This window comes from Haliotis rubra, unplaced genomic scaffold (genome assembly GCF_003918875.1).
Source record: "Haliotis rubra isolate DU_JTF1 unplaced genomic scaffold, ASM391887v1 Scf1, whole genome shotgun sequence".
Lineage (NCBI taxonomy): Eukaryota > Metazoa > Mollusca > Gastropoda > Lepetellida > Haliotidae > Haliotis > Haliotis rubra.
The window spans coordinates 10966943-11111121 of record NW_025764891.1 but is presented as its reverse complement, the minus strand read 5'-3'; the positions used below and the strand labels follow the sequence as shown (position 1 = coordinate 11111121).

General features: G+C 41.7%; 2 protein-coding genes across 2 annotated transcripts; one reads left to right on the top strand and one right to left on the bottom strand.

The window, feature by feature from the left end:
- Window positions 1-3911: 3911 nt before the first annotated feature.
- On the top strand, window positions 3912-10459 carry LOC124284774 (COMM domain-containing protein 8-like). The gene is made up of 5 exons (XM_046720922.1): window positions 3912-4069; window positions 4446-4601; window positions 4798-4950; window positions 8501-8659; window positions 9482-10459. Exons 1-5 carry the CDS (start codon window positions 4001-4003, stop codon window positions 9503-9505), a joined length of 561 nt encoding a protein of 186 aa, XP_046576878.1. The 5' UTR covers window positions 3912-4000; the 3' UTR covers window positions 9506-10459.
- A 20073-nt stretch (window positions 10460-30532) lies between these two features.
- LOC124274919 (phospholipid-transporting ATPase VD-like) lies at window positions 30533-132828 on the bottom strand. Its single transcript, XM_046710640.1, has 28 exons — window positions 132727-132828; window positions 129636-129741; window positions 126270-126401; window positions 112065-112207; window positions 111252-111501; window positions 110778-110836; window positions 107959-108234; window positions 106973-107578; window positions 106412-106601; window positions 103902-104025; window positions 99294-99561; window positions 98403-98573; window positions 98042-98206; window positions 92875-93054; window positions 92383-92497; window positions 90752-90913; window positions 89757-89854; window positions 88606-88732; window positions 80967-81070; window positions 80234-80314; window positions 79796-80020; window positions 74940-74994; window positions 71154-71356; window positions 69587-69787; window positions 58949-59029; window positions 51077-51181; window positions 48326-48513; window positions 30533-30800 (listed from the first exon to the last, which is right to left on the bottom strand). The coding sequence occupies exons 1-28, from the start codon at window positions 132826-132828 to the stop codon at window positions 30533-30535; spliced, it is 4785 nt and encodes a 1594-aa protein (XP_046566596.1).
- Between the last annotated feature and the right edge of the window lie 11351 nt (window positions 132829-144179).

The following is a 144179-nucleotide window of genomic DNA, read 5'->3' as shown; positions in this document are numbered from 1 at the left end:
TGGGTGAAAGATGTTTTTGAGAGCCCGAGCCAAGGCTGACCGAACGCTTGTGATACAGTGTCTTTGTTGAGAATATGTAGAAAAGAGAGCTTCACTTTCAGCAACGTTTTTGCTTCAAATACTACGCTTTGAGACTCTGTAAAGTGGTATGTAGGTACATATAGTACTAATCTATGGATATAAACACATTTCAAGATACACTTGTGAGGTTTAGGTTGTTTTTGACACCACGGGCCAAGTCGGGCTGAACAGAGACTAAACACTTTGATTGCGGATTTTGTTTTCCGAGGACTTTTTCCCCTAATTGTTGGGAAAGGAGAGAGAAAGGGGCTTCACTTTTACTTTACTTGATGAAGTGGTATTTAGGTAGATATAATACCATTTTGTGTTTCATGTGTATTAGTAAATATAAGCATATGCATACGCGCTGGCTATCTGATTTGGACTGGTATTGTTTACAATGAAAACACATAAGAATTTTTGTGTTCGTGAATGCATACTTTGTTTGATCCTTAATAACATATAACAAAATGTTGTGATTTGAAATATTTCTTTTAATATACATAATCATGTCATATTTGCCCATTGACACTCGCCGACATCCACGTCTCTTTAACATAAACATCCTGTGCTCATTCAGCATGAGACAATAAAAGGTTAATTAGGGAACCCCAATATCTTAATTAAGGAAAGAAAAAGCAGTCAAAACACTGTCACTTCCTGCCCAGGACCCCAGGATGTTAGGTTCATTCTCACTTATCCACCACCCTTTAGTTTTGACAAGGGATTAGATGGGATTAGTTGACACGGGTTAGTGATTACACTGCTCACTCTGAAATTTGGTCCTGGTGGGTGACACTAATTAGCTGATTTGCCCTGTTACAGTGAACAGTGTTCGTGAACTTTAATTAAATTGTTAGTCGATTATGCTATTTGTGATTTTTAATTCAGTGAACACTTTTTCACTATTACACGATTATAAAATGGTACATGAGGTTCTTTAAGGTCAGTCACGATGGCTAACCAACAGGTTAATGTCCAGTTTATTCCTAATGGTAGAGGTGGTCAGTACTTAGTGTTCCAAAATTACAAGTTTGTAGTTAAAAGAAGACGAGGAACATCTGTCCATTGGAACTGCGCCCAGAAGAACTGCCATGCCACGGTTAACACCAAAGATAATATTCTCACGTCCTACAGAGACCAGCATAACCATGCATCTGTGGAGAATAGAATCGCTGTAGATTCTTTCTTGGCCAATCTTAAGGACCTTGTCCGAAAAGATTCCAAACCAATTCCATCTCTTTATCAGGAGGAGTTATCAGGTAAATATTAACATAAATACTTGGCAACTTTTTAATTACTATTAAATACTAAAATACTACAACAGTTTTCTTTGAATTTAACATTGTGTTTCTCTGTTCTAGGTCTGAGAGTGATGAATCCTGACATCATTGCAGAAGTGCCCATCTTTTACAGTGTACGTCCTGCTCTATACCGCTCCCGAGCCAAAGACATCCCCATCTGCCAGCAACTAGATCAGCAATAGATCTTCCCGATGCATATACTAAGACGCATGCCAATGACAACTTCCTGCTGTTTTCTCACGGCGACCATGACAAGATCCTGACCTTCGCGACTGACGAGAACCTGCGACTTCTCTCCGAAGCAGATGTGTACTACTGTGACGGAACATTTGACAAGTGCCTGGTGTGTTCACCCAGCTTTACACCATTCATGCATTTGTGCAAAATAAGATGTGCCCTTTGGTGTATGGTCTGCTCCCAGATAAAAAGCAGTCGACATATGAACGTTTCTTTGAAAATGTGAAGAATGTAGCGGCCTCTAAGAACATTGTATTGGATCCAGTGAGTGTGTTCACTGATTTTGAGTCAGCTGCTCAAAACGCCATCAAGATGACTTTTCAAAATGCCATATTAAAGGGTTGCTACTTTCACTTTAGCCAGAGTGTTTGGAGAAAAGTTCAGAAGCTTGGAATGGTAACTGAATATAAGGACAACCCGGACATAGGTCGTCTTGTAAGACGAGCGATTGCTTGCCCTGGTACCAGTGGACTGTGTGAGTGATGTGTGGTGGCAGGCCCTGGAAGATGCACCTCCTGGGGTGGAACAGTTTACAGACTATATGACATCGTACTGGGTGGAGGGTGACCATGGCAGGACCATGTGGAACCACTTCGCCACCGAAGGCCCCGCACTACTAATCATGTTGAGGGGCTGGCACAGGAAGCTTTCCTGTTTAGAAAACCATCCCAATATCTTCAAGATTATTGAATTCTTGAAAAAAGAACAATCTTACGTAGAGGCATCATGTATGCAATTAAGAGGAGGTGCCAAACCTCCTCGCAAGAAAGTTAAATATGTCAATTTAACAAACAGATTATGTAACATCAAACAGCAATTCTTGGCTGGCCATATGGATGTATATGCATATTGGGATGCAGTATCCCATTTAACAGGCTATTGAGGATTGTCATAGATATTGAATGTATTGTTAATTTTGATATTGTATGTATTGTTGAAATAAAAAAAATGTAGAAAGACTTACTTTTTACTACTACATTCAAGGGGGATCTTATTTCACAGGGAACAAAATTTCAGGGACATCTATTGTCTTGAGGATTATTCCGCTTCAGTGACTTGTCCACCTAGAACAATAGGTGGTGGATAAACGAGAAGACCCCGGATGTCACACGCTAAGAGAAGTAAGCAACCTTCCCTCATAGACATATCAAAGGAAAACACATAGCAACAAGACGGTGTCTTTTCTACAGGAATCTCGGTATGCAGTCATTGTTTTTTTTTTGTTTTTTCACCATTAACTATATATTTTCAATCAAACTATGCATTTGTGAAGGCAGGAAAAGTATCGATCAAATGTGCAGGTTTCGTTTTAATATTCTGCAATCCATTTTTAGTCACCCAGTGGCCCGGCCCGGCCCGACTTTTAGGCCATCCCGCTGGTAACTAGTGGTGCAGTGGATGTCGCAAACGCAGTGCAACAGCGATGTGGATTGGCTATACGTGTTGAATACGACCAATCGAAAATGATTTGACACTGACGCTCGCACCTGATAACATGGCTGACACGACACGGGTAGATGTCATCACATTATTCACGAAATGTTCACTTGGTGAACTGAATGCAGTAAGAATTTATATATATTTATAAAGTGAGGATATGTCGTCGGACTTCAAATGTGAAATATGCAGTGAAATCTTTTGACAGCATCATAAATCCACAGACGTGTTGAATCACAAGGCTTGAATGTTGAAATGACCACACCCCTTCTTTGTTAATGTAAACAATAGGCTAATGATCTTCAATCTATTTTTATGTGACCGTATGGTTTACGACACCAGTCATGACATTAAATCAGCTAATACATGTGTTGTGAAACATGTACCTATAAATACAATTTGTTTGTTTATTTATAATTCCTGATAATTTGCATATGACAACATGAACAGGTGAATTGTTAATTTTGCATTTATCACAATTATCTTATTTTGTTTCAGTTATGTCACACCATAGCTGGAAATATAACCAGTCGACAACCACTAGATTACAATGCCTATTCCAAATTATGGCACACGCTAAGAGAAGTAAGCAACCTTCCCTCATAGACATATCAAGGAAAACACATAGCAACAAGACGGTGTCTTTTCTACAGGAATCTCGGTATGCAGTCATTGTTGTTTTTTTGTTTTTTTCACCATTAACTATATATTTTCAATCAAACTATGCATTTGTGAAGGCAGGAAAAGTATCGATCCAAATGTGCAGGTTTCGTTTTAATATTCTGCAATCCATTTTTAGTATTACCCAGTGGCCCGGCCCGGCCCGACTTTTAGGCCATCCCGCTGGTAACTAGTGGTGCAGTGGATGTCGCAAACGCAGTGCAACAGCGATGATGATTGGCTATACGTGTTGAATACGACCAATCGAAAATGATTCGACACTGACGCTCGCACCTGATAACATGGCTGACACGACACGGGTAGATGTCATCACATTATTCACGAAATGTTCACTTGGTGAACTGAATGCAGTAAGAATTTATATATATTTATAAAAGTGAGGATATGTCGTCGGACTTCAAATGTGAAATATGCAGTGAAATCTTTTGACAGCATCATAATTCCACAGACGTGTTGAATCACAAGGCTTGAATGTTGAAATGACCACACCCCCTTCTTTTTGTTAATGTAAACAATAGGCTAATGATCTTCAATCTATTTTTATGTGACCGTATGGTTTACGACACCAGTCATGACATTAAATCAGCTAATACATGTGTTGTGAAACATGTACCTATAAATACAATTTGTTTGTTTATTTATAATTCCTGATAATTTGCATATGACAACATGAACAGGTGAATTGTTAATTTTTGCATTTATCACAATTATCTTATTTTGTTTCAGTTATGTCACACCATAGCTGGAAATATAACCAGTCGACAACCACTAGATTACAATGCCTATTCCAAATTATGGAGTTTGGAAGAGTGGTGGAATGTCACTGAAAGTATACATTCACTGCTAAAGCTGAGTATTAAGAATCCGTGGACTAAAGACGAGGTAATTTCATCATACATTCCTGAGTGATATCTTAACCAGTTAAAACAAAACTTTGTTTCTAAATGTAATGTCTCTTGGCCTGCCCCCTTCCAATTCAAATTATAAAGTCTCCATGGTAGGCACATTCCCAATGGGTCACCATTACTGTTTTTGAATAATAATGTGTGATTAAAAAGTAATTGCTTTGTTTTATCAGATTTTTGAAAAGCTTGGCACCCTGCCTGACGACTACAAACAAACATTTATGGAGGTGGTTAGTGTGCGTAGGGAGGACCTCCGAAAAAGTCTGCTTGCCTCAACAGCTGCTATCTCACAGAATGTAATGGCAGACTTTGACTGGCAAATGAAGGTAGAGTATAACAGTAAAACTGTTATTCCAGATACCCCATGGAGATTTCAGGTCAGAGTTGGCCCAGTCTAAGTAAACTTAGGCACAGTATTTTTCGTTCCACTGCTATACTGAGTCTAACAAACCCTAGTAGAAGGTTGATTTTCTTCAGCGCAGTATTAGCGACATATATTACCAGGGTATGTGTAAATATATGTCTTGGTGTGACAGGTTAACTATGGCAATATTAAATAATTGGCAGAATAGAACAGAGACTTGGGAAACTGCACTGTTTATAAGATAATCCCTGAAGCACTGCAGCGTTATATTCCATAATGCAGATAGCTATGAAAATTCTTGCATAATCATGGTTGTTATGAATGCTTGGTATCTTGATCCAGCTTATCATGTTTATTGATCTGGGCAACAATCCCTTAGCTTGGACCCGATTAGATTAACTAACAATAAATGGCTTTAAGGCACAATATCCGGACCCAGCATGTGTTTATTGAAAGTTTTGGTTAGTAAATCTTAAAAGAGAACCGTCAAAACATATGTAATGTTTCCAGTAGGTATTTGTATGAAAATGCTGTTATAATTTCACAAGAACATAAAAATTTAGTGAGACAATGTTAATCATTAACTGAATTCCCTGTTTGAAGCTAAACAAAGAATCTTGTAAGACAAAATAAATCATTAACTGAATTCCCCATTTGAAACTAAACAAAGTTTCTCACCAGACAAAACAGTTGAACTTTGACCTACTTACATGACTACGATCTGACCAGGACATTGACCAATGAAGGTGGTAGACCTGGTGGGGCAGGGTTGAGAGAACTTTGAACTCAGAAGGGGCTGAACAATAAATGTATCACATTTATTCATAAATTTGTCAAGAAAATTCTCCTGGGTTCCATCGCATAGAGAGATCTTTTCACCAAGTTGATTGTTATTCTGACTGGAACATAAACTTACAACAGTTATGACATAGTGCTCAGTTTGTGGAGTGGGCTTTGTACCAAATGGACTTCAGTGTGTCTGACAGTAAGGTTGAGATAGGTTCCCAATACACATGTTAATAGGGCCAGTTCCAATGGTGATTGGGGCTGTGGGGTAGCCTAGTGGTTAAAGCGTTCGCTCGTCATGCCAAAGGCCGGGTTCAGTTCCCCACATGGGTACATTTCTGGTGTCCCCTGACGTGATATTGCTGGAATATTGCTAAAAAGCGGCGTAAAACCATATTCAGTTAGTCGGTCTAATGGTGACTGATTGTCACAATGGTTGAATAGTCACTGTAACAGTTGATGAATGAAGTGCCAGCTCATTATGGAAGATGGCTTATCCCGAATGGTTTAACTCAATAAATATTCTTTTGACCAGTTATGTCTTTGTTGCTATGGTCTAAACTGTCACTCACACATGCATATTGTAACTACAATGTTGGGACGCCTGGTTAGAACTGGTATCCGGCACCCTATGCTTGTCTTTACGCGATGGGACAGTGGGGTAGTCCAGAGGTTAAAGCATTCACTCGCCACGCCGAAGATCCAGGTTCGATTCCCCACATGGGTACAATGTGTGAAGCCCATTTCTGGTGTTCCCCGTAGTGATATTGCTGGAATATTGCTAAAAACTAAACTCACTCACTCATTCACTTAAGGTGACTATGTGGATTGGATGGTCAGATTCGGTGCCTTAGTTGATGGCATGTCATAACTCAATGACTTTGTGGATCACTGGTCTTGATATGAATCAATCAAATCTTTACATGCTGCCATCACAAAGCTTGAATATTTCTGAGTGTGACTGAGTGAGTGAGTGAGTATGGTTTTGCATCGCTTTCAGAAATATTCCAGCAATATCACGGCGGATGACTCCAGAAATGGGCTTCACATATTGTACCCATGTGGGGAATCGAACCCAGGTCTTTGGTATGATGAGCGAATGCTTTAGCCAAGTGACTTTAAACAACACACAGACACAAAGAAACGCACAGAGAAACACACACACTATAACTGACAGACAGGCTAGTCCATTAATGATATGATAGTATAAACAATTTTCGTGTATGTGGTCACAAAGAAATCATGGAAAAACAGAAATATTAAATAATACATTGAAGTTTCAACAGTCTCAGACAGATCAACTACCATGTCATGTCTACAAACGCTAGGTTTCAACTACGTCATGGGATAACTTTCAGATTTATGACCCCTCTTGGCCATACTTCAACTCAGAAGCCTGCACTCTTCGTCAGTGTCATTAAGTACATCTTGCTTTCTGTGACAAAGTGAGTGACCTAGTCGGCTGGAGATTAGGTGCCTCACTATGAGATTTCGAATCCAGGATCTGTACTTCACCAAGAAAGTGTATTCCCAAATATAATAGATATTACAGATACAGAGTGAGTGAGTGAGTTTAGTTTTACGCCGCACTCAGCAATATTCCAGCTATATGGCGGCGGTCTGTAAATAATCGAGTCTGGACCAGACAGTCCAGTGATCAACAGCATGAGCATCGATCTGCGCAATGGGGAACTCATGACATGTGTCAACCAAGTCAGCGAGCCTGACCACCCGATCCCGTTAGTCGCCTCTTACGACAAGCATAGGTTACTGAAGGCACATTCTAACCCAGATCTTCATGGGTCTACAGATACAGAAGTTGCATCATTGACATTACAAATACACTAATACAGCCATGTCACATTGGCATCCCTGTTATGGTCAGCTGTTTGAATGTTTGTCTGCATGAGACATGTAACACTGAATTTAACTGAAACATTTTTGGGGCAGATTTCATGTTTGGGCTCATTCATGGAGTATGAAAATGTTCTGCAAATAATTTGCATGTACAGTCAAATCCCGATGAGTCGAATGCCGGTGTCTCGAATATTATGCATAACTTCGAAGTACCTGTCGGTCCCGACCATTCCCTGTTATAGTTGTTATCATTTGATTTCCGGTTACACGAATTCGTCTCATAAATACACACGATGACTCGAGAAGGAAGTTTGGTCCCATGAGATTCAAACAACAGCAATCTTGTATACATAAGCCGAAGTCAGTCAATGATAAGTTAATTGGTGTAGCTAACTGATCCAATTAACAAACCAGCACGGCTCACACCTTTCCCTATGTCAAATCTCTGCCGACTTCATACGGTCACAAGTCTACCTGGATGACGTCTGGTTTATTTGTGGATTGGGTAAAATTGTTCAATATTCGATCATCTTTTTTTTCTACCCTCATATACATACCTATGTCTCGAATACATCAATAAGTCGAATTTATTACTTGGTCCCCAGCGATTCAACTCATCGGGATTTGACTGTAGTATTTAGAAGGGAACTAAAGACTCTCTTATGTCAAATGTATTACAGGTGTGGGCAATCATTTAGATTCAAAACTAGATTTTCAACGACTTTCAGTAACTCATGAATAACAATTGCGCTGTTTGATAGATATTGTTAATCTTATTCATCATGTATGGCTGAAACAATGCTGATGTGATGTTAAAGTTACGCTCACTCTCTTATTCATGACATTGGTTCTAACTTTTGCATTGACAGCTGGTGATGTCAAGCGATAAGCTGTCCTCTCTCCACTCCCCACTCCTCAACCTTGACCTACAGGTGGCTGACTGCAATAATCAAAACAGAGTTGTCTCCCTTGAACTAGACAGAACTGACCTCAAGAAACTGATCGCATCATTAGAGGGAGCTGGGAAGGTAACTTGTATTGTATATGCCAAATATGTGATGTTTCAATCATATTTGTATAAATATAATAATAAGTTGTTGTTTTTTCACCTAGCAATAAATATAATCTTTTTATGAAAGGGCTGTTCCTTAATAACTGCATGTAAAAGTGATAATATTGTTTACAATGTGTAGACTCTAAAGTATATGGGTATATCACTTAATATTTTGGTAAAAGCACAATTGTTAGTTTTTGATTTATGTGATCTTGGAGTTTTGTGTATGATTTTTCCGGTTGATGAAATACTTGAACTTTCAAGGTTCAGTGGTGGCTCAGTCATCTCAGGCAGAACACTTCACTGTGCAGAGTTGCATCCAAAGGGCAAAACAGCAACCTACAACAACTTGTTCTACTTAATTGTGGGCGTAAAAGCCTTGTTCTGCTTATGTTTCTTGGTTTGTCAGAACCGTAAACCAGTGGGTGTCACTCATGTGGTTAACATCTGAGACAAGCATCAGGATTTCCCCACTGAACAGGTGTCAGCCACCCTCTGGCCACAAGTGTTGATACACTGTGATGTAATAAACATTTTCCAAACGGGTTTGTTTAACGCCACACTCAGCAATATCCCAGCTATATGACGGCAGTCTGTAAATAATCAAATCTGAACCAGACAATCCAGTGATCAACATCATGAGCATCGACCTACGCAATTAGGATACGATGACATGTGTCAAAGATGTGTCAAGCTAAATACACTCGCTCACATTTGCCCTTTGGATTTGTCACTAGCCACAGACCTGCAAACCAGTGGTAATTACTGCACTAAAGAAACTTCTCTGTTATTTCAGGCTGTGCAGCAATTATCCTCCTGAGGTCAGATGAGAGGTCCCGCCATCATTCCAGAAGTCTTCATCAAATGCATGGTCGTCAACTCACACTGATGTTGAGACTCTCACTCAGTCTACATGCCATTCCACATTGTATTACTTGAGTAGATCCTTCATGAAGAGTTCAACATGTCATGTCTGGGATGTGGAAATGTGCAATATTCACCTGACTGTGTGTTTTGTTTGATTGGTATTTTAGAATTTGATGAATAACAAGAAAGGTAGGATACTTTATGGAGGACAACTTCTTTAATAAATTACCATGCAATGTTTCGGTATAGATTGTCAAGCAAGAGTGACCGTATAGACAAACCTTAATGGATAACAACTTTATTTCACGAGTGGGACGTTTCGATTCTTGTACCGTTGTCAATCTGGAGCGATGTACAACGGTACAAGAATCTGTATTGAAATGTCACACTCACAAAGAGAGAAGTTGTTATCTATAAAGGCTTGTTTACATTGTACTTCCAAAATGACACACAAAGAACTTAAGACTGACTGTGTGTTACCAGCTGGTTAATCTGAGAATGTTTCAAATCCATCAACATTGCATAATTTGATCAGTGATCCAAATATTCCCATCCTTAAAAGCTGAATCACACATCTATCAGAATGAGGTTTTGTTATATGTACATAGAGAGGAAGCATGCTATTTGATGAATGGTAAATAAATATTTACTTACAAACAGTTGTCAACATGGTCAAGTCAGTATTAACTAAACCAACGCACCTCGTACATTGTCAGACACAGCCACCAGTCTGAGACAAGTGGAAATCCATAGGCCTGGTAGGTTTCATCCCAGATGTATATACTTTGCATAGACCACTTGTCTGAAATTGTGATTTGAATAAACCATTGGTGTCTACTATGGTATAAATGTTACTGTTCGGTCACTAGTTATTGCCTTGATGATGTAATAAACTGCTATAATGTGACAAGTGTTCGGGTTTTTGTGCATCAAGATGATGATGATGTTCTGCAAGCTGAAGGGACTGGTCATTTATACCTGTGGAGGGTTGGTCAGCGTTTTGTTTTGTGTGTGTGCCCTAATGTACTAAATTAATGACCTTCCCCTCATGCTTGTCATATTTGTGGAGGGACAGTGGTGTAGCCTAGTGGTTAAAGTGTTGGCTCGTCATGACGCAGACCCGAGTTCGATTCCCCACGTTGGTATAATGTATGAAGCCCATTTATGGTGTCCCTCACCGTGATATTTCTGGAATATTGCTAAAAGTGGCGTGAAACCATACTCACTCATATGTGTGGATGATCCTCCCTCCATGTCTTTCTACAATGTTTCTTGTCGTGACCCTCCATGGAAAGACAAAATGAAAGCACTTTTTTTATTACCAAATGACAATTTTCTTCATGGCCCGCCACAAACATGTGCATTATTCTTTTTATAACAAACCCCTGGACTGTCACATTTTAGGTACCCTCACCTTTTACATTAAATGGCTGGTTCCTGAATGCATGACAGGTAATATTGTAATAAATTCACAGGAACTGACAGGTAATGCAGAAAATATAGTCCAGAATGACACAATGTGGATTTGGTGAGTAAATACTCAAAAGTTTACCTACTAACAATTTTAATCTCATGAAGAGACTTGAATCTTGAAATAAGGTGATCACTGGTGTGTCCTGTCCTTTCCACATTTGGGAACATAGGAGAGCTTTTGGTCAAAACTGTAACGAGCATTCCATTTGGTTTCTCCCTACATTGAGAAGCTGCACTGTCATAACTTTTACTGTTCAGTTTTTGCACTGTTGCTATCACTCACCAAGTCCAGAGCTGTGATTTTGTCCCTGTGAATTTGTTGAATTCCATGTGGGACTCTTTTTCTCTAGTGAGTGAGTTGGGTTTTACGCCGCTCTTAGCAATATTCCAGCAATATCACAGTAGGGGACACCAGAAATGGGCTTCACACTTTGTACCCATGTGGGGGAATCAAATCTGGGTATTCGGTGTGACCAGCAAACGTTTAACCTCTAGGCTACCCCACTGCCCCTTTTTTGTTTTCTAAAGTTGATGTACAAGTGTAGAGTGAATGTGCTATCCATGGATTATGTACTTTTATACACATATTACAAGGACTGCTACCCATGAAGATCCAGGTTAGAATTGATCTTCAGTAACTCATGGTTGTCATAAGAGGCGACTTACCGGATCAGGTGGTCAGGCTCGTTGACACATGTCATCGTATCCCAATTGCGTAGATCGATGCGCATGTTGTTGATCACTGGATTGCCTGGTCCAGACTTGATCCCCCGCCATATAGCTGCAATATTCCTGAGTATGGCGTAAAACAAAACTCACTCATTTCTGTTACTAACATAATGCCAATATCCAAAAGAGTCTAATAACAAGCCCACCTAACATTGAAGGTGAGGTGAAATTGGGTTTAATGTCGTGCTTGAGAATATTTTGCTCATGACGACGTGCATGCGTGTATGTGTATGTGCGGCTGCTTGTACTAGCCCAGACTTAAGCTGATATTATAGTGCTAGCCCACTGAGATACCACGCCGCAGTGAAGCATGAATACCCCACTCAGACACATTATACTGACTCCAAGCCGACCAGTCCTTGTTGTACCCATTAATGCCGAGCGCCAGGCAGGGACCAACAAGTACCATATTTTAAGGTCTTTTGGTATGACGCGGTCGGGAATCGAACCCGCGACCTTCCGCTCTCTGGGCGGACGCTCTAACCACTACACCACGGAGGTGGTCCTTAACATTGAAGGTGCAAGCTGATTACTGTATACGCATTGTCAACAAGTCACTGATGTGTTCTCATGTCATGTGAAAATGAGCGAATTAAAAATGACAAATGTGTAATACATTAAGATTGTTAGTGAATCTATCATGAATTGGAGCTGTACCATGGAGCTGTACCATGAAGCAGATCAAGACAGTGACATAGAGGTCAATGATGCACCAGAGTTGCTGCCCCTTCACAACCAGTAGCCTGGTCACTGATGTTTATGTAAGCCTTGAAATCTTGTGTTGTATGAAGACTGGGGAACAATTTCTCATTACACGATGTTCAGGGTTGTTTTTAAATTATTGGTGGTTGTATCAAACCCTAGATAACTTGAATTTTTACCCAGGTACCCACAAGTTTGACACAATGAGGCTCAACTGAATAGTTTCATATATCAACAATGTCACCAAAACACAAATAATGAACAAACACTAAGAGTAATTCTATTAAGAACAGGTTTCAATTAACTGAAAAACAAAAATCACATCTTCAGTTTCAGTTTCTTTTCGCCCATTCTACTTTCATACAAGATTTTAGAGTTCTGTGACATATTTCAGTGATGTAATACAAATACAACATACCTCTTCAAATGGCCAGCAAGATGTTCTATGTTTCCACAATATGCACACATATTTGTCATTGACAAATTCTGTTGGGTCCTTCCTTGTGAGCCGCATGTGTTCTGCTTTTCCCCAGTCATAGATCAGATATGTTATAACAAGGGCTGAAATATAAAGACATTCTGGTATTATGGGAAGCAACACCACTTTCAGTAGAAACAAAAACAGAAAATAACATTTTTAGATATGATTATATAAAAATTTCTATCTCAACAAGAAAAAATTGTGTCCAGGGACACGGATGCCCCGCTGCTGTAGGAAGAGTTCCCTACACTGAGTGTGCTCTGGTGATTAATTTCTACTAAATAAATATCATGGTTGATCATAACATAAATATATCCAAATTGTCCAAGGTAAATACTTATTTGTAAATGTATGTCACAATGAACTTACCACAGTACAATTAAACCTATATCATGAAGGTTCATGGTACAAGGGTAAATAAACTAGCAATAGCAATATCACTGTGGAGGCAAGAGAAAGCAATAGATTGCTGTAGAAGAAAAAGTGGTACGTTTTGGCATATTCTGGAACATATTCAATATGGCAGGTTAAAAGTTAACTGTTCCATGACATGATATTATTGCACACCTCGCACTGTTTATCTGTTTAAGTCCATAATTATTTCCATGGGGTTGAGATGGGCTTGTTTGTTAAAAACTGAGCAACTGAGAGATTTTTAGTCATAAAACAAAGATTGATCAACATATCTTCAAAATTCTTGACAAGTGATTCCATATAATGTTCGCTTTCCTCAGAGTTGAGATGATGTAACTCCTGGGGCTTGCATCCAATGACTCTTACCAGGTGTAAAATGTTCCATCTCTTCAGCTACTACAAATGCAGACATATGGTGAAATGATCGGAGAAGTAGTTAGGAAGTATATCAACAGTGAGCTGTTCATTGTGTGAAGATTTGTAGACATGGTCAAAACAAGATCAATATATGGTTGTGGCCTTGGTTACGCACTGTACAAATCCAAGAGCAGTCATAACATCCTCCAGTTGTTTTCCCCTAGGTGTCCCTCTGTCAGTATTGAAGTCACCAAGCACTAGACATTGATTCAAGCTGCTTTCTGGCAGTATTTTCTCAACATTATTCAGAAAGTCACTGACATTTGAAGATGGAGATCTGTAGAGGAAGAGAATGTTTTTCAACTTTGGATTGTTGTGGACAGATACAACAAGAGCTTCACAGAAATGTGTTTCTGATCTGTTATGGAGTGAAATGTCAAGTGATGATTTGTAATAGAGAGACAATCCATGTATGTTTGTGGAATGTCTTGCTGGTATATGATATGTTTGGTATGCAGAACGATGATAATTCTGCAGCTGATTTGCATAGAAATGGGTCTCAGAAAGGCAAATGATATCTCCAGCTGAAATCACTGGATCATTCTGTATGTCCAAAAAGTGTAGTTTGGCAGATCTAGCATTTAGCATGGTCACTTGGAGAGTGTTGGATGTACCAGACTCAATTGTTGGAAAAGGGTTCTGTACAAGGGCATTTGCTTCCAGTCTCATCATTTCCTTTGTGACAACAGAGGAGGTCTTAATTTTATCGTTGCTGAAGTGAAGAAGTTTCATTCCAGACAAAGTCTTTGCCCGACTGAGAGCTACATAGGCTTGACCATATCCATATTTCTTTTCAAATGAAACAACAACTTCCTCCAAAGTTTGTCCCTGAATCTTGTGCACTGTACAAGCCCAACACAAGCGTAGTGGAAACTGTTGTCATAAGCCACCAGATACATCCAAATTTCTTGTCAGCATGATCCTGGCTCCAACTGCCAATCTAATAATCTTGGGCAAACCTCCAGTGAACTGCATTATGGGGGGAATAGGAAACTTCCGAAGTGCTTCTGGTACACTGTCCTTGGCAAGTATGTCTACAATATTTGCACCAAGTCTGATTAGCATTAGCTCATTATGTGCATCAACTTCATAATTTGTTTCAAAAATGTGTAGTGGATCTTCAAATGACATCAAAGATGGATGAACACATTTGGTCTTTAGAATATCAATGTCTTGCTCAGTAAAGGTACTATTTCTTATTCTGTTCAACAGCTCTGCAAATATGAGATCTTCCTTTTGTCTCATAATCTGTGTCAAAGGATAAAAGAAACTGATCCCACAAATTTCCAGAAAGTCGTGCATAATCATCAGATGGTGGTTGAAAGATCATCCTTTGTGCAACAGGGGGCAATTGGTACAGGTCACCAAATACAATCACTGTCAATCCTCCAAAGTCATGTGGACTGTGAAATAGTTCACTCAGTCGTCTGTCACTGCCAACCATAGAAATTTCATCAATGATGATAATCTTTAGATGAGCTAATTTACACCTTAGAGTGTTCTTCTTTTCATCTGAAAGTCTATTAAATGAAGAATTGTTTTTCCCTTGGCCAACAGGAAGACTAAAACCTGCATGTAATGTTAGTCCTTCAATGTTGTGAGCAGCTGTCCCTGTTGGTGCAAGCAGAAGTGTCTTCACAGCTGATGGATCATCCCCTTCCTTCCGTAGGGTGATCTGTGTCATTTTATAGATTGCCTTGATCAGATGCGACTTTCCAGTCCCTGCTCCTCCATTCACAAACAAGTGTATGGGCTCTGGTAAAGTTCCTGACATTCTCTGTACCGGTACACTGACAGATGTACACCAATTGAGAACAATCTGAAACACCTTACGTTGTTCTACATTCAGTGACTGCACATGTTGGCGATAGTCATCATCAGACCACATTGTTGGAAGGGATTCATAAGACACAGAATGGGGTGTGTTAACTTCAGCGAGTGGGAGTTGTGTTCCTCTGTTTAAAGACAGTGAGTCTGGATCTATTAGAGCATGGTCTAGGTCTGGTTCAGTGCCTTCAGCAATCATATCATCATTTGCTTGTTGCAATTCAGGGTTCAGCAGATCCCAAGAGTTTGTAGGTATACCATTTTCAAGGAAGTCTTCTACTGACGCATCAATAAGTTCGGAGTATTCTTGTATTTGAGTCTTGTTTGCTTTGATTTCCTCAAGAGATATGTGATAACTGTCAGCATAGGAATGTTGCAACTGAAGAAGACTTTCTTCCTTTCTCCATGGTTTGAACAAGAAGAGTTCTGACTGATAGTAAGATTCAGGGTTGTGTATTACACTAAACTTGTGGAACCTGATCATGGCTTTCTTTTGTCTTTTCTTCATGTGTTGGGTAGAAGAATCCAACTGAACTGTGAAAGTTTCGGGAGCACATTTGACAAGTAAGTCAAGGTTGCTTGACACATCACTCTGTGATGCAGCTGTGTCCATGTTTGTACCATCTTCTAGGATATCAGGTTGAATGTCTGGTTTGTCGTCAAATCTTGAAACTGACTTGTACCAGGAAGCAAACAGTGCTAAGCACCATGAGTCTAATGCAGCAGGTCTCTGAGAGTACTTGTCAGTGAGAGAACTGGTGAATATATCTTCACGTTCTTCTTCCATTGAGTCCAGAACATGAGTGGGCTTCAGCAGACTAACCCTTTCATGTGGCAAGCCGGTAGCTATCCAGACTGTCTGAAAATCTGACTTATACAAAGGCAATCCTAGGACTCTGTATGTTGCTTCTTGAGCACTAACTGACCGTGCATTAAGGAAAGCTTGGCCACATTTCTTCATCTGTTGCTTTATACCTTGACTTGATGCTTCCTTACTGACTGCCTGAAGAAGAGTTCCCATTCCACGTTCATCCTTGGTTATATAAGAGACCACATACTGTATACATGCATATGGATTGGCCACAAACTGTATGTCCATATTTGCCTGCCATGCTTTAAGAATGTCTGGGTTATAATTGTTGATGCATGTTTCAGATGGCTGCCGCCTTAGGAAGACAGTTGTTGTGTTGACAGAGGTAAAAGAGCCTGCTGATATTCATCTGTATTAGTAGATGACTTTGTAAGCACCTCTTCTAGGCTGAGATTATCTATGTCTGGTTCTTCTGTCAATGTCTTCTTTACTCTTGACAATACTTCACGAGATGACTTTTGAAGAGCAGCTTTTATTTCTGGTGAAATGCTTTCATCCTCAGGTGGTGTTGCCAGAAATGTTGATGTAGAAATTGGCCTTGGATAATTGAACCTACAGTTCTTGGATCCTTTCTGACACGTTGCAGAATGTGCATGCCTTTGTAAGTGAGAGACAAGTTCATGCAGTAAAGGTGCATCATCCTGTGTTGGTAAGCAGCATTTCACATACTTGTCAACAAACGATGCTATCTCTTGTGGATCACTTTTCTCTGGATGGGGAGCATCTTTTATCCACAATACACCATGAGCATGTGGTGACCCTCTCTGCTGGAATTCTATCCTGTAGAAGAAATGCTTCACTTCTCCAAGAGGTCTGGATTTGCCAAGGATGATGATGTGTTTCATCAGACAGTCGAGTCTGTATTGGAAGTGACGTGCTACTGTTACTGGATTTGAACGAAGCCATGTACATTTTTCTTCCCAAGACAAACTTGGCACATCCTTGATATTAACTCCTTGTTGACTTGCTATAGCCTGAATTGTATCATTCCAACGTAGATCTGCTGCGGATAAGGTAAAGAACCAAGTGAAAATATCAAGTTGTTTGATGGCTGCCAGCAGCTTGTACTGTACTTTCTGCCAGTATGGTGGTGAACCTTTGACTGGTTTAAGAAATCTATAGCATATGGTCTTTCAACAGAAAACGTTTCAAAGTATCAGAGTTGCGCAGATGACCAGCTGTCAGTGGACCTCCAGAAGAACCTCGGAATGATTTCCTCAGAGCAATACTCATTCCAGACTTAATATCATGCAACTCCACTAATGCCTGAGCAACAAATATGTATTCTACATCAGATGAAAACATAGGATTTTCATCCAACAATTGTTTCTGAAAATATTTTCTTGGAGTGAGTTTTATGGCTCTTTCATGTTTCCATCCAAATTTACCTGTAGTCAAAGATGAGGAAATGCAAGTTCTTCAAAATGTTTGTCCATGAGAATATTTAGTGGCACTTTTCCTTCCCCTGGTGCAATGTTCAGAACTCTATCTATGTCAATTGTTGGATCAACATTCTGGACACAAACTTCAAATTGAATTCCTCTAGTCTTGGACACAGGATCACTGGTGTAATCATCCTCATTCTCAGCTTCTTCTGATGTCTGCTGGTCTTTGTTAACATTTGTGAGACCAGAAGATACCAATAATGGTTGGTCAAAAGACACAGTCCCAATTGTAGTTTTGGATGTAGATGAAGGAGACAATCCTGTGGCACCCTGGAAGATTTGACCACATCATGTGACACACCTAAACTGTCTTCCTGCAAACTTGTGTTTTGTGAAGGAGGAGGGTCATCTGACTTATCTTCATTTGTTAACCGTTCCCATACTTCAGGATCCTCATTGGCACACATACACTCCCAGTTTTCCTGCTCCTTTACGTCTCTGTAAAGATAATTATTGTTCTTCAACCATTTCAATCCAAGAAGTACTTTGAGAGGTCTGATATACTCAAAATTATGGTGACTTTTATACTTTATTTTCCGTTTCAGCTTTAATGCAATAAAGCCTGCCAATTCGGTGTTTTGGGTAGCTCAGAACAAACAGTTTGTTCATTAACAGGTATGTTGACAACAGATCCTTTGATGCCACTTTGTTTGCCCTTAGGAAGTGCTACCAACTTCATGAATGGGTATCTTCGAGAAAGAAGGCATCTTTCCAAAGGTACAAGATCTTTCAATTCAGGTGGTTGTTCTGGAACTTGAAGATCATTACAAAGAGCCTGAGGAGGTAGTTTGGCTTTCTGAATATGAGAAATGCAAGTTGAACAGATCCATTCGAATCCTCCCACTGAAGATCTTCTGGTCAGACATTTATTGATAATATCCTCTTTAGAAGAGCTCTTAAATTTGCTGGTGACTCTCTGCACACTTCTTCTGTATAGAACTCTCCTGCAACAAGTGCATATGTAGTTCGGAAAGTTGAGGATGTCTTTAAGAAAGCGCTTCAAACAATCTTCCCTCAAAGTCATTTTGGATTTACTTTCCTTGTCTGATTGATTATTTTCAGGTTGTTTCTTCTGTTTGTTTTTTCGAAACTCTTTCTTCCTGTTCCTTTCCTTTTCACTCATTTGTTGTTTTGTGTCAGTGAAGCTTTCTTTGTGGCTCTGCAACTAGCTTTTCTCTTCTTTTCTTTCTCCAACATTTTTATCTTTGCATCCTTTGTCAGTGATGCTTTATTTGTTGCTCTGCAAATAGCTTTTCTCTTCTTTCCTTTCTCCAACATTTCTATCCTTGCATCCTCTGTCATTGATGCTTTCTTTGTGGCTCTGCAACTAGCTTTTCTCTTCTTTTCTTTCCAACATTTCTATCCTTGCATCCTCTGTCAGTGAAGCTTTATTTGTTGCTCTGCAACTAGCTTTTCTCTTCTTTTCTTTCTCCAACATTTCTATCCTTGCATCCTCTGTCAGTGATGCTTTATTTGTGGCTCTGCAACTAGCTTTTCTCTTCTTTTCTTTCTCCAACATTTCTATCCTTGCATCCTCTGTCAGTGATGCTTTCTTTGTGGCTCTGCAACTAGCTTTTCTCTTCTTTTCTTTCTCCAACATTTCTATCCTTGCATCCTCTGTCAGTGATGCTTTATTTGTGGCTCTGCATCTAGCTTTTCTCTTCTTTCCTTTCTCCAACATTTCTATCCTTGCATCCTCTGTCAGTGATGCTTTCTTTGTGGCTCTGCAACTAGCTTTTCTCTTCTTTTTTCTTTCTCCAACATTTCTATCCTTGCATCCTCTGTCAGTGATGATTTCTTTGTGGCTCTCTGCAACTAGCATTTTTCTCTTCTTCAGTGATTTTTCTCTCCAACATTTCTATCCTTGCATCCTCTGTCAGTGATGCTTTCTTTGATGCTTTCTTTGTGGCTCTGCAACTAGCTTTTCTCTTCTTTTCTTTCTCCAACATTTCTATCCTTGCATCCTCTGTCAGTGATGCTTTCTTTGTGGCTCTGCAACTAGCCTTTCTCTTCTTTTCTTCCTCCAACATTTCTATCCTTGCATCCTCTGTCAGTGATGCTTTCTTTGTGGCTCTGCAACTAGCCTTTCTCTTCTTTTCTTCCTCCAACATTTCTATCCTTGCATCCTCTGTCAGTGATGCTTTATTTGTGGCTCTGCATCTAGCTTTTCTCTTCTTTTCTTTCTCCAACATTTCTATCCTTGCATCCTGTGTCAGTGATGCTTTCATTTTGGGTCTGTAAAGTTTTATTCGCTGCCTTTGTTTCTCACAAATTTGTTGACTTGTGTCTTTAGTTAATGAAGTCCTTTTGGATCCCGTTCTTTTTCTCGAATGGTTTTCTTTGTCAAGTCAGCTTTTGACACTTCCTGGTTTCCACTTTCACACACAATAACATCAATTCTTCTCTTTAAACGTCTTTGTATTGGAAATCCTCTGATAATGCCTTCAATCAGACAGTCATGTAGATGTTGTCTCATTCTTGTGACATCCAAAAGAACAGAGTGTGGGTGGACTCCACTGAGGAGGTTGAAAGCATTGGCGATAGCAAAAAACCCACAGAGAACACTACAGCCTTGAGATTGAGCCATGGTATACTTTATGCGTGGGATACATACATTGCAGTACATAAGTTTCATTTGTCCCTCGATGGCTTTTAAATGAAATATGTTGAGCAGACTGTCATAGACATAGAGCTGACCACTGACTTGTGCAGACACTAGATAATGACCATTTCCTTATAATGAATTTGAACATCATCTGTATCCAACGGAATGGGTCCATTTGGTAAAACACTGTGTTCGCTATCTAAAGCATAGAGTCGAGATGGTAATACCAATCCATAATTAGGTTGGAACTGAGCTGCCAGTAGGTAGTCTGCATAATCCAATAATTGTATGTCCAGTTCACCATCCAGAACACTCTGTGGATTTAGTCCACTGAAGATTGCTAACTGCAAATCATCATTCTGTAAAACAAAAAAGGAAAAACATATAATGCTTATTTTCACTTTTTGATATAAATGTATATACTTGTTTTCATTATTAATTGATCTCAAATAATCAGTAGAAAATTAAGGAAAGAAAGAAACATGATATACAGTTTTACCAGTTTATTGTTTTCCAAACATATATTCTTCAAAAGACAACAGCTACTGATTAAAGTTCAAGTTACCATGAAACAATAACACTATTAACAGTATGATTGCTGGACTAAGAGTACATGCCAGTAGTATACATACATGACTGGGTGTCACAGTACAACAGCTAGTTTGGACAGGTATCTCCGGGTCTTCGTTGTCAGAAGCAGGGATATTTCTGAAATTAACACTGAACATATACTTTGCACTCAGTAAGAAAACTTGTTCACTCTGAGCAATCAAATTGTCACAATTTGAAAGAATCTGTATCAACTGCTTAGTCATTATTATTACGTGAACATGGCATGTAATGAACGGGTAGTCCACAAACTTAATTTTCAGTAAACTTGAAGTTAGTACACCAGAGTACTACATTCCCAAAGAAAATTTAGATGACAATGATAAACAAATCCAAGAAACCAGTTATGAATATATAATTGACATGAGTAAATGCCACAATGCCTACCGCTCAGCTGCAGTTTTCTCTTGATGGTACTCCTTCATTTGAGCCAGTCTGGCTCGTCGACCCTTCCTTCTGACCTTCGGCATGATCAAGAACCTGCAAACACATTAGGAGTTCTGTGGGAAGTTAATCAAAGACTTAGTAGAACCATAAGTAGTAATTGTACAATTTATCCATGTGTAACTCTAAGGTATTCTAGGGAAGAACTAAGTAATTTGTGTTAGGGTTTTAGATACGACATAGTGAAAGAATATTTTATGTACTTTTAGAGTACTTTACATGAGATAAATTCATCCACACAAGTCAGCAATCTGAAACAAACTTTATTGTTTTGAATCTGATACATTAAAACAACATTATCCTTCTTGTGAAGTAAGTATCAGTCTACTGTGAATATAAATGAAATAAACACATTATCTTAGTACAACAAAACCACAGTTCACTGTGAATTTAAACACTTATAAGGATAAAATCTTAAGAGTTTAGACTACTAAGTTTGAAAAGTATATCTTTTGTGTCATCTTATGACTAATGGGTAACACATTAACAAATCTTTACTGAACACAATTAAAGTTTGTAATGAAACATTAACATAAGATTAGTGATTAACAGTAGATTATTCAGATCCATGTCTTTTGTCTTGAGTGTTCTAATTATCATTTGTATCCGTCTGGTTAGCATATGTGGCAGGTCCTGTTTGAGATGAGAATGAGTCATCAGTAGAAGGATCTGGAGCTGACAACAAGACATCATCATCATCATCCTCTAGTTCGTGTGTTGGATCCTTGGCTATAGTAGCAGCAGGTCTCTTACTCAGTTCATTACGGAGGTACTGCTGTGTCCTCTCCATGTTAACGATCCGTCTTTCAAGGATGGTTATCCTTTCAACAGCCATTGCAAACTCCTGATCAACTTGGGAGATGTCTCTTGGCAATGTGCTTCTGAGGGTTGACAGTTTCTCCAAGGCTTGAGATAATTGCTGAATTCCATTATCATATGAATTAGACCTGGCCTGACCAAATTTATAGAGTGATGCAGATATTTGAGTGTCAATGTCATCCAGTGATGAAAATAAACCCACAGCCACTGAAGTAAGGCTTGTCTTCGGTCTCCCAGCAGCATGCTTCTCAGGTGTACTGATTGGACTTGTGTACCTGGGCAGCTTCTTGGGTGTACTGATCGGACTTGTGTACCTGGGCAGTTCCTCGGGTGTACTTAATCCCTGGTCTGTACCAGACCTCTTTGTTGGTGTGGAACTCATGACATCAAATTGTAAACTTGTCTCCTGGGTAGAAGCAAAACTCTTTGTCATCCTACTATAATAACTATAACTGGATTGTTTACCAGTGCATGGCCCACTAACAGAAATATTCCACTGAATATAACAGTGAGTTATAACTTTTCATCCATATTGAATCAATAATTCCTGAAAGGTAAAATACTATAAGATTCTAATCTACGGAGTGTAAGTAGTAGCTACAGCACTATGACTATAAGAGGATGCATCTGCAAAGTGAAGATAGTTAGTGGAACAGGCATCGCTAATGTGACGGCTACTGGAAGCAACATGCTGATCTTATCTAGGATTAGAAGGAGAAACATGCATATGATTAATTGACAGCCCTTTAGCCATGAAAAGCAAGACATGAAGCTAGCTGTTTTACTCAGGTGATGCTATATGGGAATACTTAAAGGGATTGAAGTGGACAATAGTAAGTTTTGAAGGGAATACAAGCAAACCAAAAGCACAACAGGGGTGTTAAGAGACACGAGTTGGGTGAAGGTTTACCACAGGGTGAATGGTGCAAGAGTATGGGAGAATGAGCTACACAGACTACAGCTACACAAAGCCACAAGTCGAGTGCAAGTTCACACAAACACAGAAAATGATTACCTTGTAATGTTGGTCTTGCTGTTCATGTTACCTGCACTCACTACGAGGAAGTTGGCTGCCAGGAGTGCCACTGCAGGTGTTCATTTCATTACCACAAAAAAATGACACATACATGGATTGAAAATCACATCTTTAATAATCAGGAAAAAATCAAAAGAGAAAACACAAAAGAAATTCATATATATTTATTTATTTCAGACAAAGTCTCGAAAATTGTATACATGAATGGAACCATAAACAAATTATCACACATTCAAGGTCCCACTGAAGTACTTGAAAACACTAAAAACAATGTGTTGACGGGTTAGATAACACAACGTATTATCATATAAAGATCAATAATTGAACAAAATTCACGAACAAGTTCAATAAACATCTATGCAGCTATGACATGCACACCTTTCGTGTCTCAATGAAACACATGTATGAGCTTAATCAATTCTGTTGAGCAGTTTTTGTGGAGAAGTGGATAGACTTCATCCCCTATTTCACTATCATCAGAGAGAAATTCAGGAACATTTATCTAAGTTCAAATGTCTCTAAACATACAAAAAATTATAAAATACGAAACCAAAATATGAGATGCACACCTTTAGAGTCTCTATAAAAGACATATGTAAGCTAAATGAGTTTTGTGCAGTGGTTTTTGAGGAGAAGTGGATAAAGTACACCCCCTGTTGTATGGGACGAACTGGATGAATATAGAACCAAATTCAACTAAGTTCAAACATCTGTAAAAGTGACAAAATTTAGAAATGGGATGAACAAGGTATGAGATGCACACCTTTAGAGTTCCAATGAAACACACGTAGAAGCTCAATCAATTCTGTTGAGCAGCTTTTGTGGAGAAGTGGATAGACATCACCCCCTACAACACTATATTCAGAGAGAAATTCAACAAAATTTATCTAAATTCAAACGGCATTAAAATTGGAAAAATAAATAAAATACAAAATCAAAATATGAGATGCACGCCTTTAGACTCCCTATAAAGCACATGTGTAATCTAAATGAATTCCATAAAGTAGTTTTTGAGGAGAAGTGGATAACGTACACCCCCTTGTTGAATGGAACGAACACTGGCTGAATAGAACGAGATTCAACTAACTTCAAACATCTGTAAAAGTGACAAAATTAAGAAATTGCATAAAAAATTATGAAATGCACACCTTTAAAGTCCCTACAAAAGGCATGTAGAAGTTCATTCAATTCTGTTGAGCAGTTTTTGTGGAGAAGTGGATAGACTTCATCCCCTATTTCACTATCATCAGAGAGAAATTCAGGGAAATTTATCTAAGTTCAAATGTCTCTAAACATACAAAAAATTATAAAATACGAACCAAAATATGAGATGCACACCTTTAGAGTCTCTATAAAAGACATATGTAAGCTAAATGAGTTTTGTGCAGTGGTTTTTGAGGAGAAGTGGATAAAGTACACCCCCTGTTGTATGGGACGAACTGGATGAATAGAACCAAATTCAACTAAGTTCAAACATCTGTAAAAGTGACAAAATTTAGAAATGGGATGAACAAGGTATGAGATGCACACCTTTAGAGTTCCAATGAAACACACGTAGAAGTTCAATCAATTCTGTTGAGCAGCTTTTGTGGAGAAGTGGATAGACATCACCCCCTACAACACTATATTCAGAGAGAAATTCAACAAAATTTATCTAAATTCAAACGGCATTAAAATTGGAAAAATAAATAAAATACAAAATCAAAATATGAAATGCATGCCTTTAGACTCCCTATAAAGCACATGTGTAATCTAAATGAATTCCATAAAGTAGTTTTTGAGGAGAAGTGGATAACGTACACCCTCTGTTGGATGGAACAAACACTTGCTGAATAGAACGAGATTCAACTAACTTCAAACATCTGTAAAAGTGACAAAATTAAGAAATTGCATAAAAAATTATGAAATGCACACCTTTCAAGTCCCTACAAAAGACATGTAGAAGTTCATTCAATTCTGTTGAGCAGTTTTTGTGGAGAAGTGGATAGACTTCATCCCCTATTACACTATCATCATAGAGAAATTCAGCAAAATGTACCTAAGTTCCAATGTCTCTAAACTTACAAACAAAACAAATAAAATAAAAAAACAAAATATGAGATGCACACCATTAGAGTCCCAAGAAAGCCCATGTATAAGTTCATTGAATTCCACAGAGCGGTTATGCTGGAGAAGTGGATAGAATACATTCCCTGTTTCGTACGGACGGACGGACGGACGGACGGACACCGAGGGTAACCCTATATGCCCCTGCGATATATGGTGGGGGCATAAAAATTTACCTTTTGTCATCTGGTACAAAGAACATTTGTTGAAAAGACCAAATCCAGTCATAGAAATGGGTATCAACACTTCAGTATTTGTCTCATAAAACAGTATCAGTCATACCAGCCCAAAAGGGTTTTGACCTCAACGTAGATATACAAAGAAAACTTGTACAAACACGGCAGTATTCTGAGTGTAAAGTGTAGGAAAAGAATAAGAAATTATTGTACAAATCTGAGACACGTGATTTGTGAAAACAATTGAAATTATGAAAATGATACAGATGAAATACTAGTACATATATAAATATATTAACAATAAATAAAACAATCATTGTACCCCTGAATCTTCTGATTCATCAATTTGTATTTTTCCATAAAAAAACATTCATGCATGAGTTCAGAGTGAAAATAATGTATTGGGTGGGTTAGCTTTATTAGCTTGTGCCACAAGATGGTATTACAGTGAGTACATTGTTTATCACAACTTACAGCTATATATCAGTTACATGGTGTGGAATCTTGTGTGATGCTTACAATCCAAGGATCATAATCAGGGCGTCTGGGATTCAAGACCAGTCAGCAGATCCTGGCACACCTAAGGTTAACAACTCTACGTAGACAATTATTGTGCTAAAGCCAACTAGGCCAACTGTGTGCACCAAGATAGAAAATTGTCAATCTCCATGTTAAGGTTTTGTAAGAGAGTGACCACTGAGAGTGGTTGTTTTGTTTGTTTGTTTGTTTAAAACAACACGCAGCAATATTCCAGCTATATGGCTGACAATCCAATGAGCATCCATCTATGCAACTGGGATACAATGACATGTGTCAACTAAGTCAGCGAGCCTCACCACCCAATCACGTTAGTCGCCTCTTACGACATGCATGGGTTGCTAAAGACCGATCTTAACCCGGATCTTCACATGTCGCATTGTGAGTGAAATGTACCACTCTGGCAAAGACTCCATCGTTTCAAGGCCATGGTCGCATCCCTTGCATATAAGTGCAGTGTTAATCAACAAACAAACAAAACCGCAAGGATTTAAACAGTTTCATGAGTAACACTTGCCGAATGTTGAGTATACAGTTGACTACATGTGGCCATCTTGAAATTGAGGTGTGTTGATTGATTTGTACAGTTTCATGAGTAACACTTGCCGAATGTTGAGTATACAGTTGACTACGTGTGGCCATCTTGAAATTGAGGTGTGTTGATTGATTTGTACAGTTTCATGTGTAACACTTGCCGAATGTTGAGTATACAGTTGACTACGTGTGGCCATCTTGAAATTGAGATGTGTTGATTGATTTGTACAGTTTCATTGACCCAGTAGTTTCAGACATGAAAATGTCGCAATTTACAGAAAACCTAGCCACATCAGCTTGCATAGCCCAAGTCTTGTACACCACTGACTTGTTACAATATGCATAATTAAAGCTGTCCGACACAAATAATGATAGAGGCATTGAAAGTTTTTCTGGGACAACAGTATTGACCAGAACTAAGCATTGTGCTGTATATGTACATGTAGAACAAATGGTTCTTAAATTATCATAACAAAATATAATTAAAAGGAACACAGATTTTCTTCAAACAGACATGCATGGGCTGTATTGAATATACCGGTAATTGTTTCAGAATCTGCAGGACCTACCATTGCATAAAATTCAGCAGTTTTATATCATTTTTCTAACATCAACAAAAAACAGTATCTTGATCAATTTCTAAATTCCTCACAATCTTGAGTGAGTAAGTGAATGAGTCTAGTCTTACGCCGCTTTTAGCAATATTCCAGCAATATCACGGCGAGGGGACACCAGTAATGGGCTTCACACATTGTACCCAGGTGGGGAATCGAACCCGGGTTTTCAGCACGACGAGCAAATGCAATAACCACTAGGCTACCCCACAGCTCCCTCACAATCTTGAAAAATCAGCATACCAGGTATATATATATATCACATGAACCAAAATGCACATAGCCATGGATATCTCATATCCATGACAAATAATCCCATGGATGTAAGAAAACTGAATTACCATGTTAATCTGAAATCAATTACAGTCTATAACCCAAAGCATTCACTTCACCGGCGGGACTATTTGTTGTAGTAAACGGAACTAAATTCATGCTTCTGATTACCTTGCAAACCATATAACGTCGATTGCAATAATAATCATCATCATCGTCATCATCACAATTCATATCAAATTTAAATATTTTTTTACAAAACTTCCAGAACAATGTTGGTGTTTCCTCAATACAAATGTCATTTAATTTCTATCTTAGATGTCTTACACAGATTCCTCTGAATGACTTAAGGCCATTTTAAAGTAATGTTGAAAACTGAGTATATTCTTACTTGCTACAACATACTCCATATTCTTAACAATTTGAACAAAACATGTTAAATCAAGTAAAAAAGTGACATATTTGGTTTTATGTACAGAAGAGCACTATTCAAACAAAATGGGTTATCTCCCCTTGGGCAGCAGTGCCTCACAGAACAATACATTAACCAGCAGCATAATATAGTTACCTCTCATATTCAACCTACAACCTCAGTTGCTCATGTTGAATTAATAGATGAAAAGATTAATTTGCCATCAACAAATTCAGCTTTTTGATTGACATGCTCAATTTGTTTATCATAATCACATTTGTTAAAAGTGTGATTTTGCTTTGTTGAATGTGTTTGACCTTGTAATACTATATAAACATGTACATAAATTCAGCACTTTATAACAGCAGTATATTACAGAACTGTCCTACAGATGTCAGTAATTGTTTGTTTCTACAGTCGTATTTCTCACTGTTGTCCACAATGGTTGTTTTCACTTCAGTTAAAGTCTTTATGCATTTGGTCCAAATTTATGGTGATTTTATGAATTATGTAGCCCACTATTAATTGACATCAAATCACATTTCTCATTTGATTTCTGCAGGCCAAAACATCAGCTTAATAATGCCAAAGTATTTCATAAGTTTATAACAACTATTATTTTGAAATATAAACACCGGATAACAACCAAATAACCAAAACCACTGTAATGGTAATGTCAAACATGGCCATTATTTAATCATTTGCTTATCGGTCTTATTTTTTGTGTCGACGGTGAGAAGAGTTGTAGGAGAGGAAAAAGAAGAATCTGAAATTAGACAATAAGTTAAAAACTATGAATTCATCTCATGAGTGCCATGAGCTGACAGCTTCCTCTTTTGTCCTTTTTCACTTGAGTAATTATGCATAATTTTGGATTAGTTTTGTTAAATCATAAACAACATAGGGTTGATGGAATTGTGATCCATACAAATATAAAAATTATGACCTAATTTACAGGAAGTAGAGATCAATATCTGCAGATATATCAATTCTGTTTTTGGACTGTTTCTGGTCCCATTCATAAAATAAGCAATCAAATACTCAACAAACAAAGTCTGTTCTTCATGCTAATATTCCCATTATCTTGTTTATTTGGGAAACTAAAAACTCAAACCTCTCGAAAGTTTACCAAGAAATTATGGTAAGAAATCACCCGAAGGTTATATTTGAGAAAATAAATGGAGATTTTAAAACTTGACTCCCTCGGCTATTAGCCTGGAGGCTGGGACTACGCAGATTGCCACAGGTCTGACACTGCATTATCACAGCAAACATCTTTGAGAGCATTTAACAAAGACATCAAAGAACAACCAGCCTCCTCTATCAGGAATGTTGCTGTTGAATATTATTGTTTTGATAGTTACATCTCAGCCCATCATGCACTGGGTCACGTTCAACCTACATTCAAAATAAGTTGTTTGGAAAATATTACTCAAGGCCTATTTAGGAACAACCAAGTTCCATGTATTGGGTCATGTTCAACCTACATTCAAATAAGTTGTTTTGAAAACAATACCCAAGGCCTATTTAGGAACAACCAAGTTCCATGCATTGGCTCATGCTCAACCTACATTCAAAATAAGCTGTTTGGAAAACATTACTAAAGGCCAATTCAGGAACAACTAAATTTCAGGTGTTACCAATTTCTTGTTTCATATGGTTAGAGCTGAGATCCAATATAATTATTGTAAATTATTAGGTCAAGAAATATTTGTTCAAAAAACATATCTTGAACTGAAGTTATTCAAACAATACAGACAAAAATATGCATTAAAAATTACAAATATTTTGCCTTTAACACAAATATTTAGCCAGTTATTACACATGAAAGTACCTGCATTTTCCCACAACACTGTTCCTGAGATCTTGGAGTCATTTTGTACAGACTGTATGTCAGTTGACAGGCTGTAGGGCTGAACGTATACACTTGTGTCGATGCAGCATATAAAACTTGTGGTGATTGTGTCATACGCAACACAACCGTACATAACATGCTTCCACAGTACTAAGACATATCCTGAATGAAATGATCAGAATAATGTCGCAATGACCTCACAGAACATCCATGTTGTCTTATAGATTCATAAGTTCATCTACATGTTACCTTATTGATCCCATGAAGTGAGTGGTCTTGTGAGAAAAGTGACGCATATAGAAAGTATGACCCTTGTCCAGTGCTGTGGAAAATCTTTTTTCGGAGAATGTGGTTAAAAAATTGGTGGCCAGTCTGTAGAAAAGTATATAATGTTTGACAGGTTCCACGTGATCTTGTAAAAAATTCTTCAAAAAAAGAGAAAAAAATCTTCAAAAATTCCACATGCAAACCCTCTGGTTTCAACCTTCCAATATGGGATTTCTCCAACATATTTGACATTTGACTGTTCATCATCCCACAGAATCCAAATAACAGTTGGCATATTCTATACAATGATTCAGCATACTGTCTCCTTCAATGTTCATATAGGGCTGACACTGTCCACTGTTTGGTCAGAGGGGAACTTGTGCCGCTCGCGCACTCGCTGTCTGTAGTCGACACTTAATTTGTTCAGCTGTGGGTTGCCTCCTTTACGGGCGGAGTCAGGAGAATTGTCCACTGCCTCCCTGATGGTTGTTTCCGTGGTGATTGTGGTCTGCTGGTCACAATCTATAAGCTCCTTCTCGAGCTGTTTGACTTTCATGATGGCACTAGGCCAGACTGTTGCTTGTATAGCTCGGATGCAGAGTCTGTAAGAAAGCACAATATGATGAGGAAACACAAAGGTGACAGAACAAAGTAACGAAGATGTTCTTATGCTGAAGTACACCTTCCCTGTCATAAATGTGTAAGCAAGTCAGTTAAATGTTGCTATAACTGACTGACTGATTTCGATTTTACGTCGCTTTTAGCAATATTCCAGCAATATCACAGTGGGGGACACCAGAAATGGGCTTCACACATTGTACAGATGTGGGTAATTGAACCCGGGTCTTCAGAGTGACGAGTGAACACTTTAACCACTAGGCTACCCCTCCTCCCATGCTATGAACAGTATTCCAGTCATTTCACTGTTTAACAGCTCAATGTGGGCGAAAAGTCTGAAGTGATGCAAGTCTATGAGCATGGCTGTGGTGCTCACTCAGCAAAACAAAATCAGATCAAAGCAGGATTCAAACCCACAATTATTATCTTTTCTGTTTCCAACGGATGCAGCTCAGCTCAGCTAACCTTAGACAACGTGGGCATTTGACGTATACAATGTACAACCCAGCTGATTGTGTATTATCACATCAATATGGACCATGTATCATGTATTGGCCACCATTTTCCCTGGGCCCCGTTCCTCATAGTGATCTCATCACCAAGTCAGCCCTTGTTATCTCCCTTGAATGCCGAGCACCAGGCAGGGCAACAAAAAGTACCATCATTTAACATGTTACGGTATGATGCATCTGGGGCACTGAACCCCTGCAGATACTCTTTTCACTAGATCATCAGGACAGATGTCTCTCCAGCAAGATGTTTGACTTTGAAGTTTCAAGTTCAAATTAAAAGACACAAAGTATTCAGTTACTCTAAAAAGATGCCTCAACATAAGACTAATGCTTAGTCGCTGAAAATATATATTTTTATCAAAACAAACAATTCCTTTTAAATTGATAAGAAGACCCAGTGAGAAAGGAGATTCAGAATCCGAGGAAATCTAGACTTCATTTAGGGCTTTAGTATTGTATTATGATACGGGTCTTGGGTCAAAGTCAGGGTTCTGGTGAAACCCCTTATCTATCTGGCGTGCTGGTCTGCTTGGGGGGAATTAGCTCAGCAAAGAGTCCAAAGTCACAAGAAGCTAATTACAATTTTATCAACAAGAACAAAAATAACATGGGGTGGCCACAGAGAGTCGGTACAACCCTCTGGGCTGAGGGTTAGAGATGACCTGTGTTGGGAGTCTAAACCCTACTGACAAACAAATGTAGTTGGTGACTATTTATCTAAAATTGAAACAATAAAAAGATTATGATTCGTTGAATGATACAAAATGGGTGTTCCCTATACTAACCAATGAAATACAGAATATGCGGTATGGGGTGTGTCCTACAAATGAAATGACCAGACAGGGGAGTACTTAATCCTGCTAATCCTATTTCAACTGGCACTAATTGTGTTGACACATGTCCTGGAAGCTTCCTAATTTAACTGGCACTAATTGTGCTGACATGTTGCTTGGATAGTTATGGTGTTACAATAGATGGCTTAATGACCCTAATTTAAAGTGTTTGCATAATATATTTTAATGGAGATGATGACATATTTACTTTATCAAAGCAGTTCATAAAATCGTCTAGACATTACTTTGTCTTACTGAAAGGTTTGAGTCCTTGAAACCTTAGGCTAGGATTTATCTTGAACATCTGTGATATTGTAACTTATACCTTTTTCAATAGTATGTCTGTGAGATGAGTTTACTACTTTTGACTGGAGTCTTTCTCTAAGCTATTACAGATACATGATGAAACTAATATTCTATATTTATATTTTCCTAATATCTGAATCCTAATATATCGCTTGTAGAGGTTATAATTAATAATGAATTTTCGTATGAATTATTATTCCATGATAACTTCCCCGCTGTCTGAAAAAGTTTGGTCCCCAAACTTGAACAAAAATATAAAAAAAATGATTCTTAGATGGACAATGGTATTAACTTAGTGTATGGACAATCATATGAAACTGGTAGTACAGTAAATAATATTTATATATATATATATATTATTGTCCCTTGGTATTTGGGCAGAGGTTGTGTCTGTTGTCATCAGGGTGTCTGAATGTGGAATCTGGCTGGTTTTGGCACTGCACTGGGTCATCTTGAAGTGATGGAGGTGCAAGAAGGCCTTGTGGTGGTTCCACATCCCGAGTTTGGAGTTGATTTGTCAATTATCCCATGCAGATAGTTGATTTTCATGAAAATACAAAGCAAATGAGAGTTAGTGTGCAGTCAAAATATATAAAAACTTATTGTGATGGTTTCAAGTGTACAGAGTACATACAAATGAAATGTACATGAAGTAAATATATATGGAGATACATTTCCCTGCAAATAAATTTTGAGTTGTTAATGCATGGAAGAAAACAAAATGACAGTCGTGACCTGGAATGAAATGATGCTATTTGCGTTGGAATAAACAATGTACGTGGGTATGTACATATGAATGGGTATGGATATATTGTTAGGTACCTTTTTAATTTGGCTGATTTTGTTAGTTTCAACATTTTAAACATCTTAATTGTTTAGGGATTTTTGTTTAATTTTATTTTATTTTAGCTTTTGTTTATTTTGAGTTTACTTCACTGAAATTTTGTTCATTTCGCTTCAGCTCGGCCTGTACGTTTGGCTGAGGTTCGGTTTAATTCACTCGAATACAGCATTTTGCGCGTTATTTTTTTTGTTTCGGTACGGCTTATTTTCGTTTGTTTCACATTGGTTATGTTCATTCCGCGTTGGTAGGTTTGTTTCGCTTTCATTTCGCGTTGGTTAAGTTTGTTCCACATTGGGACGGTGTATTTCGTTTTCGTTTTGTGCTGGGTAAGGTTTGTTCCATTTCAGGACGGTGTATTTCGCTTTCGTTTCGTGTTGGCTAAGTTTGTTCCGCTTCGGTGGGATGTATTTCGCTTTCGTTTCGTGTTGGCTAAGTTTGTTCTGCTTTGGTGCAGTGTATTTTGCTTTCGTTTCGTGTTGGCTAAGTTTGTTCTGCTTCGGTGCAGTGTATTTCGCTTTCGTTTCGTGTTAGCTAAGTTTGTTCTGCTTCGGTGCAGTGTATTTCGCTTTTGTTTCATGTTGGCTAAGTTTGTTCCGCTTCGGTGGGATGTATTTCGCTTTCGTTTCGTGTTGGCTAAGTTTGTTCTGCTTCGGTGCAGTGTATTTTGCTTTCGTTTCGTGTTGGCTAAAGTTGTTCTGCTTCGGTGCAGTGTATTTCGCTTTCGTTTCGTGTTGGCTAAGTTTGTTCTGCTACGGTCTAGAGTATTTCGCTTTCGTTTCGTGTTGGCTAAGTTCATATGAGTTCACTTTGCATTTGAGATTGGTTGATCAGATCAATGCTCAAAATCTGTTGTGATGCAAATAACTCAGATGATCAGGCTGATGTCATTTGCTCACAACTAGTGACATCAGGTAACACAAAGTGAAATGACAGGACAAATATACGTTCCCCAGAGCTAACAGATCCATTTATTAACGAGGTGCTGTACCTTTTGCAGGAATATGACTATCTGGCGACCACAGGTGTGGGTCGGGAATGAATATTGGTAAGGTATATGGATTCTGTAATCAGTGTGCACTGCACGGTATTCAAAGGAGCCAACAATTCCGATGCCTTCTTCTTGTACAAAAGAGCGTTTGGATTTATAGATGGGTAATTCACCAGGAGTATCATAATCCTCTGGGGTGGCAGTATCAAACCATTGACAGAGATCCACCCAGCTCTCATTGATGTAATCCTGTATGAGGTGGAGAGGAACAGCTTCAAAATATGCTGTATGATATCTATGATCATTTTTGTCATAGTTATACGAGACTTTGACATAGCAGTCTCCTTGAACTATTTCAATGCCCACAACTCTCTTTATATTTTGATTGATTTCACGTAGGTGTATAGGTTCCATTGGGTATGGTTCCACGTCCAATACTGGGTCTGTAATGATTGATTGCTGTCTGAAACTTTTTGACAGTACATTGACTGATTTATCGTTTTGTGTTGATTCTCTTTGGTTGAAAAATTTGTGATTCTTCACTGGCCGTTTTCGTCGTTTTCCTGACATGTTTCTCTTGACGTGAAATTCTCTCCGAATTGAGTCTGGAATGCTGCTGCCATATTCTTTCCCATGTCTTTCCTCTTTCAGGATCCGTCCATTTCACTCTGTAGTAGATTTTGTTATTTGCTCTCTTGGAAGCAAGAATTGAGTGAATGTCATCAGGATTGAAAACCTTGGCATCATTTGTTGACGTTGGTTGTTGGGTTGGTTGTTGAACTTGACTTGCTTCTGATTGTGGCCTTGATTTTGGCTGATGATGCTTGTTGTTTATTCCTCGTTTTCCCTTGTTTGTATTTCCTTTCTCCTTGCGATTGGTTGGATTACTTGGACCTGGGGTGCTCTGCTTCTGCTTAGTAACTGTTGCACTGGGGCCAGCAGAGTTTTCCGGAGTTGCTTTCTTCTTCGTAGGAGTATTTGGATTGGTTTTCTTACCTCTCTGTTGTACAGGCGATTGAACCTTTGTTGAACTTGTTGACTGGGCGTTGTTGCTGTCAAGCTGTGGGTCGTTGACTTGTTCCTCGTTGTCATCTACGACGTCTGAATCCATATTGTTGCTGTTGTTGAGGTATGGTTCTGGCGGATACTGTGGGCGTTCAGCTGGATCGAAATATGGCTTCAGACGGTTGGCATGGACCAGTGGTTTGTGTAATTTGTCGTCAGAACTTCAGCGCAGTTTGTAGGTGAAATTTGGACCTAAATGAACAATGTAGTAACTGCCATACCATTTTTTTGTTAACTTGTTGCAGAGGCCTTTTTCTACTTTTTGACAATATAGCCAAACTCTTTGGCCTGGGGAGAAATCTGGCTCTTTAGCCTTACGATTGTATTGTTCAGAATACACCTCCTTTGCCCGAGTGGTGTTTTCAGATGCAATAGTCCTTGTAATTTCTAACTCCTCAAGCAAATTTGAAAGATAGCTTTTGTGGTTGTGGCCTAAATTTTCCTTTGGAATTAACGAAACATCTTGTGAAAGCTCTCATTTCTCCACCAAAAAGCATAACAAAAGGGGACTTTTGAGTTGATGAATTTGGAGCCATCCGATAGGCCATCATGATGCCTGGAAGCAACCGGGGCCAATTATTTTGAGTTTTGTTACAATAGGCTCTTAGTGATTGATTGATGTAGGAATTGAGCCTTTCTACACAGCTATTTGTTTGGGGATGGTATGGGCTAGTATGAGTGAATTTGATGGCCAAAAGTTCACAAATAGCCTTGATTAATTTGGACATGAAGTTCTGACCTCTGTCTGAAATTAAGGTCCTTGGAGCGCCATACCGGCAAAATATTTCTCTCACGAGAACATCTGCTACCTCTGTGGCTTCTTGGGTTCTGAGGGGAAAGGCTTCACACCATCTAGATGCTGCATCAGTGATGACCAAAATGTGTTTGTACTTATCTGGTGTTGTTGGCAAAGGAGAAGGGTGTCAACATGCCATCGGGTGAAGACTTCTTGAACAGGTAGTGGACATAGAGTTGCCTTTTTGCTGTGGTAGTGCCTCTTGGTCTGTTGACATACCTCACATGTCTGGATATATGTCGCAATTTCGGTGTACATCTTGGGCCAGTAGTATTTTGGTCTCATGGTGTTGTGCATCCTTTCTTTTCCATGGTGGCAACTGCCAAACTCGGAATCGTGGTAGGATCTCAGGACCTGATTCCTGAGAGTTCTTGGAACTGCCAGCTGTTTAATGAATTTGTCCGCATGGCCCTTCTGTCTCTGTGGGACAAATATGTATAAAATTCCTTCATCGATTTCAAAGGTAGTGGCTTCAATAAGAACCTTTTGGCGATCCTTTTCATTTTCTGTAAGGACATCATCTTCTTTGTAGTCAAAAATCTGTGTGAAATCTGGACAAATCCTTTGTAGATGACGTAAGTTGGGATGTGCATTAATATTTACCTGAACCATTGTGGCTTGTGTGACATCGTCACTTGTAGCGTGTAATGCTGCAACAACGTTTGCTGGTACTGTTTGGTAGTCCGCTTCATATTCAAAGGTGACAGACAAATGAGTTGTCTGTGTTGTTATGTCACTTGTTATGCAATCATCCTCAGTCTGAATTGATTGGGTGACGTGTGAGGATAGTTGTGGGCTTGTTGAAATGTTGGTATGGCTTCTTTTCCCAAGTGAAGTTACTGTAAAGACGGTTTTCTCAGCATCTTCTTCTGTTTGATTCTGACAGTTAATATTTTGCTCATATTCCCTGCGTGAGAGCGCATCGGCATTCCCGTTGGCTTTGCCGCTGCGATGAACGATATCAAAAGTATAGGTAGACAGTTCTAATGACCATCGCCCTAACCTACCTGTGGCATCCTTGATGGATTTGAGCCACTTCAATGCGATGTGGTCTGTGTAGACAGTGAATTGGGAATTTGCAAGGTATGGACGAAATGATCTAATGGCTTCAACTAAAGCTAAACCTTCTTTTTCTGTGATGCTCCAGTTCTTCTCACTGCGGTGAAGAGCTCTGCCTCCAAAAGCTATAGGGTGTTCATTATTCTTCTTGTCTTTTTGACTTAAGACAAACCCTATGCTCATATCGCTGGCATCAGTTGCGAGAAAAAATTCTTTGTCAAAGTCTGGATAAGCCAGAACGGGTGTGTTACACATAGCATGTTTGAGTGTGTTGAAAGCCTGATCAGACTCAAGTGACCACTGGAACTTTGGTTTCTTACCAGTTTCTGCCTCTGAATGCTTTTTTAACAATGCATTCAATGGCAGTGCTATTTTAGCATAATCTTTCACATATTTTCTGTAAAAGTTTGTGAGGCCTAAAATGAACGAACCTGTTTTGTGATTTGGGTATTGGGAAGGATTTTAATTGCTTCGACCTTTTGTCATCAACTTGGGAAGGTTTTAATTGCTTCGACCTTTTTTGTCATCAACTTGAACACCTCCGCAGGATAAAACATGACCAAGAAATGAAACCTTGTCTGTTGCAAAATGGCATTTTGATGGCTTAGTGTTAATTTTGCCTGTTTGAGATAGTAGAAGACTTGCTCCAAATGTTGGAGATGTTCTTCAAAGTTTTTGCTGTAGATTATCAAATCATCAATGTAAATCAACGCAACTTTGAAAAGCAATTTTCTTAGAACTTTGCTCATGAGTTGCTGAAAACAAAGTGGAGAATTAGACAAACCCTGGGGCAAACGTTTGAATTGATAAAGGCCTTGATGGGTGACAAAAGCAGTTTTATGCTTTGAGTCTTCGTGTAATGGCACTTGGAAGAAGCCATTGGCAAGATCTAAAGTGGAGAAAAATTGTAGCTTGGCCATTGCCGATGTGATCAACAACATCGTCAAAAACAGGGAGTGGCCATGACATTGGTAATGTGACAGAATTTAATTTTCTGCAGTCACAAACAAATCTATATGAGCCGTCACGTTTCTTAATTAAGATGATGGGGGCTGAATACATTGAAGTGGACTCCTCAATTAAATCATATTTGAGAAAATCTTCTACAAGTTCTTCAGTGACTTTTTGGAGATGAGGAGACTGACGATAAGGCCTACACTTAACAGGGGGATGGTTGCCCGTGTCAATTACATGCTCGTGCATGCCAGGTTTTACTAAATCTGCAAGGCTTGTTGAAAACATGTCTCTATTTTGTCCTAAAAAGCTGAGTAGTCTTTGTTGTTGGTCAGGCGTCAGTTGAGTCTTGGTCAAGTCGAATCCTAAATCTTGAGCAGTTTTGACATAATCCCTAGTGTCATTGTCTGTTTTCTTAACGTCATTGTTAACTGTATTTATGAAAGGTTGGTTGCAGTCAATTTCAAAGATAGAGTGGTTGTCAATGTGACTAAATTTGCCTACAACTGTACCCTTGTCTAAAACCTTTTCTTCTTGGGAAGGATTCATAAGCCTAAAAGTAGCAGTTTTCCTGTGCGCTTTTGAGAGGGTCCTACCACCTGCTACTTCAGAATGAGCAGTGAGGGAGGCAATTGGTTCAATGAGGATGAGGGAATCATCTTTTGCCTCAGGCAGTTTTACCTTATAATGAATTTCACTCTGAGGGGGCATATAAATTTGATCTATTGCTTTGGTTATCCACAAATTTCTTGAACTGAAGTGGCAATGAAATTGATGTATTGCCTATCTGAGGTGCTGTTGCCTATTATGAGGGAATGGCAGCTATAATCTAAGACTGCATCGTTGTCATTGAGGAAGTTTTCACCTAGTAGGACTGACTGTGGTAATGAGGGCAGGACATAGAATTGTTGTGAAAATTCCTGATCTTCAATGACAAAATCTAACACAACTGAACCCAACACTTTGTGCAATTCGCCGCCAACACCTTGAATGTGTGGAAAGGGTGAGTTTCCAAGTACAGGGTTGTTGAAAGCTTTGTTTAGAAAAGCAAACGAAATGCAGCAAATGGATGCCCCTGTATCTATTAAACAAGTTGTTGTTTCAGTGCCAAATGTTACCTGAATTACACTTTTGGCAAGGGGCGTAACTAAGGACACAGTTGGAATTTCACTTGCAAAGTTACTTTCCATACCAGACTCCATATTGGCCATGACACCTTATAGTATGTACCGTACTATAATTAAGAAAGACAAGAAATCAACAATGTAAAGTAGTACTTACAATTTTTGAAGACTTTTTCTTCCTTGGTTGGTAACTTTAAGAGTTGGTGGTCCTTAATCCAGTGCTGAGATCAGAGGTTGATGCAGTCGCTTGTTATTCCATATGTTCTTGTTACTGGTTGTGGTTAGTTCCTGGGCTCCGAGGTTCCGAAAATCGTTGATTCTCCACCAACTATTATGATACGGGTCTTGGGTCGAAGTCAGGGTTCTGGTGAAACCCCTTATCTATCTGGCGTGCTGGTCGGCTTGGGGGGAATTAGCTCAGCAAAGAGTCCAAAGTCACAAGAAGCTAATTACAATTTTATCAACAAGAACAAAAATAACATGGGGTGGCCACAGAGAGTCGGTACAACCCTCTGGGCTGAGGGTTAGAGATGACCTGTGTTGGGAGTCTAAACCCTACTGACAAACAAATGTAGTTGGTGACTATTTATCTAAAATTGAAACAATAAAAAGATTATGATTCGTTGAATGATACAAAATGGGTGTTCCCTATACTAACCAATGAAATACAGAATATGCGGTATGGGGTGTGTCCTACAAATGAAATGACCAGACAGGGGGATTACTTAATCCTGCTAATCCTATTTCATCTGGCACTTATTGTGTTGACACATGTCCTGGAAGCTTCCTAATTTAACTGGCACTAATTGTGCTGACATGTTGCTTGGATAGTTATGGTGTTACAATAGATGGCTTAATGACCCTAATTTAAAGTGTTTGCATAATATATTTTAATGGAGATGATGACATATTTACTTTATCAAAGCAGTTCATTAAATCGTCTAGACATTACTTTGTCTTACTGTAAGGTTTGAGTTCTTGAAACCTTAGGCTAGGATTTATCTTGAACATCTGTGATATTGTAACTTATACCTTTTTAATAGTATGTCTGTGAGATGAGTTTACTACTCTTGACTGGAGTCTTTCTCTAAGCTACTACAGATACATGATGAAACTAATATTCTATATTTATATTTTCCTAATATCTGAATCCTAATATATCGCTTGTAGAGGTTATAATTAATAATGAATTTTCGTATGAATTATTATTCCATGATAACTTCCTGCTGTCTGAAAAAGTTTGGTCCCCAAACTTGGACAAAAAAAACAAAAAAAAGATTCTTAGATGGACAATGGTATAAACTAAGTGTATGGACAATCATATGAAACTGGTAGTACAGTAAATAATATTTATATATATATATATTAGTGTCTCTTGGTATTTGGGCAGAGGTTGTGTCTGTTGTCATCAGGGTGTCTGAATGTGGAATCTGGCTGGTTTTGGCACTGCACTGGGTAATCTTGAAGTGATGGAGGTGCAAGAAGGCCTTGTGGTGGTTCCACATCCCGAGTTTGGAGTTGATTTGTCAATTATCCCATGCAGATAGTTGATTTTCATGAAAATACAAAACAAATTAGAGTTAGTGTGCAGTCAAAATATATAAAAACTTATTGTGATGGTTTCAAGTGTACGGAGTACATACAAATGAAATGTACATGAAGTAAATATATATGGAGATATATTTCCCTGCAAATAAATTTTGAGTTGTTAATGCATGGAAGAAAACAAAATCGTGGAATGAAATGATGCTATTTGCATTGGAATAAACAATGTACGTGGGTATGTACATATGAATGGGTATGGATATATTGTTAGGTACCTTTTTAATTTGGCTGATTTTGTTAGTTTCAACATTTTAAACATCTTAATTGTTTAGGGATTTTTGTTTAATTTTATTTTATTTTAGCTTTTGTTTATTTTGAGTTTACTTCACTGAAATTTTGTTCATTTCGCTTCAGCTCGGCCTGTACGTTTGGCTGAGGTTCGGTTTAATTCACTCGAATACAGCATTTTGCGCGTTATTTTTTTTGTTTCGGTACGGCTTATTTTCGTTTGTTTCACATTGGTTATGTTCATTCCGCGTTGGTAGGTTTGTTTCGCTTTCATTTCGCGTTGGTTAAGTTTGTTCCACATTGGGACGGTGTATTTCGTTTTCGCTTTGTGCTGGGTAAGGTTTGTTCCATTTCAGGACGGTGTATTTCGCTTTTCGTTGGCGTGTTGGCTAAGTATGTTCCGGCTTTGGTGGGATGTATTTCGCTTTCGCTTTCTCGTGTTGGCTAAGTTTGTTCTGCTTCGTGCAGTGTATTTCGCTTTCGTTTCGTGTTGGCTAAGTTTGTTCTGCTTCGGTGCAGTGTATTTCGCTTTCGTTTCGTGTTGGCTAAGTTTGTTCTGCTTCGGTGCAGTGTATTTTGCTTTCGTTTCATGTTGGCTAAGTTTGTTCTGCTTCGGTGCAGAGTATTTCGCTTTCGTTTTGTGTTGGCTAAGTTCATAGGACAAATATACGTTCCCCAGAGCTAACAGATCCATTTATTAACGAGGTGCTGTACCTTTTGCAGGAATATGACTATCTGGCGACCACAGGTGTGGGTCGGGAATGAATATTGGTAAGGTATATGGATTCTGTAATCAGTGTGCACTGCACGGTATTCAAAGGAGCCAACAATTCCGATGCCTTCTTCTTGTACAAAAGAGCGTTTGGATTTATAGATGGGTAATTCACCAGGAGTATCATAATCCTCTGGGGTGGCAGTATCAAACCATTGACAGAGATCCACCCAGCTCTCATTGATGTAATCCTGTATGAGGTGGAGAGGAACAGCTTCAAAATATGCTGTATGATATCTATGATCATTTTTATCATAGTTATACGAGACTTTGACATAGCAGTCTCCTTGAACTATTTCAATGCCCACAACTCTCTTTATATTTTGATTGATTTCATGTAGGTGTATAGGTTCCATTGGGTATGGTTCCACGTCCAATACTGGGTCTGTAATGATTGATGACTTTTTGACAGTACATTGACTGATTTATCGTTTTGTGTTGATTCTCTTTGGTTGAAAAATTTGTGATTCTTCACTGGCCGTTTTCGTCGTTTTCCTGACATGTTTCTCTTGACGTGAAATTCTCTCCGAATTGAGTCTGGAATGCTGCTGCCATATTCTTTCCCATGTCTTTCCTCTTTCAGGATCCGTCCATTTCACTCTGTAGTAGATTTTGTTATTTGCTCTCTTGGAAGCAAGAATTGAGTGAATGTCATCAGGATTGAAAACCTTGGCATCATTTGTTGACGTTGGTTGTTGGGTTGGTTGTTGAACTTGACTTGCTTCTGATTGTGGCCTTGATTTTGGCTGATGATGCTTGTTGTTTATTCCTCGTTTTCCCTTGTTTGTATTTCCTTTCTCCTTGCGATTGGTTGGATTACTTGGACCTGGGGTGCTTTGCTTCTGCTTAGTAACTGTTGCACTGGGGCCAGCAGAGTTTTCCGAGTTGCTTTCTTCTTCAGTAGGAGTATTTGGATTGGTTTTCTTACCCTCTGTTGTACAGGCGATTGAACCTTTGTTGAACTTGTTGACTGGGCGTTGTTGCTGTCAAGCTGTGGGTCGTTGACTTGTTCCTCGTTGTCATCTACGATGTCTGAATCCATATTGTTGCTGTTGTTGAGGTATGGTTCTGGCGGATACTGTGGGCGTTCAGCTGGATCGAAATATGGCTTCAGACGGTTGGCATGGACCAGTGGTTTGTGTAATTTGTCGTCAGAACTTCAGCGCAGTTTGTAGGTGAAATTTGGACCTAAATGAACAATGTAGTAACTGCCATACCATTTTTTTGTTAACTTGTTGCAGAGGCCTTTTTCTACTTTTTGACAATATAGCCAAACTCTTTGGCCTGGGGAGAAATCTGGCTCTTTAGCCTTACGATTGTATTGTTCAGAATACACCTCCTTTGCTCGAGTGGTGTTTTCAGATGCAATAGTCCTTGTAATTTCTAACTCCTCAAGCAAATTTGAAAGATAGCTTTTGTGGTTGTGGCCTAAATTTTCCTTTGGAATTAACGAAACATCTTGTGAAAGCTCTCATTTCTCCACCAAAAAGCATAACAAAAGGGGACTTTTGAGTTGATGAATTTGGAGCCATCCGATAGGCCATCATGATGCCTGGAAGCAACCGGGGCCAATTATTTTGAGTTTTGTTACAATAGGCTCTTAGTGATTGATTGATGTAGGAATTGAGCCTTTCTACACAGCTATTTGTTTGGGGATGCTATGGGCTAGTATGAGTGAATTTGATGGCCAAAAGTTCACAAATAGCCTTGATTAATTTGGACATGAAGTTCTGACCTCTGTCTGAAATTAAGGTCCTTGAGCGCCATACCGGCAAAATATTTCTCACGAGAACATCTGCTACCTCTGTGGCTTCTTGGGTTCTGAGGGGAAAGGCTTCACACCATCTAGATGCTGCATCAGTGATGACCAAAATGTGTTTGTACTTATCTGGTGTTGTTGGCAAAGGAGAAGGGTGTCAACATGCCATCGGGTGAAGACTTCTTGAACAGGTAGTGGACATAGAGTTGCCTTTTTGCTGTGGTAGTGCCTCTTGGTCTGTTGACATACCTCACATGTCTGGATATATGTCGCAATTTCGGTGTACATCTTGGGCCAGTAGTATTTTGGTCTCATGGTGTTGTGCATCCTTTCTTTTCCATGGTGGCAACTGCCAAACTCGGAATCGTGGTAGGATCTCAGGACCTGATTCCTGAGAGTTCTTGAACTGCCAGCTGTTTAATGAATTTGTCCGCATGGCCCTTCTGTCTCTGTGGGACAAATATGTATAAAATTCCTTCATCGATTTCAAAGGTAGTGGCTTCAATAAGAACCTTTTGGCGATCCTTTTCATTTTCTGTAAGGACATCATCTTCTTTGTAGTCAAAAATCTGTGTGAAATCTGGACAAATCCTTTGTAGATGACGTAAGTTGGGATGTGCATTAATATTTACCTGAACCATTGTGGCTTGTGTGACATCGTCACTTGTAGCGTGTAATGCTGCAACAACGTTTGCTGGTACTGTTTGGTAGTCCGCTTCATATTCAAAGGTGACAGACAAATGAGTTGTCTGTGTTGTTATGTCACTTGTTATGCAATCATCCTCAGTCTGAATTGATTGGGTGACGTGTTAGGATAGTTGTGGGCTTGTTGAAATGTTAGTATGGCTTCTTTTCCCAAGTGAAGTTACTGTAAAGATGGTTTTCTCAGCATCTTCTTCTGTTTGATTCTGACAGTTAATATTTTGCTCATATTCCCTGCGTGAGAGCGCATCGGCATTCCCGTTGTCTTTGCCGCTGCGATGAACGATATCAAAAGTATAGGTAGCCAGTTCTAATGACCATCGCCCTAACCTACCTGTGGCATCCTTGATGGATTTGAGCCACTTCAATGCGATGTGGTCTGTGTAGACAGTGAATTGGGAATTTGCAAGGTATGGACGAAATGATCTAATGGCTTCAACTAAAGCTAAACCTTCTTTTTCTGTGATGCTCCAGTTCTTCTCGCTGCGGTGAAGAGCTCTGCCTCCAAAAGCTATAGGGTGTTCATTATTCTTCTTGTCTTTTTGACTTAAGACATACCCTATGCTCATATCGCTGGCATCAGTTGCGAGAAAAAATTCTTTGTCAAAGTCTGGATAAGCCAGAACGGGTGTGTTACACATAGCATGTTTGAGTGTGTTGAAAGCCTGATCAGACTCAAGTGACCACTGGAACTTTGGTTTCTTACCAGTTTCTGCCTCTGAATGCTTTTTTAACAATGCATTCAATGGCAGTGCTATTTTAGCATAATCTTTCACATATTTTCTGTAAAAGTTTGTGAGGCCTAAAAATAAACGAACCTGTTTTTGTGATTTGGGTATTGGGAAGGTTTTAATTGCTTCGACCTTTTTGTCATCAACTTGGGAAGGTTTTAATTGCTTCGACGTTTTTGTCATCAACTTGAACACCTCCGCAGGATAAAACATGACCAAGAAATGAAACCTTGTCTGTTGCAAAATGGCATTTTGATGGCTTAGTGTTAATTTTGCCTGTTTGAGATAGTAGAAGACTTGCTCCAAATGTTGGAGATGTTCTTCAAAGTTTTTGCTGTAGATTATCAAATCATCAATGTAAATCAACGCAACTTTGAAAAGCAATTTTCTTAGCACTTTGCTCATGAGTTGCTGAAAACAAAGTGGAGAATTAGACAAACCCTGGGGCAAACGTTTGAATTGATAAAGGCCTTGATGGGTGACAAAAAAGCAGTTTTATGCTTTGAGTCTTCGATGTAATGGCACTTGGAAGAAGCCATTGGCAAGATCTAAAGTGGAGAAAAATTTGTAGCTTGGCCATTGCCCGATGTGATCAACAACATCGTCAAAAACAGGGAGTGGCCATGACATTGGTAATGTGACAGAATTTAATTTTCTGCAGTCACAAAACAAATCTATATGAGGCAAATCACGTTTCTTAATTAAGATGATGGGGGCTGAATACATTGAAGTGGACTCCTCAATTAAATCATATTTGAGAAAATCTTCTACAAGTTCTTCAGTGGCTTTTTGGAGATGAGGAGACTGGACGATAAGGCCTACACTTAACAGGGGATGGTTGCCCGTGGTCAATTACATGCTCGTGCATGCCAGGTTTTACTAAATCTGCAAGGCTTGTTGAAAACATGTCTCTATTTTGTCCTAAAAGCTGAGTAGTCTTTGTTGTTGGTCAGGCGTCAGTTGAGTCTTGGTCAAGTCGAATCCTAAATCTTGAGCAGTTTTGACATAATCCCTAGTGTCATTGTCTGACTTTTTCTTAACGCCATTGTTAACTGTATTTATGAAAGGTTGGTTGCAGTCAATTTCAAAGATAGAGTGGTTGTCAATGTGACTAAATTTGCCTACAACTGTACCCTTGTCTAAAACCTTTCTTCTTGGGAAGGATTCATAAGCCTAAAAGTAGCAGTTTTCCTGTGCTTTGAGAGGGGTCCTACCACCACGCTACTTCAGAATGAGCAGGTGAGGGAGGCAATTGGTTCAATGAGGATGAGGGAATCATCTTTGCCTCAGGCAGTTTTACCTTATAATGAATTTCCACCTGAGGGGCATATAAATTTGATCTATTGCTTTGGTTATCCACAAATTTCTTGAACTGAAGTGGCAAAATGAAAGTGATGTATTGCCCTATCTGAGGTGCTGTTGCCTATTATGAGGGAATGGCAGCTATAATCTAAGACTGCATCGTTGTCATTGAGGAAGTTTCACCTAGTAGGACTGACTGTGGTAATGAGGGCAGGACATAGAATTGTTGTGCAAATTCCTGATCTTCAATGACAAAATCTAACACAACTGAACCCAACACTTTGTGCAATTCAGCCAACACCCTTGAATGTGGGGAAAAGGGTGAGTTTCAAGTACAGGGTTGTTGAAAGCTTTGTTTAGAAAAGCAAACAGAAATGCAGCAAAATGGATGCCCTGTATCTATTAAACAAGTTGTTGTTTCAGTGCCAAATGTTACCTGAATTACACTTTTGGCAAGGGGCGTAACTAAGGACACAGTTGGAATTTCACTTGCAAAGTTACTTTCCATACCAGACTCCATATTGGCCATGACACCTTATAGTATGTACCGTACTATAATTAAGAAAGACAAGAAATCAACAATGTAAAAGTAGTACTTACAATTTTTGAAGACTTTTCTTCCTTGGTTGGTAACTTTAAGAGTTGGTGGTCCTTAATCCAGTGCTGAGATCAGAGGTTGATGCAGTCGCTTGTTATTCCATATGTTCTTGTTACTGGTTGTGGTTAGTTCCTGGGCTCCGAGGTTCGAAAATCGTTGATTCTCCACCAACTATTATGATACAGGTCTTAGGTCGAAGTCAGGGTTCTGGTGAAACCCCTTATCTATCTGGCGTGCTGGTCCATTTGGGGGAATTAGCTCAGCAAAGAGTCCAAAGTCACAAGAAGCTAATTACAATTTTATTAACAAGAACAAAAAAATAACATGGGTTGGCCACAGAGAGAGTCGGTACAACCCTCTTGGGCTGAGGGTTAGAGATGACCTGTGTTGGGAGTCTAAACCCTACTGACAAACAAATGTAGTTGGTGACTATTTATCTAAAATTGAAACAATAAAAAGATTATGATTCGTTGAATGATACAAAATGGGTGTTCCCTATACTAACCAATGAAATACAGAATATGCGGTATGGGGTGTGTCCTACAAATGAAATGACCAGACAGGGGGATTACTTAATCCTGCTAATCCTATTTCATCTGGCACTAATTGTGTTGACACATGTCCTGGAAGCTTCCTAATTTAACTGGCACTAATTGTGCTGACATGTTGCTTGGATAGTTATAGTGTTACAATAGATGGCTTAATGACCCTAATTTAAAGTGTTTGCACAATATATTTTAATGGAGGTGATGACATATTTACTTTATCAAAGCAGTTCATTAAATCGTCTAGACATTACTTTGTCTTACTGAAAGGTTTGAGTCCTTGAAACCTTAGGCTAGGATTTATCTTGAACATCTGTGATATTGTAACTTATACCTTTTTCAATAGTATGTCTGTGAGATGAGTTTACTACTCTTGACTGGAGTCTTTCTCTAAGCTATTACAGATACATGATGAAACTAATATTCTATATTTATATTTTCCTAATATCTGAATCCTAATATATCGCTTGTAGAGGTTATAATTAATAATGAATTTTCGTATGAATTATTATTCCATGATAATTGCAAGGAGGGCTTAGCAGGAGGTGAGGTGAGGTGAGGTGAGGTGAGGTGAAATTGGGTTTACCGTTGTACTTAAAAATATTTCACTCATATGAAGACGTGCATGTGTGTGTATGTGTGTGGCTGCTTGTAGGTTTTATAGTGCTAGCTCACTGAGCTCACTCTCCGGGTGGACGCTCTAACCACTACACCACGGAGGCAGCCTAGGCAGAAGGGAAAATAATGTGGTTGAGGGACTGTGAGAGAGACTACCTCGACACGTACCTTGGTAAGAGAGCTACCACACAGCTGATGATGACGACACAGGAGTGGATGGGCGTGGATATCGTATTCTCCATCACCCAGTAGGGGTTTGAAGGATGGTCCCATGTGAAAAAGATGGCATTAGAGACGACCGCAATCACCCAGAAGGAGAGGAAGGTCATGATGAGGATAAGCCTCTGGATCCAGATCTGAATAAATAACAATGATTATAATAAATATAGTTGCAAGCAATGGTGCAGGCTCCTTGGCTTTAGTTCTATCTATTGTATTTAAGGGCTAGAAATCATCGTCCAAAACGGAGCCAGAACACGTTTTTGAAAGGCGAGTGGATCTTCAGATACAACCGGGCTCACGGGGGTCATGCGCTTTTTAAGAAGTTCCGGAGAAGAAATAGTTCCCTCTTTAAAAGGCTGTATCTCAGTTGTTCTTGGGTCTACGGTCAAAACAATTAGTATTCTGGAATCACCAAGACGTCATCTACCATTGTGCAGAATTTGCACAATGGTTACTGGACATCAGTTATGGAAAGTTTCGAATGTATAGAGCTGATGGTTCGAGCTCAGCACTTTTTGGGAGCAAACTACTCAGAAAACTGCTGAAAAACATGACCAAAAACTGTAAACAAAAATAACTGCCAAACGGTACATTTTAGCGACTTGACCCGTACAGGCAAAATTGTTGGGAATTCCATTGTGTATCTGTACAAGAGATTTGGAAGTGTTGGAACAATTAGTTCTTGAGATATTTGCTGTCAAACTTTGAAATTTTGGAATTAATTTTGAATTATCTCCCCTCGCTATTGGGCCTAGAGCCAAGAGATTTTTAAGGGGAATATCTTCACCTCGGCGGGCATCAATGTGATTTTTTGTAAGCGATTCGAAGCATTGGTTTAGGAGGTATGTTTGGTACAAAAATCGGCGGAATAATAAATAATAATAATAATCATCATCCGAACGATTACGATAGAACTCCTGCCTAGAGGCAAGGAGCCCTAGAAATACTAACAATTATTATTATATATTATTATTATATGATATTTCTATAGCGCACATATCCAGGCAACTATAGTGCTTGCTCAAGGCGCTGGTATTGTTTCCCTCGATCATTGGATGTCAGTCTCAACGGCACATGTGTTATCAATCTCAACTCCCTGGGGATCATACAACTCTTGCAGCCATTAGGCGCACCGAGTTATTGTGGCATTCTCATCCTAACGAGGTACCCATTCACAGCTGGGTGGACTGGGACACATAGTCACAGTACTTTGTCCAAGTTTACTGCACGTTGCTGTACCCGCAACTTGGTTTTTTGCACGTATTCACGTGGCCACCATCCGGTCATATACCAACGGATTCGTGGGTTCTTTTTAAGTGCACAGGGACGTGTACTGTACACTAGGGGTTGTGACAACACTGAATGAGTCTGCACACAAAGTTGACTCCGAGGTTTTTACACCCGGTCACAGGTGGGCTCGATCCCGACACCTCAAGCTCGCTGGATCACTAGCCTGGCATCTTAGCAAGCTCGCCCACCACTGCTACCAATAACTTGTTATTTAAGATATGTTGAATCCCCAGCATGTTCTTAATGTAATGACTCACTTGAAACCATTGTACATGTTTTATATACCTGTCAATATGCTAAATCTTATGGAGACAACTTTTAGTATGGCTTGCAAAGAATACTGAAGGAAACATCAAATTCAATGAAGAGAATATATTATTTGGATTTAAGGGTATGCATAATAACCCTTTGAATGCAATCATTCTTATAACAATATCTATGCTTTACAGATGTACTATTAAGAAAATCAAACCAATTGCAAACCTTTACAACAAGAAATATATAGATATTATCAAACAACAAAATTCACAGCATTCTCAGACTGTAAAACAAGCAAGCTTTCATGCCTTTTGGTCGTCTCTACATATGCTTTTCAGCAACCCTGTGTGATGTTTTAGATATAGCATTTAAATAAAAACATAATCTTGTGTACATCCATATGCACATATATATGCACATGTATGTATTGTTGTTTTGAAATGGATGGAAGTGTAACCCAAAAGTGGAAATTAAAAATATATATAAAAAAAACCAATACTGCCACCAGGACTACTGATGTGTACATACTGACTGACTGACTGAGTTTTGGTTTTACGCCGCTTTTAGCAATATTCCAGCAACATCACAGCAGGGGACACCAGAAGTGGACTTCACACATTGTGCCCATGTGGGGATTCGAACCCGGTTTAACGCTTTAACCATTAGGCTACCCCACCGCCCCGATGTGTACATACACCATGCTAGAATCCATACATAAGATGGATGCCCCAAGTGCTAACTTTATTACCCTGTCAATGGGTGACTCATGAATATATGGGTGAAAATGGATCTTCAGTAACCCATCCTTGTCGTTTAAGGCGACTAACCCCAATTTTCTTCATTAGTGAGGCGCTTATTTTGGTACTAAACAGTAGTAAAAATAAGATTTTGGTGGGTTTGTCATTTAACGCTGCACTCAGCAATATTCCAGCGATATGGCGCCAGTCTGTAAATGATCGAGTCTGGACAGACAATCCAGTGATCAACAGCAGTTGGGATACCATCACATCTGTCAACCAAGTCTGCGAGCCTGACCACCCGTCGCCTCTTACGACAAGCATGGGTTACTGAAGATCAATTCGAACCTGATCTTCATGGGTTAGTAAAAATAAGAACACTCGCCATAACACCATCTGTGACTATACTTACCCAGGAGTTGGTTTCTATCACAAGATGCAACAGAATAATGAGGATAAGTGCTGTCATGATCGTCGTACCGTACTCCCATATTCCAGCATTCTCTGCTGTGTAGGCCTGGAAACACAACACACACTCATCACCATTGTGTACCTATCCTGTCCATACTGGATAACTCTGACTTGTCACTGATGATGTCAACAGTATCACATCCGTATCACGATATCACAGCTGTATCATCATGATATCATGTCAATATATCACATTTTTGCCGCAATATTTCTTATCCATATTGTGTCATGTGTCACCAGGAATGGCAACAGGAAAATCTATTTTCAGATGAAAACCTAATACTGTGTCATTGAAAGTGTGTGTGTGTGTGTGTGTGTGTCTGTCTGTCTGTCTGTCTGTCTGTCTGTCTGTCTGTCTCTCTCTCTCTCTCTCTCTCTCTCTCTCTCTCTGTGTGCGTTTTGTTTTTTTTTTCAGGGGTGTCGACTCTGAAATAAAATCAACGGCAAATCAGGGCCTGATGTGTTCTGAAATAGAACCTGATGTTTTTAAAATAAAATTGACGGAAATCTGCCGATCAGAGGAATTTGCCATCACTGCATCACTATTTCAATATTTCAAGGATATATCAATGTGACATAACAGATCACATCATGATATCACAGTTATATCACATCACAGTCATATAATAATATCAGAGTTTTCAATCATCAGGACATTACAGTTAGAATACATCAGGCCCTATGATGTTATCATAGTCTTAAATCATCATAATATCTCAGTAACATCACATCAGAGTTATAATTGTCAATATCTAATCTGAAGCCCATTTCTGGTGTCCCCCGCCGTGATGTTGCTGGAATATTGCTAAAAGCGGCGTAAAACCAAACTCAGTCAGTCAGTCTGTATTATGATATAACAGCATGAGTGTAGGCATGGAGATTTTACACCGCTTTTAGCAATATTCCAGCAACATCACGGCGGGGGACACCAGAAATGAGCTTCACACATTGTGCCCATGTGGGGATTCGAACCCGGGTCTTCGGCGTGACGAGCCAACGCTTTAACCACTAGGTTACCCCACCGCCCCATTTGTTTTACTGTTTTAGTTAGTGAGTGAGTTTAGTTTTACACTGCTTTTAGCAATATTCCAGCAAATTCACAGTGGGTGACACCAGAATCATTTGACAACACAAGTAGTTACATAGCCTGATGTTATGGTCTACACATCTTCTGACTGCCAGTACAACGTCCTACTTCAACATACGAAACTCACTTCTCATTTAACAATTCCAGTAGTTTGGAGGCCTGTATATATGGTCTATATGCTATCCCCTAGATAGGACCGACAGCATGGTTTCACCTGGGGCAGAACACTCTACTTCTATCGATATCAGGCCAGTTCTTCAGTTAACAACTTCAGTAGTTCAGAGGCCTGTATATATGGTCTATATGCTCTCCCCCAGACAGGACTGAAAAGGATAGGGGGTTCTCCATTCGTAACTACTTGTGTCATTCCGGCAAGCCGCAAACGGGCACAGAGATGAAAGTAGTGTAGGACTATTTACAAGGAAAGATAACTCTGAATATCAAAACACGGCTACTCCTAGCAATTTATAATACAAATAAGTATTAAATAAATTTCTTATGTCATTAACAAATATCAGTAACAAGATAAATATATATTCACAGAAATAATAATGAAAATAGATGATCGCAAAGAAACTATTTGACCTCATTTCACATTTTACTACGCGTGATTTGATTGGTTTGCCACAATTCTTGGCAATAATGGCATACTATACAGGTACGAGTATTCTTGCAGGTCACGGAAAGAGGCGAGTAGTTACGAATGTAGCTTCTCCACACACCAGGAAACCTCTACAGGCAGTGCCTGTCTGTCTGTCTGTCTGTCTGCCTTCCTGCCTGAGGAGGGCGGTCTGCACTTTATCACTTTTCTATCACCACTCATCTTTTGCCACTGGCTATGAGGATGTTTTATGTCAATAAATTAGACTTAAGTGTCATTTTCTTGCAAATGTTCTTTTTAAATAAAAGGAAAATAATGATATTAAAATTGTACTGATGAATGGGAGGTCAGTGATGATACTTTTGGACAGATAAGACAGAATATGGAGAGATCTCACTTTAATGTCCTTTGATACAAATATATCAAGGAGATCCTGATACAATGAAATTGCATCATAATACATTCAGGCCACTGTGACATCATCAGTTAGCATGAAGTCACAATCAAAGTCACTAATCTCTCTGACACATGGGTGAGATTCATTACAAATCCAAAATTCATTCCTCAAATTTTAATCAGTTTGTAAACAGCCAGTGTCTGGAGTGTAAAATTTATCATAAAGTCATTTTATTGTGATATCTCCAAAGACAACAGTTTCAGATGATAAAAGGGAGAGTTTGTTCACTGGCACCAGTACACCACCAGATCTATCTATGTGCCAAGTTTGGTGAAGAAATAGTGAATGGTTTTAGAGTTCAGCTCCGGAAAAGAGCACTATCACTAATTTCATTCTAAGTCGAACTTGCTGCCATGGAAACACCAAAAATGTTTTATTCAGAATTCCAAAACTACCAAAAGGCAAAAGTACACCACCATATCTATGTATGTGCCAAGTTTGGTGAAGAAATAGTGAACGGTTTTAGAGTTCTGCTCCGGAAAAGACAAATGTGCATGGACGGACGGACGCACAGACAGAGTCCATTTTAATACCCCCACCCCACCGCAAAACGCGTTGCGGGGGATAATTAAATGTACTCGTCATATATCTTAATATTGTGTGCAAAACATATAACTTCTTTATTCCATATGAATAATATTTAGGTTCACATTTGGCTTTATTTGATTTATATGATACAACAGTGTCGCAATTTCTAATAGCTAAGCTAATGTTTTCAATATGATGATGCCGACTCCCATTAGACTAGAAGGTTAAACCGAAATGTTTATGAAAATAAACTGTTTTTATATTGCTGCAATCAAAATTCACTGAACCGTAAATGTAGTTATTTTAAGTCGTCTGCGAACTGGCTGTCTGCGTAATGGGAGGAAACGTTTCATAGAGATGCTCCATTTCAATGTTTAAATGTAGCCAATAAAAACTGGGAAAAATACTAACAGCAAATTTGTAGGAGGGTTGTGACCATAGTGTTGTCATAGTGTCTGGTTGCTGTAAGGCTCCTGCATGGACAATTAGGAGATAAATGTCATGTGTTGGCCAATTTCCGGGTGTTATCGAGTATTTGAAGCACGGGAATTCATTGGAACGGACGGCATTAGCCGGAGGTTTCAAATGAAATATTCCCATGCTTCAAATATTCAATAACACCTGGAAACTGGCCAACACATGATAGTTATCGACATTGTAAACACAAAAGTAAACCAAAAGGTCCAGACACGTTTTTGTGTCTGCACTTATTGACATTGAGTAGGGGTACAGTAGTGAAAGGGGTACCGTTTCAGCAGTCTCCCATGGTAGCATCTGGAAGAGCTACTTGTGATGTCATTTGGACTTTACGTCACATTATGATTTGAATGATGTCACCACTACAATACAATGGTGTGTGTGCGATGTTTGTATGTATTAATACGCATCGAATGGTCTTGCAAATTGCAGGAATCGAATACCATTCTATCATGTTTTTCAACCATTCAGATTACAAACACTGTGACTTTTGGTTTACAATGTTGTATAATAGCACTGTGATGCTGTACTGTAGGTGGTGTTGGTGTATGCTTCGATGTACAATAAAGGGTGGGCGGTTGCTGTGACACAGCGGGTTGAGAGTTGAGGGGTGAGGGTTGAAAGGTGAGAGTTGAAGGGTGAGGGATGAAGAATGAGGGTTGAGAGTTGAAGGATGAGGGTGGAAGGGTGAGGGTTGAGAATTGAAGGATGAGGGTGGAAGGGTGAGGGTTGAAGGGTGAGGGATGAAGAATGAGGGTTGACAGTTGAAGGGTGAGGGTTGAAGGGTGAGGGTTGAAGGGTGAGGGTTGAAGGGTGAGGGATGAAGAATGAGGGTTGAGAGTTGAAGGGTGAGGGTTGAAGGGTGAGGGTTGAAAGGTGAGGGATGAAGAATGAGGGCTGAGAGTGGAAGGGGTGAGGGTTGAAGGGTGAGGTTGAGAGTTGAAGGATGAGAGGGTGGAAGAGGTGAGGGTTGAAGGGTGAGGGATGAAGAATGAGGGTTGACAGTTGAAGGGTGAGGGTTGGAAGGGTGAGGGTTGAAGGGTGAGGGTTGAAGGGTGAGGGTTGAAGAATGAAAGCTGAATGAGGGAGGGATGAGAGTTGAAGGATGAGGTGTGATGAGAGGTGGGAAGTGAAGGCTGGTTGGGGTGCTAGGTGTGACATATACTAGGGGAATACGTAGAGAGTTGGGTGTTAAGGGTTCGTTGGCTGAAGATGTCTACATATCAGATTATTTAATGTCTACTTGTATTACTGAAACATGTTAAAACATTATAATCTGAGTGCAAATAGCCCTGTTAAGATAATAATTTTCCTAGAAAGTGTAGCAACATTACAAGACTCCCAAACTCACTGGAAGAGATCAAATATGTTAAACACAATTTCTCCTCATTATTTCTGTATGACACATAATATAACATAATTTGTTTTGACTAAGTGATTATGTCAAGATTGAATTTGAATTTGTTATGAAACATGAATCTAAAAACGACTAATATAAGATAATTTTTCAGTTTGATTTGTGAAATCATAATTTGATCCTGGACAACAAGTAGGCCTGAATATTAACAATAACAATGGAACAGATTATGCAACAAATCATTTGAACTTTACTTCACTATGTCCTTCATCCACTTAATCATTAAACATATTATGTAAATAACCTTTACGGAACAAAACTAGAACAATGATGACAACGTCACTCCCAGGGAAAATCTTTCGGACGGTGTAATGTTCCACATCATAAATGCCTCTATTGACAACCAGCCCCAAATCTTGGGAACAGCTTAAATATACTGATTGGGCTTTTTCTATATAGAAAATTAATGCCCTTAATCTTCAGACAATTTAACGAAATATTTACTACAAACACAATCCATAGGAACATACTCCTGAACACTGACCAAACACTCAGTGTTGTTAGAAAATGTAGATACAATTGATTTTCAATAGGGACTCGTCCGTTTTGTGTTTTTTTATTTACGTTAGTTTACACAACATCTCGCCAGTGCCATTGTGTTAACTGCAGTGTGGTGCTGTGATTTGCCAGATCAAGCTGTGATTTATCTACCAACACATTGTATCCAGTGACAGTGTTCTCTGGCTTAGTTCTGAAAGGAAAACCAAGTTCTATGGATATCCAACAACGGTGTTGGTATCTACACCGAAACGCCGCATTCATTGCAATAAGGAAGTTGACTATCCACAGAACTTGATTTTCCTTTATCTTTACAAGTTCTAAATTGCTACTCAAAGTAGTCTTGAAAGGGCACTTTGGCACCAACTGTTGTTAAGAATAGTTAAAGCGTATATATTATTCTCATTTGGGAGAACAGTGAAAGACAGCAGGTTTTCTACTAGCTTTACATACACATGAAACTGTATTCCAATAATTTATTATAGTGGGTGAGTTGGGTTTTAAGCCGCTTTTAGCAAAATCCCAGCAATATCATGGGACACCATAAAAGGGCTTCACACATTGTACCCATGTGGGGAATTGAACCTGGGCCTTCGGCGTGATGAGCGAATGCTTTAACCACTAGGCTACCCCACCACCCCTGACTTATTATATCATACATTACTACTACCACATGTAATGGATACTAATGGTTTTCAATTGGGTCAATATTTGTTGTTGTTTTTTAAATCTAAGCTTCATCCATTTCAAAACAGTAAATTGTTACGGGTTTTTTTTAAATGAGGGTTACCAATAATAATGGCTCGTACATTATTTGTAATAAATGTCTAGTTATTTTTTTGTGTAATCCAAAACAAAATTGTCCGAGCTATCCTGTATTTACCCTCAGCACAGCTATGTGACTTACCAGGTGAGCTATGAAGTTGAGGACGGCACTCTGATAGACAGAGAGTTCTGACTACCCATATATACCCTCAGCACTGCTGCCAGGTGAGCTATGAAGAAGAGGAAGGCGCTCTGATAGACGGAGCGTTACGACTACCCATATATACCCTTACCACTGCTATGTGACTTACCAGGTGAGCTATAAAGTTGAGGATGGCACTCTAATAGACGGAACGTTATGACTATCCATATATACCCTCAGTACTGCTGCCAGTTGAGCTATGAAGTAGAGGAAGGCACTCTAATAGACGGAGTGTTCTAACTACCCATATATACTCTCAGTACTGCTGCCAGGTGAGCTATTAAGTAGAGGATGGCACTCTGATAGACGGAATGTTATGACTACCCATGTATACCCTCAGTACTGCTGCCAGTTGAGCTATGAAGTAGAGGAAGGCACTCTAATAGACGGAGTGTTCTAACTACCCATATATACTCTCAGTACTGCTGCCAGGTGAGCTATTAAGTAGAGGATGGCACTCTGATAGACAGAGCGTTATGACTACCAATATATACTCTCAGTACTGCTGCCAGGTGAGCTATGAAGTAGAGGAAGGCACTCTGATAGACGGAGGGTTATGACTACCCATATATACCCTCAGTACTGCTGCCAGGTGAGCTATGAAGTAGAGGATGGCACTCTGATAGACGGAGCGTTATGACTACCCATATATACCCTCAGTACTGCTGCCAGGCGAGCTATGAAGTAGAGGATGGCACTCTGATAGACAGAGAGTTATGACTACCCATATATACCCTCAGTACTGCTGCCAGGTGAGCTATGAAGTAGAGAATGGCACTCTGATAGACGGAGGGTTATGACTACCCATATATACCCTCAGTACTGCTGCCAGGCGAGCTATGAAGTAGAGGATGGCACTCTGATAGACGGAGTGTTATGACTACCCATATATACCCTCAGTACTGCTGCCAGGCGAGCTATGAAGTAGAGGAAGGCACTCTGATAGACGGAGGGTTATGACTACCAATATATACTCTCAGTACTGCTGCCAGGTGAGCTATGAAGTAGAGGAAGGCACTCTGATAGACGGAGGGTTATGACTACCCATATATACTCTCAGTACTGCTGCCATGTGAGCTATGAAGTAGAGGATGGCACTCTGATAGACGGAGTGTTATGACTACCCATATATACCCTCAGTACTGCTGCCAGGTGAGCTATGAAGTAGAGGAAGGCACTCTGATAGACGGAGTGTTATGACTACCCATGTATACCCTCGGTACTGCTGCCAGGTGAGCTATGAAGTAGAGGAAGGCACTCTGATAGACCGAGTGTTATGACTACCCATATATACCCTCAGTACTGCTGCAAGGTGAGCTATGAAGTAGAGGATGGCACTCCGATAGACGGAGTGTTATGACTACCCATATATACTCTCAGTACTGCTGCCAGGTGAGCTATGAAGTAGAGGAAGGCACTCTGATAGATGGAGCGTTATGACTACCCATATATCCCCTCAGTACTGCCGCCAGGTGAGCTATGAAGTAGAGGATGGCACTCTGATAGACGGAGTGTTATGACTACCCATATATACTCTCAGTACTGCTGCCAGGTGAGCTATGAAGTAGAGGAAGGCACTCTGATAGATGGAGCGTTATGACTACCCATATATACCCTCAGTACTGCTGCCAGGTGAGCTATGAAGTAGAGGATGGCACTCTGATAGACGGAGTGTTATGACTACCCATATATACCCTCACAACTGAGTTTGAAGAGTGCTCTCTGACAGACGGAGCATTCTAACAACCCATATATACCCTCACCAAAGACATGTGACTTACTAGGTGAGCTATGAAGTACAGCACAGCACTCTGATAAATGGCATCCAGGAGGACCATCAGGAATGTCCAGTTAGTGTACATCTGAAACAACAAATGAGATACATATGTATTCAGAATAATGAGTGAGTGAGTGAGTGAGTGAGCAGGTAAAGTACAGCAATGCATTAACACGTATTCTAGGGTTGGTCGGTTGGTTGTTTAACACCGCACTCAGCAATGGGAGAGTCATTGAGATAAGATTTTTATCATAAATGAGTTGCGACCCCTTCACGTACAGGTAAGATCTTTACCCGTACAGGATCTTTAATCACTCATGCTAGCCTGTTCTAGACTGTGTGCATGGACTTTCAAACTAATACTTTTCTTTAGTAAAAGTTATCAACAAGTCAACGTGATAAAGGGTGAGATTTTCCAACTCAGTGCCTTTGTGGAGCCGTTAGTAGCTGTGCTAGAGGTTCATAGGCATCACTTGTAAGATGACGTAGAATTACATCCAAATCCCAGGCCGGAGCTCTGAACTTCTTTTGATGGTCTTCCAGTTTAAAAGATCTCAGCAGAGCAAGTAATTATGGTACTCTTGTCAACTTGATGCCTATTTTCATGGTAATCACTGTACTGATGGCGGCGAGGTATGTAGATAATGTTGAACCTTTCAGATGTCTGGTCTATCTAAGATGGCACAGGTATTCCGCCACTTGAGGATGAGTAGCTTTCATCGTAATGAAGTCTTTCCGCCTTGCATAAGTCGATCTTCTATTAAGGCTGGTCACATGACTGTTTACGCGGGAAAAGTGGTGGGAGGTAACTCGTTGGTGAGTGTATTTTACGTCCGCTTCCAGGAACTTCGAAAATGGGGATTCAAGTGTTCCACTACCATTCGCAAGGAAAAGGGGAGATAAGCAAAAGATCATGGGTCAGGGTAAGAAAAATAATATATTTTCAACACATTAAACAATAACATAACCTCAATTTTCTACAGGCTATTTTGATGTGCTGCTTTAACTAGCAAAAAACATCCAAAAATTATCAAATCTACCAGCATCTGTATTTGGAAATATTCTGTCAACAACTAAATATCACATACATTTCGTTAAATGGGTGGGGCTCATTTATTTATAAATAAAAAACAAATACCTACTGAGATCTTGATGTGGTTGAAAGATTGACTTTTAAACATTCAGATACTGTGCATTTGCATATTAGGAAAGTAAATCTCGAGCTATAATCAATACTTGTCGGGTAAGTAGTATGTACAACATGCCTCCATCACCTGATAAGTCTTGGTGCAGACATGATATCTTACTGTATTACGTACACTAAATAAATAACACTTGATGTAATGCACTGAAGTCACATGAGCCCTTCAGTCTCCGATTTAAGTCCTCTTGAGGGAACGGTTATCAAGTTCTTTCTATCACACTGTCGGGACTGAATTTCGGTCTGAGAAGTCTGGTTATTCATCAGTTATCTCCTGATCGGTAGAGCAATGCCTCCGCGATTCATCCTTCTGCGAACCTGTATCCCTTCTCGAACCTCCATCATCCTTTCACGAACTGAAGATTCCTCCCTTCGCGAACGTCTATCTTGAGAGTCCTCTCTTCGCGAACCTCTATCTGTGAATTCATCTCTTCGTGAACCTCTGTGACGTGAGCCTACTCTTCGCGAACATCTGTCGCTAGATGTATCCCTTTGCGAACCTCTGTGATGTGAGCCTTCTCTTCGCGAACCTCTGTCTCGTGATGAGTGACTTCGCGAACGTCTGTGAGGGATATGAGATCTCGATCTAGAACGGCTAAGTTTAGGAGATGAATCCTTCGATGTTCTCGAACGTTGAGGGTTCGCAGATGTAGAACGGTGAGTAGGCATCTCATGTCTTCTATCCTCCTCCAAGAAGATAAAGTCGTCACACTGTGGAGACCGTCTTGAGACGTAGTTTTATGTGGCATAGGTTCGCACAGGTCAGTAGGTTCGCTCAGGTCCGTAGGTTTGCGCACGGTGTCAGTAGATGAGAGGCTTCGCCGAACCTTCGCTTCTTCCTCGAACCTCCGTTCCATCATAGCCATCATCTGGTTGGTGAATTGTCTCATAATTTCACCCAGATCAAGTTTTGCGTTGATTGAAGCTGCTGCGGTGTAGAAGAAGTGTTGTGTACGCTGATGAGTTGTGTGCCTCGACTTCACTCCGTTGATAAGTTGGTGATAGTTCGCCAAACAGCTGGCCTAATGTGACCATTGCAGGAGACTATCATAAAAAAACGTCTACTTCATGCGGAGGTATTATCTCTTCATGCGGAGGTAATATCTCTTCGTTGAAGGATTTCTGATGCGTTGACTTACTAGGCCGCGTAGATTTACCCTCCAATCTGGTAACAGATGCTTTCTTCTGCGACGTAGAAGACGACCTCTTTTTCTTAGCTTGAGTCGGAGTCAACTGTGTTGTAGCCAATCTCTTCTTGGCCCCCGTACCAGCAGGCTGCCCCTGCAACGTACTCAACATAGCACCAGTATTATGAATTTCAGCAGTAGCAATCAACATACGGTTTGCAGGCTGATCTCCTGTTTTATCAGCCGTGACTTGAAATGACTTCCTCATCCGATCCATGGCACGTCTATAGATATAAGACAAATATTGATTAAATTGTAGATTTGATAAATCAACACAATAAGTACAACGCAAGCTGGAAGAACATGGTTTTATGCACTAAAGGCATTGGGGGTGAGGATCTGCCATGGATAACCTGTGCCTGCAAACACTGCAAGATTTCATGAAATGTAAACAAAGTTATATAACGATGAAATTATGACACAAATACAAATAATTTTTACAATTTTTTTACATATAATACATAATAGTTATTGCCAAATCCATACACAGCATAATTTTGAAGGATAGGACCTAAATAAAAAGGATATAATGCCGTATCGGGTCTCCAGTGCTCGCCCAACCATCCAATTGGGCAAAAAGGGAGAGAGTGACAAGTAAGGCTGGTCACATGACTGTTTACGCGGGAAAAGGGAGGTAACTCGTTGGTGAGTGTATTTTTACGTCCGCTTCGGGAACTTCAAGGGAGTCAAGTGTTCCACTACCATTCGCAAGGAAAAGGGAGATAAGCAAAAGATCATGGGTCAGGGTAAGAAAAAACAATATATTTTCAACACATTAAACAATAACATAACCTCAATTTTCTACAGGCTATTTTGATGTGCTGCTTTAACTAGCAAAAAAACATCCAAAAATTATCAAATCTACCAGCATCTGTATTTGGAAATATTCTGTCAACAACTAAATATCACATACATTTCGTTAAATGGGTGGGGCTCATTTATTTATAAATAAAAAACAAATGCCTACTGAGATCTTGATGTGGTTGAAAGAATGTAATTTTCTGAATAAATTTGATATTTTATACTTATCCTGACTCATGCTATTTTACTTGTCTTCTTCTTCTTCTTGCGAACACAGTGGAACACTTGTATCTCCCAATTGAAGCTCCCTTCAATGTAAAATCACTAATTAGTACTCACCAAGAGTTGTCTCCTTCCCAACCATTTGCGCGGGAACGAGGGCGCCACCTCCCGCCACATGCCTCACTCTCTCCTTATATAGCGAGCCCAACACTTGAATTTTCAGGGAAATCCAAAGTGTTATGTGGTGAGGATGGGAGGCCTTACCTCATGAGTCAGGATAAGTATAAAATATCAATTTTATTCAGAAAATTACATATTTTACCTTATCCTGACTCATGCTATTTTGCTTGTAGAATCCTACGGATACAGAGGTGGGAATACAGAATACTTGGGATTTAGATAATTAGTGATTTGATAACTGTAATAACCCCTATGGGAACTTCATAAAGGCACTGAATTGATAAATTCCTGCTGTTAAACTGATCAGCTGCCATATATGGGTTACTACAATATATAGATATTATGATAAACATAAATAAGTATTTACAACATGAATACTAGGCTAAAGACTAATATAGACTTAATATAATAGCATAAACTTCATAGAGTTGTTAGCTAATGATATTATTATGATTTAACAGACATAGTACTAAGCTTAAGATTATGATTGAACTTAGGTTAAAATATATCATAGCATAAACTTCGTGGAGTTATTAGCTATATAGTACTGTTGTGAAATAAGCAGTAAAAATCTCATAAGATTGACTTATCTTCTCTGAGGGACTGTCAACCAAAATGGTGAATACCTGAGACGTCCTCGGTGGTGATATCTCAGATAGTGGTTGGCAAACACCATATCAGATCTCCAGAAGCAGCCCTCCATGATGGTTTTCAAAGAGCAATTGCCGTGTAGAGCAAGTGTTGAAGCTAGCGCTCTAATTTCATGTGGATTAGATGCTCTTGGAGGGTCGAGTCCTGCAGCCTTGTAGGCGCGTAGTATGACAGTTCTGATCCATATCGAGATAGTTGTACGTGAGACTTCAGTCTGTGTAGCTGTCGATAGAGGGATGAATAATCGTTTGAGTTTTTGTCGCCTCGGTTTGGATCGTCGTAGATATATGTTCAGTGCTCTGACTGGGCATAATGATAGATCCAGTGTATCATGAGGTCCGAGAATTGATGAGAGAGCTGGGACGTGGAATAATCTGTCTGGTTGACCTGGTACCTGGTTCTTGGCGATGAAATCCCAGCATAGTCCCATATGCACGATGTTATGATTGTCATCAAAGCGTGTTCTCTCGTAATCTAGTGCGTGAATCTCTGACATCCTGGCTGCTGTTGCTAGGGATAACAGGAACAAAGTTTTCTGTGTCAGAAATTCGAATGATGTTGATTCCAGTGGTTCATATGCCTCACTTGTGAGGTGTTGGAGCACTACATTTAGATCCCATGCTGGAGCTGCGAAATCTCTGTTTCTGATCCTCCAATCGGAATGCACGTAGTAAGGTGAGTAACTCTGGGGTCTTCGTCAACCTTACACCCGTTCTAATAGTTATGACTGAGCTTAAAGCTGCAAGATATGTTGATAATGTTGAGCCTTTTAGATGTTTAGTCTGTCGTAGGTAACATAAGTAGTCAGCCACTTGTGGATGTGTAGCATATCTAGCTGTAAATCCTTTCTTTGTAGCAAAATTTTCAAAACTGTGCCACTTGTCATCTTACAAGTTGCGAGTGGAGTTGCGTAAGGCAAGCGTGACTGCTTTCGCCGCTCTGGCTAAATAACCTCTCTTGTTTAGACACACTTTAATACAGTCCATACGTGAAGTTGGAATGCTTCTGGCTTACCGTGCGCTTGTTTGATGTGAGGATGTATTAGTAGATTCGAGCGCTTTGGAAGTTGTAGTATTGGTTGTCCGATTTCTTGAATAAGAGTTGGAAACCATGTTCTCGCTGGCCAGTAGGGCGCGACCAAAATAATTTGGAGGCTCCGAGTTTGCTTGATTTTCTGTAACACCTGTGGGATTAACGCTGGCGGCGGGAATGCGTACGCATTGAGTCCTTCCCACGATATGCTTAGTGCGTCCGTTGCCCATGCTAGTGGGTCTGGGACTGGTGATACGAATGTTTTCAGCTGATTGTTGAAGCGAGTGGCAAATAGGTCTATTAGTGGAGCTCCTATTTTCTTGATAATTTGTTGAAATGTCTCTGTATGGAGCATCCATTCTTTCGGTGATGGTAGGTGTGGCCGAGAGAGAGCTTCTGCTATGACATTCTTTGCTCCTGGAATGTGACATGCTCTGACATGTATGTTGAGATTGTCGATTAGATCGAACAATTAAAAACATAGAGTCAATAGGTTCGGTGACCTGGTTGAGCCTTGTTTGTTCACATAAAACGCCACTGTTGAGTTGTCTGTGTGAATCATCAGATGGGCATTCTTTAGTAAGTTGCTCCAATGTAGTATGGCGTTTACTACTGCTTGCATTTCTAGCAAGTTTATGTGTAGTTTGCTCTCTTGTTGGCTCCATAACCCTGATGCCATCCTGTTGGCGAGGTGTGCTCCCCAACCTTGGAGCGAAGCGTCTACATAGAGATGTGTTTCTAATTCCGGCTCTATTAAATAGATGCCTTCGCAAACATTCGATCTCTTGGTCCACCATAGTAGGTGAGGTTTGACGTGATTCGGTAGACTGAATGGTTGAGGGTCGTCGAGATGAGAGTTGATGAGGACCTGTAACGGACGTAGCTGTAGTCTGCCTCTGACTGTCATGTCTTGAGCTGACGTGAGTAGACCCAACAGGCTCTGCCATTGTCGTAGTGGTAGCGGAGAGAGTAAGGCTTGAGGGATTGTCTGTTGGATCTTGATCAATCAGTCCTCTGGTACAACGATACGATTCTGCGCCGTGAGAAATCGAATGCCTAGAAATTGCAGATCTTGCGTAGGTTCTAGGTCCGACTTGAGTCGATTTACTAACCATCCTAGCTGTGTTAGTAGCTTGATGATGAAGTTTAATTGTAGTCTGAGACGCTGTGGATCTGGATCCACTTGTATCCCGTCGTCAAGGTAGAACGCACTGCGTAGCCCTTGACGATGTAGGTAAATGACGATGGGTTTCGTTATTCTTGTAACAACCAGGGGGCCGATGATATTCCAAATGGTAGGACCTTCCATTGGTAGTGTAGCCCGTCTAGTGTAAACCGTAGGTACTTCCTTGAGTCGGGAAGTATCGGGATATGCAAGTAGGCATCCTGTAGATCTATACTGGCCATGTAGTCCATCTGACGGACGAGTTGCAGTAGTTGAGGTAGGTGTATCATGCGAAAAAGTTGGCGGTTTGCGTAGATAGTCCCTGTTGAACGTGCTCATGTTGTAGATGAGTCGGAACTTTTCCTTGGAATTTTTCTTGGGCACTAGGAAAACTGGGGAGTAGAAGCCTGGTTTACTTGGTCCAGTACTTCTATGGCCTGCTTGGTTAGGAGTGTTGATACCGCTTCTCTTAACTTTGGTAGTTGTAGAGCCTGGAAGTCGAACCTCGGAGGGATGACTGTCAGCGGGGGCGTGGCCTGTAGTTGTATTCGATATCTGTGCTGTAGGATGTTGGAGACATATGGATCCTCTAGGAATCCCCAATTTTCCCAGTGCAGTTGAAGGCGTCCACCCACTTGTGATGGTTGTACTGGAACGGCTGGGGGGTGGAAGACTCCAGTCGTTCCGAACCTGTCCTTCATCGTTTATAGTTGCGGGAGCCTCTGGATGACCTGCCTCTTCCAGATCCTCCCCTGTAATTGCCGTATGGGCGGCGAAAAGACTCTTTTGCTCCTCTTACACTTGCCATCTTCCTGTCCCATGCTTTCTGTAGACCTGATGCTGTCAAGTGATCCGTTAGGAACTGCTGGTCCTTCTTCTGCATGAGGGGGCCGAGTAAATCATCCTGTCATCCTCAGATGTAGAGTCTCTGAACTTCGTGAGGAGAGTTTCGTTGACTGTTCTTGATCTGTTCAGACCAAAGAACATCCTCCTTGACATGGTTTCCATCTGGACTAGCTTGTGGTCATCTATTCTGTAAGTCTTGGACTTGGCATCGCTGATCATCTTATAGTTATCATCGATATCTTGTGCCTTGTAAAAGGGTCCATGTTGTGACCTGCAAACTTGTTAGCATTGAAATGCGGCACATGTGGTGTCTGTGATTTCGTGGCTTTATTAAAGGCTGTATCCAGACTAGCTGGCACCGCTGCTATCGGGTCAATCGGAGGTAAGGTGATTGTGTCAGCATCATCTTCCTTCATAAGATATGTGTAGGCTGAGTTCTTGTTCTTAGACGGGGAGGATAGTTCCAGACTATTCACCATCCAATATCTTATTTCTGCGTCGGAAAATATGATACCATCTTCATCTTCAGACATCAGGTCACAGATAATGTGTTGATGCTCCTCCGATAGTGACTGAGGTGGAGTCCTTGATGATCTGTACGTGGATCGACGAGGTGATCGTGGTGAACGGACTGACGAGTGGCGTCTATAAGGTGACCTACGCTGAGACTTCCTTGGTGAACGCTGGTAGCTTCGCGAAGCTCTCGATGAATCCTTTGATGATCTTCTAGATGGGGATGACTTGGAGCCACTTAACCTTCGTGAAGGCCTTCTTGAAGGTTGAGAGTCTGAGTCTGAGTCATGGGATGAGAGATCATCAAGATCCGAGGTAGGTGATATAGTCGTCATCCGTGAAGCCTTCCGTGAATGCTGAGGATCAGGGTCCTTCGTGGAGGCAGGCTGGGTCGCTCTTCGCAGAGGCTTGGAGGTGGGCTGGGTCGCCCTTCGTGGAGGCGCGTAAGCGGGCTGGGTCGCCCTACACGGAGGTATGGGGGTGGGCTGGGTCGCCCCTTGGCTCTAGAGGCCTCTGTAGACCGTAGCGATCTTCCATCAACTTCATAATGTGGTTCATCAGGTCGTCTGGGGCGGTCTGCGCTGAAGTAGTTGCTGCCTTTTCTACGATGGTAGCAACGGGACCCTCAGGAAGATTCTCCGACATCAGTGTAGGTGCCTCAGACTGCGTGCTGATCTGCGCTGATGTTATAGTTGCCGACACTGGCCACTTCTTCCGCCGTAAGTCTGGTATGATGATCGGTTGATCATCATCATACAGGCCCAACTCTGCAACGGGAACAATCTCGGCTGAGAAAGTACTGCTGGACTTCGTTGATTTCCCCTTTGACGTGGATGTAGCCCTGGGGGTGCGGAGTCTGTGTTGTGACGACATGGAAGCCCTCCTAGTCTTTGGCTGCGACGACGGTATGTCCGAGGATGCAGGTCGCTTCTTGGAGATAGCGGACTGCATCCCACGCCTCTCCTCCGAGGGTAACTCTAGCGGAACAACAGACGGGAGGGGGATCGTCCGACAGTAGCTGACAGGGTAAGGGCTCTGGTGTATTAGCCATGGCTAAAATCTGTTTACGTGACCTATCTGCTGCGCGTCTCAAGACGCAAAATAAATATTTATCAGAAGGCAGAATTGGATAAATTAGTACAATAATTGCAACGTGAAACAGTAGAGCATGGCGTAGTACAACTAGGGCATATTAAATGCGGGTCAGCAGCAGAAAAAACGTAATTTACAAATAGTGCAGATTTTCATCAACGCAATCTACTGAACAAAAACGGAGTCCCGTGAATAAAACAGTAGAAACACGAATAAATATCAATGCATTATGTTGAAGGATACTAGCTACACCTCTATAGAAGTCTATGAGAGGTAAATAACTAAGAATAAACAAAGGATATAATGTGTAGGGAGACACAGGCGCTCTCACATCCTGCTCACTGGGTGAAGAAGGAGAGAGTGAGGCATGTGGAGGGAGGTGGCGCCCTCGTTCCCGCGCAAATGGTTGGGAAGGAGACAACTCTTGGTGAGTACTAATAAGTGATTTTACATTGATGGGAGCTTCAATTGGGAGATGCAAGTGTTCCACTGTGTTCGCAAGAAGAAGAAGAAGACAAGCAAAATAGCATGAGTCAGGATAAGGAAAAATTTGACTTTTAAACATTCAGATACTGTGCACTTGCATATTAGGAAAGTAAATCTCGAGGTCTAGGAATATCTACTAGTACTACTACATATTATCCAACATCTGCTATTGAAGGAGACCTGAGATTGCTCTCCCCTTTTGGTCACACTGTTGGGACTAAACATCGGCTCGAGGAGGTAAAGGAAATCTCTGCCTGTGCAGATTATCCAACATTGACTATTGAAGGAGACCCAAGATCTCTCTTAGTGTCACAGTAGTGGGGATAAGGCCTTTGGTGGTCTTCATGAACCCCTGCCAGGGGCGTAGCTACCATTATAAGAAAAAGCATGGGCTTACACATGATTGTTGCTAAGGTTGGGCAAGCCCTCAATACTATCTAAACATAAAGCTTTGCAACCTGTCAGGCTTAAACGAAAAATATGGCTTGCTACGCGCCTGCCTGCCTACACTGTAGTGCTGGATTATAAAAAAAAAATGGGTAGGAGAGATCCCCTTTCTTTCATAAAAATGGGGCTGGAGATACACTGAAGTAGGTCTAGAAAACACCCTGACGATACTCTGATTCTGTCCCATTCAATACTGGGTAGTACAGAAGACTCCACTTTCTGTCACTCCAGTGGGGCTAAATATTGGCCTGAGGATGTCTCCATAAACTGCTGCCTCTACTCCTATACTGCCCCATCCAACACTGGGTAGTACTGAAGACTTGGGATTGACCTACTGGGGATCAAGGCCTGAGGAGGTCTCCATAAACCCCTGCATCTACTCCTATACTGCCCCATCCAATACTGGGTTAAAAAGGAATCCCGAGATTGATCTGATCTCATTTTCTGCCAAAGAGGAGACGCACAGTTTGGGTTGAATATAAGCTTAAGTAGATCTAGAAAAATCCCTGCCTATACTCATACTGCCCCATTCAATACTGGGTTAAAAAGGTATCCCGTGAGTGATCTGATCTCAATTTCTGCCAAAGAAGAGATGCATAGTTTGGGGTGAATATAAGTCTAAGCAGATCTAGAAAAATCCCTGCCTATACTCATACCGCCCCATTCAATACTGGGTTAAAACGGTATCCCGCAAGTGATCTGATCTCAATTTCTGCCAAAGAAGAGATGCATAGTTTGGGGTGAATATTAGCTTAAGCAGATCTAGAAAAATCCCTACATTCATACTGCAATATCCAAACAAGAAGACTTGAGACTGACCTCCCCTTTCTGGCCAACGCTGTACAATTCCGGCTTCTCCAGCAGCACCTCGGCCGTCACATCCTTGTCAAAGATGCCGTTGACAATGGGAGGCAGTGATGTGAAGATAAGGTGGAGCAGCATCATGTAGATACTGTCCAGCATAAGGGAGCCGGAGAAACCACTGAAGAATTGGAACCAGAAGAGCGTCATCACCGACATCTGAAACAGAAGGACCTCTTGAAACAAGACCGCACTGATACACTGTGATTCATGTGATTGCATGGGAGAGCCTGAAATTGTTCATCCATGAGTGGACAAAGATATAGATCCTCTCAAAATATATGTGAACAACAGAGAGTGAGTGAGTGAGTGAGTTTAGCTTTACGCTGCACTCAACAATATTCCAGTTATATAACAGCGATCTGTAAATAATCGAGTCCGGACCCGACAATTCAGTGATCAACAGCATGAACATCGATCTATGCAATTGGGATACGATGACATGTGTCAACCAAGCCTGCGAGCCTGACCACCCGAGCCTGTTAGTCGCCTCTACGACAAGCATGGGTTACTGAAGATAAATTCTAGCATGGATCTTGATGGGTCGAACAACGGAGAGAGTTCTATGGATATACAACTTCTTTATCATTAACAAGAGAGACGTTTCGGTGTAGCTACTAACACTGTTATCAGAGTCACTTGCTTGATAACAGTGTGAGTAGCTACACCGAAATGTCACTCATATCAATAATAGAGAAGTTCTATATCCATAGAACTCTCCCTGTTGTTCATCACACCAACTTCTAAATGCCACTCAAAGAAATATATGTGATCTATTCTGACTCCCCCAAATACACAAATTCATCAGTTAGATTGTTTATAATTTAATGCCACACTCAGCTACATGGCACAGATAATATACCAACACAGTTGATGACATATTCATTTGAATGTAAGGAGGTAATGTACAGTCCCAAGTAACATTCCACACCATCTGTATGTTATCAGGAAGATCAGACCCCCCAATCCGATGAGTCGCCTGTTATGACATGCTAATAGCATTGGCATGGCAATATTGATTCTAATCAGAAATCCTTATTGTTGTTGCTGAAGCAGACATTTAATTCATGCTCCAGGGAAGGCAAGAGACTGTTCATCCATGATCAGACAAATATGATAACTTTCCTCAAGTGTTTCCCCTTTAAGAATGACCTTCCCAAAACACAAAGAAGTTTGTTTACTATGAATAATCAAATTATACAATTGTACCTTGATCATGAAAACACTGTCTCTATTTCTATGATGATCCTTAAACACAGTGTTCATTTCACAATCTTCCCCTGTTATGCTGTCTGTTTATCCACTTCCTGTTTCTCCCTAAGGCACCTTTCATTATTTTGTTAAAATGTTCACACGTATCCTGTCTGTTTATCCACTTCCTGTTTCTCTCTAAGGGACAATTCATTATTTGGTCAAAATGTCCACAAGTATGCTGTCTGTTTATCAACTTCTTGTTTTTCCCTAAGGCACCTTTCATTATTTTGTTAAAATGTTCACAAGTAACATATTTATCAGTTTCCCTTACCAAACTCTTGTAGAACATGAAGGCTCCAAATTTACTCAGTCGGTTATAGCACCAATGACCATGGACAAGAAGCAGCCTCTCGAGATACTTGAACCTTGCAATGGCAAAGTCAGAGGACATGACAGCCTGCATGCCCTCCTGGCCTGAGATTCCGATACCAATATCAGCTGTCTGGATCATGCTGACATCGTTAGCTCCGTCACCTGCACAGACAAGAGGAGTAATGAATCTTGGGCTCCATTACAAAGGACAAGAGAAAAATGGCTAATGGATAAAACATGAGAGTGCCCATGAAACATGTAATTTTTTTATTAAAATTGATATTTTACACTTATCCTGACTCATGCTTAATTGCTTGTCTCCTTCTTCTTGCGAATGATAGAGGAACACTTGAATCCCTTTTTGAAGAGCCTTCAAAAAAGCGGACGTAAAATCACTCACCCGAGGTTGCCTCCCTTTACTGTTTTGGCACCAAAATCAGTCACAGTATCGCCCATGCTTGTTATGTCACTCTCTCCATTTATGAGCCCGACACCTGGATTTATAGGAAAATCCAGAGTGCCATGAGGGGAGGTTGGGAGGGCTGACCTCATGAGTCAGGATAAGTAGAAAATATCAATTTTAATAAAAAATTACATATTTTTCCTTATCCTGATTCATGCTTAATTGCTTGTAGAATCCGACGGAACCGGTGGTGGGTCAAGCCACTCTGGATTCATAGCTTGCTGATTTACGTCCTGCATACCCCCACGAGGAAACTTCTTAAGGCACTGTGCTGATCCTTTCTTCCAGCTTCCTCTGATGAGTCTGGGGGGACCACAACTTGTCAGATTTCTCTGGAACTGTCTTCTCCTGACATTATGTGTGGATTTATGCAACTCCATGCCTTGATGCTCGCATCAAGTGGAGAAGTGACCCTTCTTCATGTACGAGTAGGTCCTTACAAGTATAGGGTCTGTCACTCATGCTGGTCAGTCCTAGACGTGCGCATGGACTCTAAAGCTGTAGCTCTTCAGAGCGTTGGCTTTTACAAGTCACGTGATAAAAGGGTGAGATTCATCTCAGCGACTTTGAGGAACCGTCAGTTGTTGTGTCTTGGTGAACCGCTCACTCCAACTGCAGGAAGACAGCAATCCTTGTCTTCTCAAGAGCGTCAAGCCCGCTGATGTGGGTGCCAGATGGTCGGACATAACTGATGATCTTTTTTTTGGGTCAGCAATGCAGAGTAAATCATCCTATCCTCTTCAGAGGACTAGTTCCTGAACTTCGCGATGATGGTTTCATTGATGGCTCTTGATCGGGCTAGACCAAAGAAGGTACGTCTGGTAGTTGTGTCTAGTTGTGCCAGCTTCTTATCCTCTATTTTATGTCCTTGATCGGGAGTCGTTGATGATTTTGTAGTTCTCATCTATCTCTGGGGCCTTCATGAAGGGATCCATGTGGTGAAGTGAGAACTTCTTGCCGTTGAATGGCGGGACGCTTTGGCTCTGGAACTTGCCTTCCTGAAGGCTGTGCTGAGGTTCTCTGGTACATCTGAGACAGGATCGATGGATGGAAGGGTGAGTGTATCAAAGTCGTCGTTCCACATCATATACGTGAATGCTTCATTATCCTCATTAGAAGGTGATGCAAGTTCCAATCCATTAGCCATCCAAGATTTGATATCTGTATCAGAGAATATGATTCTGCCATCATCTTCAGATCAAGAGGCCTCTTAATCTGAAGATCGTTGCCGTTGTGCCTCCTTCCTACATGGAGATCTGCGTGGAGATCTTCGTGGAGATGTGCTTGAAGACCTTCCTGAAGACCTACGCGCAGGTGACCGGTTCGGTTAAGGATCCTCCCGGGAGTCTTGAGACGTATCTCTGTGCCTTCGTGAAGGTGTAGATTATCTTCTATGGGATGCAGGGTACCTGCGCGCAGGCTCCTGATGACTGTCCATATCTGAGGTCGAGGATGATCTGCTTCTGCGATGCTCTGGTGAACATCTGGTTCTGCTCCTGCGCGAAGGCTCCTCTGGAACATCTACTGGAGACTCATCGTTGTCAGGGCTGGCAGGTTCTCGGGAAGTTGCCGTGGACAATCGTCGAGTGCGTGACCCTTCACGTAGGTTCCCTCCTTCACGCAGGCTACCATCTTCAACAGGATGCGATCTGCAGGCTGCTTGTCCTTCATGCAGGCTCGTCATAGATGGGGCCTTCGCCGCAACCTTCTCCTGCACGAACCTCCATTCCATCAGGTCCAACATCTGCTGAGTAAACTGCTGCATGAAGCTACCCGGGTTGAAATTCTGCGACGACGGCTGCTGCTGCTGCAAAGATGACGGCGCATCTGAGAGTGCTGAGGCTTCATCCAAGGACCGCTGTGCTTGTGAAGAACTGCCGTCTCTGGTATCTGATGTCTGCATTGATAGAACGTCTGACTGCGCTGAGATGACTGCTGACGTCACTGTAGAAGAAGATCTCGTCTTCTTCTTAACTGCTATTTCAGGAATGAGAAGACGATGCCCTGGTCTTCTTAGACTTCGACGAGGCTGCTTCTGATGTTGACGACCTCTTCCTGGAGCCGGAGCTTCCATCTGCCACAGCAACATGCTCCGTAATAGCAACCGGTAAATCACTGGAATGGTGAATCCTTCCTAAATGCCGTATACAGCTAATTTAGTGGTAAAGGCCTAAAAATAAGAGGATATAGTGCCGTATAGGGGACCCAGGCGCTCTCACAACCGTCCTCTAGGGCGAAGAAGGAGAGAGTGACAAGCATGGGCGATCATGTGACTGATTTTGGCGTCAAAAACAGTAAAGGGAGGCAACCTTGGGTGAGTGATTTTACGTCCACTTTTTTGAAGGGAGCTTCAAAAAGGGATTCAAGTGTTCCACTATCATTCGCAAGAAGGAGACAAGCAATTAAGCATGAGTCAGGATAAGGAAAAATACAACTTTTACTAATGATGACAATAATGAATGCTGTGCTCATTAGTGAGTGAGTATGGTTGTATGCTGCTTTTAGCAATATTCCAACAATATCATGGCGGGGGACACCAGAGTGAGTGAGTGAATGAGTATTGTTTTACACCGCTTTTAGCAATATCATGGCGGGGGACACCATAAAAGGGCTTTACACATTGTACCCATGTACGGAATCAAACCCGTGCCTTCAGTGTGACCAGCAGACGCTGTAACCACAAAGCTACCCCACCACTCTTAAAGTCAGTGAGGATGGTTCTGTGCTGCTTTTGATTCCAGCAATATCATGGCAGGGGACACCAGAAATTGGCTTCACACATTTGTACCCATGTCTGGAATCGAACCCTGGTCTTCGGTGTGAAGAGCAGACACAGTAACCATTAGGCTACCCCACAGCCCCGTTGTGGTTATTGAGAATATCATAAAATTTGAGTATAGGATTTGATGACTACTTAATGCTGCAGCTGGACGAAGGGAGATAACTGGACTGGGACTGTAATGATCCAGTATTCTGCATGTAATATTAGTGAACTGGTTCCAGTTGATACATGTATCAATCTACATAAAATACCTAGATGAGTTTAAAAAGGAATAACATCAATCAAAGTGGAGATAACAAATATTTAGCACCTAATATCAATTATTTCAAAAATATAGTTTACAAGGCGGCAAATGGTGACAATGAACACATATTAACAGATTTGAAACCTTTTTGTCAAAAAAAGGTAAGCTGCAAGTCTGTGGGACTAGGAGTTATTGTTAGAATGTCACAAAAGATACCCTTGTCTTAACAAAATCCTAAGAATTCTGCAGAACATACCAATGGCTAATGTGAGCTTCTTCAACTCTTCCTTCACAAGTTTGACGACATGTCCCTGAAAACAACAAAGACCGGAATCAGATGTTGCAGTTGTTGGGGATGGTTGTTGGGAACAGTTACGGAGGACGATTGTCTAGAACAGTTGTTGGGGATGGTTGTTTGAAACAGTTACTGAGGACGATTGTCGGGAATAGTTGTCGGGGATGATTGTTAGAAACAGTTACTGAGGACGATTGTCGGGAACAGTTGTTGGGGTTGACTGTTGGGAACAGTTCCTGAGGACAATTGTCGGGAACAGTTGTTGGGAACAGTTACTGAGGACGGTTCTCGGGAACAGTTGTTGGAGATGGTTGTTGGGAACAGTTACTGAGGACGATTGTCTAGGACAGTTGTTGGGGTTGATTGTTGGGAACAGTTACTGTGGACGATTGTCGGGAACAGTTGTTGGGAACAGTTACTGAGGACGATTGTTGGGAACAGTTGTTGGGGATGATTGTTGGGAACAGTTACTGAGGACGATTGTCGGGAACAGTTGTTGGGGATGATTGTTGGAAACAGTTACTGAGGACGATTGTCCAAAACAGTTGTTGGGGATGATTGTTGGGAACAGTTACTGAGGACAATTGTCGGGAACAGTTGTTGGGGATGATTGTTGGGAACAATTACTGAGGATGATTGTCGGGAACAGTTGTTGGAGTTGGCCGTTGGGAACAGTTACTGAGGACAATTGTCGGGAACAGTTGTTGGGAACAGTTACTGACGACGACTCTTGGGAACAGTTGTTGGGGATGGTTGTTGGGAACAGTTACTGAGGACGATTGTCTAGGACAGTTGTTGGGGTTGATTGTTGGGAACTCTTATTGAGGATGATTGTCGGGAACAGTTGTTGGGAACAGTTACTGAGGACGATTGTCAGGAACAGTTGTTGGGGATGGTTGTTGGGAACAGTTACTGAGGACGATTGTCTAGAACAGTTGTTGGGGTTGATTGTTGGGAACAGTTACTGAGGACAATTGTCGGGAACAGTTGTTGGGGATGGTTGTTGGAAACAGTTACAGAGGACAATTGTCGGGAACAGTTGTTGGGGTTGATTGTTGGGAACAATTACTGAGGACGATTGTTGGGAAGAGTTGTTGGGGATGATTGTTGGAAACAGTTACTGAGGACAATTGTTGGGAACAGTTGTTGGGGATGATTGTTGGAAACAGTTACTGAGGACATATTGTCGGGAACAGTTGTTGGGGTTGATTGTTGGGAACAGTTACTGAGGACGATTGTCGGGAACAGTTGTTGGGAACAGTTACTGAACACGATTGTCAGGAACAGTTGTTGGGGTTGATTGTTGGGAACAGTTACTGAGGACGATTGTCTAGAACAATTGTTGGGTTAGGCAGTTGGGAACAGTTACTGAGGACGATTGTCTAGAACAGTTGTTGGGTATGGTTGTTGGGAACAGTTACTGAGGACGATTGTCTAGAACAGTTGTTGGGGATGGTTGTTGGGAACAGTTACTGAGGACGATTGTTGGGAACAGTTGTTGGGGTTGATTGTTGGGAACAGTTAATGAGGACGATTATTGGGAACAGTTGTTTGGGATGTTTGTTGGGAACAGTTGTTGGGGATGGTTACTGGGAACAGTTGGAGAAAGGATGATTGCTGGGATCGGGAACAGTTGTTGGGGTTGATTGTTGGGAAGAGTTACTGAGGACGATTGTCGGGAACAGTTGTTGGGAACAGTTACTGAGGACGATTGTTGGGAACAGTTGTTTGGGATGATTGTTGGGAACAGTTACTGAGAACGATTGTTGGGAACAGTTGTTGGGGATGATTGTTGGGAACAGTTACTGAGGACGATTGTCGGGAACAGTTGTTGGGGATGATTGTTGGAAACAGTTACTGAGGACGATTGTCCAAAACAGTTGTTGGGGATGATTGTTGGGAACAGTTACTGAGGACAATTGTCAGGAACAGTTGTTAGGGATGATTGTTGGGAACAATTACTGAGGATGATTGTCAGGAACAGTTGTTGGAGTTGGCCGTTAGGGGAACAGTTACTGAGGACCATTGTCAGGAACAGTTGTTAGGAACAGTTACTGACGACGACTCTCAGGAACAGTTGTTGGGGATGGTTGTTAGGAACAGTTACTGAGGACGATTGTCTAGGACAGTTGTTAGGGGTTGATTGTTGGGAACTCTTATTGAGGATGATTGTCAGGAACAGTTGTTAGGAACAGTTACTGAGGACGATTGTCAGGAACAGTTGTTGGGGATGGTTGTTAGGAACAGTTACTGAGGACGATTGTCTAGAACAGTTGTTAGGGGGTTGATTGTTGGGAACAGTTACTGAGGACAATTGTCGGGAACAGTTGTTGGGGATGGTTGTTGGAAACAGTTACAGAGGACAATTGTCAGGAACAGTTGTTAGGGGTTGATTATTTAGGAACAGTTACTGAGGACGATTGTTAGGAAGAGTTGTTAGGGGGATGATTGTTGGAAACAGTTACTGAGGACATATTGTCCAGGAAACAGATGTTGGGGGAACAGTTGTCAGGGTTGATTATTTAGGAACAGTTACTGAGGACGATTGTCAGGAACAGTTGTTAGGAACAGTTACTGAACACGATTGTCAGGAACAGTTGTTAGGGTTGATTGTTGGGAACAGTTACTGAGGACGATTGTCGGGAACAGTTGTTAGAACAGTTACTGACGACGACTCTCAGGAACAGTTGTTGGGAACAGTTACTGAGGCGACGATGGAACAGTTGTTGGGGATGATTGTTAGGAACAGTTACTGAGGACGATTGTCTAGGACAGTTCTTGGGGTTGATTGTTGGGAACTCAGTTATTGAGGATGATTGTCGGGAACAGTTGTTGGGAACAGTTACTGAGGACGATTGTCGGGAACAGTTGTTAGGGATAGTTGTTGGGAACAGTTACTGAGGACGATTGTCTAGAACAGTTGTTAGGTTGATGATTGTTGGGAACAGTTACTGAGGACAATTGTCAGGAACAGTTGTTGGGGATAGTTGTTTGGAAACAGTTACAGAGAACAATTGTCAGGAACAGTTGTTAACAGTTGATTGTTGGGAACAGTTACTGAGGACAATTGTTGGGGAACAGTTGTTGATTGTTGGGAACAGATGATTGTTGGAAACAGTTGTTGAGGACAGTTATATTGTCGGGAACAGTTGTTAGGGTTGATTGTTGGGAACAGTTTGAGGACGACTGGGACGATTGTTGGGAACAGTTACTGAGGACGATTGTCAGGAACAGTTGTTGGGAACAGTTACTGAACACGATTGTCAGGAACAGTTGTTGGGGTTGATTGTTGGGAACAGTTACTGAGGACGATTGTCTAGAACAATTGTTGGGGTAGGCAGTTGGGAACAGTTACTGAGGACGATTGTCTAGAACAGTTGTTGGGGATGGTTGTTGGGAACAGTTACTGAGGACGATTGTTGGGAACAGTTGTTGGGGTTGATTGTTGGGAACAGTTAATGAGGACGATTATTGGGAACAGTTGTTTGGGATGTTTGTTGGGAACAGTTGTTGGGGATGGTTGTTGGGAACAGTTACTGAGGATGATTGTCGGGAACAGTTGTTGGGGTTGATTGTTGGGAACAGTTACTGAGGACGATGGGTGGAGAACAGTTGTTGGGGACGGTTGCTGAGGATGATTGTCGGGAACAGTTGTTGGGGTTGATTGTTGGGAAGAGTTACTGAGGACGATTGGTGGAGAACAGTTGTTTGGGATGGTTGCTGCGGACGATTGTCGGGAACAGTTGTTGGGGATGATTGTTGGGAACAGTAACTGAGGACGATTGTCGGGAACATTTGTTGGGGTTGATTGTTTGGAAGATCTACTGAGGACGATTGTTGGGAACAGTTGTTGGGGATGGTTGTTGGGAAGAGTTACTGAGGACGATTGTCAGGAACAGTTGTTTGGGTTGGCTGTTGGGGACAGTTGTCAGGAACAGTTGTTGAGGATGATTGTTGGGAACAGTTACTGAGGACATATTGTCGGGAACAGTTGTTGGGATGATTTTTGGGAACAGTTACTGAGGACGATTGGTGGAGAACAGTTGTTGGGGACGGTTGCTGGGGACGATTGTCAGGAACAGTTGTTGGGGATGATTGTTGGGAACAGTAACTGAGGACGATTGGTGGAGAACAGTTGTTGGGGATGGCTGTTGGGGACGGTTGCTGGGGACGATTGTCGGGAACATTTGTTGGGGTTGATTGTTTGGAAGATCTACTGAGGACGATTGTCGGGAACAGTTGTTGGGGATGGTTGTTGGGAAGAGTTACTGAGGACGATTGTCAGGAACAGTTGTTTGGGTTGGCTGTTGGGGACGGTTGTCAGGAACAGTTGTTGGGGATGATTGTTGGGAACAGTTACTGAGGACATATTGTCGGGAACAGTTGTTGGGGATGATTGTTGGGAACAGGTTGTTGGGGACGGTTGCTGGGGACGATTGTTGGGAACAGTTGTTGGGGATGGTTGTTGGGAACAGTTACTGAGGACGATTGGTGGAGAACAGTTGTTGGGGTTGGCTGTTGGGGACGGTTGCTGGGGACGATTGTCGGGAACAGTTGTTGGGGATGATTGTTGGGAACAGTTACTGAGGACATATTGTCGGGAACAGTTGTTGGGGATGATTGTTGGGAACAGTTACTGAGGACGATTATCGGGAACAGTTCTTGGGGTTGGCTGTTGGGGACGGTTGCTGGGGACCTATTCTAGCCTTGAATCCTCACATATAACCTCTTTGTTTGAAGTTTGGCACATGCACAAAATCATTTAGTCCCTGCTTCAGATAGAGGAGACAACTGGAATAGGTAATCAATATTTCAACCTTTTGTATAGGCGTTGCTCGGCAACAGACAACAGAGTTGCACTTCTTGGTGAGATTCAGAAAAGCCTTCTTGGAAGAGTTGTCATGTAAGGCAAAGGCAAGCGTCTTTCCGTCGATGATTAGAGCATACTCCTTCTCCTTGGCAGGTAGGCCGTCTCGGGATGGTGACGGCCGGTTCAGGTTGATCTGTTCAGTGTGATGGACGATCAAGTCTTTTGCTTCCTCCTACAGCACAGAAACATGACACTTCTTGAGATGAAAGGGAGGAAAAATGTGACAGAGGGGGACTGCTGAATAAGCTTGAAGGACACTCAAGGCCCTGTTAGCAATAAGTCGATTGTAACTCCAAATCTTCTATGTTGGGACATTTCGTGACATTCACCTCAAATATAGGATATATATCCTGTCGCAGCTAAGGGACACTACACAGCATCTTACCTGTGTGTTGCTATTGAGGGTGACTAGTTCCTGATTCAGGCGGAACAATGTGCTGGCAAAGGCAATCTCAATAACTGTCTCCTGTTAAAATGAAAATGATTACAATGCATTTCTTCAATGAGAAAAACATTTACATTTCTGATTCTTCCTGGAGAACAATATGGAATAACTGTGTTTAGGATACAGTCAGTCACAATCCGCATAAGCTTGAGTGAAGGTTTGGGGTTTTAGTGGGGTAAATTGATTTCTGAAGGCCCTTAGAGGGAACTCATTTTTTTATAAAAAAATTTGTTTTAAGTTATCCAACAAAATATTCATTTCCTGCACACCATCAAACAATCTGCGGAACAAATAACTTATGTTTAATATAGTGTACGTGTAACAATCCATTTTATTGTTTCCCAATATTCTTATCATTCCTGTTAATTAACCTGGATTAAATACCTGATTAATTTTCCAATTCGACAAATCCACTTTAATATTTTCAAGTTCAAACTACAGCTGAAGTAAACATTTTACACCAAAAGTAAACAGTATTTCTATAGCAGGTGAAACAATACAAGAATGGTATACAATGTCTTATGTGTTTATACAATGCTATGATATCTTAAGGAATTAATTTCTCTGAGGACAGCATTATTTTCATGTTTAAAGGCTACAGTAGATTCCGCTACAATTCGTAATCCAACATCTAATACTCGAACTGCTTCCTAGACCGAGGAAACAGACAAACCTGTTTGTCTCCTGTCAACACCCAAATGTTGATCCCTGCCTTCCGTAGTTTTGCTATCGTCTCCGGCACACCATCCTGAAGTCGGTCCTCAATACCAGTAGCACCTGGACCAATAAAAATGTAATTTTCTGAATAAAATTGATATTTTATACTTATCCTGACTCATGCTCTTTTGCTTGTCTTCTTCTTCTTGCGAACATAGAGGAACACTTGTATCTGCCTATTGAAGCTCCCTTCAATTGAAACATGCGTAAAATCACTAATCACTACTCACCAAGAGTTGCCCCTCTTTGCTCCCCCACTGGCGGGAAAGACGGCGCCACCAGTTGCCACATGCTTCACTCTCTCCTTATAACGAGCCCGACACTTGAATTTGAAGGGAAATCCAAAGTGTCATGTGGGGAGGATGGGAGGGCTTACTTCATGTGAGTCAGGATAAGTATAAAATATCAATTTTATTCAGAATTTTTTCCTTATCCTGACTCATGCTCTTTTGCTTGTAGAATCCGACGGTATCGGAGGTGGGAAAAAGATACTTTGGATTTCTATTAGTGACTTTACGTATAATAACCCCTTATGGGAACTTCATAATGGCACTGTAATTAAATAAATTGCTGCTGCTATCATACATAAGTTCTATCAGATGCCATAGATGGGGTATTTATGATATTATAATAATATAGAAATATGGCGACTCCAAAGTGGAGAGCAACCCAAGTTGTACAAGTAAAACGAGTTCTGGGCTTAAGACTAACATAGCCTTAAGTTATATATATAAACTAGTAAAAACTCCGTAGAGTTGTAAGCCGATAATTACATAAGTAATATAGTGAGACTATATCTCACCGTCTACGAGGAACTGTCAACTGCTGTGCGAGGACCAAGGGACCGAAATGGTGAATGCCTGAGACGTCCTCGGTGGCGATATCTCTCAGGTAGTGGTTAGCAAACACCATGTCCGATCTCCAAAAACAGCCCTCCATGACGGTATTCAACGAGCAATTTCCATGTAGAGCGAGTGTTGATGCTAGTGCTCTGATTTCATGAGGATTAGATGCTCTTGGAGGGTCGAGTCCTGCAGCCTTGTAGGCTCGTAGTATGACAGTTTGGATCCATATAGGTAGCGTAGTGCGAGAGACTTCGGTCTGTGTCGCTGTCGATAGAGGGATGAATAAGCGCTTGAACTTTCGACGCCTAGTTTTGGATCTTTGTAGGTAAACTTTGAGAGCTCTGACTGGGCATAGTGATAAGTCCAACGTATCATGGGGTCTAAGAACGGAGGAGAGTGCAGGGACGTGGAATTGTCTGTCCGGTTGACCTGGCCGCTGATTCTTGGCGATGAAATCCCATCGCAGTCCCATATGCACGTAGTTGTGGTTGTCGTCAAACCGTGTCCTCTCGTAGTCTAGAGCGTGTATTTCTGACATTCTGGCAGCCGTTGCTAAGGAGAGCAGAAACAAAGTTTTCTGTGTCAGGAATTCATACGATGTTGATTCCAAAGGTTCATAAGCCTCACTTGTGAGGCGTTGAAGTACGACATTTAGATCCCACGCAGGAGCAAGAAATCTCTGTTTCTGATCCTCCAATCGGAAAGAGCATAGCAACGTGAGTAACTCTGGTGTCTTTGGCACCCGTTCTCATAGTTATCACTGAACTTAGTGCTGCGAGGTACGTTGACGGTGTAGAGAATTTTAGACGTTTGGTTTGTCGTAGGTGACAGATAGTCCGCCACTTGAGGATGTGTAGCATTTCTCACTGTAAAACCCTTTTTAGCAGCGTATGTCTGAAAACTGTGCCACTTGTCATCATATAAGTTGCGAGTGGAATTGCGTAAAGCAAGCATGACTGCTTTCGCCGCTCTGGCTGAGTAACCTCTCTTGTTTAAGCACGCTTTAATACAGTCCATACGTGAAGTTGGAATGCTCCTGGGTTGACTTGCGCTTGTTTTGTGTGAGGATGTACGAGTAGTTCGAACTCCTTTGTAGTTGTAGCCTTGGTTGTCCGATTTCTTGTATTAGAATTGGAAACCATGTTCTCGCTGGCCAGTAAGGCGCGACCAAAATCAGTTGGAGGCTCAGAGTTTGTCTGATTTTCTGTAATACTCGTGGTATGAACGCTGGCGGCAGAAATGCATACGCGTTGAGGCCTTCCCAAGATATGCTTAAGTGCGTCCGTTGCCCACGCTTGTGGGTCTGGGACTGGTGAGACGAATGTTGTTAGCTGATTGTTGAAGCGAGTGGCGAATAGGTCTATTAATGGAGCTCCTATTTCCATGATAATCTGAGTGAAGATTTCTGGGTGGAGTTTCCATTCTGTTGGTGATGGTAGCTTTGGCCGAGAGCGTGCGTCTGCTAGTACATTCTTGGCTCCGGGAATGTGGCATGCTCTCACATGTATGTTTAGATCGTCGATCATGTCGAACAGTTGAAAGCATAGGGTTAGTAGGTTCAATGATCTTGTTGAGCCTTGCTTGTTTACGTAGAACGCCACTGTTGAGTTGTCAGTGTGTATCATGAGATGCGCATTCTGTAGAATGGTGCTCCAATGACGTAAGGCGTTGATTTCTGCTTTCATTTCGAGCATGTTGATATGCAGCTTGCTCTCTTCTTGGTTCCATAACCCTGCTGTCGTTTGGTTGTCGAGATGAGCTCCCCAACCTTGGAGTGATGCGTCGACATAGAGATGAGTCTTGAACTCTGGCTCTGTTAAATAGGTGCCTTCGCAAACATTCGACTTGTGGGTCCACCAAAGTAGATGAGGTCAGAGGTAACTCGGTAGACCGAAGGGTTGTAGGTCGTCGAGATGAGCGTTGATGAGGACCTGTAACGGGCGTAACTGTAGTCTGCCTCTGGTTGTCATGTTTTGTGCTGACGTTAGGAGACCCAACAGACTCTGCCTATGTCGTAGTGTCAACGGAGAGAGTAAGGCTTGAGGGATGGTCTGTTGAATCTTGAGCAAGCAGTCCTCTGGTACGACGATACGATTCTGGGCCGTTCGGAATCTGATGCCTAGAAATTGCAGGTCTTGCGTAGGTTCTAGGTCCGTTTTGAGTAGATTCACTAACCATCCTACCTGTGTTAGTAGGTTGATGGTGAAATTCAACTGTTGTTTGAGACGCTCTGGATCTTGATCTACTTGAATCCCGTCGTCGAGGTACAATGCACTGAGTAGCCCTTGACGATGTAGGTAAGTGACGATGGGTTTCGTTATTCTTGTAAACAACCAGGGGGCCGATGATATTCCAAATGGTAGGACCTTCCATAGGTAGTGTAGCCCGTCTAGTGTAAACCGTAGGTACTTCCTTGAGTCGGGAAGTATCGGGATATGCAAGTAGGCATCCTGTAGATCTATACTGGCCATGGAGTCCATCTGACGGACGAGTTGCAGTAGTTGAGGTAGGTGTATCATGCGAAAAAGTTGGCGGTTTGCGTAGATAGTCCCTGTTGAACGTGCTCATGTTGTAGATGAGTTGGAACTTTTCCTTGGAATTTTTCTTGGGCACTAGGAAAACTGGGGAGTAGAAACCTGGTTCGATGTTTACTTGATCCACGATTTCTATGGCCTGCTTGGTTAGGAGAGGTGATACAGCTTCTCGTAACTTCGGTAGTTGTTTTGCCTGGAAGTCGAACTTGTGAGGGTTGACTGTAAGTGGAGGCATAGCCTGTTGGAGACATATAGATCTTGTAGTATTCCCCAGTTCTCCCAGTGCAGTTGAAGGCATCCACCCACTTGTGAATGTTGTACAGGAAGGGCTGGGGGTAGAAGACTCCAGCCGTTCCGAACCCGACTTTCATCGACGATAGTTGCGGGAGCCTCTGGGTGTCCTGCCTCTTCCAGATCCTCCTCTGTAGTTGCCAGATGGGCGACGAAAAGCGTCCTTTCCACCTCTGGCGCCAGCCATCTTCCTGTCCTGTGCTCTCTGTAGACCAGGAAAATTAGATCTTCCGGAATATCTCTGTGATGTCTGCCTGATGACGCTGGCTAAGGTGTCAATAGACTTTATCATGAGGACTTCTCTAGAATCCTTGGTGACTTCCTTGGAGACTGTATCAATTCCTTCAGCGAAGATGGATGGTGTTGACGACGGGGCTGAGTAGAGCGGTGTAGTGAACTGTTCACCCCAACTGCAGTTGGCGAGGAGACCTTGACGACCAGCCAGAGTAAGAGCTGCGGAGATGGAAGAAAGGTGATCCATCATGAACTGTTGGTCCTTCTTCTGCATAAGGAGGGCCGAGTATACCATTCTGTCGTCTTCTGATGTGGAGTCTCAAAATCTAGTGATGAGAGTTTCGTTAATAGTACGGGATCTGTTGAGGCCGAAAAACATCCTTCTGGTCATAGTCTCGACTTGAGCCAGCTTGCGATCCTCTATTCTGTACGCCTTGGCCTTGGCATCGTTGATGACCTTAAAATTATCGTCGATATATCTTGTGCTTTCAGGAAAGGGTCCATGTTATGTGTGGAGAACTTCTTGGCGTTGAACTGTGGTGATCTGCGTGGAGACCTACGAGGAGATCGACGAGGAGACCGACGAGGAGATCGACGTGAAGAACGGAGAGGTGATCGACGTGGAGACCGGCCCGACGAGTAGCATCTATAAGGTGACCTTCGCGAAGGTGAGCGACGATAGCTTGGCGAAGCTCCTGGGGAATCCCTCGATGACCTCCTAGACGAAGATGACTTGGAGACTGTAACTGGTGTCCTTCGTGAAGGCCTTCGTGAAGCTTCATCTGAGTCTGCATCTGGGGAGTGACGTGTCCTTCGCGAAGGCCTTCGCGAAGCTTCAACTGAGTCCGGGGATGATAGGATCTTCCTTCGCGAACACCTTCGCGGACGCTGGTCATCGGAGTCCGAGGTAGATGGTTATCTAGATGTCCTTCGCGAAGGCCTTCGCGAATGCTGATCGTCTGGGTCCTTCGCAGAGGTGGGCTGTGACGTCCTTCGCGAAGGCTGGTCCCTCAGCGGTGACTTGTTAGCGGCCGCTACGTTGATGGGAGGTCCCTCAAGGTTGATGTCTACGTTGGAGCCTTCATGAAGGCTCGGACCCGGGGCTGGTTGTCTCTTCTCCAGACCTTAGCAGTTTTCCATCAACTTCATAAGTTGTTGGACCAGGTCGTCTGGGATGGTCTGCGAAGCTGTAGGAGCTGCCTTCTCTGCGTTGGTAGCGACGAGGCCCATGGGAAGATCGTCAGTCATCAGCGTTGATACATCAGGCTGGTTGAGGATCTGCGCAGACGTCACTGTAGCAGAAACAGGCTGTTTCTTTTCGACGAACATCGGGTATGATGAGCGGCTGCTGATCATACAGGCCCAGTTCTGTAGCGGGAACAATCTCGGCTGAGAAGGTTCTAGTCGTCTGCGTTGGTTTCTTGGTAGACGCTGCCCTGGGGGTGCGAAGTCTGCACTGAGAAGTCGATGCCTTCTTTGTCTTGGGCTGCGACGACGGGATGTCTGGTGATGCAGGACGCTTCTTGGAGACGGCGGACTGCATCCCACACCTCTCCTCCGAAGGAAACTCTAGCGGAACACCAGATGGTAGGGGGTCGTCCGACAGCAGTTGACTTGACAATGACTCAACCGCATTATCCATGCCTGGATATAACTTGCGTGACCTATCTGCTGCGCATCTCAAGACGCAAAGTAAATATTTATTAAAGGCAGAATTAGATAGATTATTACAATTACTGCAACGTGAACTGAATGAACATGGTACAGTACAACTAGGGCATATTAAATGCGGATCAGCAGCAGAGAAACGTAACTTGCAAACAGTACAGATTTTCATGAACGTAACCTACTGAACAATCACGGCATACACCGCGAATAAACAGCAGTAAATACGAGTAAATATCAAATCATATTGTTGAAGGATACTAGCTAAACCTCTATAAGATACGTGTAGAGGTAACTAAGTAAGAAAAATCAAAGGATATAGTGCCGTAGGGAGACACAGGCGCTCTACATCCTGTTCACTGGGCGAAGAAGGAGAGAGTGAAGCATGTGGCAACTGGTGGCGCCGTCTTTCCCGCCAGTGGGGGAGCAAAGAGGGGCAACTCTTGGTGAGTACTGATTAGTGATTTTACGCATGTTTCAATTGAAGGGAGCTTCAATAGGGAGATACAAGTGTTCCACTATGTTCGCAAGAAGAAGAAGACAAGCAAAAGAGCATGAGTCAGGATAAGGAAAAATCATTCCCTAATTAGGTTAACCTTAACTCCCATTCTTTAACATTGCGCTAAGGCGTGAGTCACTAAGGTAACCTTAGTGCAATGTTAAAGAATGGGAGTTAAGGTTAACCTTAGTAAAGGTTGCTTCGTGAAAGGAGCCCCAGATCACCTCAGCTTATCTCTACCCTACACAATAGCTCAGGAAGTATTCATTACGCAGGAATTCACGATGGACCCTGCAACACCTCATCGCACTGCATATACAGGGAACTATTAATGCAATTATATTACATCTGATTTTATAGACATAGGAAAACAGAAAAACCGTGAAAAGTCATATTATATTCATAACAGACACAATCTTGAACAAAACTACTTCCATGTGGATGACTGCCAATGAAATAGTAGTAGTAGTAGTGTTACCTGAGGGTGTCTGGGTGTTGTACCCTTCTCCCTAGGAATTCAAATACGAATTCATCAATGGCCATTGGTGCGCTCTCTCTCCGCTTCATATACTTCAATTCTCATAGGCACGGTCTCTCTCCGCTTCATATACATCAGTACTGATACTTTTGGGTACCCATATGAATTGACACGTGTCATAATAAAGTGGGACTTAGAAATATGTCTTACTATGTTATACTCAGAGATTCAGGAACATTTAGATCAGGAGTCTTATCGTTTGGTCTTGTGCTTCCGTTTCGCTTTTCCTTTCATTGTCCTTCTTTTCCTTTCATTGTCCTTCTGAAGTGGAAGTCTTCCACTATGTCTGCTGGGAGAAATTCCCATAGGATCTATTCACTTTCTGAGACACCTACATACCTAAACCTTGTACAATTTACCCCTGTAATCCAACATACATTCTCTATTGCTTCACTTAATTTAGTAAATCAGGCCACAGACGCATTTTACAATGAATGTATTGACAAAGAGGTTGATGTTGCGCCACCAGTGCATGTAGCAATGTTTGAGTACAACAAGTTATATCTGGTACAATATACACGTGAACATAAAATAGGTAGGTTATGCAATGAACAATTGCTTGCTCCTCATTTTAAGAGCAAAGAAAGTAAACTTGGCAAGATTATTAAGCGTGGAAGTATTTTTGGTGGTAAATAAAAGTTTACATTTACACTCTGAAGGAAAATTGTAGTAATAACTTGGCAGGAAATTTCTTCTACGGTCATTATAAAATGGACACACTAGACAGACATGGTATTCTGTTTCTACATTTGGGATGATACAAAACAGACAAAGCTCTTTCACTTTTAGGTATGCCTAATTTTCTACCCTGTGATATCATAAGATCACTTCAGAATGTACGAAATTGTGAAAGAGTAATCCTAAATGATGACTGCCAGTTCTGGCCGAGATTCATTGGACCTATTCACTCAACCTGAACCACAACTAATCTAATTAATCCTCTGAAGTGGTATAGTTTGATCATGGAAAAACGTTTGTGTCTAACTCACCCAGTAGATCAAGTTCCTCTTCTATCCGACATGCAGAGTCACGAATCTTTATCTCACGGTCCTCCAGCGAAGACTCCGCCTCCTGATGCATCTTGAGCCAATCTTTATAGACTTCTTGACTTAATGTCTACGATAGACAATACACAACACTTAGTCTTTCAATGTGATGTGATGTGATGTGAAATTGGGTTTAAAGTCGTGCTTAAGAATATTTCGCTCATATGACGACGTGCATGCGTGTGTTTGTGTATGTGCGGCTGCTTGTACTAGCCCAGACTGAAGCTGGTTTTATAGTGCTAGCCCACTGAGATACCATGCCGAAGTGAAGCATGAATACCCCACTCAGACACATTATACTGACTCTGAGCCGACCAGTCCTTGTTGTACCCATTAATGCCGAGCGCCAGGCAGGGACCAACAAGTTCCATATTTTAACATCTTTTGGTATGATGCGGTCAGGAATCGAACCCGCGACCTTCCGCTCTCCGGGCGGACGCTCTAACCACTACACCACGGAGGCGGCAGTCTTTCAATGTAAATTGTTTACAAACTTTATGCATAATTATAGTGGCCTGTCACCATTTGTCATTAAAGGCTAAAAATATTCAATAACTGCACTGAATTTTGTATATTTTGATAAATACATATAGCTTTGAATAGACCTTTCTAAAAAACAAGATATAAAAAGACCCAGCATATATACGATTGTCTCTAGGTATTATAGAAATAAATAAAAAAGTAATACGTATGGAAGTTGGTCACCAAGGTCAATAATGTCAGGTTTATGACTGACTGACTGAGTATGGTTTTACGCTGCTTTTAGCAATATTCCAGCAACATCACGGTGGGGGACACACAAAATGGGCTGTCAGGTTTAGGAAAACATCTAATAATTAGATACTAATATTATTTTACAGATTAAAAATAATATACAGCAGAGAGGGTTCAGGTGCTCCTGGTACAGTCAGACTGATGTTATTCTTCTTCTTAATTTTTCATAACATTTCTCGGCACTTCTGCCTTGTTATTTATAATGTAAGTCAATAATATATATGTGCCGGACCAAAGCGGTCAATGTGCATTTCTTTTGACCATCATGTGACCACTTCTAGTCCAATCAAAACAGAGGAAATATTCCCTTCTCTACTTACCCGTTTTGCCATGCAGAGTGTTCTCAGTCCTTTCATAGCATAATCCGTAATGTGCTCCTCTGTTTTCACTCGGACAGCCTTCTCCTCCGTATCATTCACTGGCAAAGCAAACACAAGAACATTAGAAAGTGGTGAACATGGTTCATTCTCTATACTTGTTGTTTACTGACCACTTAGCAATATGCTAGCCATACAACGTTGGCCTGTAAATAATAAATCTGGTTCCTACATGTAAATTACTGATTCAAATATGTTCCAAAAATATGATCGTAAGGTTTCCATTTCACTTATATCTTCATTATTAGATACCTATATTTCCTTATTTACCCTTTCTTATTTACAGTACTACACATTGCCTAAAAAGATTCCATATGAAGGAACTTCTTAATGTTATTATAATAGTGAATTAATTCAGAAATCTTTCTTGTAGGTTTATGAAATCGCCTGTCTTCCAAGGCATATGCTGCTGAGGGCCTGTCTAAACTTGAAGTCCCCACTTGGTTAGAAGGCAGAGTATTCATTTATGCTATCATCAATTCAGTATAGCAAATGTAATGCAATATTATCATGGAATTGTGTCTGTGATGTTTGAAATGAAGTAGCTAATGTTTGGTTGGTTTGTTGTTTAATGCCACACTCAGCAATATTCCAGCAACATGGCAGTTGTCAATAGAATCTGGACCAGACAATCCAGTGATCAATAACACTAACATCAACCTACGCAAGCGGGATACGATGACACGTGTCAGCCAAGTCAGAGAGCCTGACCATCCGATCCCGTTAGTAGCCTCTCACGATATGCATGGGTTACTGAAGACCAATTCTAACCAGGATCTTCACAGGTCCAAATAGGCAATGATTCCCTAATTAGATTTGGTGTAATATAATGATTTGTCCAGACGTAAGTTTGAAATTGTTACTGACCAGACTCTACCTTAAACATGTTATACAGAGATATTTTTTCCCATTTGTCAGTTCTGTGAACAATGACTTACTTCTGAATTTTCTGTCAAGGACACTGAGTATTGAAGAGTCAGCTCCCTTGACATACAGAGTTATCTCCTCTGTTTCTGGGTGCTTGATGATCACAGACATTCGCTTGCGGACTGAGTCGAAGCTGAGAATATGGAGCACCTCAAACTCCACTTCCCCGTCGCCTGGAGACGATATACAACAGGTAACATGTGTTATCAGGTGTACACGACAAAGTGAGTTCGTTGGTGGAATAGTTAGTAAAGAAAGAGTTACTGAAAAGTGAGTGAGTGAGTGGATAAGAGTGATTAGGTTGGTGAGAGCGAGTGACTGAGTCAAAGAGTTCTTTGGTGGAATAGTTAGTAAAGAAAGAGTTACTGAAAAGTGAGTGAGTGAGTGAGAGAATGGATAAGAGTGATTAGCTTGGTGAGAGCGAGTGACTGAGTCAAAGAGTTCTTTGGTGGAATAGTTAGTAAAGAAAGAGTTACTGAAAAGTGAGTGAGTGAGTGGATAAGAGTGATTAGCTTGGTGAGAGCGAGTGACTGAGTCAAAGAGTTCTTTGGTGGAATAGTTAGTAAAGAAAGGGTTACTGAAAAGTGAGTGAGTGAGTGAGTGGATAAGAGTGATTAGCTTGGTGAGAGCGAGTGACTGAGTCAAAGAGTTCTTTGGTGGAATAGTTAGTAAAGAAAGAGTTACTGAAAAGTGAGTGAGTTAGTGAGTGAGTGAGTGGATAAGAGTGATTAGCTTGGTGAGAGCGAGTGACTGAGTCAAAGAGTTCTTTGGTGGAATAGTTAGTAAAGAAAGAGTTACTGAAAAGTGAGTGAGTGAGTGAGTGAGTGGATAAGAGTGATTAGCTTGGTGAGAGCGAGTGACTGAGTCAAAGAGTTCTTTGGTGGAATAGTTAGTAAAGAAAGAGTTACTGAAAAGTAAGTGAGTGAGTGAGTGGATAAGAGTGATTAGCTTGGTGAGAGCGAGTGACTGAGTCAAAGAGTTCTTTGGTGGAATAGTTAGTAAAGAAAGAGTAACTGAAAAGTGAGTGAGTGAGTGAATAAGAGTGATTAGGTTGATGAAAGCGAGTGACTGAGTCAGTGAGTTCGTTGGTGTGAGAGTGAGTAAAGAAAGAGTTACTGAAGGGGTGAGCGAGTGACAGGTTGAATTAGCAAGTGTCGATGGTGTCCGATGGTTGGGTTGGTGTGAGTGACTGCAGGGTGTGAGTGAGTGACTGCAGGGTGAGTGAGTGTGTTATTGACTGAATGGTTGTGTGGAAGTGTGGGTGTTGTGTTGGAGTGAGTGAGTGAATGAGCCATACTTTGTTACATACAGTTGGATTACACTTATTTATCATGGTATAACCAATGTGATACGTTAACATACGTATGTTAATGTTAAAAAGTTACAATTGTCAAACAATATGGAGCATATATATGATACTTATACCTGAAAGTGATATATTACATACATCTTTTATTACATTACAATATCATTACCCAGGCAGTCACATGTCTTTCAGTCTATCGAACCTAGCCATAACAATAAGGCTGACGGAAAATTCTGGTGGAAATGATCCAGACAGATCCAGCCAGTTTACTCAAACAATTAGACTAAGATGAGACTGTGTCGGTCAAGGTGTGCATCTAGTGAGTGCTGAACATACCTGGTAAAAACACTGACACTCTCTCTGGAGAACGTTGTAGCAACCGACAGCCGTAGGTACTAGCCGCCTTGACCAAAGCAAGTTCATCTGGACTCTCAGCTTCATATCGAGTCCGCTGTGAGGATAAACAATGGGACTGGGACTTTTAGCACTCATGTCTGCTGGGAATGGGATGTTATGGGTTGGCTAGTTGGGTTGTTTGTTGTTTAATACCGCACTCAGCCATATTCAAGCTATATGGCGGCAGTCTGTAAATAATCGAGTCTGGACCAGACAATCCAGTGATCAACTGCATGAGCATCAATCTACACAATGATGACATGACATAGGGAACTAAACCTAGGTCTTTGGCATGATGTGTAAACACTTTACCTCTAGGCCACCCCACCACCCCCATCACACATCTGGAATTCTATCTCGGACACATGATACCACTTATAACAAATGGATTTATGATCCACAGGTGTGTAAGACATTTTAGAGTTTACTCACCTCGTCCTGATGTGGGTGATGCGATACCATGACTGTGTTGCAGACGGCCATCAGCAGGAAAAACTCCTGCACTCGCTTCACATGCTCTGGGATGGTCCGCTCCACACTGTCCAGGCTCCGCAGACACATGTTGGACAGCTCCCTCTTCAGGGCGGGCTCCATCGGAAGATTCTCATATATCTGGATCAGTTTAGAAATGGAGTGAGTGAGTGGGAAAGAGAGAGTGAGAGTGAGAGAGTGCGCTGCTTTGAAGAAAATTTGCGGCTGCTCTGAATAGTATTTTCATCACTACATGTGAGATTTACTGCACTTGAATGATAAAGTGATGCTGTTTACACCTTTGCTGAAACCCTCAAGCACAGGTACGGTACTGGCTAACTTAGATACTAAGGCTGTTACGATTCATTCACTTATTCAGGGAATGGACCGGAATCCATTCATTAATTCAGTTTTATATACGTAATCACAAGAATTGAATATTCATTAAGTATTTTTTTCACTTGGTTGTTGGGTGTTATTTATCAAAACAAGGTATGCAAAACAGAATACATCCTAGCCAGACAGGATAACAGCCAACACTCTTATATATTTAATCCTAATGTAATATGGTTACTATTCATTGTTGCAATAAATCTACACTGTCAAAACATGTCAAATAACTAACATGAACTTGTTACTGTATTCATGATATAATATTCGTATTTATTACCCCGTAATCGTGATATGTATCATATTCAGCTCCTAGTGGATTCATTGCAGCCTACTTTATACATACTGAGTACAAATAAGTCATTCCAATCAATTATCACGCAAAGCAATGAAAGGGAGGTAACTCTAGACAGCAAATTATAGACAGGGCCATGATGGATCATGTACAACTACACACTGGAGATCACATGAAGCCAATCATGTACACTTTCAGTTAATCATTTAATGTAATTAAATTGCATACATCCTCAGAATGAAATAAGAGAAAAAAAAAGAACTGTTTTTTTATTAAATCCCCTCCACTTGCTGTACATTTAAATCAAATGGGTATAATGAACTACTGTTTTATACAGAGACCTTATACCAAATATGGTCTCTGTTAATGTAATTTTCTGAGTAAAATTGATATTTTATACTTATCCTGACTCATGCTTATTTGCTTGTCTTCTTCCTCTTGCGAACATAGTGGAACACTTGTATCTCCTTATTGAAGCTCCCTTCAATAAAACGTACGTAAAATCACTACTCACCAGAGTTATCTCTGTTTCCGGTTTTGGCGGGAAAAGTGGCGCCACTGTTTTCCCACGCTTCACTCTCTCCTGATAATGAGCCCGACACTTGAATTTGCAGGGGGAAATCCAAAGTGTCTAGTGGGGAGGTTGGGAGGGCTTACCTCATGAGTCAGTATAAAATATCAATTTTATTCAGAAAATTACATATTTTTCCTTATCCTGACTCATGCTTATTTGCTTGTAGAATCCGACGGATTTGGAGGCTGGAAAAATACTTTAGGATTTCATGTAGTGATTTACGTCAATATATACCCCCCTATGGGAACTTCATATTGGCACTGTGCTAATCTCTGCTGCTGTTTGTGACCCTGTCCTTTCAGCTGCCTTTTGATGGGGGGGACCACAATTGTTAACTTTTGGTCCTTTCTTTTGTTAACATTTATATGTGGATTTTGCGACTCCATTCCTGTACGAGTATTCTTACAAGTACTGGGTCATATCACTTATGCTGGTCGTTAGACGTGCATTTAGACCTAAGCAGAACTCTGCTGAGTGTAGGCTTGGTAAGTCATGTGATAAAAGAGCGAGGCTTCGTCTCAGCGTCTTTGAGAAACTGTCAACTGTTGTGCGACAACCAGTGGGCCGAAATGGTGAATGCCTGAGACGTCCTCGGTGGCGATATCTCTCAAGTAGTGGTTTGCAAACACCATGTCTGATTTCCAGAAGCAGCCCTCCATTATCGTCTGTAACGAGCAATTCCCATGTAGAGCGAGTGTTGACGCCAGAGCTCTAACTTCGTGTGGGTTGGAGGCTCTTGGAGGATCAAGTCCTGCTGCCTTGTAGGCCCGTAGTATGACAGTTCTGATCCAGATTGATATCGTAGTGCAGGAGACCTCCGTCTGTGTCGCTGTCGCTTGAACTTGCGTCTCCTAGTTCTGGATCGTTGTAAATATATTTTCAATGCTCTCACTGGGCACAAAGATAAGTCATGGGTATCTTGTGGTTCGAGGACGGAGGATAATGCTGGGACGTGAATTGTCTGTCCGGTTGACCTGGCAGTTGATTCTTTGCGATGAAATCCCATCGTAGTCCCATATGCACTGTGTTTTGATTTTCATCAAAGCATGTTCTCTCGTAGTCTAGAGCATGTATTTCCTGGTGAGATGTCGTAGAACAACGTTGAGGTCCCACGCCGGAGCTTTGAATCTCTGTTGTTGGTCCTCCAATTTATAAGAGCGTAACAAGGCCAGTAACTCTGGTACTTTCGTTAGCTTGCCACCTGTCCTCATAGTGATGACTGAGCTCAATGCCGCTAGGTATGTTGAAAGCGTAGACCCTATTAGCCGCTTTGTTTGCCGTAGGTGACAAACGTAGTCCGCCACTTGAGGGTGTGATGCTTTTCTAGCTGAAAAACCGTTTCTGGCAGCATATGTCTCGAAGCTTCGCCACTTGTCGTCGTACAAGTTGCGTGTTGACTTGCGTAAAGCTAGTGTCACAGCTTTCGCTGCTCTGGCGGAGTATCCTCTCTTGTTCAAGCACGCCTTGATACAGTCCACACGTGTAGTTGGAATGTCCCTGGGTTGCCATGCACCTGCTTTGTGTGAGGATGTACGAGTAGATTTGACCACTCTGGTAGTTGCAGCTGTGGTGGTCCTAGTTCTTGTATGAGAATGGGGAACCACATTGTCGCTGGCCAGTAGGGCGCGACCAAAATCAGTTGGAGGTTCCTTGTCTGGCTGATTTTCTGCAACACCCTCGGTAGTAGCGATGGCGGTGGAAACGCGAAAACGTGTTTAGTCCTTCCCAGGATATGCTGAGAGCATCCGTTGCCCACGCTCGTGGATCTGGTACTGGAGAAACGAATGTTGTCTGCTGATTGTTCAAACGTGTGGCGAAGAGGTCTATCAGCGGGGCTCCTATCTCCTTGATGATCTGTTTGAAGATCTCGGGATGTAGCATCCATTCCGTCGGGGTTGGTTGAGTTGGACGGGATAGTGCGTCTGCTATGACATTCCTGGCTCCAATGGAGTATGGCGTTGATGACTGCTTTCATTTCCAGCATGTTGATGTGCAGACTTTCCTCTTCCTTGGTCCATTTCCCGGCTGCCACATCATTGTCGAGATGTGCTCCCCAACCTTGGAGTGACGCGTCCACATACAGATGAGTCTTGCACTCCGGCTCTGCTACAGAGATGCCTTCGCAGACATTCGCTCTCTGGGTCCACCATAGTAGATGAGGTCTGAGGTAGTCCGGGAGACAGAAGGGTCTGGGTCGTCGAGATGAGCATTGATGAGGACCTGTAACGGGCGTAGCTGTAATCTCCCTCTGGCTGTCATGTCTTGTGCAGACGTGAGGAGACCCAACAGACTCTGCCACTGTCGTAGTGGCCATGGAGAGAGTAGGGCTTGTGGGATTGTCTGTTGAATCTTGAGCCATCGGTCCTCTGGTACGACGATGCAGTTCTGCGTCGTGAGAAATCTGATGCCTAGGAACTGCAGGTCTTGCATAGGTGCTAGGTCCGACTTGAGTAGATTCACTAACCACCGCAGCTGTGTAAGCAGTTTGATGCTAAAGTTCAACTGTAGTCTGAGATGCTTGGGATATTGATGTACTCGAATCCCGTCGTCGAGGTAAAAGGCACTGCGTAGACCTCGATGATGTAGATATATGACTATTGGTTTCATCACCCTTGTAAACAACCAAGGGGCCGATGATATTCCAAATGGCAGGACCTTCCATTGGTAATGTAGCCCATCCAGTGTAAACCTGAGGTACTTCCTCGAGTCTGGATGTACAGTAATATGCAGGTCGTTCTGTAGATCTATGCTTGCCATGTAGTCCATCGGACGGACGAGGTGGATTAGTTGAGGTAGATGTATCATGCGGAACCTGGGAGGTCGTCTCTGTTGAACGTGCTCATATTGTAGATGAGTCGGAACTTTTCTTTGGAGTTTTTCTTGGGCACTAGGAAAACTGGGGAGTAGAAACCTGGGGTGATGTTGGTTTGATCTACGACCTCTATGGCTCACTTTACTAGTAGAGATTAGACCGCCTCTCATAACTTCTCTATCTGATGAGTCTTGAAGTCGAACTTGTGAGGGTCGACTGTAAGCGGTGGAGCGGCCTGTATGCGATATCCGTTTCTTAGGATGTTGGATACAAACGGATCTTGAAGTATTCCCCAGTTTTCCCAGTGTAGCTGAAGGCATCCACCCACTTGTGAAGGTTGTACAGGAACGGCTGGGGGTGGAAGACTCCAGTCGTTCCGAACCCTTCTTTGATCGTCGATAACTCTTGGCGCCTCTGGGTGCCCTGCCTCATCCGGACCTTGCTCTGTAGTTGCCGGCTGGGCGACGAAAGGAACTTTTTCCGCCTCTGGAGCTACCCACTACCCTGTCTACCCTGTCTTGTCCCGTGCTCTCTGTATCCCAGGAAACTTGGACTTGCCCGAGTAGCGCTGGGATGTTTGCCTGATGACGCTGGCCAGGTATCTATGGACTTGATCATAAGGACCTCCCTTGAGTCTTTGGTAACTTCCTTGGCAACTTCGTCGATTCCTCCAGCGAAGTTGGAAGGAGTTGACCACGGGGCTGTGTAGAGTGACTTGGTAACGTGGTCACTCCAACTGCAGGAGGCGAGGAGACCTTGTCGACGTGCCAGTGTCAGCGCTGCGGAGATGGATGAGAGATGGTCTGTCATAAACTGTTGGTCCTTCTTCTGCATAAGGAGAGCCGAATATATCATCCTATCTTCTTCCGCAGTAGAATTTAGCGATGAGCGTTTCGTTGACTGCCCTTGATCTGTTGAGGCCAAAGAACATGCGCCTGGTCATAGTTTCAACTTATGCCAACTTGTTTCAAAAAAGTTTCAACTTTTTGTCTTCAATGTTGTAAGACTTGGCCTTGGCATCACTGATGACTTTGAAGTTCTCATCGATGTCCTGTGCCTTCAGGAATGGATCCATGTTGTGGAAGGAGAACTTTTTGGCGTTGAACTGTGGTAGATGCGGCGCCTGGGCTTTTGTGGCTGACTTGAAGGCTGCATCCAGGTTCTCTGGGACCGCTGCGATGGGATCAATCAGAGGGAGAGTGATCGTGTTGACATCATCATCCTGCATGAGATAGGTGTGAGCCAGATTATCATCCTTAGATGGAGATGCCAAATCTAGACCGTTGGCCATCCAGTAGCGTATTTCAGCGTCCGAAAAGATGATCCCGCTGTCATCCTCAATGACATGAGTGTTGAGTAAGGGACGTTGATCCTCCTCCGATGGTGATCGAGGTGGAGTCCTTCGCGACTGCGGTGACCTGCGCGGAGACCTCCGCGAAGACCTGCGCGGAGACTTGTGTGGTGAACTGCGCGGAGACCTGCATGGACATCGGCATGGTGAGTGGCCCGGCGAACTGCGCCTGTAGGGTGACCTGCGCGGAGATGAGCGACTGTGGGTTCGCGAATGTCTCGGCGAATCCCTCGACGATCTGCGTGATGCGGAAGATGTCTTGGATACTGTATCTGAAGTCCTTCGCGAATGCCTTCACGAACGCTGATCATCTGATTTCGCATCTGGGGAATGGCGACTGGTCCTTGGCGAACGCCTTTGCGAACGCTGGTCGTCCGATTCTGTATCCGGGGATGGGCGATTCCTCCTTCGCGAATGCTGATCGTCCGAATCCGTAGCAGGCGATGACCGAGTTGTCCTTCGCAAATGCCTTCGTGGATGCTGATCATCCGGGGATGGTTGAGTGGACCTTCGCGCAGGCTGGTCCTGAAGTGCAGATCTGCTGCTAGATGCCACGTTGATGTAGGGCCCCTCAGAGACGACGTCTGCGTTGGAGCTTTCGTGAAGGCTCGGGACCTCTTTGTGGGATGGCTGTGACTTCTTCTCCAGGCCGTAACGCTGCTCCATCATCTCCATGATTTGTTGGGAGAACTGCTGCATAAAATCCCCTGGGTTGAAGGTCTTCGGTGGTAGTAGCGCTGCCCTTTCTGCGGTGATAGTGACGTGGCCCACAGGATGCTCATCTGTTGTCAGCGTAGATACCTCGGGTTGCGTGGAGATCTGCGCTGAAGTCACCGTAGCTGAGACTGGTCTTTTCTTGGGATGAACCTCTGGGATGATGATCGGTTGATCATCGTAGAGTCCCTGTTCCGTCAACGGGACAATCTCGGCTGAGAAAGTCCATGTTGTCTGCACTGACTTCCCCCGTGGTGGTGGTTGATGCCCTGGGGGTGCGGAGTCTGCGCCGGGTGGTTGACGATTTCCGAGTCTTAGGCTGAGACGACGGGATGTCCGGAGTAGCAGGTCTCTTCTTGGAGGTGGCAGACTTCGTCCCACGCCTCTCCTCAGAGGGAAATTCCAGCGGAACACCAGACGGAAGGAGGTCGTCAGACAGCAGTTGACTGGTGAGGGACTCCGCTGATTTATCCATGACTGGACCAACCCGTCTAGACCTATCTGCAGCACGTCTAAGGACGCAAAGAAGGTATTTATTAAATGCACAAGTAGTTAAATGCTTGCAACTGATGCAGCGGGAGCAGAGAAACGTAATCAACGTGATGCAGCTAGGGCACAATTGATGAGGGTCAGCAGCAGAGAAACGTAATCTACAATTGGAACAGTTTTTCATGAACGTAAACAACTGCACAAACACGGACTCAACAGTGCTAAATACGATTAAATATGAAACCATATTGTTGAAAGATACTAGCTAAACCTCTATACAGTATAATAGAGGTGACTAACTAAGTAATAAAAGGATATAGTGCCGTATAGGAGACAAGGTGCTCTCACAACTTGCTCAATGGGCGAAGAAGGAGAGAGTGAAGCGTGGGAAAAAGTGGCGCCACTTTTCCCGCCAAAAACGGAAACAGAGATAACTCTGGTGATTAGTGATTTTACGTACGTTTTATTGAAGGGAGCTTCAATAAGGAGATACAAGTGTTCCACTATGTTCGCAAGAGGAAGAAGACAAGCAAATAAGCATGAGTCAGGATAAGGAAAAATTAACAAACTAGAATAAGTAGTCCCTTTTAGTTCCTCACAACTCTTGTTTAGACCAGATCAATTCTATTTTTTGTTTTACGGATTTTTGTCCTCAGAAAACCTGAAGGCATGAGGGAAAAAAATTAAAAATAAAATCACCAGTCAATGTAATATTCCTTCTAAATGCTAAAATTATTTTACTTTTGGGAATTGATGAAATGCATATGGGGCAAAAAGCAATCTAAATGAAGTTTTCTTGTAAGTCTACATGTTTGGCCAATTAAAACATCAGAATTTTTTTTCAAACGGGGAAAATTAATTTTATATTTTTTTCTTATTCTTGAAAAAATACGACCAGCAGATGCATAAAACAAGAAATAAAATTGGTCTGGCCTTAGTGTACATCAATATGTTTTGCGGTTACAAGGCATAAATATACAAAAAAATATAGATGTCCATACTCTGCACATACACATATCTGATCTACACAAAGTGTGGACACTGATGTTTTGCTTCAAAACATTTACAGGCAGCTATCATATAGCTTGAACAATGCTGAGTCCAGCATAAACAATGACATGATAATTTACATGATAAAGATTTACTATTTTAAACATTTCTTACAGAAAAAAGGGATGGAGTATATAATTGTCTAGAAACTATTACTAATTTTCTTCAGTTTCACTGATGTTTGAACCATATTTATTTACTACTGTTAATCTCTGAAAAAAACTATAATTGTTGAATTCAATATAAATTAATTGAATGATAGGCATATCTTTGACAAGCTTTCCACACCCATGTCAATTTTCGAAGTGTGTGTTCTATACAACAAATACAAAATCTACGTTCATCACGCCTTGGGGATACCTTGTTTGTAATGGACACACAAAAATCTATATGTATCGACAGGTAGATCGCATGTCAACCTTCTCCCAGACCATTGTGACACAGCTATTGCCGAGTGTGATCTCCTCACACCAAACAAAAGAATCTGAATTACTTTACTACCATTATAAAATCAATGACAGAACATATAAGATATGGATCCTAGTCCAGTGTTTTGTCAAGGCAGAAGGTTTCTTGCAATAATTTGTTGATTGTTATGTAGTATTAATTCTCATTGCAACATCGGGCGATTTCTTTTATCTGAAATTGGTTATGGCTTCGTAACGTCACACGGTGACACAATTCAAAAAGAAATTCTATAACACGTAGCTTTGTATACAATTGTGTGAAATCTAGTTAAAAAGCAAAACAAAGTTATAATTTTAGAACTAGTACTTTGAAGAGACAAAAAAGACATTGATCAGCTACAAGCTGTTGAGGCTGAATAAAAGACACCTAGGAAGCTTCTGTTGTTGCAATATGGTACATATGAGAAACATTCCATGAGAGTGAGCGGGTTTAGTTTTATGCCGCTTTTAGCAATATTCCAGCAATATCACGGTGGGGGACACCAGAAATGGGCTTCATACATTGTACCCATGTGGGGAATTGAACCGGGTCTTTGGTGTGACAAGCAAATACTTTACCACTACGCTACTCCACCACGACTTCTCCATGAGAGATATCCTGTGTATGGCTGACATTTTTTGTGGAATCTGAGTCTACATCAACAAACAGCATATTTACACTTTTATATGATCTCTCACAGTGTGGCCATGTGAGTTTTGAAAATGACCCGTATGCATTTCTGCAGAACAGGTCCCTGGCACCCACCTGCCAGGTTTATGCTCAGAACACTGCTGGTATAATGAAGGCATAACAAGCATGGAGAGAGTGCTTGTGAGTGAGTCAGTATGCCGCTTTTAGCAATATGCCAGCAGAATCACGGTGGGGGACACCAGAAATGGGCTTCACACATTGTACCCATACGGGTTATCAAACCCGAGTATTCGGCTAGACGAGCGAACGCTTTAACCACTAGGCTACTCCACTATGGACACTAACTAACTTTTCTTTAAAATATTTTTAAAATTAATTTTTATGTGGACTCCACTCTTAGGTTTTGTTTGAAAAAGTAAGGAAAATTGGGGAGGGTCAATAGGAATGAGTGAGTGAATAAATAAATATAATCTATGTTTTCAGTGGGTAAGCGGACGCTTTAACCATAAACCACTACCAAATCGCCCCGAGCAAGCCTACTACCAAATGTCCTGACTTTTCATGGCTGATACACTATATCAAGATCAATGATATTCCAATTCTTTCTATTATTGGTTCAACTTTAAATATCATTTGTTCAACAAAGCAATAAGTAGCAAACACAAACTTCAAGCAAAATATATCCGTTTTCAGAAAAAATCTTTTTAAGAACCGTCAGTCTAGTTGACAAAATCAACATTCTAATAAAACCATGCTATTTTGAAAACATGTATGTTTTGTGTCAGTTTGTACTGACAAAAATATTGTGTATCAAATACGACTTGTGAAAGAGACAATTTAGTGTGTATTACAGTATCAGTATGTCACATCTAATTCCTGTGTCAAACTCTGTCAATCAATCAGAAAATTAACATTGCAGTTGATAATTTAGGATGACACATCAGCCAACATGATCCCCAACACACACATCCACATCAGTTCATTGTGCTTCAAATATGCTGATTCAGCATATAATTGAATATTCTACCCAGGTGTGGTGCAGTGTGCTCCATAATAATGTAATTTTCTGAATAAAATTGATATTTTATACTTATCCTGACTCATGCTCTTTTTGCTAGTCTTCTTCTTCTTGCGAACGTAGAGGAACACTTGTATCTCCCTAATTGAAGCGCCCTTCAATTTAAAATCACTAATCAATACTCACCAAGAGTTGCCTCTCTTTGCTCCCCTTTTGGCGGGAAAGGTGGCGCGACCACATCCCACATGCTTCACTCTCTCCTGTTTAACGAGCCCGACACCTCATGAGTCAGGATAAGTATAAAATATCAATTTTATTCAGAAAATTACATATTTTTCCTTATCCTGACTCATGCTCTTTTTTGCTTGTAGAATCCGACGGAATCGGAGGTGGGAACAGATACTTTGGATTTTAATTAGTGATTTAGATGTAATAACCCCCTATGGGAACTTCATAATGGCACTGTAATTAAATTAGTTTCTGCTGCTATCATACATAAGTTCTACCAGCTGCCATAGATGGGGGTACTACAATATTAAAATAATATAGGAATAAGCGACTCCGAAGTGGAGAAGCGACCCAATAGTACATGTAACATAGGTACTGGGTTTTAAGACTAATGTAGGCTTAAGATATACAACTAGCAAAAAACTCCGTAGAGTTTGTAAGCTTGATAAATACTGATATAGTATATACAGATATAATCTCGTGAGACTATGTCTCATCGTCTACGAGGAACTGTCAACTGCTGTGCTAAAACCAATGGTCCGAAATGGTGAATACCTGAGACGTCCTTGGTGGCGATGTCTCTCAGGTAGTGGTTAGCAAACACCATGTTGGATTTCCAAAAGCAGCCCTCCATAATGGTATTCAACGAGCAATTTCCATGTAGAGCGAGTGTCGAAGCCAGTGCACTGATTTCATGAGGATTAGATGCTCTTGGAGGGTCGAGTCCTGCAGCCTTGTAGGCTCGGAGTATGACAGTTCTGATCCATATCGATATCGTAGTACGTGAGACTTCAGTCTCAGTCACTGTAGATAGAGGGATGAATAACCGCTTGAGTTTTCTTCCCCTCGTTTTGGATCGTTGTAAATAAACTTTGAGTGCTCTCACTGGGCATAATGATAGATCAAGCGTATCATGAGGTCCAAGTATCAAGGAAAGTGCAGGGACGTGGAATAATCTGTCTGGTTGACCTGGCATTTGATTCTTGGTCGATAAACTCCCATCGCAGTCCCATATGCACTGTGTTTTGATTCTCATCAAAACATGTTCTCTCGTAGTCTAGAGCGTGGATTTCTGATACTCTGGCTGCCGTTGCTAGGGATAGCAGGAACAGTGTTTTCTGAGTCAGAAATTCGAACGATGTTGATTCCAGTGGTTCATAAGCCTCACTTGTGAGGTGTTGGAGCACTATATTTAGATCCCATGCTGGAGCGCGAAATCTCTGTTTCTGATCCTTCAATCGGAATGAATGTAGTAAGGCCAGTAACTCTGGCGTCTTCGTTAACTTGACACCCATACTCATAGTTATCACTGAACTTAATGCTGCGAGATACATAGATAGTGTCGAGCCTTTTCGACGTTTGGTTTGTCTTAGGTGACAAAGGTAGTCTGCCACTTGAGGCTGTGAAGCATTTCTAGCTGTAAATCCCTTTTTAGCAGTGTATGTCTCAAAACTGTGCCACTTGTCATCATACAAGTTGTGTGTAGAGTTGCGCAAAGCAAGCGTGACTGCTTTTGCCGCTCTGGTTGAATAACCTCTCTTGTTTAAACACACTTTAATACAGTCCATACGTGAAGTTGGAATGCTCCTCGGTTTTTGTGCGCTTGTGTTGTGTGAGGATGTACAAGTAGATTCGAGCGCTTTGGTAGTTGTAGTATTGGTTGTCCGATTTCTTGAATTAGAATGGGAAACCACGTTCTCGCTGGCCAGTAGGGCGTGACCAAAATCAGTTGGAGGCACTGAGTTTGTCTGATTTTCTGTAACACCTTTGGTATTTGCGCTGGCGGCGGAAACGCATACACGTTGAGGCCTTCCCAGGATATGCTTAAGGCGTCCGTTGCCCATGCTTGTGGATCCGGGACTGGTGAGACGAATGTTGTTAGCTGATTGTTGAAGCAAGTGGCGAATAGGTCTATTAATGGAGCTCCTATTTCCATGATAATCTGAGTGAAGATTTCTGGGTGGAGTTTCCATTCCGTCGGTGACGGTAGATATGGCCGAGAGAGTGCGTCTGCTAGTACATTCTTGGTTCCGGGAATGTGGCATGCTCTGACATGTATGTTTAGATTGTCGATAGGATCGAACAGTTGGAAGCATAGAGTCAATAGGTTCAATGATCTCGTTGAACCTTGTTTGTTTATATAAAACGCCACTGTTGAGTTGTCGGTGTGGATCATTAGGTGCGCATTCTGTAGAATGGTGCTCCAATGAAGTAGGGCGTTGATTACTGCTTTCATTTCGAGCATGTTTATGTGCAGTTTAGTCTCTTCTTGGTTCCATAACCCTGATGCCGTCCGGTTGGAGAGATGAGCTCCCCAACCTTGGAGCGACGCGTCTGCATAGAGATGGGTTTTGAACTCCGGCTCTGTTAAATAGATGCCTTCGCAAACATTCGACCTCCTGGTCCACCAAAGTAGATGAGGTCTGAGGTAATTTGGTAGACCGAAGGGTTGAAGGTTGTCGAGATGCGCGTTGATGAGGACCTGTAACGGGCGTAACTGTAGTCTGCCTCTGGCTGTCATGTCTTGTACTGAAGTGAGGAGACCCAACAGACTCTGCCACTGTCGTAGCGGTAACGGAGAGAGTAAGGCTTGTGGAATGGTCTGTTGGATCTTGAGCCATCGGTCCTCTGGTACGACGATACGATTCTGTGTCGTGAGGAATCGAATGCCTAGAAATTGCAGGTCCTGCGTAGGTTCTAGGTCCGACTTGAGTAGATTCACTAACCATCCTAGCTGTGTTAGTAGCTTGATGGTGAAATTCAGTTGTAGTTTGAGATGCTCTGGATCTTGATCTACTTGAATCCCGTCGCCGAGGTAGAACGCACTGCGTAGCCCTTGACGATGTAGGTAAGTGACGATGGGTTTCGTTACTCTTGTGAACAACCAGGGGGCCGATGATATTCCAAATGGTAGTACCCTCCATTGGTAATGTAGCCTGTCTAGAGTAAACGGTAGGTACTTCCTCGAGTCGGGATGTATCGGGATATGCAGGTAGGCATCCTGTAGATCTATACTGGCCATGTAGTCCATCGGACGAACGAGGTGCCGTAGTTGAGATAGATGTATCATGCGAAACGTTGGCGGTTTGCGTAGATAATCCCTGTTGAACGTACTCATGTTGTAGATGAGTTGGAACTTTTCCTTGGAATTTTTCTTGGGCACTAGGAAAACTGGGGAGTAGAAACCTGGTTCAATGTTTACTTGATCCACGATTTCTATGGCCTGTTTGGTTAGGAGAGATGAAACAGCTTCTTGTAACTTTAGTAGTTGTTGTGCCTGGAAGTCGAACTTGTGAGGGTTGACTGTAAGCGGAGGCGTGGCCTGTAGTTGGATTCGATATCCGTGTTGAAGGATGTTGGAGACATATGGATCTTGTAGTATTCCCCAGTTCTCCCAGTGCAGTTGAAGGCGTCCACCCACTTGTGAAGGTTGTACAGGAACAGCTGAGGGTGGAAGACTCCAGTCGTTCCGAACCTGCCTTTCATCGTCAATAGTTGCGGGAGCCTCTGGGTGCCCTGCCTCTTCCAGATCCTCCACTGTAGTTGCCAAATGGGTGGCGAAAAGCGTCCTTTCCACCTCTGGATCCGGCCATCTTCCTGTCCCGTGCTCTCTGTAAACCAGTGAACTTCGATCTTCCGGAGTATCTCTGTGATGTCTGCTTGATGACGCTAGTCAGAGTGTCAATCGATTTAATCATGAGGACTTCTCTTGAATCCTTGATGACTTCTTTAGAGACTTTATCAATTCCTCCAGCGAAGATGGAAGGCGTTGACCATGGGGCTGTGAATAGAGGTGCTGTGAACTGTTCACCCCAACTACAGGTGGCGAGGAGACCTTGACGACGAGCCTGAGTAAGAGCTGCTGAGATGGATGAAAGATGATCCGTCAAGAATTGCTGGTCCTTCTTCTGCATAAGGAGGGCCGAGTATATCATTCTGTCATCTTCTGATGTAGAATCTCGGAATCTAGTGATGAGAGTTTCATTAATAGTTCTGGATGTGTTGAGGCCAAAAAACATTCTTCTGGTCATAGTTTCGACTTGAGCCAGCTTGCGATCCTCGATCTTGTACGTCTTGGCCTTGGCATCGTTGATGAATTTAAAGTTATCGTCGATTTCTTGAGCTTTGTAGAATGGGTCCATGTTATGAGCAAAGAACTTCTTGGCGTTGAACTGAGGTAAGTGCGGCGCCTGAGTTTTAGTGGCTGTTTGGAAAGCTTTATCCAAGTTCTGTTGAACCGTTGCTATAGGGTCAATCGGAGGTAGGGTGATCGTGTCTGCGTCGTCCTCCCTCATGAGATAGGTGTGAGCTGGGTTGTTTTCTTCAGATGGCAAAGCCAGGTCCAGGTTGTTGGCCATCCAATAGCGTATCTCTGCGTCGGAGAATATGATGCCTCCATCATCTTCGGTATCCGGAGCGTTGGTAAGAGGCCGATGATACTCTTCTGATGGTGACTGAGGTGGAGTTCTGTATACTTGAACAGCTGTGCATGGCGATGTGTGAGGAGACCTGACTGAAGACTTTTGCGAAGGCTTATGAGTCGAGCGACGTATTGATCTATGAGGTGACCTGCGTGGTGATCTACGTGGAGGTCCTATGAGGCGATCAACGAGGTGAATGGCGAGGTGATCGACGTGGAGAACGGCCTGACGAGCGGTGAACGACAATAGCTTCGCGAAGCTCTTGGTGAAACCCTCGATGACCTTCTAGACTAAGATGACTTGGAGTCTGTAACTGGAGTCCTTCGCGAAGACCTTCGCGAAGCTTCATCTGAGTCCGGTCCTGGGGAGTGATGACTTGACCTTCGTGAAGGCTGGTGGTCCGAGGCAGAGTCCGGGGATGAGAGGATACTTCTTCGCGAACGCCTTCGCGAACGTTGATCATCAGAGTCCAAGGCTGGTGACGATCTAGGTGTCCTTCGCGAAGGCCTTCGCGAACGCTGATCGTCTGGGTCCTTTGCAGAGGTAGACTGTGACGTCCTTCGCGCAGGCTGGTCCCTCAGTGGTGACTTGGTAGTAGCCGCTACGTTGATGGGGGGTCCCTCAGGGCTGACGTCTGCGGTGGAGCCTTCGCGAAGGCTCAGGTCCTGGGCTGGTTGTATCTTTTCCATTCCATAGCGGTCTTCCATCAACTTCATAATCTGTTGAACCAGGTTGCCCGGGATGGTCTGCGAAGTTGTAGTAGCTGCCCTATCTGCGTTGGTAGCGACGGGACCCATGGGAAGATCGTCAGTCCTCAGCGTTGATACATCAGGCTGATTGAGGATCTGCGCTGACGTCACTGTAGCTGACACTAGTCGCTTCTTGCGATGAACATCAGGAATGATGATCGGCCTCTCATCATACAGGCCCTGTTCTGTGGCGGGAACAATCTCGGCTGAGAAAGTTCTTGCTGACTGCGTTGTTTTCCCCTTGGTAGTAGACGCTGCCCTGGGGGTGCGGAGTCTGCGTTGTGACGTAGATGCCATCTTAGTCTTAGGCTGCGACGACGGAAGGTCTGGTGATGCAGGATGCTTCTTGGAGACGGCGGACTGCGTCCCACGCCTCTCCTCCGAAGGTAACTCCTTAATCACATCATTTTTTTAGATTTGAAAAGTATTCCCAAGGTACTACTGCTCACTTATCCTTATTTGACTGATGGTGTAAAATGGGTTTTAGCGGGTTTGATCCACAATCATTTCAAAATTATGACCAAAACATATCTATGAAGTGGATGGTATAAATTGGGTGTTACAGAATAACCATGCTCACTCACTTTCATAATAAAACATAGTTTTTCTGGATTCGAAAACAATGCATTCAAAAATGAACATATCTTTAACCTTTAGCCTGCTGAATTAATTTCAGCATAAGGCCTTGTAAAGAGCGTGGGTGATTTCTAACAGTCGGTGTGTCATTAAGTAAGGGACAACTAAAAAGAAAATGGCACATTAATACTAGATAGAAAAATGAATATTATTATCCAAAAATATCCTGATAATTTCAAACATACAGAGGTTAATGACAAAGCAAACATAAATAATGTAAATTTTCCTGAATTACTTGATAGACAGTGGAATGCGTTTCATATAAGGAACCTGAATAAATCGTTAAAATAGCGCAAACCGATTTCCCAAATCTCATAATTATCTGACTTCAAATTCGTATATTTGTATCGGCAATTATCAGCGAGACGACAAATTAAAAAACATTCCTGAAAAAAATATATACGAAAACGTTCATCGTAAACAAATCGTATTTTCGATGTTATCACAATTTTTTAATTCGCGGGCGTTTTGTTTTAAGGTAAATAAATTAATTGAAGATTATATATTTAGAAAGCTGAGAATCAAATGCATTCCATACATAATTCAAATGACACATAAATCCGACTTGTTGAATTATTATTGCAAGTTTTATTTGGGGATGTAATTATGCTGCTGTCTTGTCGAATGGGTTCGACAGTAGCATTGAGAGAATAAAAGATTCTAGAATTTACATTCTTCAAATTAAGATGCCTCTTTAGAGCCTGAGTTTTCCGGATACAATATTTACTTTAATAGGACATTAAAAATACCATAAGGAAAAGTAGAATGACCGGCCTGATTCTTAATATCAGTTCCTTCCAGAGAATGACAATCAATGTCTGTTGAAGTAACTTTCTTTCTTCCTTAATCATTATTGTTTACAGTTTTCCGTGGCAATATTTTAGAAGATAAAATACTGTTTATTTGTTGTTGTTTTTTTAAACACAACACTCAGTAACATTCCAGCTCTATGCTTGCAGAACTCAGTAACATTCCAGCTCTATGCTTGCAGTACTCACTAACATTCTAGCTCTATGCTAGCAGTACTCAGTAATATTCCAGCTCTATGCTTGCAGTACTCAGTAACATTCCAGCTCTATGCTTGCAGTACTCTGTAATATTCCAGCTCTATGCTTGCAGTACTCACTAACATTCTAGCTCTATGCTTGCAGTACTCAGTAATATTCCAGCTCTATGCTTGCAGTATGTAAATAATAGAATCTATAACTGGCAATCAAACGATTGAGATCAATGAACATCGATCTATGCATTTGGGATATGATGACATGTGCCAACTTTGTCAATGATCCTGCCCAATCCTCTTATTCAAACTACTGGGAGAGCAGCATATTGTAAGTCAATCTCTGATTAGTACATCAAGCAAGGATAATGCATAAATACAATCAACTGAGTTACGAATCCTCACAACCCTATCCATCAGGTTCATGACAGGATAGGTAACAGGGTACCAAATCAGGTTGGGAGTGAATCTGTTTGGATCCACAATGTGTATTCAATGTGATGTCAGTCACAGTAACCTTCAGGGGCATTTAGCATGATAAATGTGTGAGACCTGCATCAACTCTTGTTGATACAAGACATGCCGACATGCTGTGGTATAACTGGAATACTGTTCAAAGCAGTGTTAAAGCACAATCAGGGATACAGCTTGGCACTTTTCAAAATCTATTAAACTCTCACAAAGGGTGTTACTGGCAAACAAATATAAGTTGGACCGGTGCACAGAACGCGTTTACAGCAATGAGCAAACCCATTTGGTTTGTGAAAGGTAGAGCAGATGTAGGCTATTGCACGTGCATTGCATGACGATGAAATTGATTCCGCGCGTAGCTGCACATGCCTTGCTCATAAGACTACACTTGACCGCGGACAACCAGGGCCCCTTCACTAACAATGGCAAGCGCCAGTGGGCGGCACTCATACATGCTAATACGGGTCAATTGTCAGGTTGGTGCTCAACTTATCCTTGTTTGCCAGTAATTATTAACTGAACTACCTAAGGAAAAGAGATTTATGGATGTCAACTTCTTTATACGAACACAACATTCCTCATTCCTCGCGATGGACATTTGGCTGCCAAAGCCACTTTCCTCATCACCTACAAGAAAAATGTACAAAGTTGCTTTTTCATTTTCCCGAAACTTGATGTTAATCTATAAAAGGTGTTATTTACGATCCACTTTTTAAAATTTCTCCAGCTGTTAATCCACACTTACCCTGTTTTTGCATACAGGCTTTTCTACAAGGGTTCTAATGATCATTAAATTTGCTCTCTGCACACAATATACAAAATAACACATAGAAATTATTTAAACTAAAATGTGAACAAATGATATCCTTTTGTTTCTGATCTTACATTTAGATCAAATTAACACAAGGTATCAAGAGATTCTGCAGCTCACCTTGAAATTCATGTCTTTGAATATTTCTTAGTTTTCTATTGGAATACAGGTGTCCTCAGGCTACGCTGTAATTCTAATATAATATTCATATATAGGAAAGAGGTGACTCACCTGGCATATGAGGGTAGTCAACTCCACCAATCGTACAGGTCTTAAATTCCACGAGGTTCTCCGTCAGTGTTCCGGTCTTGTCGGAGAAGATGTACTCTATTTGTCCCAGGTCCTCGGTGATGTTGAGGGCTCGACATTCCAGACGTTTGTTGGAGGGTTCATGGTAAACATCATTGTCGTTGTTGATGAAGTACACCTGGGCAATCTTCACCAACTCCAGGGAGACGTACATGGGAAGGGGGATCACTGTCTGGAACAGAAGTTGTGTCGTTAATTGTTTTGACTTTTCAGAATAATGATATGATAATAATGGATTTGTATGGCGCCTTGTTTCAACCATACAGTGCTCAACGGCACTGAAAGCACAATCTGATTATTATTACCCCAGATAACCAATGCTGCCTGCGAGGCGCTAGAAGGTTATTAGTCATAGGACTTATCCCACCGGGTACCCATTTTCTGCTTGGTGAACAGAGGCAATTTTGAACAAGCTCACTTGCCTAAAGTGTGACCACATGTATCACATGTGCTTTTGTTGGCAGGACTGAAGTCCTAGAACCTCTCAGGAGTCAAGCTGCCAAACACGGTCACCCAACCAAGAACTGTCTGCACTCAACGTTGCTTAACTTTAACTGATTCGTGACCTGAGCTCTATGCACAGGACCACACCCCACCGCCCTGTTCCCAACATGGCATAGGCGGAGGGGAAGCAATATTCCAGATTTTTGCCTGTAAACAATCAGTTACTCAGGACAATAAGGCTCTTTAAGGACATGTCACAAAGTATGTCCAGCCCTTTACAGGACTCATTACCTGAAATATGATGATGTAGGTCCAGAAGACGATGAATCCTTGGTAGACAGGGTTGAACTTGTCAAGGTCACCAAATGGAATGAAGGGCACATAGTTGGTGTTGTCTGTCAGGCCATTGAAGTTGGACAGCCAGATTCCACTACCTGGGAACAAGCCTTATGACTGAGAGTAACCATCAGGTTTACAAAACATTTGGTTTTATCCCTTACGTTCAAACACTGCACAATGTTCTTTAAATGTAAATAAAATGATAGAAATATAGGTTACATTCACAAACAAAATAATTCAATATCATTCAATTAGAAGGCAAAGATGGGTTTTCTAAGAATGTATTTGCAGTAATGATACTAACATTTAAATTATGTATTTATATCATAACATACTGAGAGAAACAAATAAAGGATTACTGAAAAATTCAAGAGTTCCTTTGTTACTTTCCAGTTTTCATCACCACAGCGCTATTCGAAGCTGGAGATGAAAACTGGAAAATATTAAAGGAACGCTTGTAATTTCCTGTGATCATTTATTTGTTTTTCTTAGCATATTATGATTTAACTCATTAAGCCCGAGAGCCCCATCACTACTCAACACCTGGAAGCCCTTGCTGATTGCCGACTCTCTGTGCCGAGAGTAATTAGTGCTAGTCACACCTGATTTCCCTGGCAGGTTTCGGGGATCACAGGAAACTGTCTAGTCGTACAAACAAGTCCTGATTGTTTAATTGTGTCATAAAGATATATGTTGAAAGAAATCAGGTGTGAATACATGTCGTGTATTGCAAGCTTTATGTAATTTTATTGCAAGTTTCTCTTGTAGACCTTTTGTAGGCTTGTACATTCATATTTTATCACAATATGCATACACATGTATTCTTTGTATGTAACAGATGAGACACACGTTAACAAATTCTCTCTCTTATATCATTGTGTGAGGTTTAAATTTACAAAACATCTATGACAATGACATACTGTAAAGAAGAATTTACTTTTATACTTTATAATCTTCGACGAAAATAGCGGTTTAGCCGATACATTTCTAGTGTTTACGAATTATTTTAATGAAAGTACTATAACGCTAGTCTGTGACTAGCACAAAGCACATTCATAGCATTGCACTTTATTTCATACAGATTTAATGCAGAAAACATACGTGACCATACAAACATACATATACAAAATGTATACTACATATTCCTTGCATAGACATAAAACAAAGAGTCACGTGATAGGGCATCATCAAATTTCACGAATAGAACGTTCGGTATCTCAACTGTTCAATGTAGTGGCTGGTCATATGTTATCTGCGACCAATCGTATCATGAGATACCTGTCACAGAGGAAAGGACAGGTGATGGAGCATGGGCGAAATTTCTGAAGAGCACGTTTGGTCACTCAGCAGCATGGATAGACATTGGTTATTGGCTATATCCTTGACCAGTCGATATGCTGGGTTTCGGCTTTATCAACACAAGCAATCATGTAACAGTTTGTGTATTGTAAACATACACACTGGTATCTCAACTGTTCAGTATAGTGGCTGGTCATATGTTATCTGCGACCAATCGTATCATGAGATACCTGTCACAGAGGAAAGGACAGGTGACGGGGCGTGGGCGAAATTTCTGAAGAGCATGTTTGGTCACTCAGCAGCTTGGATAGAGATTGGTTATTGGCTGTATCCTTGACCAGTCGATATGCTGGGTTTCGGCTTTATCAACTCAAGCTATCATGTAACAGTTTGTGTATTGTAAACATACACACTGGTAACGATGTATGAAATATACACATAAGACAAATAGGAGTAGATAGTCACTTTGGCGAGTTTATTTGTCCTCATTTTAGTGTTTTTCGATCAGTAAAACAAAGCGATTGAAATCCAACCACTGAGTAGAGGTAGTATTTATTTTCATATACATTTTATGCACGCAACTAGTACATAAAACATAATGGTTTGCTGTACATGTAAATATAATCTTCACCTTGATACGAATGACTATCCAAACTAGAGTACACGCATTACAGAATTTACGAGGTGACACTATACTGAATTATTATAGTGTATAAACTTGCAGTTGACACCCCTACCCCCAATATTTATGAAGGTGGGCGTGCCTTTATCTTTACTGAATGCAAACGAGGTTCATAAGATTACAGATGTGCATGCATGTATAAACATCACAGAGAGGGGTGTGACTCCATAAAGCGAAATGTCCAATGATATAACAGCGCATCTATTTATTTTACACTTGTCACGGGACAAACCTTTCACCAAGGACGTAATTACATATGCATTCTACCGGAGGCTGTTATTTCAAGGTCGAAAGAGGCGTTCAATTATCTCATTACTGTAATCTGCTTGAATGATTATACGCATGTGTATCGATACCGTAACTGATATACTATCAAGCTTTTATTGACGATGGATCAATAGAGACTGAGTTGATTGATACACGTGATAATTGCACCGGATTTGATAATTACACAGATCAAATATACAAACGTTTTACAGAATGCTCATGTAAATTGCATAGAAAACTGACAATTCAAATCAACATGAAACTTTCAACAGCTTGAACAAAATGTAATTTTCTGAATAAAATTGATATTTTATACTTATCCTGACTCATGTTTAATGCTTGTCTCCTTCCTCTTGCGAACGTTAGTGGAACAGTTGTATCTCCTATTGAAGCTCCCTTCAATAAAGAATAGACGTAAAATCACTCCTACCAAGAGTTATCTCTCCAGCTGTTTAGGAGGGAAACTGTGGCGCGACCGTCCCAACGTGCCTCACTCTCTCCTGATTATGAGCCCGACACTAGAATTTGCAGGGAAATCCAAAGTGTCTAATGGGGAGGCTGGGAGGGCTTACCTCATGAGTCAGGATAAGTATAAAATATCAATTTTATTCAGAAAATTACATATTTTTCCTTATCCTGACTCATGCTTAATGCTTGTAGAATCCGACGGAGTGGCGGCGGGCAAGATACTTTGGATTCCATGTAGTGATTTACGTCTTCTATACCCCCCTATGGGAACTTCGAGTTGGCACTGTATTTAACTGCTAATCTCTGCTGCTGTTGCGACCTTGTCCTTCCAGCTGCCTTTATATGGGGGGACCACAATAGTTAACTTTGGGTCCTTCTTCTGTTAACATTTTATGTGGATTTTGCGACTCCATTTCTTGATGCAAGCAACAAGTGGAGAAGCGACCCATTCCTGTACAAGTATCCTTACAAGTACTGGCTCATATCACTTATGCTAGTCGTTAGACATGCATTGCGACTTAAGCAGAACTCTGCTGAGTGTAAGCTTTGTAAGTCATGTGATAAAAGGGCGAGACTTCATCTCAGCGCCTTTGTGGGACTGTCAATTGTTGTGCTACAACAAGAGGGCCGAAATGGTGAATGTCAGAGCCGTCCTCAGTGGCGATGTCCCTCAGGTAGTGGTTGGCAAACACCATGTCCCATTTCCAGAAGCAGCCCTCCATTATCGACCTGATAGAGCAATTCCCAAGTAGAGCGAGCGATGACGCCAGAGCTCTAACTTCATGTGGGTTGGAGGCTCTTGGAGGATCCAGTCCTGCTGCTTTGTAGGCCCGTAGTATGACAGTTCTGATCCAGCTTGATATCTTAGTGCGGAAGACCTTCGTCTGTGTCGCTGTTGATATTGAGACGAAAAGACACTTGAATTTCCGTCTCATGGACCTGGATCGTTGTAGGTAGACTTTCCATGCTCTCACTGGGCAAAAGGATAAGACCTGCGTATCCTGTGGTTCAAGAGCTGATGATAGTGTTGGGACGTGGAACTGTCCGTCTGGATGACCTGGCAGTGGATTCTTTGCAATGAAGTCCCATCTCAGTCCCATATGCACGATGTTTTGATTTGCAGAGCATGTATTTCCGACATCCTTGCTGCTGTTACTAAGGTTATTAGGAACAGCGCCTTCTGCATCAAGAACTCGAATGATGTTCTCTGTAATGGTTTGTAGATCTCACTAGTGAGATGTCGTAGAACAACGTTGAGGTCCCACACCGGAGCTTTAAATCTCTGATGTTGGTCCTCCAATTAAAAGGGCGTAGTAAGGCCAGTAACTCTGGTACTTATGTCAGTTGCACTCGTCCTCATGGCGATAACTGACCTCAATGCCGCTAGGTATGTTGAGAGTGTTGACCCTTTTAACCGCTTCCTTTGTCTAGGTGACAAAGGTAGTCCGCCACTTGAGAATGTGTCACTTTCATGGCTGTGAAGTCGGCCCCCAAAACGTATCTTTTGTCTCGAAGTGTCACTACTTGTCGTCAGACAAGTTGCGTGAAGACTTGCGTAAAGCTAGTGTCACTGCTTTCGCTGCCCTGGCGAAATATCCTCTCTTGTTCAAGCATGCCTTGATACAGTCCACACGTGTAGCCGGAACCCTTCTGGGTTGCCGTGCGCCTGCTTTGTGTGAGAATGTACTAGTAGATTCCTCCACTCTGGGGGTTGCAGTAGAGGCAGTCCTAGGTCTTGTATGAGAATAGGGAACCATATTCTCGCTGGCCAAAAGGTGCGCCCCAAGTAGTTGTGGGTCTCTCGCCTGAATGATTTTCTGCAACACCCTCGGTATTAGAGCTGGTGGTGGAACGCGTAAGCGTGTAATCCTAACCAGGAGATGCTTAGCGTGTCCGTTGCCCATGTCCGTGGATCTGGCATTGGTGAGACAAATGTTATCAGGTGACCCTTGTGGCGAAGAGGTCTATTAATGGTGCTCCCATCTCTTGTATGATCTGCTTGAAGATCTCTGCATGAAGCATCCAGTCTATTTGAGAATGGCTGCGTTGGACAGGATAGTACATCTGCTATCACATTCTTGGCTCTTGGAATGTGGCATACTCTGATGTGGACGTTCAGGTTGACTGTTATGCTGACCAGTTGAAAGCAGAGGTCCAGAAGGTTCGCCAACTTGTTGATCCTTCTGTGGACGTAGACCGTCACTGTTGAGGTGACTGTATGTACCGTCAGACGAGCATTCTTCAAAATGCTGGTCCAGTTGAGTATGGCGTTATCACTGCTTTCATTTCCAGCCTGTGGAAGTGCAGATCTCCTCTGCTATGGTCCATATCCCAGCTGACACATCGTTGTCGAGGTGTACTCCCCAATCTTGGAGAGATGCGTCCACATAGAGATGCGTCTTGTACTCCGGCTCTGCTAAATAGGTGCGTCTGCAACCCTCCTATCTCTGAGTCCACCATATTAGATATGGATTTAATCCGTCCGGGAGTCCGAAGGGGTCTGGATCGTCCAGTTGTACATTCACGAAGACCTGTAGTGGGAGTAGTTGAAGACTCCCTCTGCGTGTCATGTCTTGTGCTGACGTGAGAAGAACCAACAGACTCTGCCACTAGTAATAACGGAGAAAGTAGTGCTTAACATACAAGGACTGATCATCTGATTCCGCATCTGAGAAATGGTGATTCGTCCTTCGCGAATGCTTTCGCGAACGCTGGTCATCCGATTCTGTATCCGGGGATGGCGATTCCTCCTTCGCGAACGCCTTCGCAAATGCTGATCGTCCGTGTCTGCCGCAGGGGATGGTTGAGTCGACCTTTGCGCAGGCTGGCCTTTAGTGTAGATCTGCTGCCAGATGTCACGTTGATGGAGGGTCCCTCAGAGACGACGTCTGCGTTGGAACCTTTGCGAAGGCTCGGGACCTCGTTGTGGACTGTGACAGGCCGTAACGCTGCTTCATCATCTCCTGCATAAAGTCCCCCCGGTTGAAGGTCTGCAGTGGTAGTAGCGCTGCCCTTTCTGCGGTGATAGCGACGTGGCCCACAGGACGCTCATCTGTTGTCATCATAGATACCTCGGGTACCGTGGAGATCTGCGCTGAAGTCACCGTAGCTGAGACTGGTCGTTACTTGTGATGAACCTCTGGGAAGATGATCGGTTGATCATCGGAGAGTCCCTGTACCGTCAACGGAACAATCTCGGCAGAGAAAGTCCTTGTAGTCTGCGCAGACGTCCCCGTAGAGTTGGTCGTCATCTGAGGGATGTGTAGCCTTCTCTGGGTAGAGGATGGCGTCTATTCATCGTCTGCGATGATTGTAGAGCTGCCCTCTCTGCGTTGATAGCGATATGGTCCGGGGATCGCTCATCTGTCGCCCTCGGACTGCGTGCTGTATCTCTGGGATGATCAGCAGCGGCTCATCATGAAGCCCTCTCACTGCCATCAGGCTGATGTCTGTGAGGCTTCATTCTGCGTAGAGGATGGCGTCTTCTTCTACGTCTGCGTTGAGGGGTTGTCCGATGTAGAAGCCAACGTCTTCGAAGTAATGGCGGACAACATCCCATGCCCATCCTCTGAGGACACCTCCGGCAGGTCACTTGGTGGTAGTAAGTCGTCTAACAGCAGTAGACAGCTCGTGAGGGACTCAGTTTATCCATGACTTGGAAAGTCACCTGGATAGTCGATAGTACGTCTAAGTACAGAGAAAAATTATTTATTAAATTGAATTTCAATTAAATGCTGATAAAGATTACAGCTATAGCTGGAAGTATATGTTGTTGTGCAGCTAGGGCACAATCAATGCGGGTCTCTAGCAGCGAACCTAAACCTACAACGAAAATAGGTTTTCATGAAATGTAAACAACTGAACAAACACGGACAATTCCGTGAATAAACAGTGCTAAATACGATTAAATATCAAACGATATTGTTGAAGGATACTACCGTAACTAAACCTCTATAAAAGTAGAATAGAGGAGAATAACCAATTAATTAAAGGATATAGTGCCGTATAGGAGACACAGGTGCTCTCACAACCTGCCCACAGGGCGAAGAAGGAGAGAGTGTGGCACGTGGGGACGGTGGCGCCACAGTTTCCCGCCTAAATAGCTGGAGAGATAACTCTTGGTAGGAGTGATTTTACGTCTGTTCTTTATTGAAGGGAGCTTCAATAGGAGATACAAGTGTTCCACTAACGTTCGCAAGAGGAAGGAGACAAGCATTAAGCATGAGTCAGGATAAGGAAAAATAATGCTTGAAATACCTTTGTATGGCTTACATGTAATAACTTATGATATTACTTCTGTCCATGTGTGACAATGTTTTGAATTACCAACTTACTGTCTTTTGTAACAAACGTAGTAAAACATTTCATTGTTGTAAAAACACTGACATGTATATATGTATTCGATGCAAAGGCGCGACTTATCACTTTATATTCGCTTAGGTAACATTACGAACTTTAGATTATGGAAAACAACTAGTTACAATTCAGTAAACTTCAAATTAGTAAGTTCAATTATGTTTAATCTATTCGAGCTTGGATGTATAATTACTTGTGTTTATACATTATGTTTCAGTATATGAAACATGACAACGTAATGATGCCTAAAAAGTAAATTCAAACTATTCTATTGTGTTTGAATTCTTTGTATGTCCTTGAAATTTCGTATATTGTTTCCTATTTATTAGCTAGTTGAAGGAAATATAATTTTTAGTAACCTCTAAACCATTACATCTAATTCAATCAAGGTGCATACGAAGTATTTTAGTATCCATTCCCAAGGAAGAGTACCAGGCACTTACCTCTGTAAAAACATCATAGTCCCCTTTCTCGCCGACATGCGTTCATTTGCGAAACGCTGTACAAGCCTATGATAATGATTAGCAATTGTTATCAAAACACTTTAAATACTTCTTCTGATTGATACTACAGGTGGGATCTCTCGTAAGAAAAGCTAACATTTGCTCAGTACTGCTAAATTGGTTGAAATAATAGGTACAGTGCGAAGTACAACACACATGTGCGTCTCTCGCTGAATAAGAGGTGCTTTCTGTTAATGACTGTTGATGGCCTTAATGAGTTAAATACATAATTTATTAATAAATAAATAATTGTTTCTTTTGGTATATGTAAAACGACAAGTCAATGAAGTACAATTATCAATTGAAATTTTCTCAAATAAACATCTCAGTTGTGAATGAGGAGGGAGTCACGACTTAGAAATATTCCTGTGATTTCATGGTGAGGGACACCCAAACAGCTTCACATATTGCATTCTTGATAAGAATCAAATCAGAATACTGTGTATTGAACTGACGTGTTAATCACTAGACTGTCCTACCATCACAATTACAGACAGAATTTAACTTCTTGTTACAGCAGAATCAAGAATTGTAGGTCCCCACAGTCCCTAGTTTGGTGGCCTAACTTAGGTTGCTAGCAATCCCTTGTCAATTTCGTTCTAGTATTGTTAATTCTTAGTTTAATATTTTAATTTTCCTTGAGTTGGTTGGTTACATTACAGAGTGGTTGGTTGGTTGTTGTTGTTTATTGCCGCACTCAGCAATATTCCAGCTATAGTGTGCTGCTTGTAAATAATTGAGTGTGGACCAGACAATCCACTGATCAACAGCATGAGCATCTCTCTACGCAATCGGGATACGATGACATGTGTCAACCAAGTCAGTGAGCCTGACCACCCGATCCCGTTAGCATCACAGAGTGAAACCACTGAGCACAAGCAGGCTTCTCACAAATTTAGAGTGACTGAGTGAGTTTGGTTAAGCACAACAAAGGAACAGCATTTCAGTATATTTAACACCACTTAGAACAGTTCATCATGGGATGTCAGCTTCATGTGGAAGAAATCCGTGAAGATCTGGGTTAGAATTGATCTTCAGGGACCAATGCTTGTCGTAAGAGGCAACTAAGGGGATTAGGTGGTCAGGCTACACATGTCATTGTATCCCAATTGCGTAGGTCGATGCTAGTGTTATTGATCACTGGATTGTCTGGTCCAAACTCGATTATTTACAGACAGCCGCCATTTAGCTAGAATATTGCTGAGTGTGGCATAAAACTAAATTCATTCACTCACTCATGTGGGAGAAAAACCTAAAATGACTCAGGTCATGGTCATACACGACCTTGGTTTAACCCATTATCATCTATGTGGTGGTTAAAAACCAAGAATCATAAACAGGAAACTCTTGGATTCAAACCAAGAATTTGTGAAGGACACAACTACGCACCATCCCTTGCAACACCAACAAGGCTTATTGCAATGATATACAGGTTGTTTCAAGTGAATTCCTTTGACAGCCTTAATGGTAATATATTCTGTGTGAGTCAAGAGCTCAGCTGATAAACATGTTGCGGGAGAGGTGACCTAGATAGTACCCATATATTTGGTCTGGATGACAACGTCGTAGTTGACAGGGAGTGCATAAGTTCCATTCAATGCAGCAGTAACATAATGGAACAACACATAAAACAGTACTAAGGTACTGTAGTTCACTGTATTAGGAATATATATTTGTGTTTGTTTTGTTTTTTTTGTTGATGAACTAAGCACATTATTCCATCTACAATGTATATGGTGGTGATCTGTAAATAATCGAGTCTGGACCAGACAATCCAGTGATCAAAAGCATGAGTAAGTTTAGTTTTACGCCACTCTCAGCAATATTCCAGCTATATGGTGGCGATCTGTAAATAATCGAGTCTGGGCCAGACAATCCAGTGATCAACAGCATGAGCATGGATCTACGCAATTGGGATACAATGACATGTGTCAACAAAGTCAGCGGGCCTGACCACCCGACCCTGTTAGTGGCCTCTTACGACAAGCATGGGTTGCTGAAGATCAATTCTAAACCAGATCTTCGCAGGTCATAAAAGTAGGAAAGAGTACCAAACCACCATTTCAAACAAATGTTTTGACATGTAGTTTATAGATACATGAATGGCAGCAGAATAATGATCTGTACAATTTGAAATTGTCACCAGCTTCTACACCCGGAAACAGTGGGGTAGCCAAATGGTTATAATGTTCATTCGTGACGCTGAAGACCAGGGTTAGATTTCCCACATGGGTACAATGTGTGAAGCTCATTTCTGGTGTCCCCTGCCATGATATTGCTGGAATATTGCTAAAAGCGGCATAAAACCGTACTCACTCACCGCAGCACCCGAACTATTTTGTTCAGTGTTATATGTATTCCAATAGTGAGTCAAATTACAGGCTTTTAGGGGTGTCCTAATATGCTATCATCATTTGGGCTAATACAATACAAAGTTCAGTTGTTTTATCCCTGACCTAAATTAGCATGTTGAATGTAACAACCATGAATTCAAAGTAAAAAGTCAAGGCTTTTATGATATAACTGCAGGAATATTTTCAATTCTTTAAAACTGATGATGTTGTTTAAGAATTTGCAGAATAATGTGAACAATGGCTGATGTAATTTTTAATTGTTCAACATGCAGTGACATTTTGAACAACAGCTGACGTCCTTTCTTAAGTGTTCATTACAATGCTGTGACAATGTAAAATATAAGTTATGGCATTATTAATTGTTAAAATGCTGTGACAATGTAAAATATAGTTGGTGTTATTTTCAATTGTCAATCAAAATGCTGTGACAATGTAAACAATAGCTGCTTTTATTTTCAATTGTCAATCAAAATGCTGTGACAATGTGAACAATAGCTGCTGTTATTTTCAATTGTCAATCAAAATGCTGTGACAATGTAAACAATAGCTGCTGTTATTTTCAATTGTCAATCAAAATGCTGTGACAATGTAACAATAGCTGATTAAAAAACAATAGCTGCTGTCATTTATAATTGTCTACCACAAAGTTGTGATGTCTTGAACAATATGTATGTGAACTTAGCTCTGTTCCCCGAAACAAAGATATAAGTCATGATGCATCTGGGACCCTCTCCCAAAAGCAGTCATAGAGTTCGGAGCTATGGCAGGCATATAGTTTATCATAGGCTTACATATATCCTAGTGCTACGAACACTTTGTGGATCGGGCCCCAGAACAAGACCAAAACAATCGCAGGTATACAGTTTATCATAGGCTAACAAATATCCTAGTGCTACGAACGCTTTGTGGATCGGGCCCCAGAACAAGACCAAAACAATCGCAGGTATATAGTTTATCATAGGCTTACAAATATCAAAGCGCTACAAACACTTAGTGGATGGGGCCCCAGAACAAGCCCCAAACAATCGCAGGTATATAGTTTATCATAGGCTTACAAATATCCTAGTGCTTCGAACGCTTTGTGGATCGGGCCCCAGAACAAGCCCCAAACAATCGCAGGTATACAGTTTATCATAGGCTTACATATATCCTAGTGCTACGAACGCTTTGTGGATCGGGCCCCAGAACAAGACCAAAACAATCGCAAGTATATAGTTTATCATAAGCTTATAAATATCATAGCGCTACAAATATCATGAGCTGATATGAAACCAAAACGTTTTTGTGTTAGGCTCAGGATAGGGTTAGGCTAACCATAATCGGTCAACAGTAATACCACACCTCAAAACCGAGGTGTTCCTCAGAGATAAGAGGTTTTGAATACTTCTGGGTCATGATGAATCAGATTTTTCTCATTACTAAGACCAGCAATACACAACGTTAAAGGGAGTCAGTTTAGTTTTACGCCACTTTTAGCAATATTCCAGAAATATCACGGCATGGAACTCCAGAAATGGGCTCCACACATTGTACCCATGTGGGGAATCAAACCCAGGTCTTCAGCATGATGAGCGAACGCTTTGACCAGTAGTCTACCCCACCAACCCTACTTTAAAGGGAAAAGAAAGTATGTTTTTCAAAGGGGACAGAGAGGGTAATGACTTCAAACGGTGTCCTCCCATTACGCAGACAGCCAGTTCGCAGACACCTTAAAACAACAACATTTACGGTTCAGTGAACAGATTATCTACTACCTGTCACCTACACATTATAATGGAATAGTCCAATAAAACACAGGAACAAACTGAAGCTATATTATTTACTTTAAATTTTGAACGAAAAGACAGTAATTTGAATTTTTATTTTCATAAACATTTCGGTTTAACCTTCTAGTCTAACGGGAGTCGGGATCATCATATTGAAAACATTAGCTTAGCTATTAGAAATTGCGACACTGTTGTATCATATAAATCAAATAAAGACAAATGAAAACCTAAATATTATTCATATGGAATAAAGAAGTTATATGTTTTGCACACTATATTAAGATATATGACGAGTGCACTTAATTAAGATTTATTTAGAATAAATATTTAAAATATGACGCATCATGTCAATGTGGCCATGGATGTGAGAATGTTTTTCATTACTTCCTTGAATGTCCATTGTATACTACTCAAAGACATCAATGACACCTTGAACACCAACAAAACGTTTTCTCAGTTAATTTCTGTTGTACATATGCTATTATTGGGAGGGGTCTTTTCTATCTATAAACACAATCAAATCTCTCAATGACAAACCTGTTTTTATTCGATAGTAATTGATAGTAAAATCAATTTTGAGAAGAGAAATCATTTATCATTTAATCACAACAAAGTTACATTTACCCACAATCAAACTTCTCAGTAACGAACCTGTTTCAGGCTCACCCTGCTCTACTCACTAGACAGTGGACTGTTCCATTATACCCGTAGGCGTTACCCTAATTAACCTTCTAGTTCAGTGTCTGTCAATTGGGTGTCTGTCAAATGAGATAACCCTTCAAACTGTTACTGAAACCAGTGAGTGAGTTTAGTTTTATGCCGCACTCAGCAATATTCCAGCTATATGGCGCCGGTCTGTAAATAATCAAGTCTGGACCAGACAATCCAGTGATCAACAGCATGAGCATTGATCTGCGCTACTGGGAACCGATGACATGTGTCAACCAAGTCGGCGAGCCTGACCACCCGATCCCGTTAGTCGCCTCTTACGACAAGCATGGGTTACTGAAGATCAATATTCTAACCCGGATCTCCAAGGGTCTGAAACCAGTAACATTGTGAACATGAGGGACAATAATGCTGAGTGAGTGAGTTAAAATTTAACATCACTTCAGCAATATTTAAGTCATATAGTGATGAAAATAACGTTCAAAATACCATGAATATTCATAATGGTGTGTTGTTTCAGGGATTTCTATTAATTTATAGACACTGACAACTTTTCTTTTAAAAAATCTGATCCTGTTAGTTGCCTCGTACGACATACTTGTGAGTGAGTGAGTTTAGCTTAGCAATATGCCAGCTATATGGCGGTGGTCTGTAAATAATCGAGTATGGACCAGACAATACAGTGATCAACAGCATGAGCATCAATCTACGCTACTGGGAACCGATGACATGTGTCAGACAAGCCAGCGAGGCTGAACCGATCCCGTTAGTCGACGCATTGATGACTTAGGCCAATTTTATATAAGCCTTTACTGAAACAAGTTTCATCAAATGAGAATGATACATGCATGAATGAAATGATCATTTTATTACCAACACTTATTGATCAGCTGTAGATATGAGAGTGTTTTATTTCCTGAAAACACTGCCAACATGTCATCAAGGTCAGTATGGGGTTAAACATTCTATCACTGCTCATGCACAGAAAATGAACTGCAGCTGTCTACGTAAATTGAATTAACAATAGCAGTGTAATAAATTGAGGCTTTCAAAATGAAATTCAACACGAGTCAGACAGAAAATATTTAGAATTGTCACTTTTAAATTAGCAATCTATCTGATTCACTGGCAAGCTGTTTTGATGGACAAAACAACCCAACACCATGCAATCTAGAGTGGGCAACAGCAAGTCTTGGAAAGATTTAAATGTTACCTTATTGAGTGGTTAAATGATTTTATACCATATTTAGTAATATGCGAGCTACATCACAGCTAAGGACACCAAGAAATGGGCTTAAAAATTGTACCTATGTGGGAATCAAACCAGCATTTTGGTCATGATGAGTGAAAGCTTTAATCACAGGGCTACCTGACCACCATTCATGCAGTAAACGAACAGCAGCGATTAGGTGATCTTATATAATGTTTTAAAGGAAGTTTTTCGGTGGTGGAAATAAAAACAGAACTGTCTTGAAATGAACAAGTCAGTGATTGAAATAGAAATAGAATTGTCTTGAAATTAACAAGTCAGTGGTCGGAAAAAATAGAATTGTTTTGAAATGAAAAAGTTGATGGTCGAAATATAAATAGAACTGTCTTGAAATGAACAAGTCGGTGGTTGAATTTTTTTTATATATGTCATGAAATTAACAAGTCGGTGATCGAAATAAAAATAGAAATGAACAAGTTGGTGGTGAAAGTAAACTTTTACTAAACTTTTACAAAAGATTACATTATATATCTTGTTTTCCGTATTGGATGTAAGAGATGTACGAAGAATGTCTTTGACTTACCAATGGCACAGAAGAAGCAGAGGAAGAGCAAGAGTATGACACACCAGATGACGTCCTGGTTGATCTTCCGCTCCAGCTTACTGCGCTTGTATCTGGGACCACGGTTGTTTAACATCGCCTTTGTCTCATGACCTGAAATAGGGAGAAGGACTTGGGTCAAACAGTGACGTTTAACATTACACTCAGCACTTTTCTAGGTTCATCAGACCTACCATTGATTAATGAAGACTAGGTAATCTAATGAGGTGAGGTGAGGTGAGGTGAGGTGAGGTGAGGTGCAGTGAGGTACTGTACTGTGAGGTGAGGTGAGGTGCAGTGCAGTGAGGTGTTGTACGGTGAGGTGAGGTGAGGTGAGGTACTGAGGGGTGTTGTGCTGTGTTCTGAGGTTATGGGGTGTACTGTGAGGTGAGGTGCTATACTGTGAGGTGAGATGAGATGAGGTAAGGTGAGGTGTTAATCTGTGAGGTGAGAGGAGATAATGTACTGGGAGGTGTTTTGCTGTGCTTGAGGTGCTAAACTGTAAGGTGAGGTGTGGTACTGAGAGATGTTTTGTTGTGAGGTGAGATGACTGACTGACTGACTGAGTTTGGTTTTACGCCGCTTTTAGCAATATTCCAGCAACATCAGGGCGGGGAACACCAGAAATGGGCTTCACACATTGTACCCATGTGGGGATTCGAACCCGGGTCTTCGGCGTGACGAGCCAACGCTTTAACCATTAGGCTACCCCACCGCCCTGAGGTGAGGTGAGGTGAGGTGAGGTGCTGTACTGTGAGGTGAGGTGAGGTGCTGTACTGTGAGGTGAGGTTAGCTGAACTGAGGTTCTGTTCTGTTTTCTGACGCGAGGTTAGAGGAGGTGATATACTGAGAGGAAGTGTTTTGCTGTGCTATGAGGTGAGGTGAGATGATATGGTGAGATGATATACTGAGAGGATTTGTGCTGTGAGGTGAGGTGAGGCGTGGTGAAATAGGTTTTAATGTTACATTCATGATAATCGTGCTTATTCTGCGCCATTCAGCAACAGGTGTTTGGCTGCTTGTACTAACCCGGACTAATGCTTGTTCAACTTGGCAGCCAACTGCGACACCATATCATGTTGTTATATTGATATCCAACTCACACACTAGTCAATTATGATCCTACGATTTATACCATGTGCAACAATCCAAATTATCAGGGATCATTGACAGGGCAGCCACAGAGCCAAGTCACTGATAACAGTTTCGTCAACTCTGATGACAAGCATGGCTATAAAAGACCTTTCAAGTACAGCAACTTTGCAGTTTCTGTGCCGTGACATTTTCACATCTTCAACAATGGCAATCGCTGAGTGCTTTTGACTGCACCAACTGCCCATCTGCAGTGGATGAGAGCTAGGTAATGGTTGTCATTTCAACTATGTCTTAGATACACGCCAGTACAATATGTGAGGTTTGACCAATTATTGCGTGGGTAGTGTTTTGTAAATATTCTCAAATTTTACATCATAGGGGGACATGTTGTACAATTTGTTGCACAATTTGACATTGTTGTAGCGACCATAATGATTGGTATAAACTCTCTGAAGTTTCACATGATACACATGAAGAGGGGCATTTTATTGACGTCAACTTCTGTAATATAAGAATTTATTACTCTCCCGTGGAAGATACTGCAGTGTAATATTATTACAGCAATATTACACAAGTGTAATACCGCTAGACGTATGACGTCATAATGGTTTACAGTTATGAGGTCACAATGCTAATACCTCTGTCACAATGGTATTAGACCTTGCTTGACTCGCTGAAAGCTGAAAGTCATCACACTGTTAGTAGGCAGTTTCTATCAATTTTTGTTGGAGAGTAATAAACAGAATACTAAACTCGCTTCCGTGACATACCATTTCTATTAAACTTGTGAAAGATACACGCTTTTGCTCGTTTGATACCAAATCATTAACTCGTTTAATAAAAATGGTATTACACAGGAGGTCATTTAGTATACTCTATATACTTCGAAATATACTGCTCCTCATGTTACAGAATTTGACAACCATAATATGACCCCCATTATGATTGTTATAAATGCCAAATAGATACTGCAGTATGTACTATGAAGAGAGGTCAAAAGGTTTTGAGAACTTCTCAAATCAGCAGGGTATCTCTCTTCCCATAACCACAATATTAATACTATTTGTTGTGAGGTGTTGAAACTTTCACAGGTATCTCATGAATGATCAATGTATGCAATACTACTAGCGGCACAGCTAGTCAGCAACTTCAGGTAGTGTGTTCTATAAACTTTTTGACCTCCCATTTTGCAATACATATACATTTATAACATATACTCATGGAAACGAATAAGGGAACACCTGAAACTACAAGTTTTCCCTTATTCTTTTCCATGTTTTTTTCCCAAGGTATGTATTGCACTGTGTGTGAAATTCTGGAAAAGAATAAAAGAACACCTTTACTTTCAGGTGTTCCCTTATTCGTTTCCATGGGTATATATTGCCAAAAAATTTCAGGCCAATACACAGCCTGTGTATTAACCATTGTGAAGAAGTGTTAAGCAGTTAATGATCACCCTGATTTCACACAGAAACTTCTCAGAGTTCAACATCCTGTTACGAGTCTTGGTGCGTCAATGAATTAATACAGGCTCTCTGGATATGACAAAAGGCCTGTCAGCTGAATCTATCAGCTGTTGCATAATTGTTTACTTTTACTGATATATACACATTGTATATATATTGTCCATGCCTCACAGGCCAACGACCTGATGTGGTGCTGTTCTACTGACATTTCTATTGTTAAGGAAGGATAAGATATGGATAAATAACTTCTATATTTCTCCGATTGTAATAAAGTTATTTATCCACATTTCTTATTCTCCCTTAGAGTTGTGAATAGCTGCAAAATTGCTCATGAAGCTTAAAGCAACATTGACTCGCTCAATTATTCTTCCTCAGTATCTGAATGCCTCTCAAGAAGTTATTTTTAGTTAGAGTGTGCGCCCAGAGAGCGGAAGGTCGCAGTTTTGATCCCCGCGTCATACCAAAAGATGTTAAAATATGGTACTTGTTGGTCCCTGCCTGGCGCTCGGTATTAATGGGCACAACAAGGACTGGTCGGCTTGGAGTCAGTATAATGTGTCTGAGTGGGGTATTCATGCTTAACTGCGGCATGGTATCTCAGTGGGCTAGCACTATAAAACCAACTTAAGTCTGGGCTAGTACAAGCAGCCACATATACATATGAGTTGTCATATGAGCGAAATATTCTTAAGTGCGACATTAAACCCAATTTCACCTCATCTCACCTCACCTGTTTATTTAATTAATTGTAATGTGTGAGTGAGTGCCTAATGGAAGAACGTCTTACCTGCATAAACCACGATTCCCTCGATAAAGTCAGTGTTTTTCAGAATGCATCCCCGCAGGAGTAAGTTTTCATTACTTAAGGAAATTTTTGCTTTGATTCTTTTTCTCTGCAATGGAAAATAGAACAAAAAAATAATACAAAATCACTACAAATATTCTTCCATACATTTTGAGGACATACAATTATCTAAGTGTTTGTTTTTGTTGGTTTGTTGCTTAATGCCACACACAGCAATATTCCAGCTATATGACGGCAGCACATAAACAACAATCCAATGATCAACATCATGAGCATCGATCTACGCAATCTAAGCGAAAATGTGTAACCTGTAGACATATTGAATGTGATGAGCATCACAAACTTTAGGAGGTATTGTTTATTGTTTTCTAAAACAAAAAATAATCAGCCAACATTAACAGGCAACAAAAATGAAATGCAACAAAAATATTATGCCTATTTCTTGTAAAAAGAATCATGAAACATTTCTAATTCTTCCAAGACTTCAACAAACATTATTATGAAAAACACTAATAAAATCATGCATGCATATTACAAATCACAATTTTTCGGTTTTGATTGATAAAGTTTCATAACATTATTGTACAGTTTAGACAAACAGGAAAGGAAGACATTTAACTTTAGAAAAATAAGCATCATGGCTACACAGTATACTTACACATAGCCTCTGAACTTGTAAATTTCTGAATTTGGAAGCTCAACGTCCAATTTATGCTGGAACCTACTGATCTCAAAATCATTGCTGAACTGAAAGAAAATAAGTTTTCAATGCAGAACATTCTTTTGAAAAGGTTCATTCTGAAAATGAAGTAAAGAAGGTTAGCGGAAGCCTATCGGGTGGATATAACACACTTGTTAAATCTCTATCAAAATCTTCTCATTATCAAGACCTTTACTGTAAAAATATTCAATAAACTTCACTGGACTCAACGAACATTGTCCATTGTCAGTAGCTTTGGCACTACCAGATTTTCATCTCTCCATAAAGTTGAAAAAAGAAAAGAGCACTCTGGCAAGCAATGATGATGACATTATCGCCAAACCAGAAGGAAGCCTTTGAGATACATGTAGTTTGTAATCAATGTTTCAAGTTTACTAGTAGAAATAGCTATTGTTACAAACATGCGTCTGAAACATTTGTAGTCAAATTCCACACATGTTTTTATTATTTATTATAGGATATTTCTACAGCGCACATCCATGCAACTAGTACATACTCAAGGCGCTGGTTGTTTTTCCCCTCGATCATTGGATGTCAATCTGAATTCCCGGGGGATCATACAAATCTTGCAGCCACTTATGCGCACAAAGTTATTGCGGCTTTCCCATCCTTATGAGGCATTTGTGTATTGCAATTTCTATCGTATCATGTATCATATTCCCAGATCATGTTGCCTATGTATCATACAAGGTCGTATCATAACATTGCTTATGTATCATGACCTTGCTGAGGATGATGTTGAACGACAATGACAAACCAGCTCCCTGAATGTAGTCCATCAGTTTCGCTGAGTACATTTCTGTCACTCCTCATGTGACAATAAGTGCGTGTATGTTTAGATCGTCGATCAGATCGAACAGTTAGAAGCATAGAGTCAATAGGTTCAATGATCTCGTTGAACCTTGTTTGTTTATATAAAACGCCACTGTTGAGTTGTCGGTGTGGATCATTAGGTGCGCATTCTTCAGAATGGTGCTCCAATGAAGTAGGGCGTTGATTACTGCTTTCATTTCGAGCATGTTTATGTGCAGTTTTCTCTCTTCTTGGTTCCATAACCCTGATGCCGTCCGGTTGGCGAGATGAGCTCCCCAACCTTGGAGCGACGCGTCTACATAGAGATGGGTTTTGAACTCCGGCTCTGTTAAATAGATGCCTTCGCAAACATTCGACCTCCTGGTCCACCAAAGTAGATGAGGTCTGAGGTAATTTGGTAGACCGAATGGTTGAAGGTCGTCGAGATGAGCGTTGATGAGGACCTGTAACGGGCGTAACTGTAGTCTGCCTCTGGCTGTCATGTCTTGTGCTGACATGAGGAGACCAAACAGACTCTGCCACTGTCGTAGTGGTAACGGAGAGAGTAAGGCTTGTGGAATGGTCTGTTGGATCTTGAGCCATCGGTCCTCTGGTACGACGATACGATTCTGTGTCGTGAGGAATCAAATGCCTAGAAATTGCAGGTCTTGCGTAGGTGCTAGGTCCGACTTGAGTAGATCCACTAACCATCCTAGCTGTGTTAGTAGCTTGATGGTGAAATTCAGTTGTAGTTTGAGACGCTCTGGATCTTGATCTACTTGAATCCCGTCGTCAAGGTAGAACGCACTGCGTAGCCCTTGACGATGTAGGTAAGTGACGATGGGTTTCGTTATTCTTGTAAACAACCAAGGGGGCCGATGATATTCCAAATGGTAGTACCCTCCATTGGTAATGTAGCCCATCTAGAGTAAACGGTAGGTACTTCCTCGGGTCGGAATGTATCGGGATATGCAGGTAGGCATCCTGTAGATCTATACTGGCCATGTAGTCCATCGGACGAACGAGGTGCCGTAGTTGAGGTAGATGTATCATGCGAAACGTTGGCGGTTTGCGTAGATAATCCCTGTTGAACGAGCTCATGTTGTAGATGAGTCGGAACTTTTCCTTGGAATTTTTCTTGGGCACTAGGAAAACTGGGGAGTAGAAACCTGGCCCGATGTTTACTTGATCCACGATTTCTATGGCCTGCTTGGTTAGGAGAGACTTCTCTTGAATCCTTGATGACTTCTTTAGAGACTTTATCAATTCCTCAAGCGAAGATGGAAGGCGTTGACCATGGGGCTGTGAATAGAGGTGCTGTGAACTGTTAACCCCAACTACAGGTGGTGAGGAGACCTTGACGACGAGCCTGAGTAAGAGCTGCTGAGATGGATGAAAGTGATCCGTCATGAATTGCTGGTCCTTCTTCTGCATAAGGAGGGCCGAGTATATCATTCTGTCTTCTTCTGATGTAGAATCTCGGAATCTAGTGATGAGAGTTTCATTAATAGTTCTGGATCTGTTGAGGCCGAAAAACATTCTTCTGGTCATAGTTTCGACTTGAGCCAGCTTGCGATCCTCGATCTTGTACGTCTTGGCCTTGGCATCGTTGATGACATTAAAGTTATCGTTGATTTCTTGAGCTTTGTAGAATGGGTCCATGTTATAAGCAAAGAACTTCTTGGCTTTGAACTGAGGTAAGTGCGGCGCCTGAGCTTTAGTGGCTGTTTGGATAAGTTCTGTGGAGCCGTTGCTATAGGGTCAATCGGAGGTAGGGTGATCGTGTCTGTGTCGTCCTCCCTCATGAGATAGGTGTGAGCCGGGTTGATGTCTTTAGACGGTGAAGCCAGGTCCAGGCTGTTGGCCATCCAATAGCGTATCTCTGCGTCAGAGAATATGATGCCTCCATCATCTTCGGTATCCGGAGCGTTGGTAAGAGGCCGATGATATTCTTCTGATGGTGACTGAGGTGGAGTTCTGTATACTTGAACAACTGTGCATGGCGATGTATGAGGAGACCTGACTGAAGACTTTCGCGGAGGCTTATGAGGCAAGCGACGTGGTGATCTATGAGGTGTCCTGCGTGGTGATCTATGTGGAGACCTATGAGGCGATTGACGAGGTGAACGGCGAGGCGATCGACGTGGAGAACGGCCTGACGAGCTGCGTCTGTAAGGTGACCTTTTGCGGAGATATTACGTTGTTGTGAACGACGATAGCTTCGTGAAGCTCTTGGGGAATCCCTCGATGACCTTCTAGACGAAGATGACTTGGAGTCTGTAACTGGAGTCCTTCGCGAAGACCTTCGCGAAGCTTCATCTGAGTCCGGTCCTGGGGAGTGACGACTTGACCTTCGCGAAGGCTGGTGGTCTGAGGCAAAGTCCGAGGATGAGAGGATCCTTCTTCGCGAACGCGTTCGCGAACGTTGATCTTCAGAGTCTGAGGCTGGTGACGATCTAGGTGTACTTCGCAAAGGCCTTCGCGAACGCTGATCGTCTGGGTCCTTCGCAGAGGTAGACTGTGACGTCCTTCACGCAGGCTGGTCCCTCAGTGGTGACTTGGTAGCAGCCGCTACGTTGACGGGGGGTCCCTCAGGGGTGACGTCTGCGGTGGAGCCTCCGCGAAGGCTCAGGTCCTGGCCTGGTCGCCCGGGACGGTCTGCGAAGTTGTAGTAGCTGCCCTATCTGCGTTGGTAGCGACGGGACCCATGGGAAGATCGTCAGTTCTCAGCGTTGATACATCAGGCTGATTGAGGATCTGCGCTGACGTCACTGTAGCTGACACCAGTCGTTTCTTGCGATGAACATCAGGTATGATGAGCGGCTGCTCATCATACAGGCCCTGTTCTGTAGCGGGAACAATCTCGGCTGAGAAAGTTCTTGCTGACTGCGTTGTTTTCCCCTTGGTAGTAGACGCTGCCCTGAGGGTGCGGAGTCTGCGTTGTGACGTAGATGCCCTCTTAGTCTTAGGCTGCGACGACGGGAGGTCTGGTGATGCAGGACGCTTTTTGGAGACGGCGGACTGTGTCCCACGCCTCTCCTCCGAGGGTAACTCCAGCGGAACACCAGACGGGAGGGGGTCGTCCGACAGCAGTTGACTTGCGAGGGGTTCAGTAGCATTAGCCATGCCTAGACTCTGTTTACGTGACCTATCTGCTGCGCGTCTCAGGACGCAAAGTAAATATTTGTTAAAAGCAGAATGAGATAAATTAATACAGAAACTGCAACGTGAACTGAAAGCACATGGTACAGTACAGCTAGGGCATATTAAATGCGGATCAGCAGCAGAAAAACGTAACTTACAAACAGTACAGATTTTCATCAACTTAATCTACTGAACAATCACGGCGTAAACCACGAATAAACAGCAGTAAATATGAGTATATATCAAACCATATTGTTGAAGGATACTAGCTAAACCTCTATAAGAGACTTGTAGAGGTAACTAAGTAAGAATAATCAAAGGATATAGTGCCGTAGGGAGACACAGGCGCTCTCACATCCTGCTCACTGGGCGAAGAAGGAGAGAGTGAAGCATGTGGGATGTGATGGCGCCACATTTCCCGCCAAAAGGGGCAAAGAGAGGCAACTCATGGTGAGTATTGATTAGTGATTTTAAATTGAAGGGAGCTTCAATAAGGGAGATACAAGTGTTCCACTATGTTCGCAAGAAGAAGAAGACAAGCAAAAAGAGCATGAGTCAGGATAAGGAAAAATTTATATTTTTTCTGAGAAGTTACATGTATATACAGTACATAAATCTCAGATTTGCCTAGGGCAAATGTTTCTAAATTTTCCTGTAGGTTCTACTACACTAAATCAGTATCACATGCTCCCTGCGCGAGACCCGTATGTAAACAAGTGAAGAGAGACAGAGACATGTGACAGCTGTGATTGGATGAAATAGTGTAAGATGTTTGTTTTTTAAAAGCACATCCAACCAGTAATTAAAACTGACCACAATTTTAAGTATTTAGTGCTGTCATATTTATCACCATCACTTATACTTATTGTGTGTACAGACATTTTCCAGTAGGTGACATTTGGTGCGGAACTGGGGTTGATGTGTTCTGCTTCCTGTGCTTGCAAAACGAGCCGGACAAGTTGGCCTGATATTGGTTTATGGTAGTTTAAAGGCCAGAGTGTACCCATGTGTACATGGAATGGCTGTTGATAGCCTGGATATTAAAAAAAAAAAAAGGTTACTATAGAAGTCTATGGGAAAACATTTGGTGGTGTGTAACCTGTAGGGTTCGAGCACTTTTCAGTAATTCATACTTTACATGCTTTCCTGTGTTTATTTCACCATGGAAACATGTTAGCATTAATGTAGAGGCAAATTTAAAGGTACTAGGAGGAAGATAGGGCTGTTTTGAGTGGAATAGATTGTTTTAGTGTCCAGAATATGAACGTTGCTTCGTTTTGTGGTCGAACAGTGGTAAAAGACCCTCAAGGTGAGTCTTACTATCAAGTAGTGGTTCCCTGGCTTCTAAATTTGTTGGAACTGATGAATTTGACAACAAATTTGGTTAAAATCACCACTGCCACAACAATGTGAGTGTCTAAGTTAATCTCCTTAGGGTCAGTTTGAAGTCAAATGATAAGAATATCATGAAATATGTTCACTGCTGACAGCAGAACATGTCACAAACCCTTGTTTTAAATGCAAACAGTGTAGCATATGATCAATTCTTTCTGTCTGTCCCCTTTTACATATGCAACGACCTATTTTTCTTTTCCTTTTTTAGACATATACTCCCAAAATGAATTTCTGTTTTATTAACAACTGTATCATTGCTGTTATGGATTTTATGACTTGACATTTAATGTAATCTCAACACTATTTTCAGCTTGTAGAATGCCTGTTGGTGAATGGGGAGGTGTATCTTCACAAATACAGCAGAAAAAGAAGCCTTCACATCCAATGTGGTATTTCGACAAGCCAGTCCGAAGTCTGTTGTTGGCAGTGTCTAATCAAGCATACTCCCTTTGCTTCCATATGCTTTACCGCCTTGTAGAAGTTGCAGTACTTGGACATGTAGGTACATGTAGTACATTTAAGTGCCCCCAGTCCAGTTAAGACACCACAATGTCTCACTACCAAATTCCATCACTCGGTCATCCTCATCCATTAGAAATTTCTGACAGTGTCCCCTTAATGCCTCACTGTGTAGTATTTCAGTTTCCCAGACATGAAATAAGGGCTGTACATCAACCCCAGAAGCTGCTTAGATGTAAATAATAACAACTGACCCTTGTGGAATGTAATATTATGGGTCTGAATTCACATTTTATTGACATGAGAGTGTTCGATATCTTAAAATTATCTCCCCTGTTTACCCAAATACATTGTGTCTTTCTCTAACCCAGTAACCCATAAATTACTGCAGAGAAGCTCTGTTTTTACCAGATATTGCCAAACACGGTTAATTGTAATTAAATATACTCAGTTTAGGGCAGGGTAACCAATAAATTTCCAAAATTATGTGGATTTTTTCACTTTGTTCCCTCTAAACTGGCTTATACATGAAATTGGCAAGTCTAACAGCCTCAAACAATACACAGTAAATAATTTTGAATTTCTGGAAGTATTTCAGAGTCTTAGCTTGATGAATCAATATATTCAAGTGTAAGTTCTTATCATGCTGTGGTCTAAAAGTGATTTCATCTGTGGAAGGGTCATTTGCCCTGATCGACTAACAGGCGGCAGGGTACTGTGGTCAGTGTTTCAGACTGCTAGGCATTATCCAACCCCTCACTTATTACATTCTGGCAAAGTTCATCATCCAGCCTTACATATGTCAGGATGTTAATGCTGCTTAATGTTAAACCTGTCCAATTTCATGCCTGAATTCCATGATTTTGGTCGTTCAAAATATATTTTGGATTGATATGATCAAGGCAGCCACAGTCATGCATGGAATTAACCCATGGCCCCCCTTCTTTTGTGAAATAAGAGTAAACTCCCATGGTATATGTATGATTTGAAAACTTTCTTTATTAATGCAGAAGTGCATTTTGTATAGCTTTGGTGAAATAGACATGATATAACTCTTACAGCTCTGTCAGTGCAGCAAATCACTATATTCTTGTGCCATATAGATATGTTGGACAGGAAAAAGTATTGAAGCTTCATGCAATTATATAATTTTCTGAATAAAATTGATATTTTATACTTATCCTGACTCATGCTTTTTTTGCTTGTCTTCTTCTTCTTGCGAACATAGTGGAACACTTGTATCTCCCTAATTGAAGCTCCCTTCAATTTAAAATCACTAATCAATACTCACCAAGAGTTGCCTCTCTTTGCCCCTTTTGGCAGGAAATGTGGCGCCACCACATCCCACATGCTTCACTCTCTCCTGTTTAACGAGCCCGACACTTGAATTTTCAGGGAAATCCAAAAGTGTCATGTGGGGAGGATGGGAGGGCTTACCTCATGAGTCAGGATAAGTATAAAATATCAATTTTATTCAGAAAATTACATATTTTTCCTTATCCTGACTCATGCTCTTTTTGCTTGTAGAATCCGACGGAATCGGAGGTGGGAACAGATACTTTGGATTTTAATTAGTGATTTAGATGTAATAACCCCCTACAGGAACTTCATAATGGCACTGTAATTAAATTAATTTCTGCTGCTATCATACATAAGTTCTACCAGCTGCCATAGATGGGGTACTACAATATTAAAATAATATAGGAATAAGCGACTCCAAAGTGGAGAAGCGACCCAATAGTACATGTAACATAGGTACTGGGTTTTAAGACTAATGTAGGCTTAAGATATACAACTAGCAAAAACTCCGTAGAGTTTGTAAGCTTGATAAATACTGATATAGTATATACAGATATAATCTCGTGAGACTATGTCTCATCGTCTACGAGGAACTGTCAACTGCTGTGCTAAAACCAATGGTCCGAAATGGTGAATACCTGAGACGTCCTCGGTGGCGATATCTCTCAGGTAGTGGTTAGCAAACACCATGTCGGATTTCCAAAAGCAGACCTCCATAATGGTATTCAACGAGCAATTTCCATGTAGAGCGAGTGTCGAAGCCAGTGCTCTGATTTCGTGAGGATTAGATGCTCTTGGAGGGTCAAGTCCTGCAGCCTTGTAGGCTCGGAATATGACAGTTCTGATCCATATCGATATCGTGGTACGTGAGACTTCGGTCTCAGTCACTGTAGATAGAGGGATGAATAACCGCTTGAGTTTTCTTCCCCTCGTTTTGGATCGTTGTAAATAAACTTTGAGTGCTCTCACTGGGCATTATGATAGATCAAGCGTATCATGAGGTCCGAGTATCGAGGAAAGTGCAGGGACGTGGAATAATCTGTCTGGTTGACCTGGCATTTGATTCTTGGCGATAAAGTCCCATCGCAGTCCCATATGCACTGTGTTTTGATTCTCATCAAAACGTGTTCTCTCGTAGTCTAGAGCGTGGATTTCTGATACTCTGGCTGCCGTTGCTAGGGAAAGCAGGAACAGTGCTTTCTGTGTCAGAAATTCGAACGATGTTGATTCCAGTGGTTCATAAGCCTCACTTGTGAGGTGTTGGAGCACTATATTTAGATCCCATGCTGGAGCGCGAAATCTCTGTTTCTGATCCTCCAATCGGAATGAACGTAGTAAGGCCAGTAACTCTGGCGTCTTCGTTATCTTGACACCCGTTCTCATAGTTATCACTGACCTTAATGCTGCGAGATACGTAGATAGTGTCGAGCCTTTTAGACGTTTGGTTTGTCGTAGGTGACAAAGGTAGTCTGCCACTTGAGGGTGTGTAGCATTTCTAGCTGTAAATCCCTTTTTAGCAGCGTATCCCTTTTTAGCAGCGTATGTCTCAAAACTGTCATCATACATCATGCCACTTGTCATCATACAAGTTGCGCGTAGAGTTGCGCAAAGCAAGCGTGACTGCTTTTGCCGCTCTGGCTGAATAACCTCTCTTGTTTAAACACACTTTAATACAGTCCATACGTGAAGTTGGAATGCTCCTGGGTTTCCGTGCGCTTGTTTTGTGTGAGGATGTACAAGTAAATTCGAGCGCTTTGGTAGTTGTAGTATTGGTTGTCCAATTGCTTGAATTAGAATGGGAAACCACGTTCTCGCTGGCCAGTAGGGCACAACCAAAATCAGTTGGAGGCTCTGAGTTTGTCTGATTTTGGTATTAGCACTGGCGGCGGAAACGCATACGCGTTGAGGCCTTCCCAGGATATGCTTAGAGAGTCCGTTGCCCACCGCTTCGGGACTGGTGAGACGAATGTTGTTAGCTGATTGTTAAAGCGAGTAGCGAATAGGTCTATTAATGGAGCTCCTATTTCCATGATAATCTGAGCGAAGATTTCTGGGTGGAGTTTCCATTCCGTCGGTGACGGTAGATATGGCCAAGAGAGTGCGTCTGCTAGTACATTTTTGGCTCCGGGAATGTGGCATGCTCTGACATGTATGTTTAGATCGTCGATCAGATCGAACAGTTGGAAGCATAGAGTCAATAGGTTCAATGATCTCGTTGAACCTTGTTTGTTTATATAAAACGCCACTGTTGAGTTGTCGGTGTGGATCATTAGGTGCGCATTCTTCAGAATGGTGCTCCAATGAAGTAGGGCGTTGATTACTGCTTTCATTTCGAGCATGTTTATGTGCAGTTTTCTCTCTTCTTGGTTCCATAACCCTGATGCCGTCCGGTTGGCGAGATGAGCTCCCCAACCTTGGAGCGACGCGTCTACATAGAGATGGGTTTTGAACTCCGGCTCTGTTAAACAGATGCCTTCGCAAACATTCGACCTCCTGGTCCACCAAAGTAGATGAGGTCTGAGGTAATTTGGTAGACCGAATGGTTGAAGGTCGTCGAGATGAGCGTTGATGAGGACCTGTAACGGGCGTAACTGTAGTCTGCCTCTGGCTGTCATGTCTTGTGCTGACGTGAGGAGACCCAACAGACTCTGCCACTGTCGTAGTGGTAACGGAGAGAGTAAGGCTTGTGGAATGGTCTGTTGGATCTTGAGCCATCGGTCCTCTGGTACGACGGTACGATTCTGTGTCGTGAGGAATCAAATGCCTAGAAATTGCAGGTCTTGCGTAGGTGCTAGGTCCGACTTGAGTAGATTCACTAACCATCCTAGCTGTGTTAGTAGCTTGATGATGAAATTCAGTTGTAGTTTGAGACGCTCTGGATCTTGATCTACTTGAATCCCGTCGTCAAGGTAGAACGCATCTGCGTAGCCCTTGACGATGTAGGTAAGTGACGATGGGTTTCGTTACTCTTGTGAACAACCAAGGGGGCCGATGATATTCCAAATGGTAGTACCCTCCATTGGTAATGTAGCCCGTCTAGAGTAAACGGTAGGTACTTCCTCGGGTCGGGATGTATCGGGATATGCAGGTAGGCATCCTGTAGATCTATACTGGCCATGTAGTCCATCGGACGAACGAGGTGCCGTAGTTGAGGTAGATGTATCATGCGAAACGTTGGCGGTTTGCATAGATAATCCCTGTTGAACGTGCTCATGTTGTAGATGAGTCGGAACTTTTCCTTGGAATTTTTCTTGGACACTATGAAAACTGGGGAGTAGAAACCTGGTTCAATGTTTACTTGATCCACGATTTCTATGGCCTGTTTGGTTAGGAGATATGAAACAGCTTCTCGTTACTTTAGTAGTTGTTGTGTCTGGAAGTCGAACTTGTGAGGGTTGACTGTAAGCGGAGGCGTGGCCTGTAGTTGGATTCGATATCCGTGTTGAAGGATGTTGGAGACATATGGATCTTGTAGTATTCCCCAGTTCTCCCAGTGCAGTTGAAGGCGTCCACCCACTTGTGAAGGTTGTACAGGAACGGCTGGGGGTTGAACACTCCAGTCGTTCCGAACCCATCTTTCATTGTCGATAGTTGCGGGAGCCTCTGGGTGCCCTGCCTCTTCCAGATCCTCCCCTGTAGTTGCCGAATGGGCTGCGAAAAGAGTCCTTTCCACCTCTGGTTCTGGCCATCTTCCTGTCCCGTGCTCTCTGTAAACCAGTGAACTTCGATCTTCTGAAGTATCTCTGATGACTTGATGACTTCTTTAGAGACTTTATCAATTCCTCCAGTGAAGATGGAAGGCGTTGACCATGGGGCTGTGATTAGAGGTGCTGTGAACTGTTCACCCCAACTACAGGTGGTGAGGAGACCTTGACGACGAGCCTGAGTAAGAGCTGCTGAGATGGATGAAAGTGATCCGTCATGAATTGCTGGTCCTTCTTCTGCATAAGGAGGGCCGAGTATATCATTCTGTCTTCTTCTGATGTAGAATCTCGGAATCTAGTGATGAGAGTTTCATTAATAGTTCTGGATCTGTTGAGGCCGAAAAACATTCTTCTGGTCATAGTTTCGACTTGAGCCAGCTTGCGATCCTCGATCTTGTACGTCTTGGCCTTGGCATCGTTGATGACATTAAAGTTATCGTTGATTTCTTGAGCTTTGTAGAATGGGTCCATGTTATAAGCAAAGAACTTCTTGGCGTTGAACTGAGGCGCCTGAGCTTTAGTGGCTGTTTGGATAAGTTCCGTGGAGCCGTTGCTATAGGGTCAATCAGAGGTAGGGTGATCGTGAGATAGGTGTGAGCCGGGTAGTTGTCTTTAGATGGCGAAAGCAGGTCCAGGTTGTTGGCCATCCAGCGTATCTCTGCGTCGGAGAATATGATGCCTCCATCATCTTCGGTATCCGGAGCGTTGGTAAGAGGCCGATGATATTCTTCTGATGGTGACTGAGGTGGAGTTCTGTATACTTGAACAACTGTGCATGGCGATGTATGAGGAGACCTGACTGAAGACTTTCGCGGAGGCTTATGAAGCGAGCGACGTGGTGATCTATGAGGTGTCCTGCGTGGTGATCTATGTGGAGACCTATGAGGCGATCGACGTGGAGAACGGCCTGACGAGCTGCGTCTGTAAGGTGACCTTTGCGGAGATCTATGTTGTGGTGAACGACGATAGCTTCGCGAAGCTCTTGGGGAATCCCTCGATGACCTTCTAGATGAAGATGACTTGGAGTCTGTAACTGGAGTCCTTCGCGAAGACCTTCGCGAAGCTTCATCTGAGTCCGGTCCTGGGGAGTGACGACTTGACCTTCGCGAAGGCTAGTGGTCCGAGGCAGAGTCTGGGGATGAGAGGATCCTTCTTCGCGAACGCGTTCGCGAACGTTGATCATCAGAGTCTGAGGCTGGTGACGATCTAGGTGTCCTTCGCGAAGGCCTTCGCGAACGCTGATCGTCTGGGTCCTTCACAGAGGTAGACTGTGACGTCCTTCACGCAGGCTGGTCCCTCAGTGGTGACTTGGTAGCAGCCGCTACGTTGACGGGGGGGTCCCTCAGGGGTGACGTCTGCGGTGGAGCCTCCGCGAAGGCTCAGGTCCTGGGCTGGTTGTATCTTTTCCAGTCCGTAGCGGTCTTCCATCAACTTCATAATCTGATGAACCAGGTCGCCCGGGATGGTCTGCGAAGTTGTAGTAGCTGCCCTATCTGCGTTGGTAGCGACGGGACCCATGGGAAGATCGTCAGTCCTGATACATCAGGCTGATTGAGGATCTGCGCTGACGTCACTGTAGCTGACACCAGTCGTTTCTTGCGATGAACATCAGGTATGATGAGCGGCTGCTCATCATACAGGCCCTGTTCTGTAACGGGAACAATCTCGGCTGAGAAAGTTCTTGCTGACTGCGTTGTTTTCCCCTTGGTAGTAGACGCTGCCCTGGGGGTGCGGAGTCTGCGTTGTGACGTAGATGCCCTCTTAGTCTTAGGCTGCGACGACGGAAGGTCTGGTGATGCAGGACGCTTTTTGGAGACGGCGGACTGTGTCCCACGCCTCTCCTCCGAGGGTAACTCCAGCGGAACACCAGACGGGAGGGGGGTTGTCCGACAGCAGTTGACTTGCGAGGGGTTCAGTAGCATTAGCCATGCCTAGACTCTGTTTACATGACCTATCTGCTGCGCGTCTCAGGCCGCAAAGTAAATATTTGTTAAAAGCAGAATTAGATAAATTAATACAGAAACTGCAACATGAACTGAAAGCACATGGTACAGTACAGCTAGGGCATATTAAATGCGGATCAGCAGCAGAAAAACGTAACTTACAAACAGTACAGATTTTCATCAACTTAATCTACTGAACAATCACGGCGTAAACCACGAATAAACAGCAGTAAATATGAGTATATATCAAACCATATTGTTGAAGAATACTAGCTAAACCTCTATAAGAGACTTGTAGAGGTAACTAAGTAAGAATAATCAAAGGATATAGTGCTGTAGGGAGACACAGGCGCTCTCACATCCTGCTCACTGGGCGAAGAAGGAGAGAGTGAAGCATGTGGGATGTGGTGGCGCCACATTTCCCGCCAAAAGGGGCAAAGAGAGGCAACTCTTGGTGAGTATTGATTAGTGATTTTAAATTGAAGGGAGCTTCAATTAGGGAGATACAAGTGTTCCACTATGTTCGCAAGAAGAAGAAGACAAGCAAAAAGAGCATGAGTCAGGATAAGGAAAAATTTATATTTTTTCTGAGAAGTTACATGTATATACAGTACATAAATCTCAGATTTGCCTAGGGCAAATGTTTCTAAATTTTCCTGTAGGTTCTACTACACTAAATCAGTATCACATGCTCCCTGCGCGAGACCCGTATGTAAACAAGTGAAGAGAGACAGAGACATGTGACAGCTGTGATTGGATGAAATAGTGTAAGATGTTTGTTTTTTTAAAAGCACATCCAACCAGTAATTAAAACTGACCACAATTTTAAGTATTTAGTGCTGTCATATTTATCACCATCACTTATACTTATTGTGTGTACAGACATTTTCCAGTAGGTGACATTTGGTGCGGAACTGGGGTTGATGTGTTCTGCTTCCTGTGCTTGCAAAACGAGCCGGACAAGTTGGCCTGATATTGGTTTATGGTAGTTTAAAGGCCAGAGTGTACCCATGTGTACATGGAATGGCTGTTGATAGCCTGGATATTTAAAAAAAAAAAGAAGGTTACT

Bases quoted from the DNA above. Each gene is read 5' to 3' on its own strand.
- LOC124284774 (XM_046720922.1), top strand. From the start codon at position 4,001: ATGGCTGACACGACACGGGTAGATGTCATCACATTATTCACGAAATGT. The intron at 4,070-4,445 runs GTAAGAATTTAT...ATTTTGTTTCAG, and splicing joins CACTTGGTGAACTGAATGCA to TTATGTCACACCATAGCTGG. The intron at 8,660-9,481 runs GTAACTTGTATT...CTGTTATTTCAG, and splicing joins CATTAGAGGGAGCTGGGAAG to GCTGTGCAGCAATTATCCTC.
- LOC124274919 (XM_046710640.1), bottom strand. From the start codon at position 132,828: ATGGACCCATTCTACAAAGCTCAAGAAATCAACGATAACTTTAATGTC. The intron at 98,207-98,402 runs GTCACCGCAGTC...TATCTCATGCAG, and splicing joins TCGCGGAGGTCTCCGCGCAG to GATGATGATGTCAACACGAT. The intron at 92,498-92,874 runs GTGAGTAAACTC...TTATCCTCACAG, and splicing joins ATCACCCACATCAGGACGAG to CGGACTCGATATGAAGCTGA.